Source organism: Ammodytes marinus (genome assembly GCF_949987685.1).
Source record: "Ammodytes marinus genome assembly, chromosome: 19".
Classification (NCBI taxonomy): domain Eukaryota; kingdom Metazoa; phylum Chordata; class Actinopteri; order Uranoscopiformes; family Ammodytidae; genus Ammodytes; species Ammodytes marinus.
Genome location: NC_137223.1, coordinates 4,505,580 through 4,637,500, shown reverse-complemented (window position 1 = coordinate 4,637,500; position 131,921 = coordinate 4,505,580). Strand labels below are relative to the sequence as shown.

Below are 131,921 nucleotides of genomic sequence, written 5' to 3'. Positions count from 1 at the left end.
ATGCACACTTCAACCAAACATAATCCTAGAGGTAAATAAATGGCAAAAAATAGGCTGAGAACGAATGTATGCGATATGTTTATTAAAACGTAATCAATACGTTTTGCAGCCAAACGTAATTGAGCATCCTGAACAGCTCTAGGCTGAGAACGAACTTGTTTGCGATATGTTCATAAAAACGTAATTTCGGACAAAATACGTTTTTCAGTCAAACGTAATTGAGAATGCAAAATATGTTCATAAAAACGTAATTACGGACAAAATACGTAAATGCTCAAACGTAATTGAGAATGCCGAATAGTCCTCTGGGAACGTAATTTTGATGAGAAAGGGTTGAGGGACGCGTGTGACAGTGACACTCTTTCTTCAGTCGGAGCTGCAGCGTAAAGTGAAAACAAACTCAGGGTAGGTCTAACCACCTATCCAGCAGGTTAGACCCACGGCGTATGTTGCCGCAGTAACTGACTCTCGGTTGCACTGAACCTGCTACCTGAAACGGAAAACCCAGAGTTTCCACCAACTCAGAGCGAACAAACTCTGGGTTGCCTCAAAACCAGCTACCTGAAACAGGCCCCTGGTCCCTCAGGTAATCTTCTCTACAGCTCCTCTCTGTCCCTCACACCTGAAGACAATGTGACAGAGCTCTCTGGGTTGCTGCTTCCAGACGGAATAGTCTCCCATCTCACATCAGGTCTTCCTCCACCAGTAATCAGTTCAAATCACACTTAAAAACTCTCTCAGTATGAGGTCCCCCCATTGTTTCTGATTTAAATTGTTTTATTGATTGATTTCAACCTTTTTTGTTTTAATGACTTTACTTCCGATGATTCTGATGTTTTGCTGTTTCCTTTTTTATTTTAAATTATTGTATTGGGAGTTTATTTTATCTAACTTGACTGTAAAACACTTTCGGTCAACTTCTGTTGTTTTTAAAGGTGCTATATAAATAAAGTGACTCGACTCGACTAAATATCTCCATAGAGCAGACGTTGTTTTTGTGTTTTTTTCGCCACAGTTCAGCGTCGGCTTGGCCGTAATGCTGCTGCGCGTCGGTGCAGCAGCATTTCATTATGTTTTTGGTTGATCTGTCATTTACCACTCAGTGAATGTGTCTTTGCAGGCTGCCCATTGATGATACTCTGACCAATCAGTGGACTGCAGTGTTCAACGACCAATATACCAGGGGACTTTTTCTGAGGGGAAAATCAACTAAACCTAGTAGAGTAGAGCAGGTATGTAGTGGAAAAGGGCCAAAAGTCAGCATGCTTTTTCCAGCACAAGCTCAGCTCCTCGTTTACTATATAAACCCAACTCTGCTCTCAGCTGCTCAAATAAACATTTTAGTCCATCTGAAGGGCATGACAAAGTGAATACTTCTGGCCGAAATGTGAGATCCAGATTTTTAGAGTGGAGAGCTTTTTTTGTGTGTGTTTGTGTTTGTGTGTGTGTGTGTGCGTGCGTGTGTGTGTGTGCAGTCTTTTCCATTAGACCCATGGGGTGAACACCATGCTAGGATCAATACAGGCCCCATTAGGGACCCCTATAGGTGCTGGCTTCTGAGCATCGACCCACACACCCAAGTCAGGGGAAGAGATCCCACTGGCCCAGCCGAACCGGCTGCCGGAGCACTTGTCCATCTCTCTCCCCCCTTAGAAGCAGCTCCTAAAGGGGCATTGCTAAACCTTCCATTGCATCCTAGCTGAGCACCGTTATTATAAATAGTAATTACCGGATACTGTGCAAGGCGCGTCTCTCAGCTGTGTTTATCGAAAATCAAGCATCCTGCGAAAGGGCCAAGCAGCTGTTTGCCAGAGGGGACCCGAACCATTATATATTCAGTGTAAGAGTTGCAATGAATTGTGGGGCTGATTTCAGAAGGCGTTTCAAATGTTATCTGCAAATGTGTTCGTGTGCAAAACAAAGCAAAGGGAAAGGGACAGATGTTAACCATTGCTGTCCCTTTTTTTATGAAAATCTGCAAATCTGTGCACAGTCTAATCGGGTCTATAACGGGGTGGCATATCAGCCACGTGTGTAAGTTATCTCCAGGCGAGCGCTTTATCCACTACGGGCAACTGCATAAATACTGTCTATTGTGTTGAATGCCCCGTCTCCACTCCACCCCAAGCCCTTTGGAGTCCTCCATCTATTCATTCAGCGTGAATAATGTGGCACATCTCATGTCAGATGGAAAGATAATTGTGTCCCAATTGTTGGAGGCCCCTCACATCTCCCCGCTCAGCACAATTTACAATAGGCCATTCTGTGATTTTCTCTTCCCAGACACTTCATGCCTCACATTGCTGCCCAGTGAGAGAGTGTGATTTGCAGGGAAGCGCGTGCTGACCTTACACATAGGCACATGCACCCACACAAATCACTGTGGTTGATCTGTGACATGCTGAGATGCTACTGATCAGTCCTGATTGGACTGCTTTGTTCACTGCCCGCTGCTTCTGCTGTCAAGATGCTGCTGGATACAGTGTTGTTACGTTAAGGGGTAGAACCACTGCCTGTTTTAATACAAGCAATGTCAAGGCACTGCTCTTGTTGTCCATGATTCATGCAATACAATCGATACTGCAATTTGATTGGTGGAGGCCTAGCGAAACAGTGAAGCCCGGAAGTGAGGCGGGTAGCACACACAGCTGACAACAGTATCGCTAGCCATTGTTTTAATGTTTGTTTGTTTCGTTCAGCGAGTACTCAGATGCATCAAGCCTTCTTGACTGCTCGACACCATGCTCGACACTCTCTGATAAAAATGGTGCTCTTTATGGTCCATAGATATAAATATGTATTTATATCCATGTTTATGGTCTAGAGAGCTGTCCCATCATTTCCAGCTTCCTTATTTTTTTGGGCCGAAAATACAGATTAGCGCCGCCTGCTGTTATGGAGACATTATGTCCCGCGCAAGCGCAGAGCGTACGGAAAGTCAGTAGTCGGCTCGGTGTGTTCTTGGCACTTTTTTGGCCGCGACGGGCAGACTGGAGCTGCCTGAAACGGCAGACTCCATTTTCAGGCGACGGTCGGTAGTCGGACCGGTGTGTCCTGGCCTTTAGATCAATTTGGTGGTAGGGCTGAGCGATATGGCAACATTTTTTAATCACGATTGTTCTTTCGATATCGATATTGACCACGATATATAGCGTGACACTGCTGAAGCCTGAAAAAACCAGAGTGTTCATTAGTTAAACTATACAATGTTGTTTATTAGCATATTGTGAACATTGAATCACATTTAAAAAGGTAACATATTATGCACTTTGCTGTCAATTTTATATGGTCTAAGTAGTCCCTAATAATTATTTTTTTAGATGTTTGCTGAAAAACCCGTTCAGATCATTTATTGTAGCAAGCCTCTATATCCTGATTGTCCTCTGGTCTCAGGATGACCTATATTTGTGCGATCTGGCTGGCCCCTCCCACCTTTCTGCCGGGCTTTCTCTATATGGCCATGGGGCTCTCCCACCGTCTCTGCCGTGCTCCCGCGATACTAGAGAGACACTACGTGAGTCGTGAGTGTTTACCCGGAGGCTCCGGGCCGGAGCTAAGCTAAGAGAACAGTTTGACATGACATGACATGATTAAAACCAGTGAAAACAGTAGCTTCAAAGTTTGAATTCAACAGGAATATCTTCCCATCCTTTGTCATGTTAAAAACGAGTAATTTTCAGACTGCTGTGGGGAGTATAAACAGCGTGTTATGAGCAAAACGTGGTGCTACAACTGAAGCTACATGGGCGCTAACGCTAAAATAAACTAAAAGTACCACACAAATCAGTGAAAAAAATATCTTCAAAATTGACTTCCACACTATTAAGTTAGTTACAATCCTTTGTCCTGTTAAAAACGAGGCATTTCCAGACTGGTGTGGGTAAAAGAATTATGTTTTTATGACCAAAATCTCAGTGCTTGTCTCGAAGCTAGCCCGTGAGCTACCAGCTAAAAATACCACACAAATCAGTGAAAAAAATATCTTCAAAATTGACTTCCACACTATTAAGTTACAATCCTTTGTCCTGTTAAAAACGAGGCATTTCCAGACTGGTGTGGGTAATAGAATTGTGTTTTTATGAGCAAAAGCTGAATGCTTGTCCCAAAGCTAAATAGCTATACACCAGTCAGGCAAAAATACCAATAAAAACATTTCTTTCAGTTTCACTGTTTGCAAAAACCCACAAGTAGCTTCCTATCCGTTGTGTTATTAAAAACGAGGCATAGACTGCTTTGGTTAAGATAAATTAGTGGAGTATGAGCAAAAGCATTCTGTGTTGGTGTATGTAACATTCAGGCTGTAGGCTATGGGCATCTTGTCGCTTAGCGGGGAAAGCAACATGGCTGTCGCTCGGAAAATTTTCAAGATGATCTCATGAGATCTCGGGCACGGGATCTCGGGGCCGTGGACCAATAAGAAATGGGGGGGTGGGGTTATCATAGACTACTGCACGATGGAAATTTCTGGTTACTAATGTGGGGGGGAAGCATCGGAAGCATGGACATATGGGGATGTGGCTGTGCCGACTATTACGTAATAGTCGGCGAGAATTCTGACTGGAGTATATTGGGGGGGAGGGGAGGGGAGGGGAGGGGAGGGGAGGGGAGGGGAGGGGAGGGGAGGGGTGGGGGTTTCAGAAAGGGGGACATTATCTGATATTTTGGCAGTCTCTAGGCACACCGTGGCCCCATGGATATGTTAGAACACATTTAAAAAGTGCATTTTGCATAATATGTGACCTTTAAATATAAACATTTAACTTCACAAACATGTTTTAACTGCACCTAACTAAACAATATAAGATAGCTTGCCTTGTAACTTATTGAAAATATTGTAAATAAAAATAAAAGCTCTGACTTCTTTCACGTTAAACTCCTTTGGCAGGGCTACAGCAAACATATTGTAAGATGTAAACATCTTGTAGAGGCACAACCATACATAAAAAGTAAACAATTGGATCAACAAAGGCCCTGACACATTTAAGTATTGAACTTTAAGATATAAAATATGAATATGAGAATTACTGGTTTTACATGTCAGCTATTTTAAAAAGTAGAAATGTGAGTAGAAAGTGCAAAATGTAAACATTGTAAAACCAGATAGTGTACCATAATGTGATTAAAACTAAAAGATTGTTTGCTATTTGCTGGGGGTTTCAGGCTGCAACTGTGAGGACTGGGAGGACCAAGGGGTTTCTAAAAGTTATCCCCAGAGGGATAACCACTGAATAGAGAGGGAGAAAGCAAAAAGCCACACAGGCTACTTTAAAATACCAAACTAAAGTGAGAACAAAACCATCACTGCCAAGCAGCTGAACGGACAGACAAATACTTAAAACAATTATATTCTCTTAAACTCAGAGGGCACTAGGATACAACCTCTCACTACCTCTTAAGGTGAGACAATGAGCAGCACAGAGCACTGGGGTCTCAGGGCATATATGATCTCTTCACACCTGAGTTCAATCAGCCAATCAGTGCACACACACCTGATTGTGTGGACTCACAGGGCTGAAATCTACCGTTTCCTCACAGCAACTGCATTCTAAGGGGATATTCACTCACGAAAGTGTACAGTTTTGTTAGGCGGAAATGAAATCTTTCATTCATGCTGTGCTCCATCTTCATTTACTCTGACCCAGTAACGTCTAGACTAATGCTTACACGTTTGCAGCAATCCCACAAGTGTTACCTTTATTATGATACCAAGATTATTCATATAGACCATGTAGTTGCAGAGCTACACTCTATTCATTATGGGCATGTCATTTTCGAGCAGAGGCCTGAGCCAATCAAATTAGCAAAAAACTGTTTAGATCAAATAAGCCACCAGTTTGTTCCACCCCTGGGGTTCTAAGGGTTCTAAGGGTTCTCGGGAAGTTTCCCACTATTCCACTCGACAATTCAGGCACAACACCTTATTCACAACCCAATTATATTCCTTCAAATGCAACGTTAGTATTTCATTTGATGAAACAATAAAACACTTACAGTATAGGATACGGAACCTGTAAACGCAAATATAAGCTGTTAAATCAAATGTCAATTACACAAACAAGATGATATTCATGAAATTAAAAACCTGACAGGGTAAAAAACAAATCTATTTTAATAAGGTTTTTTGTCTAGCGCATTAGTTTATGTCATGTATTTTCTTTATAGAGCCTATCCTGAGCTGGTAACAGAGCTGAGCTTACACTCTCAGCAAGAAGCAAGCTAACCGCAGCAGCCCCATCACTCATGATGTTCCAATGTGTCTTTGAAGAAAGCCATTGTATCTGCCAAATCCATCAACCTTTCCCACACAGCCATTTGCCAGCCCGTGAAACTGATCATCTACCTTGGGGAATTGCAGGCCATTGCGGTAGTAGAGCCATATTTTACTGCCTCCTTAAATACTTAATGCAGGAAGGTGCCACGGGCCCCGGCCATAGAAAAAGAAAAGGACCCCATGAATCCAAGGAAGGCCAGACCAATAAGCCCACAGCATTCAGAGACATTCTGAATAACAGGATCCCACTGTTAGCTGCAACACTTAATCAAGATGAAATTTAGTCTTCGAAAAAGAAAAGCAGAATTGTGAAAGGACGGGTTCTTCAAGGTAAGGAAGTCACATAATGCATTTGAAATAAAATTATCCTTTGATTTGCCTGAAACAATTCATTGTAATCAACTTGTGGCGTACTTATCTGTACTATTTATTCTAAATGACAATTAATCTATTTCAGGTAAATGTTCCCCGCGGAGAGAATATGTTCCCTTAGTACAGTCTATGGATCAGAGCCGTTGAACGGTACTGGCCGCATCAGCTAAGCAGCTATCGGGAAATGGTGGCAGAGGGACACAGAGTGTAGCCCGCTGATTAATTCAATAAAGAGGAAAAAAAACTACACACTATAAACAAAGAGCTGCTCGTCACTCTTGCAGAGGGGCCCTTTGGAAAGGCTTGGTAACACACTGAAAGAGTGAAAGAAATAGGTGCAGCAAAGCTCGCTTATTTGTGTACTCCTTCCCGACTCATGACAGAGTGGAAATGAAGTGCCGGACCGAACCGCACCGCTCAGTGGAAACGAGGCTAGAGTCAAACCCTTCGCTTCGCTCCATTTTGCCTCCAAACAACTCAACTTGGCTGAAATCAATGGCTCGTTATTTATACAGCTTATTTTATTTTATAATAACTAATAATTATATTAAGTAGTTTTTTTCCCCAGGAATTTATATATGAGCCGTATCAGTCAGCCAACTTCCTCTCAGTAGGTAGTATCTGATTATCCTAACACTACCACATGCCAGGCAGTTGCTGTTCAGTTTTCATTGTTCCCGTCACTTAGGTATTGTTAAATAAATATATATATATTTGTTTTGGCATTTTTCATGCTTTATTGATATTGTACTGAGACAGAGGTGAAATGGGGCAGAGAGGGGAGTGACATGCAGAGAACGACCACGGGCTGGAATCGAACCTGGTTGGGCCCGGCCCGGGGGGGGGGATGCCCTACCAACTGAGCTAAGGGCGCCCCCTCACTTAGGTATTGTTAATTACCTCCGCCATGATCGTTTATCCGTATGTGTCGATCAAGAATGTTTTCAGTTAAGTGCAAGAACCTATGCTAAATGTATGATGTTTACCCTCCTGATTAGGAAACCAGAGAGAAGATTAACGTGAGATGACGATGTTTGATTTTCAGATAATTTTGTTAACATCTGCCATCGAGAGCCTGAGTAGCTTTTTACTCAGGATTACAAGAGGAAAAAATCACAAAAAACTTCTGCTGTTCGCCAATTCAGAAAGCACCTCATCATCTTCAACAAATGCAAACAGTGTTATTGAAAAGTTCTGGTGGTGGGTAGCTAGCTGGACGGCTGGAGGAGGATCTATTCGGGATTGGAACCTTACCTTTACTATAAGATATACAGTGCAGTTAGAAAATCTTATGATAGCGTTGCATTATTTTGTGTCGATGGAGGGATGCCGGAGGTATTCCCTGTGTTCCAAATCACATAGTTTTTCTTTTTACTACCCTACATACAGAAGAGTTTAAGGGCGACAGGAGAGAAAAAAAAATCAGATAAGCAAGAATTGTTTTCATTATCTCGAGAAATGTCAAGCATAAAGATGAATACTCCAAAATGAAATTGGAGTTAGTGGGTCATTTGGGTATTTTCAGCAAGGAAGTATGGGTATTGGAACGCAGGGATTATGTTTTCAGGTTGTCCATCTAGCCGTCTCTACGTATAAACACCTGTCCGTCCTGAATATATTTTAGAGGTCAAAGGTCACTGTTACCTCCTGCTTCATGAACACAATGGTTGCGTTCCGAATCGCATACTTTCTACTATATAGTATGTAGAAAAAAGATTTAGGATGTCCCGATTCTTGTGGCCAGATTTAGGATGGTTAGAAGTACCCGGATGTCCTACTTCATGCGGCCAAGATTGTTAGTGTTGAAAAGTGCATCCTATTTGGGCGATTCTGACCCACAATCCAGTGCGCACGTGAAGTGACATTTTTTAGTTCAACCTTCAAAGTCACTGGGACCTCACGTATTGTGAACGCACTATCTCATGAACGCTTTGAGGGATCGTCTACAAAGTTTGCACAAATGTAGACTTTGACTCAAAGATGAATTGAATGTATTTTTGGAGGTCAAAGGTTACTGTGACCTTACATAGTGTCAGGTCACAGTGCTCTTGAACCATATTGTAGCTTCTTAAGCATTGCCTACATCCATTGGACTTTCACCGTTCAGTCATTGTATGCCTCGTCGCGGAGGCAAATAAGGGGCCAGGCGGTATTTTAGCTCTGTACTTCGATTTGACATGGCCTCAAAATAAATAAATAAATAAATACAAACGAATTAAAGCTGGGGCATGTGGGGGGCGCCTTTAGCTCAGTTGGTAAGGCGTCCCCCTCCCGGGCCGGGCCCAGCAGCAGACCCGGGTTCGATTCCCACCCGCGGTCGTTCTCTGCATGTCACTCCCCTCTCTGCCCCATTTCACCTCTGTCTCTCTGCACTATCAATAAAGCATAAAAATGCCTCAAAAAAGCTGGGTTATGTGATTTCTGATTGGTCAAAATTAACATGAGCTGTACACTTTGACTAATCAGAGCGAGGCTCCGATTCTCTGTTCTTATTGGTTGTTGGGACTGTCCATTCACTTTGGCACAACTTTGTTGGTGTAGAGCGTGTCAGGGAGGGACCATAGGGGAGGGACCAAAGAGAACAAGTGGAGCGGTTGAGGAATTTGGTTTGAATCTCTATCAAATCCTATTTCTCCCCAAATCCTCCACCCCAGCTTTAAGCTTCATCTGAAGCTTCAGTCCCTTGCAATGTTGCAGTTTATACATAATTCTTTATCTTTACAGCTCTTCTTATGCTATACTGACCCTGCCACCCCCTCATAAATATTTAAAATGTCATTCATATGAAATTATGCCCCGCAACATTCAGAAGCTGGGTGGTCCATGTTTTTCTTCAAAGTTGAAACAAAAAAACCTGAAGCACCAAGCACGCTTATTTGTTACTTGCCCTGCGTTCCAAATCACATACTTTGTCGTTTTACTACACTACATACTAAAGTACAGAAAAGTTTTAGGGCCACAGGAGAAAAAAAAATCAGATAAGGAATTTTTTTTCTTCATTATGTTATAAAATGTCAAGAATAAAGACGAATTCTGCAAAATGCTATTGGACTTAGTGTGGCAATTATGTATTTTCAGCATACCACAATTGACGTGCTTGTATTGGGACATCCTAAATCTTTTTCTGGCATACTAAATAGTAGGGGAAGTATGGGTATTGGAATGCAGAGTTGGTCTTTTTTTAATTCAACAGCTTGAAATTATAAATGTTTAACGATATCCACAACTGCTAGGGTTGCTTCAACTATACAGGGGAGTCAATGGCTAAACTTTTGATGAAGCACCATCTCTCTTTTAGGATACTGGGGGCCCTAGAAATCACTTCTATTTGTCATCAGGACAAGAGTAACAGATTAGGCGTGAAAAAAGGCTGCTTTGTTCTGTCTGCAAATCCCACATTATATTCTCCCAAAGGGGAAACACCTGAACTGTGAAAAAGAAAAAGCCTTTGTTTGTTCTAAATGGGTCATGATCTGTTTTCCCCTGCAGAGTCCAAACAGGTAAACGCATTATTCAAGCCTGGACGTTTGCTCAGAATCAATGTACACTGTTCCAAAGCATTCATCTCCATATCCCCTCGTTTGACTTCTATATTAGATGCAAAATGTCAGATACCGTAATAATGGAAAGACAGGATTATTGCAGAATCGGCAAGTACAAAATGATTTCTTTCCCCGTTCTCTCTCTCTTTCTCTGGCAGTCTGCCATGCAAGTTTTTCCTCTAGATGAAGACATGTTGTACTTTGAGATATAAAGATCCAATATGTGAATTGTTTTCAGGATGAGGATTAGCAAACATTATGGTAATATGACCAAATTGAATCTAACTCAGGAAATACATTGATTTTTTTACTCGAGGATTGATTTTCAGTAAGTGTTAACCCATGAGAACGATGAGTCATTTAAAAAACAATATCATGATAAGGATATTATAGAGGATGTTATTGTCTTTTTATTGCGTTAGTGCTGCACTGTCTAAATTGTGTATGAAGTGTTTTTTTATTATTGCTAATATTTTACAAAGAGTATTCCCTATGTTGGTTCAATCTAATAATACATATGCTATTCAAGTTTAATGTTTAGAATGATTCTTACTCCTTTTTAAAACTGCTGAATTGAATAGTGGTTGATACATCATTTACTAAAACATTAGATATAATTCCTAAAAAAAATGCTGGGAACAAACATGGGTTGCCAGCCTATGTAAAATCCAGACTGTTTGGAATATACAGTATGGCCATTTCTCTTTTACATAAGATATATTTCTGCCATTTCTCATTTGGGTCTTATCTCGGACACATTTCTGTGATCGGCACTCATGTGATGCCTATACAGTATATGCTGTATCTGTATAGGCATGTAGGGAAGAATCCCAGCATGCACTAGGGCAATATTTATCATTATTTGTGTTCTTGCAGTGTCACTGCTGTAATTGTGTTTCACATGGATGTTGTCACCTGGGATCTTCATTATTGGGAGCTGTTGCTAACAATAATAGCATACCTTACACATATTCCACATGTGAAATTATACTTGGCACATTTAGTTTTATGGAGTACATTTAACTGGATGGACAATTTCCTTTAGGCTTATCATTGTGGGCGGCAGTGGCAAAGTGGGTAGGGAGATCGCCTCTGGAGTGCAGGGTAGGAGGTTCGATCCCCCGTCTCCCTGCCACATGTAGAAGTGTCCCTGAGCAAGACACTGAACCCCAAATTGCTCCCGATGGTTCAGAGAGCACCTTGCATGGCAGCTACTGCCATCGGTGTATTAATGGGTGAATGTGGTAAGATATGTAAAGCACTTTGGGGCTGAGAAAATCAGCTACAAGGCGCTATATAAGTCAAGTCCATTTACCATTGTATACAGTCTATACTTACTGTATACTAATATATAGTACTCAAGTGACAAGTCTCCATTACAATGTCAAAGTTACCGGCCACTGTTCAAAAGTTTTGGTTATGTCTCAGTCAAATGAAGCACAAGCTGCAGTGTTGGACTTATGGACTCTGTCATAAAACGGTTAGCACAAAGTTATCCATGAACATGATCTTATAAATGAACAGATCTGTAATGTGACTCATGTTGCTGTATTAACGCTTTATTAAGGCTGCTTGAGCAAATGGTATGCTATAATTATGTGACATCAGACCAGACTCTGCCTTTTTGAAGAACATTTTTTTTGTCTAAGTCTGACATAAATGTAACCTGGAAAGATTTGCTCAGCCTGTTGGTTTGGACATGATCCATTGAAGCTCATTAACTATGTTTGGAGCTACCAATCAAATCGTACTATCTGATAGTGCTATCCAATTGCATGCAGTAGTATTTGAAATGCATGTGTTGGTCCCGCCCCTTGAGTTGGGAAGGTCTATTGCTCATTGCCAGACCCTACATCATCCTAGATGTGGGTCTGGATTTCCAGGCTAACTTAAATGTTCATATGTGGTTCAAACTCAAACTAGACTCAAATTGTATATAAAGCTTTAGTCAACATGGATTAAAGGCATACTAATCATAACACTCTGAGAGTCAACTATTGACGTGGTTAGTATACACAAATGTTCGACCAAGCATTTGCTGGATATGGGATATAGATTAGTATGCTTTTAATATATGAATGATTAAAGAAACACTAATGTGTTTGCCTAAATTAAAAGGAGAATATCTTTCATTTGGTGTCTTTTTGGAAGACTAAAATGTCCAGAGGTAACATTTGATACCAAATTAGAAAGATGCATGTGATAAAATGTGACCAAAACCCACATGGAGGTTGAATTAATAAAATAACTGATCAAATAAAGACACACCCAGAGTATGAAAAACCACTGCAAAGGAGACTCAAAACTTCTATAGAGATTGTATTATATTTCCAAAAATATATGTACAGTCTATTACAAAGGTTACAAAGCAAAAAGAATTGTCTATGTAACAAGAAATTGTCTAGTTAATTAAATGATTTTACAGTTCCGCTGTTGGGGAAAATACTTTTTGAAACCAGTGAATATTCTCAATACTTTCATCACAGAAAAAATAAATAATAATAAATTGACAAAATTTGTACAACAAACTACAAGGCAAAAATCAAAACAATGTCTAAGTAAAAGATGGAAAATCCAATCAGCCGTCTTTGGTCCTAAATGAAAAACATTATGTACAACCAAAACCTTTATAGTGGGTGACAATAATTCCTCTGTGAGATAGAAAAATATAGTGCATTTTCAATGTATTCAGAGCTTTTTCTACTGAGTAAATGTGTAAAAAAACAATATAAATAAAAATGTACAAGTTTTACAATTAGAACATATACAAAGATTCCCCACCCCTCAAATCTCGGCTCTTTTTTTTCTGACACAATCAACAGTGCTGCACTCTTTGGAATTATCCACCGCCTTTGTCAAAAAGCGGTGAACACACATTTCCAACTGCTGAAGCCCAAAATATTTGAAAAAATAACTTCATACTCTATTTGCTATTTCCTGATTCCAACCAAGCCTCTACATCCTGCAGGTATATGTTTTTTTTTTTCGTAACATTTTCATTGTTTTTGTCACAAACAAACATTTTTTTTTCTTTTTTTCTTGTAGTGGAGCAACCTGAAGTTTAAAATGTGGACGAAACAGACAGTAAAGTGACTTTTTAGTTGGTGAAGGTTACAGGTGAGTTTGGACGTTTGTATCGATTGTATCCTGTAGCCTTAATCTCAATTTGGCTCAAACTGTGGTTTCCCCCTAGCACAGGAAATAGGGAAGAGGAGAGGCATTCTACCCCAGGGTGTGTATGAGGCCTTCAGGGGCCCGCTTATAAAATCAGAGAGGGGAGTGGGGTGAGGGGGGTGAAAGAGGGAGTGCTGCCTGTGAACTGGGGAGTTTTGTGCTGACTGAATGACTTTATGCCGGTATTCAATTCAAAGGTTTGGCCAAGGCCCAATTGCTGAGCTCTGCTGTATGGATAAAAGGGATGTGTGTGTGTGTGTGTGTGTGTGTGTGTGTGTGTGTGTGTGTGTGTGTGTGTGTGTGTGCGTGTGCTTGTGTTAGAGCTGGTCAGGGCTCATTCCTGGTGTCTCCACACAAAGGTTAGTCCCACAGTGCAAATGGATCCAAGCGTGCATCCAAACTAAGCTAGATCAATCTGAAAACACAGTTTACATGCATCCACATTAGCTTCCAGGCAATTTCCGTATATATCTCTGTGCTAAGGCCATGTCCACATATACACCGATATAAAAAAAAAAAATGCATCCCTCATGAAAATGGCCTCAGTCTCCCGAGTCTCAACTAGTTAAACGTCCTGGGGTCTGTGATCATTTATACAGTGTGTTAATACAGATAAACCCAAATGTTAATGACTTTAAGTTACTTTCTTTCTCTCCTGTTGTCAGGCAATGGAACAAGTATTAAAAAGCAATTTGATTGGTGTTCATTAATATTAATTTTTTAATGGCAGGAAGTTATTACGTTTTTTTATATAACAGACATACATACATACAGATTAATATGCACGTCTGTATTGTGTGTATACATGTTGGTGAGGTCTGCACAACTACGTGTGTGCAGACATTACGTGCTGAAAAATGTGCATGGACATCTGTTTTTAGGACTATATAGCTAACCTTTTATAGAGGTGACAGACTTCATCCAGGCAGGCTTTTACATCCACTTGTCTTTTTGAAAATGTCAGACCCCACGAACACCTTTTCAAAAGGCTTCACACATGCTTTAGTCTGGACAGAGAGAGAGGGCCAAAGCACAGAGAGAGTTAAAGATGTGTTTTCAAATGTAGCTGGCTTAATGTGGATGCATGAGACAATGCACAGACAAAGAGAAAAAGCTACTAATGCTTTTCGCTGCTTGTCAAGTGAGCTCACGGTTTTCCTGATGTGGCTTATGCTCTCACGTATGCAACCGTAGATTAAATAATAGTTGTAGTGTGTGACAGTGGCTTTTAAAATACAGACTCATCCCCTCAACCAGTAACATAAGTTCTATTCCTTTCTCTTCTCGCTCGTCTTTACATGCCCACTGAATGCATTTTTCTTTATCAAAGAATATTGCATTAAGAACCTGCTCAACACCAACAACATTATCTTTGTTTGCATTGAAGGTGGGGACAGATGGCAGCGAATAGGTTGATTGGCGTTTTACACTTTTCCTCTGCAAAGCCCTAACCCTAACCCTCTGACCCTAACCCTCCCATAGAAAGCCCGTACGGAAGCAAATAGGGTCGACTTTAAAGAGGGAGTTTTCATCTACGCCTGAGGGGATAGTGGTATGGCATGGATAGACAAGGGGACCTGCATGTGGGGACGCTGTGGTTTAAGACGACCCGTGCCTGACTCGAAAAGGTACATTCCCTTTCCCTTCTAGTGATGTCCAAAGGGGTTTTTCTTAGTCTTAGATACGTGATGAGACCTAGCACCTTGACAAAAAAATAGTTAGCTGAGGAACCGTTTTCTACCCGGTAATTATTGCTCTGTTATAAAGTACATCGCTCCTTCGCTAACCGTGTCACTCGTGGCATTAAAAACCGTGTAACCGTGCATTTCATTTTTCACCAGTTCCGAGTTGCCAGATAAAAAGACATCGCACTACAAGGAAACCAAAAGAAGAAGAAGAAGAAAAAGAAAATAGGGAGCTTGTCCACCCTTTTTTAAATGAACGTCAGAAAAGCGTTTCCATTGAAGTGCCTAAAATAGTGGCAATACTTAAATCCAACACATTTTTAAGGCAGTTTTACATCTACATCTTTCTTTGATCCACCCCATTAAAACATTGTAGTTGCAGTTAAAACAATGCACCAAAACAAAACAGTGTGCAACATTTTTTGGGCAAAATGATGGCCAAGGCCATTTTGCTGTGGCTTCAGTTTCAATACACTCTTAGCAAATAGCGCTGCGGCATTCTTATTCAATAACCAAGCATTCTGTATTTCCTGTAGTGAACACAAGACAAAGGATATTGCTACTCTTGATATAAAAGTCTGGTAGAGAACAATCTCTTCTCGCTTTTCAGATTCTTCGTTCGATTCCTTGATTACAAATGTTGAAAGGTCAAGTCAAAACCCCCCCCCACGCCTGTAATCTGCAGACATTGTGTGAGGATGCCTTATATGACGTGGACGTCTCACAAGTCACTGCTAAGCTGTTTTAAACTGTCCAGCATGTCATCACCAAGAAGTACCGTTTAAAGCTCCCTCTGTGTTTGGATAAAACAGTTTACCCTGTTGTCACATAGTCCAAATTTAAAAAAATAAATAAAAAAAAAGTTTTATGTCACTGTGTGTGGAACAGAAAAGACAATTAACACATTAGAAAAAAAAGTGAAACCTCCGCTAGCAGACACAAGTTTGTGTTTTCGTTCTTTCCCAAAGGAAATCCATAGCCGTGGTATGTGCACTTTAAAATCCTTTCTTAAGTTAAAAGAAATGTACCGAAAGCGTCTAAACTCCTTTTTCCTACGCGCCATTTTGATATGTGGTCGAGTTCATAAGCGCTTCTAAAAAAAACATACAATAAAATAAAAAATAAAATAGGAAGTCGTCTCGTCCAGGTAGTTATTTTCATGCCCCTCTTCTCCTTCTCTTTAGTGCCCCCTTTGTAGAGGTCCTTCGCTGAGGAACAAAAAGGAATGATTTCACTCCAGACCCACAGGCCCGGAAGATTCAGACATAACACGTCCGTTTTACTGTGCCGTTTAATCCGGGAGGTTAAGTACTCCCAGTCACTGCTCCAGAATCAGTTCTGTATTTGTGTTGTCTTTGCCTGGGCCTGTTCTGATACGGCCCTCCCTGTTCTTATGCAAGTTCCGTCACACTTGAACCCCTGTGCCGTGGAGATGCAACATATGGGCTCTGGTTGTCTGTATGCTGCTCATGATCTTTTTCTGATGGCCCACTAACGTGATCCCCAAGCTCATCACGTCCCTGCAAAAAAAAAGACATGACAACACATCAATCTAAATGCACGCACCCCGACTATTAACAGCAAAAGGGCACAAGTGAGATTTACCAGCCTTGACTTTTTCATTATATAGAGTAAGTCAGGCACATGCAGAGATACTGTAGGATACCCAAGGAGGGGTTGAGCCCTTGTGTGCCCCCAGAGTCCATCGTGAGGAGATATTCACTGATTTTGACATAAAGTGATTTGACATCAAGTGTTTTCCAGAATCGCCGAAACACTGTGGCCTCTTACTAAGATATGTTAAGGCATAGGAATAAAACAGGCTAATATGAAGCAGTTTCAGATTTAGAAAAAGAAAAACCTGGTGTTCTCTTCAGTGCTGATAAGTAAAAGCCCAGGCAACCATTAAAAAAATGTACTGTAAGTTTGAGAAACCCATAAACCCCTTGCATTGGATTGAAGTCAACCAACCTTCTATAGACCTACATTAATGCAAAAAAAGTGACAAGTAAAATTTGTGTCAAGTTCTGGTAAGGATAAAGTGAAGTGTAGGGTGAGATCACAGTCTAAATGTGGTAAGAGTTAATAATCTCTACTGATGCCTGACCACTGGGAGGAGGAGGGCTTTATCTCTTACTCACTCGATTGACATCCTGGCCACAGATTCCAGGGAACTGTAGCCAGCTGCTGTGAAGTTGTCTCTGTATCGGTCCATCTTGATGGCCTCCAGCCACTCTCCCACGGAGCGGAAGGCAGTGAAGTCTGGTGTGCTCTGATCTAACAGCGGACTAATTGGTCTGTGGGATGAGCACAGAAAAGATGTGTACAATGTCTTTTAATGTGAAAAAGCAAAAAACATTTCGGCTGAAAACACAATCGGGCAGCAGGCGAGACAAAGTGAGGACCAGAGACTTCCAGTGGTGCAGTAAATTGCGAGAAATGGCAACAACAAAAAAACGAGCTTATTGGAGGCTTCAATCGATAATGAATTAACAAAACATATGTGGGATGTAAAGTTTCTGCTTTGATACTTGTATTCAGTCTGAATACATTAACCACATACAGTTCATATATTTAAATGTATATTTATAAAGTGCTTTTGAACCATTCTGTAACCTCTGAGACTCGATTTCACCTCAGGAAAAGTTATGTTCCTGACTGCGAATAGAATTCATTTGACAAATGTCAGCATGAGGGTCTGGAGTTCCCACTGCACTTTTAAAGTACCAGGAACTCATTATAGAGATTGATTTAATAGCCCTGCTATTGACCATAAAGCCATGGAAGCTGCTTTGGTGGGTATCGATCCCCCAGATTTATCTTTCATCATGTGAACTACAGAAGCTAAATCATCCAGACTGGACACATTGGATCCACTAATGTGCTAAAATGAAAGGTAAAAATTCTTAAAGCCAGCCATATGTTAAAAGAATGATTCTTTAAGCCCCTATCTCACTGGGCTGCGACTGTTTGCGACACAAAATTGCGAGAAAATATGCGAACTAGCGACAATTTTTCACTTGCAGGCTAACAGAGTTGGTACTCACGACACGTTTGCGAATGTCCTGGCCAAAACTTGCCGGGAGCTCACATTTATGTCTTGCGAACGTCTGGCGAGCGTTGCACAAACGGGATGTCAATCTAATTTTTGTCTCAAATCAGTCGCAATTTAGTTTCATATGTTGTTAAAACCCTTTGCAAAGTTGTCTCACAGTTCTCGCACTTTCTGACTCGCAGAAACTAAATTGAGAGGGGTTTGTGACACGTTCGAGACACCTGTGACCACTCTGAGACTATTTTGAGAGTAGATTTGTCGCACACATTTTTTGAACATGTTCAAAATTCAGGCGACAAGACTGCGAAGCTCTGCGACTCCAACTTGTCGCAAACAGTCGCAGCCCAGTGAGATACGGCCTTTAGGGATTTGATTTGCTCACCTTGTACACGTGCCCAGTGGGGTTTTCAAGGTGTTGGGGTTGCGGATCATCTTGTCGAGGATGCCCACTATCTGGTCAAATTTGGGCCGTTCGGCTCTGTCTTTCTGCCAGCAGTCCAGCATTAGCTGATGCATGCCAGGCGGACAGTCCATGGGGGCAGGAAGACGGTAGCCCTCCTCTATGGCCTTTATGACCTGAACAATGTAACAACATAAGGAGTTATTAGTAACATCATTTAGTATCATCAAAATCCCCAAACACATTTGGTATCAGCCTTTAGTAACCCCTTAAACCCCAACCCTGACCCACAACTAGTTACCCGTTAGTATCAGCTTGTACAAACAGTCCAACCGTAATCGGATTCCTTATTAAAATTGAGAATGAAGCCCAATTCCACTGAGCTGTATACCAAAATGCCTCCCTAATAGTTAACAACTTCCTTATATGGAAAGAAAGCCGCTGAGATCCTCCTGCTGTATCTGTCTCTGCCAGAGCTATCAATGATGTCCATTTAAATATGTGACACTTGTCTGCTAAAAACACTGCCTGAAATATACTTTTTGCAGGGGGCCACTTTACCAAGTTTACTTTTTATATCCAAGTCAATTGACTCAAGGAGAGTACTACTACACCAGTATGACTGTGTGTGAATGAATAGAACCTGGATCCCTGTAAAGTTGAACAGTTGAATACGTTGCTGAAGACTCTTGTTGCATTGGCCTTTAACACAAGTTGAGACTTTGACACTCCTAACTTTTTTTTCATGTATCTTATATGTTATTTTGTATTGTATCTTGTACACATGGTATCTGCACATTTTTAAAGTTCAAATTTAAAGACATTTAAGACCTTTTTAAGACCTCTAAAATGAAAAAATAATACCAATACCGCGGTAACAGAAATCGACAAACTACACTACAGTATACTCCGTAAAGGGTTACATTAAATCTGACTAACACATATTCAATGCACTTTAGCTAACAACTGCTGTCTAATTACAGAAAATAAAACATTTTCAGCAGTCTGAATGAAGACAATGTCCCCCCGCACTTACCATCAAATACATATAAGAGATCACTGTAAAGGCAACCTGAAAACCCATCATTACCACATTTTCAACCAATTATAGAACTGTATCAATTGGTTTACATTTTCTGATTAATCGAGTAACAAGAACAGTTTAATCAATTTAGAAAATATGTGTTAGGTGCAGCATACAATATTTTAATTAGGCTAAATTAAAAATGGGATATTTTTTGGGGAAGAATAATCCGAATGTTCTTCATATTTTAATTCCTTATTCAATAAATAACAAACTTAGTCCATTAACTTTTTTTTCAGAACTTATGGCAGAAACTATTTAAAAATTGGTTCCACAGGTCAAGGGAGGTTTTTGCAATTTCAAAATCGTATGTGTATGTTGGCCTAGCCACCTGTAGATTTACATCCATGCTCACGGGACCTGCGGTAATTTGGGCAAAGTAATTTGTTCTTCATACAGTATTGTTGCAGGCATTCAGGTTAATAAACCGCGGGTAATAGGGTTGTACCGATTGGCAAAGGAAACGTAGGTTACTATCTGCGATTGATGGGAGGGTCGGCAATAGCTTTTATCTAGCCGTCAGAAAGGGAGTACAGAGTGGAGAGAAAGAAAGCGACGGAAAGAGAGACAATCAGTGAGATAGAGACCGCGTCTCACTCCATGAGCTCACGCTAAGTCAACGCGACCTGAATGAGCTGAATGAACGTCTGATGAGCAGCTATTTATAAATATAGATAAATAAACATGTTTACTAAACACAATCAACGTCTTGTGTGATTTGCGACAGTAGCCTACCTATATCATCAGCGGGTGGGTGATTGCGCACCTACAAGCAGCGGCAGTGTGTGGTCGCGGGGTGAAAAAAGCCAGCCAGTCGTCCTCCCTCCACCTCTCACTGAATTTATAATAGCTTGGCATGCATTCCGCCCGATTCCGCCGCGTTCTTCTCTCCTTTTTTGCTCTACCGCGGCCGACTTCAAATTCGAAAGCAGGGAACACACATTCTTCTTCTACGTTTTAAATGCGGTACCCAGCCTCACACGGCCGTACTGCCTCTAGCGTATGTGTCGGACTTGCCGGATATCTTTGAAGTATATAAAACACCGATAAAATAAAAACATAGAAATCTAACAATTAAACTAGAAAACTAGAAAGAAACAAATAAGGCAAGCTCGTTAATTCTGCCCCCGATTAAATTTAATGCCGCCCACCCAATAATTCCAGACTTTTTAAGACATTTAAGGCCTTGAATATTGAAACTTAAATTTAATGACTTTTAATGCTTTTCAAGATCCGCGGCAACCCTGCTTGTACAGCACTTTGGTCAACTGACGTTGTTTTTAAATGTGCTATAGAAATCATTTTGACTTTGACTTTTACTACTACTTGTCCTTAAAGAGCCAACGTGGACACTTTCACAGGCTCTTTGTGAAGTCTGAAGACATATCACCCACCCTTCACCGGTGAGAATATGAAGGTGCATTGAACTCTGAGATCCTATCTAGTATAAATGTGCAAACATTTTTGAAATAAGTTCATCATAGCCTGAGAAAAGGCAGAAAGAGTGTTTTATGGTCTCACTGTCTAACCCTACATTTTACTAGTGTGACATCACTAGTAAAATGTAGGGTTACTGATCCTGAAAAGCTGATGCATTGATTGAAAAAGCAATGAAAAAATATCTAGTCCCTTTAATTAGTTCTAAATGCTAGAGCTGAGGCATTTCACTCATAATGAGATGGCCTCATATTAAAAACCATCCAAATCTCTCTCCACTGGCTGACTGCAAGTTTTAGAATTGATCTCATTATTTAGCTGATAACCTTTAAAGCACCACCGTGTCAAGTTTCTTGTTACACAGTAGACAATTAGCATACATTATATGCCACAGTGTAGATTAAGTTGTGCGCCTGAGCATAATTTCCCAACATTTTACCTTGCATCAAAATAAAAAGCATTATTTATACAGCAGTGGTGAACAATACAAGCTATCTTTCCACAGAGCATTTAAACTGCATCTATTGTTACAGTTTAGCAAGGAGTAGATTCAAAAGTCACTGCCATAGTAGGTGCGCTGTGTACCTTTCTGCATATGTTTATCAGCTATTCCTGTCAGGACTCCTCAGACAAGAATGAGTCATGGAGGGAAAAGGTGTCAAAACAATGAAACTGTTGAGGTAAAAATGCAAATAATGTTGTTCCTCCATTCCCCCAGAAGGATTTTTCGCTGACATTTTGACAAAGCGCTAACATTTTTGACGTTGATGTCTGTCAAGTAGCAAATCGTTTGAAAACACCACATTGCTCCCACTTCAATGCACCCGGCCGGCATGTTTAGCATTTTTCTATCATCTGATTGGTCAATCCACAGGCCCTCTGGAGAATTGTAATTATGATTAGCCCCTGATGCTGTGGGGTGCTTAACATTGGGCACTATATAGGAATGTAAAAGGCCATGGAGCTAACCCGTCTTCAACCCATCAATCAAAATGTGTCAAATGTCCGACTAAAAGTGAATGACTTCAAGTGGTTCTGGCGCAGTGGGACCTACCTAAGTGGGAGTTGACAGGAAAAGTAGGCAACTGCACTCAGAGAACTGGGTGAGTCAATCATTATAGCAATTTGTGAAAAAGAAGTGAGGGTACATGTGTTCTTTGAATAGCAAAAGGGAAGAACATACCAGGAGTCAGATCCTAATGGTATGTCAGGATTGGTGATAATCATCAATACCCATCTGAATTTTCAGAAATAATTATTGCTATGTCCCCGACTTAGAATTTCCCCAGTCGACTACCATAGGCAATCAGAAAAGTGCATTAGTTTTAGATATTACAGTGGAAAACAGCGATTAAGATAACTTAAAATGGAGCTTTTGGTAAACGCCCTCCAGTGTGGATCTTTGAACACTCATGTTACTCAGGCTTGCCGCCTAGACAGGGGAATTCATTGTTGTCAATGCAACGTCGCTTCACTACAACATTACCACACCAAAGCGAGGAGAATCGATACATTGCACACACACACACATATGAATCAACTTTAGTTTTTTGCTTGCTCAATAAAATGTTCACGCTCGCAATGTTCTTCTATGGTGTTTGACGTGACACATTATCGCCATCTACTGGCCTGGCACGGATTACGTCACCGTTTTGCTTTTATCCTGTTTTATTGTAATGCACACTGAAAAAAATAAATGCTCAACTTGAAGAATCTACATCGACTGATGATTTGAATCATTTACTTTGAGGGGGCAGTCCTAGAAACATTATTTATGTACAGCACCTAATATAGTATATAATATATCTTCAAATCCTAGCTATCTACTAGGCTATAAGTGCCACTGCGAACTACTGGCTTGGCATGTGTACTACAGCAATTTTGGCCTGTTTCTGAAACCGTATGCATGATGAAAGTTTAAAAAAAATTGAGTCTGAACGTGCAAACTTTTGAAATCGTTAAGTTAAAACCTTCCTGTTTTCAGCATTGACTGTTGTCGTATTAACATGGCCTAAAGGCAATGCAAACGGGTGCAAAATATGAAAAGGTCGCTCGCTGTGTGATCGGTTCAACTCTTGTACTTACAATGGTTCACATTACCATAAGTCATTAAACACATTCTAAAAGACATTTGGAACAAACGCATAACGCATGATGCATTTCTTTAATATCTTAAATACCAGCATCAAATCCATGTTCTCTGGAATACAGTGTCCAATTGCAGGGCTGTTTCTCCTTTTAAAAGGATTCATACTGCATGATTATAGCCAGACTTCTTGAACTAATTAAGCCCCAAGGTTACAGTCCCCATCGAACTGTTCTCATGGGGTCCTCCAAGAAACCCCTCAAAGAAGAACCGGAAACTGAGTGTTTCGTCTGTTATTTTATTCTATGTTTTAGTGAAATTAAATTAATTAAATCAAGGATAATTAGAGATGAATCTGGGGATAATCTTGGAATAATCTAGTAGCTCTCACAGATTGGAAGTAACGCATTACCTCAACTGTACCAGCACTCTTTATACTCTCTATTTGTGACCAATAACAATGGAAGAAATAGTAAAAAAAATGCCTAGTACAACTTTCTCACAGCCCAAGGTGACAAATGACTTGTTTGACCAACAGTCCAATAACAAAATCACTTCCATCATTTCTTGGTTATGAGTTAGTCCATCAGACGAAACCTATTGTGTTATTAAATTGAATGGTAGTTTTACATCAGGTAGTAACTCACGTCTTGATTGGACATATCCCAGTAAGGCCGCTCCCCGTAGGACATGACCTCCCACATCACCACGCCGTAGCTCCACACGTCACTGGCCGACGTGAATTTACGATACTGTATAGCTTCTGGCGCCGTCCATCGAACGGGTATTTTGCCGCCCTATTCACGAAAAAATGAAAGTCAGTGGCTGGAGTGAAGACCAAAATACATTATATCCTGCATCTAAAACATAAGTTAGAAAGAGCATTTACAATCACATGCAGTGTCAACATTTTAAATGAACAAAATAGTAAGTTTTTGAAGGTTTTCGGCAAACATAAGCAAACTCTCTGGCACTCTTTGTGGATTTACAGGATGTAACGTATGACTTAACCGTTGGTAAAACATTTGTTTATGCTTTATAGATCCATTTTTCATTAATAAGAATAAACTTGCGTAATATCCCATTGACACTGCTGTTTGGCAATTTTGTTTTAAATTACAGACTTTATGGGGTTACTGAAAATGAATTAATATTTATCAATGCAAAATGAATGGATTATTAATAAGTTAAAAAAAAACTCTTTATGAATGCCTTAGAAGGGCCGGAAATTGACACACACATTTTGTGTCTTCAACCAACAGCCCAGACTGACAAATATTCAATTTACAATGATATTAAAACAAAGAGACACATAAAACCTGAGAAGTCATAACGTGGTAATGTGAAAGCCATTTTCCCCTGAAACTTGACTCAGGAATAATTAATAAGAAATTAAATGAAAAGAAAAGTTGTTCCTTACTAATTGCTTAAACTCTAAATCATTTATTAAATTAGTATTAAACAATTCATTTAGCATAAGAGAGAGAGAGAGAGAGGGAGAGAGAGAGAAATAAATAAATCATGAATAAATAATCAATCTTGTCCATATATATATTTATATATTAGATATTATTATGTACATCTGTTTGTTATGCTATTTTGTTACATTCACACATTGCTCTGACGTTCCATTTTGTTGTAATATTTGTAATTCTGTAATGCTTTGGCAACACTGTTTGTTTACAACTACTGTATAGTCATGCTAATAAAGCTTCTTTGAATTGAGAGAGAGAGAGAGAGAGAGAGAGAGAGAGAGAGAGAGAGAGAGAGAGAGAGAGAGAGAGAGAGAGAGAGAGAGAGAGAGAGAGAGAGAGAGAGAGAGAGAGAGAGAGAGAGAGAGAGAGAGAGAGAGAGAGAGAGAGAGAGAGAGAGAGAGAGAGAGCACAAGCTTGAATTGACTCACAGTGGTGGTGTATACAGCCTCTGGGTCGTCGTCTATCACCCTGGACAGGCCGAAGTCAGACACTTTGCACACCAGGTTGCTGTTGACCAGGATGTTGCGTGCGGCCAGGTCTCTGTGGACATATCCCATGTCAGAGAGGTACCTCATCCCCGCCGCTATGCCCCGCAGCATGCCCACCAACTGGATGACTGTGAACTGCCCATCGTGTTTCTATAGAGAGAGAAAACACAGGCAGAGGTGCAATGTTACTAAATACATTTTCTTCAATTACTGTACTTAAGTTAACCTGGAAATCTAGACCCATAATATCTAGAACGATAGAGGGTCTGGCCACGATCAATAGACCTTTCCAACTCAAGGGGCGGCACCTACGCGTGCATTTCAAATGCCAATGCACGCAATTGGATAGCACTACGACCAATCAGAGCAATGAACTAGCGGGTTGAATGTTAAATTAAACTTTTGCCGTGGTCGGTCGGCAAAACAGAACATTCCTCTTACTTGCTAATGAAAGATTTCAGTGCCGACTTCCAAATCGCTAAGTGTCGAGGCCAAAGCCGTCTCAAACTCAAACAACATATCCATAGCCATATCTGTTTACTATCACGGTTTCGGCAGTGCATGATGCATCGCACTGTCGTCATCCGGTTACGTCCGCCCCAGAGCACCATACATAGGGCTCTGGCCCGCCCATATCAGAAAGAACGATTTAATTGGTAGCTCAGGATTTCTTGACATATTAAATGAGCTTCAATGGAGAGTGTCCAGACCAACAGGCGCAGCAAATTTAATTTGCCAGCGCCTAGCGGCAGGTCTGGATTTGCAGGCTATACTTATGTACAATGTTAAAGCACTTTTACTCTACTTGAATATTGTATTTTCATGAAAAACTTGCAAATCCATGAAGAATAGTCAATACAGACAATGATAATAAAAATAGTTATTAGGAATGGTGTTAAAAAATGAAAGTGTAAATAAATAGATACATCTATTGCATCATGAGTCTGATGGATGTAGGCACAACAATCAATATATGAATACAAATGAATACATACATAAATCCACAGTGAACATCAAATGTATTTGTAGTCCCATACAGCTCAATACAGGATACTTTAATATTTTCAAAATAAGATACTTTTGTCCTTTAACTTGTAATAGGTGACTTGTAACTTGTAATGGGAGTTATTTATCTAGTAAGGTCTCTCTACTCTTCACACCATGATCAGTCATAATGCACTATCTATTAAAGGTAGGGCATTATGGAACACACTACCCCCAACTATAAGGGAACGTCCCACTCTGGCCACCTTTAAGAGCCAAGTAAAGGTATGGCTAAGAACTAACCAAAGGTGCAACCACCTCTAAATGTATTTATTTGTATATTTGTTTAACCTACTAATCCTACTAATTAATTATCCTGTTTAACTTTTCTTTCTTTCTGTTTCTCCATATTTGTATATAGCAAATGTTTCTATTGTATATCTTTGTCATTTTTATTGTAACATCAACCTGCCTAATGGACTACAGATGGAAATGAGCCCCCGAGCTACACTCTGGCATTTGTACGTGTACTGCTGTACATGTTCATTAATGTGCATTGTCCTGAAACAAACAAACAAATAAATAAATAAACACCACTGCAGGTCAGCCATCTCCACTGACCATGAAGAGAATGTAGGTCACGACACTGCAGTAGCTAGCTCTCTCTAGCACGAGATATATGATATTTATGTGATGCACCGATCCTACTGCAGACTGCCTACTGCTGTCTGCGACGACTTCCAGCTAAATGCAATTTAAAAAAGTTAGGAAGTATAATGCTGCTGTGAGTATCTGAAGTTGAGTTTAGTTTAGTTTTCATTTGTGCAGATAAACAAGATTAAAATGGCAAAAAAGATGCACTTAGACATTTCATGAATGCACTGGTGGGAGAAAAGAAACCCCGAAGATCTTATAAAGGATGCCCACCTAACATTAAAATACAAAACAAGGTAAACAAGGTAAAGAAATAAAAAATTAAAATTAAAATATAAAACAACAACTACAAAATCATGTAAATTCTTTTTAAATACAGGCCAGTTTAAGTACATATGGTCAAAAGCAAAATAAAGAAGTAACTAACAAGCATAAAAGACGCAGAAGTAAGCTTGAAAAGGTGGCACTACTCACCCTGAGGAAAGCGTCCAATGAGCCGTTCTCCATGTATTCGATGACGATCATCACTGGTTTTCCTGTAGGGAGAAAAGAAAATTAATTAATACCTGGATTTGATTGATTGATTGATTGAATTTCTTTATTTTGAACTAAAATAATAATAATAATAATAATAATAATAATAATAATAATAATAATAATAATAATAATAATAATAATAATAATGATAATAATAATAAATAGTAATAGATGAATGAATAAAAAACTAAATGCAAAAAAATTAAATACCTGGATTTGGTCTGCTTTAGATAATGCCTCACAATAAACAAAACTGCTTCCAGGTTATTTATAGTTGTGTGTGTTTCATTGGCTTTTAATTTGAAAGTTACCATCTGCTCCTTTTTATTACAGAGTCTAAATGAGAACATGTTTAAAAGTGGGGAGGGGGGGGGAGTGGGCTAATTTAATCAGATATAATGTCACTTTTAAATACGGCACTTTTTATCTTCCAAAGCCGAGAGCACGAGCATGACACCGTTCTGATGGGGATTATTAAACTGTCTCATGGCATTCACAGCAGGGTCCCTCCCCCACCCCCTCCGTGTGTTCCCATTTTTCTTTTTTTAATAAACTGTGTTTGACATTAGGGGTCAATTTAGGCCCAGGCCGCCATGTCAAACATTGTTGATTTATTTTAAGACTGTTAAGTTTTTTTTAAACAGTATATTTTTTTCTATGTTACTTAATATTTTTCAGTTTTAAATTGATAAATACATAATTCAAAACAAATCGATAAACTCTGTAATTTAATTGAAAACCAAGCAAGTGGACACATACCCTATACGTTTCAAATCACATACTCTTTCTTTTTACTACACTACATACATACTAAAGTACAGAAGAGTTTAAGGGCCACAGAAGAGATAAAAAAATCAGATAATGAAGTTATTTTTTCACTATGTCAAGAAATGTCAAGAATAAAGACGAATACTCCAAAATGCTATTGGAGCTAGTGGGGCAGTTATGTATTTTCAGCATACTACAGTTGACATGCATGTATTGGGACATCCTAAATCCTTTTTCTGGCATACTAAATTGTATGGAAGTATGGGGAATTGGAATGCAGGGATAATCCCATTTATTTCATATAGATGTCGCAATCGCAAATACTGCGCACAAACACTTTATGTTTTTCAATTTCAATTTTTCCAGTTTACCTCTGGTCACCACTCCCTCCAGATGAACCACGTTGGGATGGTCAAACTGTCCCATGATGCTGGCCTCGCACAGGAACTCGCGCCGCTGCTTCTCCGTGTAGCCCACTTTCAACGTCTTGATGGCCACGGAGGCGTCTCTCTTCCCAGGCAGCTTCAGGCGGCCGCTGCACACCTCCCCGAACTCTCCTGAGTGGGGGATTAAAAACCAGTGAGTGAAGGGGTGGGTTGGTTAAAAAAAAAGAAAAAAAAAATCCCAGCACTTCACAATGACAAATGTATTAGTGCATTTTTGAGTCAAAGCAGCTGTGTGCAAGGGTTGGAATACAAATTGGGAGCAGGGAACATCTTGCTTGTTATATTCCCGGGGGAGTGTAAACTGAGACCCTATAATAAGACATGCTTTAGAGATGCATAGACACTGTCATTGACTGCCTCTGTGAGAGAAAAAAACCCCATGTGGCAGCAATTTTTTTTCAGCTGTGGGGAATCTTGAGCGATCTTGGACACGGCCCACACACATTAATTGCAATGAACTTTTTCCCCCCCTTTTTTGAAGATTGCACTATCAATATACAATGCATAGAGAGCTGTGTCCCTGTTCAAGGTGTAAATATTGAGCTGTCAGCGTGATGTATGATAGCTGGGAGGGGACTAAATAGCAGAGAGCTGGAGAGAGACAGACACAGGAAGAGGGGGTCTTACCTGCTCCAATAACCCGCTCGATTTTGATGCAAGAGGCGTCCAGCTCCTTGGCAAATTGATGGACAGCCCTGCTTGGGTCCTCGTAGGTTTCGGGGTCAATGTAGGTCTTGGAGCCTGGAAATTTAACTGTAGAAAGGTAAGAGGATTACTGTTACGTTATTTAAATATGCACACTGGCACACCAGCAGGTCTCTTGACAGGCAAAACCGATTACAAAGACCAGTGATTCAGAGGGGAATTGCTCAGCAGTCAGTGGCCGGTATCAAAAGACTTTTTTCACACGAGGAAAATGTAATCAGAAATGGAAAGGTAAATATTTGAGTAACCCAGGCACAGTGCTGTCAAGAGGGCTGTTGGTTCCCTGTTCACATCCCCGGCAGCTTAGAATACCTTACTGAATAATGGTCGTTAGATTGTAGCTGATTTAGTCCCTCCATTAGTCAGATTTCAGGTATTCAGCGGTCCATACACCAACCAGGGAACATAGATTCTCATTTACAAATAACAATGTGTGATATTCTTGAAACATCGTTACAACTGCCACCACTACTGAAGGTAAGATGAGATAAGATCAAATTGTATTTGTCAGCTCACACGGAAAATTGTTAAAGGCCTATTTCACCGGTGGGAATATGAAGGTGTATTGAATTCTGAGATCCTATGTAGTATAAATGAGCAAAAAAAAATTAAATTGGTTCATCACTGTCTAACCCTACATTTCTCTTTCTGTGACATCACAGAAAGAGAAATGTAGGGTTAGACAGTGAGACGCAGCACAAGTACAGTGGCGGTAGGCAATGTTTTAAGACAGGTAAAGCTCCTAAGAAGCCATTGAGATTCTGACCCACAATCCAGTGCACACCGCTGGGAGTGACGTCACATCGACGGAGCCTCCTTGTGAAAACAACCGGGGATGTGACAGATATAAAAGCAAGAGGCAAGATCAAGGCGCAATGGTACAATGAAATACATATGTATGTCCCAATTGTATTCTTACTGCATGCTTACAAGATAATTTTTATGATCAGCTGTAGTATGTAGAATAGGAAAATAAGCGGTATGCCATTTGGAACACAGGGCAAGTGGCAGCTTGTGCTGAATTGGACAAAAATTCCTCAATGCAGTCTTAAAATATAGTGTTCACAAGATGTGAGGTCACAGTGACCTTGAGCTTTTGTGCAAACTTTGAAGAAAATCCCTTAAAGCGTTCTTTACATAGTGCATTCACAATACGGCCTTTACGGATATTGCTGGTACAGAGGCATAGGAAAAATAAGGTAGGATGCAAAGATGCAAACATTTTGAATCATAAAATATGTAACATCAAAAGAGATGCCTCAGAGAAGCATTTTGGTATTTTCCTTAACATTTAGTTGATGCTTATATATATATATATATGGATTGTATGTATTTATAAATGGACCTTGAGTCTCCTCCATAAAGCTGATTATGGGATTCCAAATAGCATCGACATGGTAAGAGTCCATGAAGTGAGAGTGGAAACAGAAAGCAGTTAATAAGTAAAACAAACAAGGTTAGAGAAAGGCCAGAGATGTGGTAGGTGGTAACCACTTTGCACAGCACTTCAAATTAACAGTAAATTGCGATATTATGCAGTGTTAAGTGAGCGGTGCACCCCTCATGGGCGCCATTACACTGTGCATTTTAAATTCTGCTGATAACAATATAACCTGTCAAGTTTAACATTTAATGAGAGAATACACTGGACCAAAATGCAACAGGAGAACTAGCTAGCTCATACAGCTAGGAGGGACACTTAGCCCACTCTCTGCATGGAGGTAAAGGCGCGGTGGCCCATCCGACAGTGTAAATACAACACATGCATTATGCTCCAGAGAAGGGACACACAGACAGCCACCACCACTTGCTACCCATAATTGATTGGTCCATCTGAGATGTCAGTGGATCTGATAGGGGGATGTCTCATCGAGATTTCCTCGCCCTACGCTACATGTCAGACAAATTGGGTCTACGTGGTGGATGTATACGCGCAAATCTAGCATTCTGGCAGCCTCTTGGTTATTTGATATTGCTTGGTGGATCCTTCCATTACGTCTAACTCTAACCTTGTTTGTATTGTTTTTATTTTGCAGTTAGGGGCCTGCAAGTGAGAACCTGAAAATGGATCTGTCAGATACTTAGGACAAGCCAACTTGGGCTCACCCCAGCACTGCCTATGCTTTAAGCCCTATATGCTTTATTACCCCCCCCCCCCCAAACCTTTGCTTCCAAATCAGCAGTTTGCCTATGGCATAGATCATTACAGCTCTACTTGGAGAAGCCTTCTGCAGCTGTCTCTCCAGGGACATCATTAGTGGTGATAGCATTAAAATAGGATAGAAAAAAGCCTTCGTACTGAAAGAGGGTTCCCCACCAGTAGAGCCCCTTAAAACAGAGCACACCTGAACCTCTCCAAAACATCTCAGTTAGGTTGTTTACATATCTTTAACCAACATATTCTCTCTGTGCTCTCGCAGGTCAACCCAGAGGGGGACTCACCATTAAGGCAACGCTAGGCAATTGCCTGCAGCCCAGAGGCACCAAGGGCCCAATACAATGCCTCATACATATCAGTACAGATATGAGGGGTAAAAAAAAACATTGTGGAGCATTGTGTGTGTATTTCTGGGGAAGGTTGGAACCCCTCACTGCTGGATACTGGTTCAAACTCTGTGTAAAAAGGGGCTCATACCTGGCGCATCACTGTGCCAATTTACACAGCCATTCCATATCCCGGAATGAAAGAGGTGTGTGCCTGTGACGCAAAAGTGTCAGGTGTGACATGTACATTTAGCGCGTGCGTCGGGTCAGTTGCTTTTTCTAAACAACAATGGCCGGTGAATTTAGTGCAGAAGCGCTTGCTGCTGGCAGTCAGAGGGCCGTCCTTTACTGTGCCCGTGATGTGCCGGTTGATCTCGCCCTCAGCTCGGATTGAGAGGAGCTCACGGATTTCACCGTCGGTCCAATTTGTTGCCCGCCATTTACTTTACTTTGACTTCACTTCTTTCTGCTTCTTAAAAGATTCACAAAACAAAGCAAAAAAATAATAAATATGGCTCCTCCTGTTGCTCAATAGAAGCAACACGGACCGGTGAAATGAGTCGGCACAGTTGCGCATGCGTGGTTTTTCGCCAGCGATCGCAGCACAAATGCTCCACAGAAATCAAGCTTTTTTAAATGTTTGTAATGACAAATGGCTGGGTATATACTGAGGGGCCATGTGACATTTCAGAGTGTTCGGTCAAGCTGTTCAGGAGAAAAATTAGGAATGACAGACACACACACACAGACTGACAGACACACATATGTTCCTTGATGTACTGTATATAGTCAGAATAAAACAAAGGAAAAATCCACTTTGCATCTATCTCTGAGATTTGCGCATGTGTAATAGCGACCAGGACACCATAGGTATTCAACACACAGCAAGACGGCGGCGATCCAACAAATAAACTCTTAAGTCTGGGAGCATTTCACCCTCAATCATTGACTGTATATAAGCTCACATTATTTGCTAGATTTGTGAAGTGAACCTTGCTTGACTCGGGAGCACATCAGCAATGCAATAAGATAGTATGCTTGTTAGCTATAGCTTGTTGTCTAGCGTTATCAAGCTAACTAACACGCAAAACCGTATCGTCCACAAGTCAAACGTTCCTATTCTTCAATGAAGAATAGGGAAGGCATTTCTGATGTTTTTCCATGCCAAGCAAGGTCCACCTTACAATCAGCTCTGATGTCTTAAAAGGTAAAGGATAGCATGCAATAGGTCAATAGCTCCCTCACACTGACTTATGTGTGGCGGATTGGAGAATGAAGACTTTTACCTTTTTATTTGTATTTTTCTATCAGCACTTTGCCTGTCCTTGGTTTAAATGGACACAAACCTGATATCTGAATTGTTATTCATCTTTTGTATCAGTAGTAGCCTAATCAGCAGCAACGTTTATTTAAATACATATTTTTGAATGTAAATAAAACGTTTGAAAAAGGTGGAGAACAAAGGATGTGGAGGGCCCAAGGCCCCAGAATGACTCAATCCTCTCCCCTGACAGCTGTCACATTGGGGCGTTTGTAGCTTCCTAACTTCTTCATCTCCATATATACTGAGTGTAGCCAATCAGCAGCAGATGTTGGACTGATTGCTCCCCGGCTTTGACTCAAATCAAATGAACTAGGATCAAACAGTCACGCCTGTGGGTGCTAATGGGTTTTAAGGCACCCCCCTCCTGTTCAGTATGCGGTAATTGAGTTGTCAGTACCCCTGTGTGTGTGTGTGTGTGTGTGTGCGTGTGTGTACATATATGCATATTATACGTGTGTGTATTTGGGCTTATGAATGCAACGCAGGCACTCACATTGGAAGTAGAGCTCCTCATCTCCCTCCTGATCGGCTTTGCTGTACCCGCAGTGCCTGCAAAGGGGGAGGGGGAGAGAGTGGCAGAAATCAACTGATTGTACGGAGGAAATGCACTACGTATATATTACAAGTCTTTTTTTAATGCAGTAACTAAGGCTGCAACAGGCAAGTCTCTTCATAAAGCCAGCTGTGCATCCCACCCGCCTACAGCCCTGGGAAAGTAAAGTAGCTCAGGTATCTAATCACGTAACATATCAAATAATACGTGCACTGTAAAGGACACTGTTCCACATGTTCTCGTAACATTCAATCTGTAATATTAAATGTGTTGAAGGCTCCTCCTGAGCAGGTGATTTGCCACACAAAGTTGTTCTGTGAGTGCAGAAGGGATGACGTGAGAAAGCAAAATAGGGCTACACGTGATGGACATGCACTTTACTCTTAGACAAAGTTAAACACATGTAGCAGAAGTCTAGCCTTTTGACATGTTATGTATTGTATAAGTAAGCGTTTATATACCTGGATGAACACTGATTTTCTGCTGGTCCCCTCTGCAACAGTACAAGGCTGACTTCTGCTAAGACAAAGTCTCCCTCTAACTGCTTATAGTGACTGCCCTGACCGCCATCTTCATAAGGTAACACACTGACCCTGCATTCCAAATCACATACTTTTTCTTTGCACTACACTACATACTAGAGTACAGAAGAGTTTTAGGGCCCACAGGAGAGAAGAAAAAATCAGATAAGGAAGTTTTTTTTTTCATTATGTCAAGAAATGTCAAGAATAAAGAAGAATACTCCAAAATGCTATTGGAGATAGTTGGGCTTTTATGTTTTTTCAGCATACTAGAATTGACGTGCATGTATTGGGACATCCTAAATCTTTTTCAGGCATTCTAAATAGTAGGGAAGTATGGGGTATTGGAACGCAGGGCAACTATGCATAAGTACCTCGTACAACCCCACTTCAAATATACTGAATTATCCCATTTAAGAGCAATAATGTCATGATTTCTAAACATATTTATGGGTTTTTATCTTTGTTTGACATAGGAGATACTGATTCCACTGGTAAGTCAAAGTCACACAGGTACCAGTGGGGGGGGGGGGGGGGGGGGTGTCAGGTCATCTGTATGTTCCGGTTTGGCAAAGTTTTAACGCTAAATTTTTTTATGACGAACCCACCATTAAAACGCAAACTCTAATGAAATACCATCCATGCAGATGGAATCACAGATGAAGTAGAGTGTGTGTGAGGGGAATGGCGATAATGACAATTGAACAGGAACAGGCTGCTTTTTGTGGTGGTGGGGATGAGAAAACAAATCAGTGCCATACTTCATCTTGCCCTCAGGATCTCACAACACACTCACAGACAGGAAAGCAACAGCCAAAGCGCTTTCTCACTTTGGTGGGTACTTGTCTCCTTAATGGCTTCTGCATGGAAATAGCTTTAGAAAAATGTGTCAAGGACTGGTAAAAAAAAGACAAAAAAAGAAAAAAAAAAGTGCAATCCAAGCCATTAGCATTAGCCAAGCATGCCACGATATGATGATGATGATGATGATGATGGTGGTGGTGGTGGGTGAGGGCACGTCGTGTGTGCAGGCAAGGGGGGCGGGCCTAGTGGTAGGAGGCCCTTGAGTGAGTGACAGGATAAGGGCTCTATTTGAAACAAGCGCAGACTCACAGGAGAGGAGAGTCAATGGGGCCCGCGAGAGCGTACCTTCTCCCGATGATGAAGCCGAAAACCATGAAGACCAGGATGATGGTCCCCGCCACGGCCACCACCGCTATGATGATGACAGGGTTCTGCTCGCTCGACACGATCGCAGCTGGTGGTGGTCCACACACACACACGCACACACACGCACACACACACACACACACACACACACACACACACACACACACACACACACACACACACACACACACACACACACACACACACACACACACACACACACACACACACACACACACACACACACACACACACACACACACACACACACACACACACACACACACACACACACACACACACACACACACACACACACACACACACACGCCAAGCAAGACAGTGGAGAAAAAAAGACAGAAAAATGCTTAGTGTTAACTTCAAAGACGATACAATGTTGTGAAGGACATAATTATTGCGTAGTATAGTGCTTGAGTCAATGTACTGTGCGTGCATTGACTCAAGCACTATACTACGCAATAGGAATGTGTGCTCTTTTTATTGCCTGCTCTGCCATGTCTATAATTAGCCAAAGAGTTATCCAAAGTTTTTTTTTTTTTTTTTTTTTTTTTTGACGCTACAACATACATTTCATGTTTCTTTACATGAGTGCCTGTGTGATTCCGGTGCACATGTAGGGAGCAGACAGTAGAGACTCCAAAATATTATTTAGAGAAGAAGTGTAGTCTAGTCACAGTCTATTGTTAGTGGGATGGATATTGAGGACAACATGCCAGCGAAAAATAATACTTAAAAAGACACTTCGATAGTCCAGCTTTGATTGAGTTGATAAATCTGATACCTTTGTACTTGTACTCTAGTCGTATTAGAATAGGTGACTTGTAAACTTGTAAAATGGAGTAATTTCTCTAGTCAGGCATCTTAACACTTCTGCCAATGAGAGGCATGGAGACTGATAACCACCCCCCCCCCACCACCCCCACCCTCCTCAGAGAGAGTGGAGTGGGGGGGACACTTTCTATTTTTGAGCTGTCCTCCTCACATACACACGGCTCTACTGTTTCAGAAAGTGGGCTTAATAGTCCCAGACGGCCGCGCTGATGCCCTTCATCGCGAAACAAAAGACACAGTCAGGTTTGGATTGTTTTACCCATTCACAGAGCCCCCCTCCCCCCTCACAGTATAGCAAAAAAAAAGCGGTTTGCGTTGACGGACCGCCCCAAACGATTGCATTGTGCAGTGAAATCAAAGATTGTAGTGTCCGAGGAAGAGGGGAAAGTCATGCATTTTAAATCAAGTGGATCTGCGCTGTATAAATGGAAGACAATCCCTGCGTTCCAATTCACATACTTTTTCTTTTTACTACACTACATACTAAAGTACAGAAGAGTTTTAGGGCCACGGGAGAGAAAATAAATCAGATAAGGAATATTTATCTTCATTATGTCAAGAAATGTCAAGAATAAAGACACGAATACTGCAAAATGCTATTGGAGTTAGTGATGCATTTATGTCATTTCAGCATACTACAATTGACGTGCATGTATTGGGACATCCTTAATCTTTTTCTGGCATACTAAATAGTAGGGATGTATGGGTATTGGAACGCAAGGGATGTTTTTGTGTTTTTGTTTTTTTCTTGTGGCCTGTGTTGGTCTGGTGGTGGAGCAGCATTCGATCAGCTGTTGCTCATCAAGCTTAATTATCACACCAATTAGCTATTTTTGAAAGAATTAAGAATACTCAACTGCAACTGTCATATTTTAAAAGGGAGCAGGTTTCCACCTCAATGCTGTCCCAGAAGAGGGTTACTGGTTCACTGCGCTGGTCAAGGACAATGTGACTGCACTGCAAACATTCAACCTTGTTATAGGAGACAATCTGCATTACGGTATTATGTTGCCACTGTTCGGTTAGGCACGGTTCGGAAAAGGAATGGTAACCCCTAGATCTGCCTTGCGTTTCCACTGCAGACAGCCCCCTTACTTAGTAGGCCGGGGTTAATGCTGGAAAGTGATAGCCGTGGTCAGATTATATACAATCTATGGGTCAAAGGCCTTGAAACTCCCAACATGCACACAGGACTGTTTAGTGACGTTGTAAAGTGAATCCTCTTGACTGTCAGTGGGGGAATGCTAACGCCACCCATTGACTAACAGTATTTGAGCTAAGCTAACTAGTGATGTGTGACAGTTGACCATTTCTTCTTCAAAACATGCACACACAGTTAAATAAATGATTTACGTTGCCTTGTCTTGAACCCCAAGAGTGAGGCAACAACCTCAAATTAAAAATTCAAAGTGTTGAACTTTTCCTTTTAATTACGAAAAATGATGTAACCCTAAACTAGACTAACAATGTCCTGATAATGCTAGATAACGCATGAGCTCAGTTCTTTTGCGTTTCACTCAGAAAGCGTGTGCCTCCCCCAATGTTAACCAAAAGCTTTCATATAAAAGGCCTTTCTAAAAAAAGCTATACAAAAAAGAATGGGTCACTAACAGTAGGTTTTCCTGATTTATAGAGGTGTGTAAATTAAAGGAGATAATCATTAGACCGAGATTGTTGTGTATCCATGGTGACAATATTAAACAACACTAGACCATTATGATCCACCTCACAGCAGCATCCCCTCACCAATAACACAGTGTGAACCTCAGGGCAAAGCTAATGTTACTGATTATATTTAAATGAGCTTATCCTCTCGACACTACAGAAGCTTGTCCTTGTGCTCGATCATTCTTTTTCTCATGACTTCTTGTTGTTGTCAGCATAAAGTCGAAGCAATTTGTGTTTGCTTTGCTTGGAAGAAAAATAATTTCCCTATGGCTATTACTATACAGGAGCACCCGGAAACATTGAAGACCTACTTCACCAGTGGAAATATGAAGGTGTATTGAACTCTGAGATCCTATGTAGTATAAATGTGCAAACATTTTAGAAATTGGTTCATCCTAGCCTGAGAAAAGGCAGAAAGAGTGCTTTATGGTCTCACTGTCTAACACTACATGTTCCTATGTGTGACATCACACGTTGGCCAAGGGAAGACTGAGGGAAGAAAAACCTCATTCACTGTATTATAATAGCAATTTTATATTGATAGAACGCCGGTTCCGTATGGGTGACGTTTTCCTTTAACAATGTGTACGCACATTTGGAGTCGAAAAGCCTGCGCTCCAAGCAAGACGATGTTCTGATAAACTGCTGTGGTCTGAGTGTCCCCCTGTTAAGGGATTGGCATGGGTGGATTTGGAATCATACTAATGCTCTTTGTGGATCATTTGATTGTAAATCAAAATGTAGATCAGACTAGTGCAAACTTTCCAGAATTAAAAAAATAATCTGGATGCCTACGACATCCGGTCAAGATTTTTAGTGTTGAAATTAGGCATGCTATTTGGGTGATTCTGACCCATAATCCAGTGCGCACCAGAAGTGACGTCACATTGACGGAGACTCCGTAAGGGAACAACCAGGGATGTAAATAAGTAAAAGAATGTTCCAATTGTATGCCTACTGCATGCTAACAAGATTATTTTTATGATCAGCAGTACAGTAAGGAACACAGAGAAACTCACATGCAAAGCTGGAGGAGATACTTTGTCACAAATTGCATCATTCCTCTCTAAATGCTGCAGTGGCTAACACTGATTAATTATTTTAATTTTACTAATTTTTTTTCAGCTGATGTACCCGATGCATCAAACCATTTACACGTTTTTTTGGCCAGTTGGTCAGTTTCCACATGATTAGGATCATATCTAAAAGGAATTAATGACACAATATGCTACACATTAGAGGAGTAATGAAAAAAGTTAATACAGTAATCTTTTAGAAACCCTCCATACTGTTTTTTTTCAAATGTTTTCTGCGATTGTATCTTTTTTTTTTTTAAGTCTCAACTGAGCCTTAGTAAAATATAATGGCTCGGGTGGGAATTAATGGAATTAAAAGAAAAGGGTTTAGGTTTTAAAGGTGTAGTCAGCCATTCTGGAGAACGCTTGTCGTCCAAATCCCTTTTGTATAAACTACTGAATATGTCCTTCTATTCAGAGTGCAACATATGTACATGGCGTATACATATTTTTTTTTAGGTCACATTATTCTATTACATGTACAGTATCCTATTTCACTACACTTGCTATTTGTGTACTTATTTGCATGTACAGTATTCTATTTGGTCTACATTTTATTTTATTTAGCTTTTCTAAATTAACTTCATATTTATATGGTGCACCTTATCTCAACACTTTCTATCTGCACTGTGTACTTGCTCTACTGTTGTGTTTATTTGTGTCTCAGGTGTTGCTCTCTTCACTTGTGTTTTCTCTTCTTCTATATTCCATTGTTGAGAGGAGCCTGGGACTTGATAATGTCACTGCCAACGACTGCTGCTGTAATTGTTAAAGGAATACTTCACCCATACGGAACCGGTGTTCTATCATTATAAAATCACTATTATAATATAATGAATGAGGTTTTTCATCCCTCAGTCTTCCCTTGGCCCAGCTGTCCTGTTAATCCTAACCCTACATTTTACCATGTGTGATGTCATACATGGGAAAATGTAGGGTTAGACAGTGAGACCATAACACACTCTTTCTGACTTTTCTCAGGCTAGGATGAACTGATTTCTAAAAATGTTGCACATTTATACTACATAGGATCTCAGAGTTCAATACACCTTCATATTCCCACCAGTGAAGTAGGTCTTTAATGTGCATGTGACAAATAAAGCATGTTGAAATCTTAAAAGAATACCTGTGGCCTCTTCCTTGGTGGTGATCTCCAGCCTGGGCCCGTAGGTTCCGTAGCCTGCCTGTGTGAAGGCTCTGATCTGGAAGACGTAGGCCGTGCTGGGCTTCAGGTTGTTGACCGTGGCCGATGTGGACTTGGACCTCACCGTGGAGTAGATGCGGTCCTTCTGATCCTGTACAAAGGAATAAATGGCCTTTAAAGGAATACTTCACCCATACGGAATCAGCGTTATATCATTATAAAATCGCTATTATAATATAATGAATGGGGTTTTTCTTCCCTCAGTCTTCCCCTTGGCCAACGTGTGATGTCACACATAGGAACATGTAGTGTTAGACAGTGAGAACATAAAACACTCTTTCTGCCTTTTCTCAGGCTAGGATGAACCGATTTCTAAAAAAATTGCGCATTTATACTACATGGGGTCTCAGAGTTCAATACACCCTCATATTTCCACCGGTGAAGTAGATCTTTAAGTAAAAAAAAAAAGACATTTCTCACAATGTGGAGAACAAGCGCTGTGTCAAAGTCTAGTTTATAACTGAGTGCCATTCAACTGTCTTATCTCAATGTATTCTTTTGGAAAATGCTGCAGAGACATGTCAGAGGGTGTAGTATTGTGATGACCTGCCCTTTGTTAACAGAATGAATGGGATTTCAAAATGTATCCATCGAGATATAAAGTGTGGCAAATTTAGTAGCACTTATGAAGGTGAGATACTGAAGAACTGGTACATTTTTTTGATTTCTGACCATTATGCTTCCATAACATGTCTTATGTCATACTTGTATTATGATACAACATGTACATTCAGGTGTTTATTTGACTAAATCTTTTTCTGTTTGCTTCTGCATATTTCTCTAATACATTTTTTTTTTCAATAATACTTTCACTTGTAGTGAGAAAAGTGAGATCATAAGGCTGTAATAATCAAGCAGAGAGTGTTTCATAATCAAGCAAAAGAGTATTCAATCAAACAACAGAGGCTTCATGTTCTATCCAGTAGAACATGGAGGTCCATCCGACCCAGGAAGCCCCGCGATGACTTTCTGAGCAGAATGGCCCCGATCAGATGGCAAGTCACATCTTAAATCACATCTTAAGGTTGGGGAGGTACAGTCTGAATACTCTTCAATACACATTTGAGGAATTTAACCTTAGACATACAGGAGTAATACAAGATAAATACAATGTTTCCTATTACATTAATAAGCATTCCAACATTCAATATCTGCCACCACACACTTTTCGTTTTTCTCATTCTGATTTATGATACATTTTATTCAACTAGGAAAATGCATGAAAAATATTTTTTGATTTATAAAATGGACAAAGGCTGCATCCAAAATCTGTTCTATTAAAAAAAAGTTGGACTCTTATATGTTGTACAAATGAAAACTAAGATTAATCTCTCACTTCATCCAACTACTTTTTGTTTCTTAAAGTAATGCTAATGTGTACACATTTAGAATGATATTTCGACATTTTAAAATGTATCAAAACATTTCTGGAAAAAATATAATATTTTTATTTACTGTACATGCAGTGTCTTACTTAAAGAACGGAAATACATTTTGCTTAACTTTTTTTTCACTATGATGCTCTATCATTAGATCCACAATTTAGTTTAAACTGAAATTATGATCTTACCATAAGACAAGCTGCCACACAGACAAAATAAACACGCAATATATATACATATTTATGTTTTTAAATATGTATTATTATTATGTCTGTTTTTTCTTCTTCTTCTTTTGTCAAAAAAAGGAAAACTCAATAAATGCAATGTTAAAAAATACACAGGCATTGTGTGCTTTGGTGTTGATCTGTAAATGTTTTGGCATTGGCAGAAAAGCCCAAATGGAATGCCATGCAGGCTCTGTTATGAGACACTTTTTCCAGCTGGGCAGACCACAGCCACAGTACGTGACACAGGAGACTGATCCGTCAGTGTTTTGTGGCCAGCGAGACTGACTGGCATCCCAGCTCCCTGCTATATGCCCTTCCTTGCCTTTGACTTGCCTGGTTACATTCGCTCCACTAAACTTTGCTATAAAAAAAAAAGCTGATGGTGTTCAGACTTGAAACACTGGAAAACGGCAGTTTATAATCTATGTGGATGGGGGGTAAAGGAGATAACAGTAACAGATTGATCATTCTGGCAGTGCGGCAGGCAGGCACGGACTCTGTGTGTGTGTGTGTGTGTGTGTGTGTGTGTGTGTGTGTGTGTGTGTGTGTGTGTGTGTGTGTGTGTGTGTGTGTGTGTATGTGTGTGGCTGGCTGTGGAAGGACTATACAGCCCCAGATTAAAATCTTATGAGCATCTCATTCATTATTGCAATTATGAGACAAAGAAGGCACTCGCAGAATCTAGTGAATTCCACTCACAGCAGCACGCAGACTGAATACAAAATGAAGTGTGTGCGTGTGTGTGTGCAAAAGTCAACGTGATGTGAGGTGTAGCGTTCGAGACGGAGGCAAGGACACAAACAAACACACCTAACCAGTAAAACTTACTTTCTCGTAGTATTTGATTTCATATTCTGTGATGACTCCGTTGGGTTGGTGGGGCTCCTGCCAGGACAGCTGGATGCTGCGTTGCTGCACCTTTTCTCTGATGACCTCACTGACCTGGGACGGAGCTGTGTGGGCAAGGAACAACAGCATGTCAATAGGCGCAGGGCAAAACTCTCCCTGCGTTCAAATCCCAATACTGCCCTACTATTTAATATGCCAGAAAAAGATTTAGGATGTCCCTACGTCAATTGCTGAAAATACATGAATGCCCCACTAACTCCAATAGCATTTTGGAGTTTCCGTCTTATTCTTGACATTTCACAGCATAATGAACAAAAAAAACTTTCTTATCTGATTTGGTTCTTCCTCCTGTGGCCCTAAAACTCTTCTGTACTTTAGTATGTAATATAGTAAGCTGGAAAAAGTCTGTCTGTGCACACACACGCATACAGCCTGACACTAATCAGCTAGCAAGCACTACTCTATGGGAATTAGAACCCTTTTTTAATGTAAATATTCACCCTTTCAAAACGTTTTTTTTGTTCTCAACCTATGGACAGCTGTTTTCACATCCCCAATTTACAAGGTTCCAAAACTGGGAAAAACGAAAGAAAACACTGGGAGAACCAATGTGTTGGTGAAACAATTGTAAACTCTTAAACGTCTGTTGGTGGGTATTTTTAAGAAAGCAAAATAAAATAAAAAATCATGTTTGCAGAGATTTGAAATGGGTTTTTTTCCGGACTGTAAACTCTTTTTTTCAATGTTTGCAAAACCTTTTTTTTTTTACAAGATGTCAAGTTTTCAAAAACAAAGTCAAAAGTCGAAGCCAAACTTATTTCTATAGCACATTTAAAAACAACATCAAGTTGACAAAAGTGCTGTGCAAGATACAATACGAAATAACATATAAGATAGTGATACATGAAAAAAAAGTTAGGAGTGTCAAAGTGTCAACTTGTGTTAAAGGCCAATGCAACAAAAGTGAGTCTTCAACGGCCGCTTCTAACATGTTTACACCACACCATCTACATTTCAATTACAGAGCACACAGGGGGAAGATAGGGTGCGTCACCCCTCCAGACAGAGGAAAACACTGCCATATGTAGATCCTGAATGACAATTTCAGTTCAATTAATTCCAAACGTTTTACAGCGGACACAAGCAGACACTCACTCTCCCCTGAGGACAGCACTATACAGAAAGGCTCTTAGAGGGGAGCGTACCTGTAACCTTCTGCACACCAGCCGTATGCACAGCAATTATCTCTGGCTCTTTTGCATGACTCATTTGAAGTGTCTGGCTGCCTGGATTAAATGGCCATCACATAAAGATGTGTTTAACGTTGCACACGAACGCATGGTTGTATTTTTAACAGTCAACGGCAGAGGTGAATGACAACATTTCCATCTCATATGTGTATATGGAGAAAGTGAAAAGTGAGCGGTTGCTTCTTTACACAAATCCTCCGGACAAACATTTAGCATTTACTGAGATTCCTTTGTCATTATTCACCCTACCACTTTGTTTTGTTTCTCTCCTGGTCTCCAACCAAGTCCTGAGAATGCTAGCTGGCTCTGTGTGTATGCTACAAAGCTCCACTGTGTTTACCAGATCGTTCACTGACTTTGCCAGATGCGTTTTTGTGGCTGGGCAAGTAAGCACACAGCAGCGGGTTCACTCAGAACGGGCTTGTCTGCTTTTCCTGGAGATACTGTTCATGGGAGAAAAGTCAAAGGGCCCTGTCCACCCATCAATTTAAGCCACTCAATCCCACAGTGACCCCTATTTTATTTGATCTATTCCATTGATATAATTTTTTTTTTAAACAAGTGAAAAAAGTATTCCAAACTGTTGCTAACCAATTTTGGTAGAAGAATGACTTTAGAAGGTGAAGTTGTCTTCTCCTTCTAGCACAACTTCCATTACCTTCAGATTATTGTCATCCCCGTTTTATAATCCCCGTCATGTTTACAGCACTTTTCTTAAAGACCCTTGTGGAAGGAAAAAAAAGGAAGGCAAGCGTTCTGGGTTACTAAACCTCACACCCCAGGGAGCTGATGCTTTCATAAAATATGCTTAATGCAAATCTGCACTCTAAACAGCCACTAAATCCTCTCTGTAAACATACTGTGAAATGTTGACCAATTATGCGGCTCCTGGGGCGAAAACATATTAATAAACCAGTCTTAGCGAGTTTGAAAAAAAAAGCCGTCCTGGGGACCAAGTGAACTCCACGGTAAAAACCACTTGATACATCTTGAAGAAGTATGTATCAAATAAAACCATTAACAACACATGAAAACAATCCTTCTGCAATAACCTTCAGAATAGAGCTAAGAAAGATTATGGAACGTTTGGTTGATGCAAGTGCTTTAGAAGGTCGAGATGTCTGGTTCAGAGAATTGAAAAAAATACTTTTTTCAAATATTATGTTGAGATAAAGGCCTTTAAAGATGGTTGTAACAAAATATGGTTGTAAAAGAGAACATCTCATTTTGAGCCTGTCACATACTGTATGCCATTTACATATACAAAAAAAGCTTATATTTCTTTATCAATATACCATTGGGTAAAGTGTAGCATGTTCCAGAATCTGCCAAAATGTACTGTCACAACCATGAGATACCAACATCTAACAATAGCCAAAATAAATACCCTTTTTCCCTGGACTCCAAGTGCCATGTTGTGTCATGCTCATTGAACCGGGTTGATACCTCTGCAGTCCCCTAATACAGGCCTTGACCCATAGATTGTTTTAACATGACCCTAGTCCACTAATGACTGCGGCCTGGATTAAACCCTCATTAGGGAGCCCCATCATCGGAGCATTCCTGACAGACAACGGACAACCCCCAGAGACCATGTCCAAAAGAACACCGCTGCTGTTGTGACATGTCCGCTCATAATCCAACCCAAAACACAAGGAACAATGTAGCCTTTCTCAGAGCAATCCGCCTGGTCAAAGGGACGATTGAGTTTTCTGGTCCGGAGTCACAACACGCGGTTAGTGCAGCTTAACTTCATCCAATTTGTGCTGCTTTCCCCCCCATACACCCAGTCCAGACGGCATCCTTGAAAGTATGGCCTCTTTACTCTTTCTACCAAACCTAAATCATGGTTTGGGTTTATGGGCACTCAAATTGGTGCTTCTTGTCTATGTTGACTGCTTTAATATGTTGTTTGCTTTTATCGCTTGAAGATAGGAACTCTTGGCCTTTCGCAAATGGATGTGTTTAGTTTCATGTAGCTTTCTGTTTATATGCTTCTGACCTGGACTAGAAGAGGAACATTTTATTTAACAATTCTTAATTTTTTTTTGAATGCCTTCAATTTAGTGTTGATCACTGTTGATGTTTTAAAAGGTGACGCAGGAACCAAATTGCTGATTGAATGGTGATTATGTTGTTTGTAACTGAAGTTCATACAACATACAGCATCAGTAACTAATCTACTTCAGGCTCATATCAGAAATAAATATTCCCTACTCTATGTGAGAATGTTTTGGGGGTTTTTACTTACATTTCTACTTAAATCAATCAGTGGGTTTGGTTAGAACACGGGGGGAACCAGGTTCACTTTGGGTGCTTTCACACCAGACAGTCCGTTTCTAGTTCACTTTTTTGGTTTTGCACCAGAAGCAGGCATGATACACTCTAAAAAGTATATTTTTGAAAAGTTGAAGTAACACACTGTTTTGAATAAGTCTGACTCAGTTTTCTGCTTTAGCGATGGCAATGTACTTTTGTGGATTACATCAAATTGAAATTGACCTGACATTGACTTGATTTTCTTATACAAATGAAAGCGATTCAATTAGGTTTTCCTGTCTAACGCCCCCTTTCCCACAATGACTTGCACTGGTCTAAACCTTTGTTATGTTGCTATTTGCACCCTCAGTGAAGGGGATGTTTCATTCCATTACCTCACTATGCATTTTGTTTAAATAAAATATATCTTTGAACTAACCGTGATTTTGTTGGTTATAACAAAACGGTTTGTGGAACTCTTAAGCCAGATCCCTAGTTCAACTCAGGATACAAATTACAAAATAAATGAATCATTCCATTGAACTTGATATATTGTAACAAGCGTCTTGAAGTAACAAACAGAAGCTGCTGTCTATGTTTAGCATTTTAACAAATAGGGGACATAGTAAACTTATATAGGGTTGAAACACATCTGCCCAATGAAATATAACATCCCCTTCGCTCACGCTGCAAACAGCAACATAACAAACATTTAGTCCAGGTTCATCCCTTTTTTCATTAACAGTATAATCCTGTCAATTTTAGTGACAGTAAAATAATGTTAATTTAACAGTAATATAAAGGCAACCCTGCTGCCAGTTGATTAATGTTTTTTTTCAGGGAAATTTCTAACAGTGTATGGGAAATATGTTGCTTGCCCGACTGTTATACACTGAAATGCGTTACCAATTGCCTTAATTCAATTAAGTTGGTCCAACTATTTTCTTTTAGGTTCTACGGAAGCAATATTTTACTTTAGGATTAAACAAGAAATTGATTCAGAAAACACTGACATTTTAAGTTGTCGTCCCTTAATTATAAGTTGGATTAATGCAAACTTTTGATTTGAAAACAAACAAACTATTAAGTTGATCTGACTTGAAACAATTGTGTAAGTGTAACTTACATTCTTTATTTCAATAGACTTAATTCAATTGTGTGTTACCGGTTGCCCTAATTGGTTAAACTATTTTCTTTTTAGAGTGTACATTGGCTGCTTTTCCAACAGGTTTAGTTTTCTTTGACACCTCTAGCTACCTCTGGTCTGAATCAGTTGGTGAAGCGAACCAAAATGCAGCGGCATTAGTCACGTGAGAACGTTCTCTTCACTCATTGGTCAGATGTGTCAGATGATGCAATACGTTTGAGATGTCTTCACTTTCATCCTGGGTATGAGGCTACTGTAGTTAGCTTTTTTGGTTATCCTAATGTGTCTGGGATCTACTGACTTTTTAGTCCCCAATATGGGTCTATAAACATAAACATGCTGGATCCTTTATAAGACAGGATGCACTCCGTTGTGTCATTTTGCTAATATCAGGCTCTAAAACTACATGATCCAAAAACTCTTTAGGATTTGCTGCCTTCCATACACAAAACTGAAACAGTTTCTAAATTCTAAATCTCAATCATTTTTGGATTGGCTTCTTTGGACTTTCTAAAATGAAAGACCACAGTATCACACATGTTGCGTATGAGATTGAGTCACCCTTATACTGATGTAAAAAAACAAAAAAACAAGGACGCAATCTCCATTTCTGAAAAGCAGACTTGTCAGAGATCCATACTGTAGTGCTCACTGGCAGTAGACATAGAGATATTGCCTGATCCAGAGCCAGTGTACTGAGATGAGATGAGATGATATACTTTCCCACACATAATCTACTTCTCCCTCCAGAGCATGTTACGCAAGCCCAGCCACCAGATCTGCCACATTCACCCTTACTTTACGCAGTACTAGTACCTTTCCCTGCGTTCCGAATCGCATACTTTCTACTATTTAGTATGGTAGAAAAAAGATTTACTAGTCCCGATTCTTGTGGCCAAATTTAGGATGGTTAAAAAGACCCGGATGTCTACTACATCCGGCCAAGATTTTTAGTTTTGAAAAACAGCATCCTTTTTGGGCGATTCTGACCCATAATCCAGTGTGAACCTGAAGTGACGTCACATCAATGGAGCCTTCATATGAAAACATAGGATAACGCAAGATCAAGGCGCAATGTTGTGACAAAATAAATAAGTAAAAGTATGTCCCAACAGTATGCCTACTGCATCCTAACTAGATTTTTTTTATCGTTGGATGTAGTATGTAGAATAGAAAAAAGAAAGAGTATGCGTTAAGGAATGCATGACTCAGCCCGCCCCTACCCCAAACCTCCACCCTCCACCCTCCACTCTCATACCCCACCAAGGGTGACTGTGAGCCAGGGATCAAGGGATCAGTGAACAGTATTAGCAGAGACAATGTTCCACTGGGGGAAAAAAGGTGATCATTCCAGGAAGGTGATTTCTTTTTTTCAGAATGGAGAATCAGTCATTCTAGATATCTCAGGGTGTAGAGATGAAGACCAGAGTTGAGCTTTAATTCGAAGAAAAAGCCTTGCTCCCTCTGGCTCTGTCTGTCTCCCCTGTGGATTACCCTCAGCCAGCACTGTGTGTGTGTGTGTGTGTGTGACTGCCATTAATGACTTGACTGTATATCATGGGCCAACCAGAAGCACTCAGGCTCACTCTCAGACTTTTTTCACTTACCGATGGGGGCTTAGCACAGCAGCTAAAATAGTCTAATTGTTACGACGCTCTAAAATAGAGCCGTTTGGAGGGGGGAAGCATTTTGTGCAGTCATTTTGCAATATTAGAAAAATTGAGTTAGTGACCCTGAAACACCTTCTCTCCCGTAAAGCTAACCGATGCAGAAGCCAGTCGCCTGGTCGTGCTCTGCATTTCTGAACACTTTATGAATAGGAATACATGAGAGGCTGCATTTTAATATCCTCTTCTTTCACTCAGCTGGATGATTCCGAGTCCCCCGGCACCAAAGCAAAAGCAGAGGTAGTTCATTACATAAGCGCGTTTGGCTGCCTTCATGTTTCGCCTTATGGACCATACCAATGCTATGAGCTCGTATATATTAATTAGTGCTGTTCTATGGGAACATCAACAGATGTACAGCCAGTCACAATTCAGTGGGGATACATTAGATTAAACCGTGCCCTTTTCGGAGGTAACGGAGACTGGTTTTGATTTAGAACTTGAGCTTTTTGGTAAAAACACAGTTGAATTTGACAAATTATTTATCTTACTGCTGCATAGTTTTTTCTCACCATATAATCTAGACATATTTAAGATCCTGCCTTGCCATCCGTCTCTGCTCTCCATCATATCAAGTTTTTTTTCCCCAGTATAGGTCTATTGTAGGCCTTTCACACCGCCGCAAAATCGGCGCTAGTTCTGGGCTTGTTCGGAGTTAGAGCCAGTGTTTTGGTTTCACACCGCCAGAGAGCCTGCTCCGGGCCGTAAAAACCGGGAGAACTCATACCCCAGGATTGAGCTGGGCTTGATAAGAACTGCTTGCGCCAGCGGCTGGGGGAGGGATTATCTTGACCAACCAGAGCAACTCAAACCTCATGCCCGCCATATTTAAAAACACCGCTACTACGAGACGTAAACATAACATAATTACCGAACGTAGCGATCAAATTGACCAGCGAGAATACGCTGTATGGGTCCTGTTTGCTTAAGAAAGCAAAGCGAGAGCCAACACGTGTAAAAATAAGACGTATTCGCCGCTGTTGTTGTGCTTAAAGCTAGCGGTAGCTTTAGCGTTAGCCACAAGAGCAGCGGCGTCGGGTGACGTACACACACGTTTACAGTGACGTCATGACGTTGCTCTCTTGCCGGCTCCATGGCTGTCTCCGGTCGATGTGAAACCAACCGGTTCATAACTGGGATAAGGCTGTAACCAGTTTTGAACTGACCCCAACACCAGCCTGGAACTGACTCTTGGTTCATTTTGGTGTGAAAGGCCTATTATTCTATTCCATTATTTACAGTTCAGGGGTGAAACCTTTTAACACATAATCTCCAGTCTTTTTTTTTAGACTAAAGCCAGCCTGGTCTCTTATGCTGGGATGACACTATACGAGGTGCGGCATCGTCAAAATCACTTCTAAATCCATGTTGTGACTTCTAACCCTAACACTTACCCTCTAACCCTAACCCTAACCCATCACAAAGGAGCAGAAAGTTAATGCTGTTAAATGTTGGCATATTCCGAGCAATGGACCTTAAAGTTATCTGCATGATACCCTAAACAAATTGTTATCGTTATGGATAAAATAATTCTCCTTGAGAGGATTAAGAGACATGAAATTCCAAAAAGGTGAAATGGTATTTTTCTTTTTCTGGTAATTTTTGTGATTTTTGGCTATTTTTGCTTCCATAGCATTGTCATCTACTATATTACTAGTATAGATAAAAGGTCCTACATTCAGGTTTAATCGACTAAACCTTGTCTGTTTGCGTCTGTATATTTCTCTTTAACAACCATCTTGAACGACCATTAGCTCAACAGGTAAAAATGTTTGTTAAAAATCTTAGTCTACAATGCTGAGCCAAGGGAATCCTGGTGATATCATTTGGAAAAAAATACTTGACAAAGCTCCTCCACAGCCACGGAAAACTAATAAACCTACTTTTAAAAAAATGTAATTGGTGGAATTCCCATTAAGATTGAGGCTAGAGTTTTGTTAAGTTTTGATGGTGGTTTAATGAGATCTACTTGAGCTAAGAAAAAATAAAACTTTGCACAAGTTATGAAAATTGCCTGCATGAGTTGACAATTGTACGTGGCTCACTGGATTTGAGGGCAAATGTAGATTTTGTAGATCAATCTCTGACAATAAAGTAATATCGTATCGTACCATTCTGTTTCAGTGACACAACTTCCCTGTGTGAAACCAGTCAAAAAAGTCTGTGTATGTGTGTGTGTGTGTGTGACGTGTATATGAGTGGGTGGATGTTATCTAACCTCAGCTGCTCTCCACCTGCCTGCAGACACAAACCAGCTAGCAGTTTTACCTCTGAAGGCCATTCATCCATTAAGTGGGGAACACACCTCTAGCATTTGTGAATTTAAAGCAGAATTGGAATAGAATTTTTATTAACGCTCAAGTGAGTCACAGAGAAAAAAAGGATTGGAGGACAATGACAAACCCAGGCTCTGATAAATGTGAAGGGAGTTTTTCAGAGTTGGTTAACAAGTGTCTTGCTCTTGGGCTTACAGAGCCAATGTTTTGGCTAGTGGCATCGATATTTTGCAAGGCAGCACCAGCCTTCTTCCAGCAATTACACATAGACCGTAGACAAAGGGAGGACTAATCATGCGGTCGCTAGCACTTTTCATTTGGTGTTGATCCAATAAGAATAACTCTCAGAGAATTTCAAGGTCTTGACCAAACAAATCATGAATTTACTTATGTGCAAGGCTAAATGTGTTAATCAGACAACTGTTGTGAGGTCAATGTTTTGGTTGGTTGCATACACACTGCTCTCAAAGCTATTTTTCACAGAGCCGGCCCAAGCCTTCATGGGGCCCTAAGCAACATTGTATTAGGGGGCCCCTCTCCAATGATAGCGCTGCCAAAATGATTGACTACTGTTACATTTTATTCACACACATAAAAACAAGCATCTTCTAGAATCACTGAAGCCACCTTTAATCTGATTCCTTTACAGGCTCAACATTAGAACCATGATAATAGATAATCGCCGGACATAAATACAGCCGCAGCATGTCCTCCCATCAAAGTGAAACGGAATAATTCCTGGAACATTTTGATTTCGCCTGATCATTCTCATTCACTCAACACTGCACACAGGTGGATGTGCGTAAAAATACCCTTGAACCTTTGACTGCCCTTGAAGTGTGTTTGAAAATGGAGTTTGAAAGAGCAGAGGACAGAGTGCTCGTTGCATAACAATGTTGGTGGAAGGCAGGAACACCTTTCAGACCATGCGGGGAGGTCAAAGGTGGCCTCCGTTTGAATTGCAATGAGCTAGGCCCTGATTTGAAGTGAAAGACCTAGGCTGGGCATTTTCATGTTCTATAGGACTGACAGCTCCAGAGGTGATGAGATGATTATATATACACATCTGATGTGTTCACCACTGGCAGCTCACCACAGCCGTCACCCCCCCGCCCCTCATTATGTCCCAGTTCAAGAGCCATCATACATTCACATCAATTCTCTCGGTCAACAGAGAATGGATACAATGTAATTAGCTTTGCCTTCGACATTTTGCTCTGGACTGAAAATAGATACATGATATCAGAGTTGGGTGTCTCAATAAGCTTTTTACAAAACTCTGATTTGAAAATAAATGTTCATAAATATTATTAGTTAAAAACACAGCTGTTTTTCTAGTGTCTAGACTCTAGAAGCGTGTGACAGGTCTGTGTGGGTGTGGCTGTATCCAACGGTCTCCATGGCTTTTTAAAAGGAAAATGTAAAAATGTTCGGATTAAAAACCGCCGCGATTGGTTCAAAAAATACTTATTGCTTCATAGGAACCGGAGCGTAGCCCAAATCATCTAAACCGAATTTCTGTCGATATCTATAATTCGGATTGACATTGTGCCTAATAAATGCCTTTTCAGATGCTTACTATGGGGCTTACTCCCCAAATGACACGTATCGTTAGCCTCATAGCATAATTGCCCAAATCATATTTACTCTACTCTAGTTTTACTCTACTTTTCGTTAGCCTAATAGCATTATTGCCTAAGTCATATTTTAAGAGTTATAGAGTAGGGTAAAGTAGATGTAGAGTATAGTAGATGTAGAATAGAGTAGATGTAGAGTAAAAGTAGTGTAAATATGATTGAGGCAATTATGCTATGAGGCAAACGATATTTGGGTTTACAGGGGGCTTTAAAAGTGTGACAGTCAACAGTGACTTCAGGTAGAGATGGCCTTATCAAACGCTAGAGTGGTGTGTGTGTTTGGCCATAACAGAAGAACATTACAGAGACGTCGATGAGAATTTTTTTCCGGCTAATAAAATCCCTCCTTTGAGTTCTCCCTGCGCTCAAAGGCAACTGAATGTTTTTCCTGTGTGTTTGATTGGCTGAGTGCATCGCCCACACACACCTAACAGCTTAAGTATAGGCCCCATGTGTGCACTGCTGTGAAGGCAGGAATCACAATCAACTGTAGCAAGGTCAGTTAGGGAGGGGAGATTGCATTCATGCTGCACTGACATGCACACACACACAAAGCAACAATGTGCATGATTGCCCCCTCCAACGGCTCCTGAGTTCATTTTCACCCCACATGCTCTGTGTATAATATCAAAAATGCTATTCCATAAAGTGTAACAGATGCAGAAATCATTGGTCAGCTTTGTTACGTAATTGCCGAGCCAGCAGCAGGGGACCACCCGCTTATCCAAGAAGCACTCAGCTCCCCCTGTATCAGTGTTCAAAATTAGGGAGTAGGTTTCTGGCAGCCTATCATCAGTGGCTCTTATAGCACCCCTCCCCCCCACCCCTCTGATTTCCTCAAGTCAACACGAATGGGCTCCATTATTTAGTTCCCCCCATGTAGAGCGAGAATAGCCACCTCGCACCATAACTGAACATTTACATAATCATATACTAGTGATCGTCAAATGATGGTTCACACTGGGCCACCACAATGCATCTTGGGGGGTTCCTTTCACGAAGGACAGGTTTATACACAGGTCTGAGTTCACCAAAACAACACACAGACAAAGAATAAAAGAGACATACAGCCCCGGAAAAAATTAAGAGACCATTCTGGATTTTTCTTCAATCTTGATCTTTACATTACTTATTGAAAATGCTCTTAATGACAATATTCTTTATTGTGAATTTGGTAGAAATGTTGTCAGAAGTTTATATTATAAAACCAAAATGTTCATTCTACTCAAACATATGCCTTTAAATAGTAAAACAAGAGACACTGAACATTTGGAGTGGTCTCTTAATTTTTTCCAGAGCTGTATTTGACTTTGACAAATTTTACCCATAACGTTCTGCATTGTAATATTGGGCATCATGTCGGCACAGCCAAGTTTAAGGCTCTCATAATGACATCAACATATGTCACAATATGGCATAATTGTCTTGCAATTGAATAATTCAATCGACATATCCAGAATCACCTTTTTTGTCTTTTAATTTTTTTTCACTCAAATCAATGCAAATGTTCTGTAATTCGATGTTGCCATGAATCAGTCCTGAGTTTGAAAAATGTATTGAGACATGTGTGATGTTTAAGTACACAACTCAAACATGTACAGTATATAACATTGTTTGTCATTTTGTGAGGTGGTAGGTAATGCTATTGTACCTTTAAATCAATCTGAAGGACAATGCAGTATTAGTCTGTCCTATAGTAAAATAATAAGATCTTCTACTGGCACCGACAATATACTTTCAGTAATAGAAAGTGAATACAATTTTCAGGGATGATGCAACGGGGTTATTTATCGTGGTACAGAATCTCACAGTCTTTCCTCGGTATAGGGATAAGCTCCCTGGATTTTTTCAAATCAGGAGGCTCAAACAAAAAAATTCTGATGAGAATATTCTTCATAAGCTGTATTTCAAATTGCAAATGTATGTGTTCCTCTTTTTAAAATGGCATCCACACACACGTAACATAAAATACCAACAGTGAAGCAATTCTGATCCCACTGATCACTCGGTCGAGACGTATTACAATTATAGTGGCCAGGTGTTTACGGTAATTTCCTCCTCTTTCTGGCAGAAAGCGGGTCATGTTTTAGAAGGTCATAATGCTTATAGCTTGGACAGATGGGGGGAACAGCCACTCACAAACTCAAAAGGACAATGACATAGAACATAAACTGAAATGTGTAACTGCAGCCTTGATTGTGCCAAAAAACCTGTGTATTTACCACCGGCATAAAACTGAGCCTATTTGATTTATAAAAATCCTTAAGGGTTCCCATAAGAAACACAGGGCCCCCGTTGGTGTTTGTAATAACCCGTCCCGGGGCTGCCAAATAGGAACATTTGTTGACTTCTTCTGGCAATCATGATTATAGTGACAATACACAGCAGGCCTGGTGCGTGTGTGTGTGTGTGTGTGTAGGTGTGCGTGTGTACGTGTGTGTGTGTGTGTGTGTGTGTGTGTGTGTGTGTGTGTGTGTGTGTGTGTGTGTGTGTGTGTGTGTGTGTGTGTGTGTGTGTGTGTGTGTGTGTGTGTGTGTGTGTGTGTGTGTGTGTGTGTGTGTGTGTGTGTGTGCTGGTTTTCAGGGAGGTCGCTGGGATATATAAATGACAAGGTCAAAAAAGAAAGAACAGAAGAAAAGCTTTGAGAGTTTTCTAAATAAACCTTTTTTTTTCACATGTCATTTTCCATCGGAAACCTCCGGCTCTTAATCAGACTTAAATCCCCCCTGAACACTGCCTTGGCCTGCTTGATGTAGAGCCATGATAAGCCTCATTCTTTTAATTGCTGAATTTCCTGAGCCCTGCAGAATTCATTGGCTAGAACCACTGATGGTGTCATAAAAAAAAATTATGTGCTTGTCCGTATCCCTTTTTTATAGGCGGTGGTTAGCTGTGTAGCAATGATGCTAACTCCTATCTCAAGCACATGGACTGTCAGACAGACCCTGCGTTCCAATCCCCATACTTTTCTGATATTTAGTATGGCAGACAAAAAGATTGCGAATGTTCCCAATTCTTGTGGTCTGATTAAGCATGCTTAAAAAATACCCGGATGCCTACTACATCCAGTTGAACATTTTTAGTGTAGAAATCAACATGCTATTTGGGCCCATTCTGACCCACAATCCAGTGCGCACTGAAAGTGATGTCACATCGACGACAACATGAAAACAACCGGGGATGAGACGGATCTATAAGCAAGAGGCAAGATCATGACACAATGTTATGATGAATTAAATAAGGTAAAAAAAGGCCCAATTGTGTGCCTACTTCATCCTAACTAGATTGTATGGTCAGATGTAGAATAGAAAAAAGAAAGAGTATGTGATATGGATGGCAGGGAGAATACACTGTGTAGCAAACAGGCCCAGCTCCAGATGAGAAATGAAAGCCCTGGTAAATACCTGTTATAATGTACACGCGTTGGCTTTAATTTATCCCGTTATACCCTATAGCTGACCTTTTCCTGCTACAAGAAAGCTGCGAGGCAGTTGTCTATTCAAAATACACGATCCGGGGGCTAAGCAGAGATATAACGTTAGCATGCGTGGCGGCTTTATCATTAATCTTAATAAAACAAAGCGTGGAAAGGCACAGAGCCGATTACAGGGGAGAAAGAACCGGCCCGGCGCATTTGGATATGTAACAGGAGCTCGCTAAGCAGACCAAAAGGCCGTCCACCTCTCTGCCTGCCTTTAAATGTCAAAGCCAAGCTTGAGGGGGCCTGTGTGTGCGCTCCAATCGGAAGCCCCTGATTGGACCTCCGAGCTCTACGGAGGATTGATAAGTGAGATAATTCACAATATGTAGACGGATGGATGGCGCTCACCGGGTCAGAATCCCCCCGAAGCACAGCTATTATTTGGAAGGTCTGGACCTCCGTATAGTGGGGCTTATCTGTGGGGCTTCACACAGATGCAGCTGCTCCCTAAACTGCTCTGTTTCAGTGATTATCGGTCGAATAAATCAAAATGTTGGCTTATACAGCATGAGAAAAAATTCAAATGTCATATTTCACCCATACACGCCCGTTTAGCAGAATGTGGCGACATATGAAATGTGAGGGCTCGGGTTACAAATAATACAAAAGAATCAGGAAGATTATCATATTAAAGGTGCAATATGAAGTTTCAGAGGAGGGGAATTTGTTTACATTTGCAGAGCCTGCGCTTAGTTTACAAAACGTAATTACTTATACTTATTAATAACTTACACAGACAAAAATATTCACTTCTACGACACACCAAAAGTGACATAGTGCACCTTTAATGTGCTCTTTAATCACAGTATTGGATTGGATGCTAGTTAAATCAACACAACACCCATTCAGCCAGGGGTGGACTGGGACAAAAATTCAGCCCTGGCATTTTTGGCCATGGCAGCCCACCATGATTATTTATACGATATGTGGAGGCAGGGGCGTTGCTCCAAATTCTGGGCCCCTATACAGGAAGTCCTGATGGGCCCTCTGAGAGGCAGTCTTACAATACAAACATGTAAAAGCTATGTTTGTCTATAGTCCAAAACGTATGAGTGATTGGTCACTCTCTGAGCCAGATAACAACACAATGTTTCTATTGATGAATGACCAAATCATTACGCGTACTTGAACACAACCCCTGGTCTAATGACTCTTAATAATCATGCACACACACAGTGTTTCTCACAGGAATTTGGGAGACTGTGTCGTGGACCCTGGACCTTCTAGAGCAGGGGTTCTCAACCTTCTGCAAGCTGGGCCCCCCCCAAAGCACACACACACACACACACCACCCTACACAGATAGATAGATAGATAGATAGATAGATAGATAGATAGATAGATAGATAGATAGATAGATAGATAGATAGATAGATAGATAGATAGATAGATAGATAGATAGATAGATAGATAGATAGATAGATAGATAGATACTCTATTATTGTTATTATCACAAGGGCTAGGCCAGTGGCGCACCTTTGAGTTGAACATCGGGTTTAGGGTTGGGGTCCGGAAATTTCTTATAATTTAACGTTAAATTCTGGTGCACTTTTATGTGACACTGAGGAAATGTTTTTTTTTTAAAATCTCCTTAGAAGAGAAGAAAATAGTAGCCTAAATAGAACATACACAGAATAAATTCTACAATAGGTATACCTGTTATGAAAAAGCTTCACAAAACAAAGTCTATGATCAATGGGAAACACTGCTGTCTGACAACCCAGTTCAGAGAATGTTTCAACTATTGAGTCTTGGATTTGGAAAGTGGCCAGATTTAGCTCAAAATGCTACCTGCGATTAATGTGCTGTGCAGCCTGAACGCGGAGTTGTGTGTGTCTCAGTGGCGATTCCAGGAAATTTTGACTGGGGGTGGCCAAGGTGGGCCACAGAGCTAGAGTGGGGTGGCCATCACACCCCTGAATGATTAGCATGTGATATGCTGTACAACCAATTCAAAGATGATTTATAATCCCAAATGCCCAAATCATGTTAGTATCCATTGTAATGTTTGTCAGAAAACTAAACCCCTGAAGGGGGGTCTGGGGGCATCCCCCCCAGAATATTTGTTTGTGTTTTTAACCTTGATATCTAAGCATTCTGGTGCATTCTGGCGAAGATAATAAAGGAAAAAGTCAATATTCATTTCAGTTCAGATGAATAGTAAAATTAGCAAGACAACATAACTTGCTAGCAGCCAGATGCCTAACAACTGGACAGAGGGACGGATGACAACTAGATTTTGACCAAATATCTTGCTAAAAAATAAACCTTTATTTATGAAATTCTGCCCTAAGAACATGTTACACTTGCTAACTACAAACTTAAATTTTTTTATTCAGATTTAAAAAATCTGCTGGGACACGTGCCCATACACATGCATGGGTGGCACGCATGTCACAAGCACACTTATGCTGTTTTCAAGACCTTTGCTGACCAGAGACCAGTTCTAGTGGCCACAGTCCTACCATTAATTCAGTACTTGAAAATTGCAAACTGATCTCATATCAGTGGATTGGAGTGTTTGTGTGATGAACTTGGCAACTACCTATCAAAAAAAGTTAAGAAAGAAAAAAAATACATATCATCTCTGAACTAGGCTACATATCAGGAATAAAATTTAAATTACAAAAAAAAAAAAAAATTAAGATTAAGATTTATTATTTTTTTTTTTTTCATCCCCCTCGCGCCCCCCCGGGGCGCGCCCCACCGGTTGAGAACCACTGTTCTAGAGGGGTCCGGGGGAATGCTCCCCCGGAAGATTTTTTTTCAAATGTTAAAGTAAAATTCATCAATCTGGTGCACTTTGAAGAGAAAACTAAGGATAAATCAACTGTTTCCTTAGTTAGGGTTAGTAGGCTATTATTTGCTGGAATAATGTATAGACACAGATGACCAAAAAGCAGAAAGAAGAAATGTACATGTTTAAAAAATCCAGTCAGCTTCGGGAATTTTTTTCCTTTGTTTGTATTTTTTAATGGCCCAATATAGGCCCCTGATCTTCGTAGCCCCGAACAATGTTATTTAAAAAATAACATAAATGTACTGACGAATGAAAGGCCCATGAAATCTTTTCCCTAAATAACGTTTTTCTGGGCCTTCAAAGATCAGGGGCCTATATTGAGCCAGTAAAAAATAAAATAAAAAAAAAATATATAGGGGAAGGTGGGGTGATTTGTGCAACTTTTTACTCAAAGTGATTTTAAAGTGAGGCCTTGACAGTTATGTCTCCAACTCAAATATGTACATATATTTCAGGATGTTGTGCATCCCTGGCAATAAAAACTTTGGATCTGGAATAAACTGTTTAAGAAATATAGCTTTCGGAAAAAAAGTTGTCTTGACGCACAAATCACCCCACGTAGTCATTGTCATTGATTCACAATGACAAAGTCACCATCATCATCTTTCTGGCCATCTGAACTCTCATCAGTGGTGTCGTTAAGTGGAATTGAGATGGCACTCTCTTCTGAGCTACTGTAGACAATCACTTTCTTTTGGTGACCAGCGTATACAGCCATGCCACTGGCACAACTCTCAGAAATGTACTTTGCACTAGTTGCTCCGTGCTTGTGGAACCAACTGCCACCTGACAAATGTGATTCCCCCTACATTTCTGCCTTTAAATCAAGGCTCAAAACCCATATGTACACCCTGGTGTTTCCTCCCCATTAACTATCTTACCTCTGCACTACTATCTGTGTTTATGTGGATGTATGGGCTTTACGTCTTTTATTTTGGTTATTGTTATTGTACCTTCATTGTTTACCTACTGAATGCACTATGTACAGCACTTTGGACAGTGCAGACTGTCATAAATGTGCTTTTATAAATACATTTTACTTACTTACTTACTTATAACTCACCCAGGCCCTTGCGCACAAATCACCCCATCCCCAGAATTTTGGATAATAGGCATGATGCAGCAATTTAGGGTTGACATTGTGCTAACTATATAGACTCAAAGTGTAGCATACCAAAGCACTAAAACATGTGTCAAATGTTTTCAAACGTGTCTATAATTGTTCAGACACAATAATCAAAAAACCTTGATCATGGAAATTTTACTTTGAAAGGCAAAACACAGTTTTTTGAGCTTAAATGTGCTTATATCTTATTCCTTGTGTCTCCCTTCTTTACAGGATGAGTCAAATGGATGGCTCTTCTTAAATATGTGGTCACATTTCCAATTTCTTCCACGGTTTTCTAGAAACAAGGGGTTTTGCAACTTCCAAAATGCACAATTCACCCCACCTTCCCCTATATATATTTTTTTGGGTGCAGCCCCCCTCTGCCTTGGGCCCCCCAAGCCTGTCCGCAGTCCGACGGCCCTGAACGTAACTGACCATCGTCAGATGCTCATAATTACGGAGTAGAAGTTGAATGCATGATAATACAATTTAATGCAGCCTCTGAATGGGCGGCCCTCTGCTGTGTGTGATTGGGCCAGGCCCAGCCTAGAACCAATCATAATGAGTAATGGCCTGGGACAAAGTTGTATTTAACTTTCAGGTGAAGTTGACAGCCTGCACGCACAATTATATGTCCATGGCACTGCCGAGAGGGATGGGCCCTCGGCCCTCGGCTGTGTGACTTGGCCGGGCCGGGCCGGGCCGAGTCACACAGCCGAGGGTCCATAAAAAAAAAAAAAAAAAAAAAAAAGATTTTTTTTTTTTTTTTTTTTTTTTAATAAATGGACCTGGCCCGGCCCAAAATGCCTGCCGGCCCACCGGGACGATGCCCGGTATGCCAGATGGCCAGTCCACCCCTGCATTCAGCTACCTTTTGTAACTTTATACGGAGCGGTCTTGTAGTTTTGCTGATTGCCCACATATCTAGGGTCAGTCCTGCAGCTCTCTAAGACACCATGCATTCAGTTCAGATCAGGCAAGTCCGACCTGCACTGAAACTGACCCCAGCTCAGCTCTCACACACTGCTGTAGACAGTTGTGTCAGTTTCAGAATCTACAGTATTCCCCTGATGCTGTGTGCTCGTTTTTAGCTGAGCACCTTGAATCTGTCAACACAAACTCTCTGCCTTCTCTGCCACGCCAAGTGACAGACACAAAGTCCAAGTTTGGTCACTTCAGCAACTGTCTGCATGGGGCCAGTGTTTGGATATTTCAGTCTGCAAGAAGAATGAAAACAATCCAAGCAAGAGGCAAGAGTGACACATCTGAAAGAGTGCAAACACACCACGTGTTATGTGGGGATCACTTGTTTCTTAAAAAATATTTATATATACAGCTCCGGAAAAAATTAAGAGACCACTCCAAATGTTCAGTGTCTCTTGTTTTACTATTCATAGGCATATGTTTGAGTAAAGTGAACATTTTGATTTTATAATATAAACAACTGACAACATTTCTACCAAATTCACAATAAAGATATTGTCATTTAGAGCATTTTCAATAAGTTTTGTAGAGATAAAGATTAAAGAAAAATCCAAACTGGTCTCTTATGTTTTTCCGGGGCTGTATATATCTATATTGTATATATTTTATGTGTTGTGCAATCGCCAAAGGGTTAATGCATGTGAATTGATTAACAACACTTCCAGGATATTTGCATTTGATGGATAGTTGCAACCAAGGTGGAATTACCATACACACAAGGTGAGCGACTAGCCCAGGGGCACCGATGTGTTTAGGGATATGCCCATATTAGGGACCATACTTTTCTACATTCCTGTAGGATAGCCAAACTATACAGTATGTGTGTGAAAACCACCACGCCGCCGTTTATCTTTGTTGATTTTGTGTAAAAACTATGCAAAGTCCAAAAACACATATTCAAAATGAGTGTCACACAATGTAGTAATATTGGGGTACCAGTACTGCGCATAGATGCCATATATGGAGAGCTAAAGCAATAAGTAATTTGATTGATTTGTTGAAAAAAAAAGGGCCAAGGGAAGACTGGGGGAAGAAATTTCATTCATTATATTATAATAGCGATTTTATAATGATAGAACGCCGGTTCCGTATGGGAGAAGTATTCCTTTAACCCAGTGAATCTGCAGCAAACGGAGCGAACGACACCCGGCCCACTGCAGCCTTGTAATGACGAAGGTATACGGCCCGATGCTGGCAGCCCCACCATCATGATGAGTAAAACCCCCTAGGACACACACTCCAGACAGGCCTCTAAGCCAGACCAAGGGGAAAGAAAAGGTTTGCACAATAGCCTACTTAGTGGGTTGACTGTAGTTTTGAGGATTGGCTTCTTTTCTTTTTTTTTCTTCTTGCGTCTGTCATCAGCAGTGAGCTCTTCTATCACTCATCTGTCTGTGGCGATGAGCTCACTTGATGTCTTTCTTTATGCGCCGAACAAAAAGCCAAATGACAGGACGTGACAGGAGCCAGACGGCAGCCAGCAAGTTGTGTGTGTTGCGTCACACACACACACACACACACACACACACACACACACACACACACACACACACACACACACAGACCAAGCATATTTGTCCTGGAGGGAATACTTTATAGTGACGACAGCTCGACAGTGTTTATCAGCGTGTAAGAAAAAGTGTTGATTCTTTCCGCGATTGACCTCTCCTGAATCTTTCCCTCTTTATGTTCTGCTAAGTGATTATGATTAATGACTAATGCTAAACACACACACACACACACACACACTGCAGTGACTCCATCAGTGCCTTAAAGTATATCACGGAATAAAATAAATATATACTGTATATATATAGCGCTTTTGGAACAATTTTAGTGATGCTCTGCCACAACTCGTGTACTAGATTAGATCAAATGCATAACTATGATTTATGACCAACCCTGCGTTCCAATCCCCATACTTCCCTACTATTTAGTATGCCAGAAAAAGATGTAGGATACATGCACGTCATTTGTAGTACACAGAAAATACCTAGATGCCCCACTAACTCCAATAGCATTTTGGAGTATTTGTCTTTATTCTTTACATTTCACGACGAATGAATTTTTTTTTTCCATATATGATTATTTTTTTCTCTCCTGTGGCCCTAGAACTCTTCTGTGCTTTAGTATGTAGTGCAGTAAAAAGAAAAAGTATGTGATTTGGAATGCAGGGCAAGTGTCCTGTAAAAAAAAAGCTGTTTGCGGTGCTAAATAGAAATCTAGAGTCTAACAATAGTGTATTTATTATTCCTAGACTTGGGGACAGCACAGCCTGCCCTCTATAAGCCTCCCAAAGGATTTTTTCAACTGTAGCCGCGCTGAGTGATCGGCGGCTTTGTGGAAGACAAAGCCCGGCTCTCAGGTTATGAACCGGGGGCACACATTGAACCCTGCAGCTCCCCTCTGCCTCTGCCCCCATACAAAGACACAGCCACTGTCCCTGTACAGTCAACACCTATCAGGGCACACAGAGTCAGATTCACTGCATGGGAGAGATGCCCAGTATAATGCGGTAACACCTGCCACATAAACAATAGGGTTCCCACAGAAAGCAAAGGAGCAAATCTTTTTTTACCATTTGTATTTTCTTTTTTTCTTTAGGGGCGTGGGTGGTTTAAAATGACCAACCCTGCGTTCCTTTTTTCTCTCTCCTGTGGCCCTACAACTCTTCTGTACTTTAGTATGTAGTTTAGTAAAAAGAAAAAAAGTATGTGATTTGGAACGCAGGGCAAATGTGATATTTGGATGAGGATTAGAGACAGGAAGTTCCTGCAGAGTTAAAGGGACAATCCGTGTCAAAGACAGCTTTCACAAAAGCTTTTGCTTCACATAAAAGTAAGTAAGTAAGTTAGTACTTTTTTATTATCCTTTTCAAAACCTAGGTTACAAAGTGCTTAAAAACATGTCTTCTCAAAGTTCCCAAATGTTAAGTGTTTATTTAAACCTTGTCTGTTTGCGTCTGTATATATTATACAACCATCCACAACTAAACAGAGATCTCCATTCACACAAGAGACAGACGTACAGTAGGATCCCAGACTATATAGAGTTTCCTGGCAGCCACAAGACTGTTTGAGTCAGGGGTCGTGACTTTCACTTTGTCTAACTGTTGCTCTCTCCACCTGTGCATATAAAGCCACAGACTGACAGCCACACGTTCACACCACCACTCCAGAGGGCTGTGAAAAGTCTGGCCAACCACTTACCCATGGCAGGTTAAGGGGAAAAATTGACAATGTACTCAAAAAATGAATGACATATTACACATGCTGTATATCCATCATAGAATATATATATATATATATATTGGGTATATTCGGGATGCACTGGACATTATGTAATCCGTACATTGTATTTTTCCTGTAAAAAGCTATAGTGTGTAACTTTTTCATTACAAATTAATGTGGGTTACGTTCAAGCCATCGCCAAAATAGTTGTAACTACGTTGATTAAGCCTATCAGCTCCGCAAAACTCTCTCTGTATTTCTCAGTATGGCAGTGTTAACAAACTGGTTTCACCCCCCCCCCCCCCCCCCCCCCCGACACTGGTGCAGGAGCTCTGAAAAATCCCAAGAAGAGCCAAAGAAATGTTTCAGTTGTTGATTCTACTGCTAAGAAAAAAACCTGGATGCACAGCAGAAGTTACGCACTATAGCTTTTAAGCTTATTATTAAATATCTCAACAGGCATGTTAATATTAAAAAAACACATCCAGCTTCTTTTAAATTGTCAGTTATTTTCTATTAAAGAAACGTGTTGTCTGTGATAGAAACCCTGTGTGCCGTATGTGTGGAGCACTGTGTGAACAAAAGCTACATTCTCCAACAGTCCGAGCTCTTGTCTGGCGCACTAGCGTTATAATGATGTCATTATTGGGAGATAATTAGCCTTGAAAAAAAAATGCATCTTGGGAAAAAAAACAAGCTCACATCTAGTACTTTCTCCAAAACCGGCAAAGTATCTCTTGTTTTTCTGCCAACTACAGTGTGTGTGTATATATATATATATATATATATATATATATATGACATGATAATGAAGTTTTCTTTTTTCATTGGTCTGGTTACAGAAACGTACTCCACAGTATCCAGCATGATCACTTTGCCTTTGTGTGTGCGGCTGATAGCAATAACAGACTAGTAATGAGATGTCACAGATCATCAGCGGTGATATTGAGAAGGACTTCAAAAACACTCCGCCGCCGCGAGCCATTTAGCAACATAATAGAACCCGGCCAGCGTAGCTCAAGGTGGCACCTCCTGGCATTAAGGCAATCCCAGGAAAAAAAGGCATTATTTTTTTTGTAACAGCTCCATTTTGCTTGGATAATGTTTTTTTTTCTAATTCTAATCTGGGGCTGTTCCGTGGCTTTGTGGTGAGCTTGTTTGAAACGACAGCAGCAAAAAGGGTACAAGTCCCATAAAACAAGTGCCGGGCTGAGCACATGAATGGCTCGATAGGAAAAGGGAAAAGCCTGTGGGAAGAAGAAGTAGTACCTCGATGAAGACCGTATAAGATTAAAGTTTGGAGACGGGTCCGATCAAATAAAAATATGAAAAAAACTCAATCCGTACTAAACTATGTATTTTCTTTATGCTGGGGGGGAATCATTTTTCTGTTTTCTTAAAGATAAAAAGGTGTAGAAGCTGCCAGTGCCAAGAAATAAGTGCTTATTTTACAGAGAAGCTAGTTCTTAACATTTCCCTGCTCCGGTCCAAATAAAGCTTTTCTAAACCAAGGCAAATAATCGGCGGTCAATGCCTCTGACACATTGCGTTGTTGTGCTTATAAATGCCAGCCCTAACGCAACTGCCATTAGTCACACAGGGACAATTTTTAAAAAACAAGCTCGCCCCAGACTTGCCTGTCCTTTTGTAAATCTGTCTGAATTGGCCTCAATCCTTCACTATTGAACTCAAGAGTAGTTGGTGGGGACCATTCATATCTTATATATAGGCGGCTGGTCTGCACTGTGTGGATTCAGAATGCAGTAGCAGCGGGTGGGCACGTTGTCTGTTTGTGATGGAGATTCCCTTATACAAGAGGACCACCAGCAGTGTGGAGCACAACACACAAACACACACACACACACACACACACACACACACACACACACACACACACACACACACACACACACACACACACACACACACACACACACACACACACACACACACACACACACACACACACACACACAGTATGTTGGTTTCTCAGTCTATCAGGCTGCGTCATGTATCAGTCAGTGTGTTGTCCCCTGTTGATGTGATGGAAAGAGATTTTGAATTTCTACCCAGCAGTCAGTAGAGGTGTTGATCTGCCGGAGCCGGCTTTAACAAGATGATGACACTTCTTTAAGGTTTTAATTAGGTTATTTGAATAATAAGTTTGATAATTTTGTACCGATGTAGTCTGTGATTCTGGATAATGCTTGTCGTCAAAATCACTTTGTCAAAATCAGTGAATATATCTCCTCAAAATCCGCTCCGTACTGTGTGTGCTGGGGGAAAATCCAGTGTTAATACACAGCCTATAGGCTCTGTAAACGTGTATGTGGCTAGCTATATGGTACTTTGTTTCTACATACTAACTAAAGTTTAACTTAACAACATAATAATAATGAGTTATATAACAACTTAATAATTCAATTTGAACAATAAGCCCAGGGATACTATGGCAGCTATTAAACTGTCATCTGAGAAAGAGTAGAATTGGGTGAAAGGTTGTCTTATGATACTTAAACAAATCTGAGTTAATTGCTTGGATTTATATACACAAACAAACGGTGTTACGGGCGGTTTCGTCTCCTTAACAAACTCCAAAGGATGACAGTACTGCGTTAAATTGGACCAAAGCCTCTTACCAAAGCCAGTGACAAGAGCGGGGTTCACAAATTGAGAGATGAAGCCCGGACATACTGATTAAGACCCCGGCAAAAAAGGTGTCACATCATTGTCACAGCCTTTGTGTATTGGCCTACAGGATTTAGCCATTACTGTAATTGGGTTGATTTCTGTCTTGATAGTCGGCGAGGGAGAGAGAGAGAGATATACAAGGCTTAAGACTTGGTGGGAGGGCCCTGAGAGTTTGCTGAGCTCCTTGCTTCCCAAACCCAACCATCCCCAATTACTTCCAGGATAACAATGACATGACATGGGCTTTCTGCCTCTTTGTGTCAAGAAAGATGACGTCCAGCCCCATGTTTACTTAGCGTATCTTGCAATCCACTTTGTCAGCAGTTAATTGGGAGAGCGGTGTGAGTGGGTTATTCTAATGCTAATGCAAGAGACATGTTCACACACGTTTTTTAAGAAGGCGTTTCAGTTTAGCTTTGAAGGTGTCAAAGTAAAGTAACAAAAAAGTATGCTGGCAGTGTATAGGGGGGCGGATGTCCTTCTTGCCCTACTGCAGGACACTGTGCATGTGCTTTCAGGGTGTGTGTGTGTGTGTGGGGGGGGGGGGGGGGGTGGGGGTGGGATTGACACTTGTGGACCTCCAGACTGGATTCATCTCTATGTTATCAACTTTGGCGATTTCATTTCAAGACGAGAAAGCCGACTCGGATGTTATCTGTAATACATGTCAGATTAACAAGCCCCATGTACTCGGCTGAAATACATCTTGACTCTTGCGAGAGGCTAGCCTACGTGTAATTTAATTTTAGCATAGCAGAACCAAATCAAATAACCGTCATGACATTAATAAGTGATTATCTCTCTTCCCGAGCAGAAGAAGGAAACCCCCTGCTGAAAACACCGCGGTGGTCTCTGAAGGCCTTTTCTCATTTCATCTCTCATCTCGATGTCTGTACTGCCAATGTAAACTGTGCTAGCTCTTTAACGCGTTGTGACATACTTCTTTCTGGCAGTGTGCGACAGGGCCAGTCACCAGTGGTGATAGCGAGATGATTTGGGAAGGAATTTACAAATTTAATTAGCCTGGTCTCTAAGGATACAAGCTCGTCCAACTTTCATTTTAGATATAATCTTCCTTTGGAGAATACATTATTTCAGCACACAGAAGGAATAGAGCTCCTTTCACTCTCAATACTTCCAGACATGGCAGTACACACACACACACACACACACACTGGGTGTTTGGTTCACGAGTGGTTATGGTAAGACAACTGTGGAAATAACACACACACACACACACACACACACACACACACACACACACACACCAAAGCTTTAGAATTGACATTATTTTTTGCGGCTGCATGTCCAATACAGTGGAAAAACACAGTATCCTAAATCCGTTTGAAAGGACGCAATGCATTGTGGGGCAGTTGAGTAGGAAAAGTAAGCTGTCAATCCATACACAAAATCTTCCCAGAAGTTAGTACTCATCCGGGCAGTTCTCACCCTACCCAAACTCGCATACACAACGGTCAGATACTCAAATTGACGTCAAAATGAGTATGAGTAGGACGTTAATATGGGTTTCCAAACACAGCCTTTGTCCCCGGCTGTCTAAGACCCTCTTGATAACGAAGGGGAACCGGGGGGTGGGGGGGGGGGAAGTTATCTGTCTACATAAAATATCTTGGCCATGTTGCCTTGTCACAGCATCCCTCACGCCCTTACTAACTTCTCCCCAAGCCCCAGATGTGAAGCCCATCTGCTCCACAGCCAATACCAACCTCCATTTTAAGGTCCTTGGCTGCCATAACTTTTTTTACTGTTGTTTTATACCAAAATAATTAAAAGCAGACTACCAGATGGCTGCCACACACTCCCTGTGCTTTGATAACAAAAAGAAAAAGTTTTCTTGGTACAAGGCAGGTTTATAAAGCAGTAGAGAAATACAGCGGAGGAGGAGGAAGCTAGCAGGTGTGCAGGGGCTAAAACTAAAGTCTCAGGTCCCAAACCCTGAAAGAAATTGGAGGCGACAGCTTTGGCGGGTCAAAAGGTTGTCTGTAATTGCCAGCGGGCCTTTTTTAAAGTGAAGGCAAATGGACTTTTCTGGATTTTTCCCCCCCACCCTCCTTTCTCCAAAGCCCAAAGTGGCCTGCCACAAACTCATTATGATTTCCAAGTGTGATGATCTGAATAAAAGGGGAGGGGAGGAGTGGGTGAGGCGGGGGGTTGAAGACATAATTAGTTTTCCTCACTGCAGGAGACAGTATGCTGATGAGACAATGAAAGAGCAGAGCAGAGCTGTCAATCTCAAGCCAGATTCTTTCATCTCACAAAAGAACCAGCAGTGAGTAATGCTCACGGACCCCCGATAAAAATCCCCCCATACACACACACACACACCCAACGCAACGCAATGCACAACTGTGTTACGCAACGCAACAACCTTTTCCAATTTCTAGAAGCGTGAGCTATTTCACAGACCCCCCGGAATGAAGATAAAACACTTTGAAAAGAGGATCTAGTGTATCCAGTATAAGTCAAGTTCAGTCAAAAGGGGCTAGAAATGAATAACCATAGCCAACGATGCATATAGATGTTGAATCTATGTAATACCAGGGTCTGTCTTCCCTCAACGTTCCTTGTTATCCCCTAACGTTGAAAGAAGCCTTTGAACGCAGCGCAAATAAAACACAACATTAATCAAGTGATTCACTTCTACTTACTGAACTTAAAAGGAGTCACTTTTAGGAGCAGCTTTTAAGTGATCAAATAATTCATGACCTATATGCTATAGGCTCAGCACAGGAATAGCCAATCAGACAAACCTTACTATCTGTCCCATTGTTCTTTCTTTCATGGTTCAGATCATTGAAGTTCATTTCATGTGTGTCAAATCAGTAATATATCTAGCAGCAAGTAATAGACAGACACATCTCAAATGTTCCTATACTAAATGATTGTGCCTATAGTTACACACATTAACCGATAGATCAAGGGTCAATATACACTCGACTTGTTGTGTAGGAGGGTGGGGGGGGGGGGGAGATGCACGTCTATTGGGGCAACCCTATGGCATGCAACCCACCCACCCCGCTTGGGTTTTTATTACCCTTGGAAGTCCCTTTTAACTCCTTCGGTCAGGAAATGAAACACTTCAAGTGGCTTCTATTGCAAAAAGTGCCCCAGCCATTTGCAAGCCAGCAGGGCCCGTGACATTCCCGAGCATGTGTTCCATATAAGAGTCACAGGTGCATGCTGACAGGGGTGTGTGTGGTATGTGTGTGTGTGTGTGTGTGTGTGTGTTTGAATGTATATAAGAGCGGAGAGGGGGAGTGCAAGCGAGTGAGTACATAAAGAGAGTGAAAGTATTTTGGTGTTTACTGAGGCCTTACAGTTACCCGTGGGGCAGTAAACAGAGAGCAGCTACTTGCATTCCAGAGCCCAAAGCCCAGCTGCCTTTACTGACCAGTCGACACACATGGGCAACTTTAAATATGGAAGCCGGAGTTAGCTTTATATGGTTTAAAACGTGCCCGTGAGGAAGACAAAGCGCTGATCAATGTTGAGATGTTTGTCTACATGTCTTACTTCATACTAGTCACAATCACAGTTGTTTATTTGACAAAAGCATGTCTGTATATTTCTCACTCCAATACAACCATCTTCCACTGCCATCATCTCAACATTAGTTTTTCCGCAATACTCCAGAAAATCTCAATTTCTAAAGCACTCACATCAAATAAAAAACTATTCCAGAATCATTTTTGCTTTTGAACCAAATTCATTTTCACGATTTATAATGCCAAGCAGCAGCAGCACAACAACAAAAAAAATCATCAACCTGCTTCGAAACTCCTTTATTAATGTCCTTTTATATTATTATTTTTCTAAAAATGGCGGTCACTAGAAGAAAATAACATTAACATTTAAAGAAAAGGGTGCTGTATGTATAATCAGATGCATTGCTCTGCTTTTGCAATGAAGTCTATCCTTGCTAAACCTGAGTACACAGTGTGCTCCGAGTGCTTTCACAGCACTGCTCAATATGTATATTCTCTCACTTTTCAGCTCTTTTGTTCTGGGTGTCATACTGTTATTTGTCCCCACGCTTCATCTAGCCCCTACCAGACACTGACTGTCTTAATTAGCAGGGCCACTGCACTGAGAAGCATTAATACATGTCCAACAAGACCTGAGATGGAATATATTAAGAGTTCCATTTTTGGTTCGACGGTGACATTTTTCTCATCAACTAACCCTCAGGTCTGTAATTTGACTGAGCGAATACTACTGTGATCTGTCACCCAGCGCTGGTGGCACGGAGAGGGCTCAGGCAGCTAGCGCACACTTAATCTGCTCCTGTGCTGTTACATATACATTCACATTCATACTAAAAACAGGTTTGCATCTGTTCACCTTATATCAAGGTCAGCATTGTGCTATTTCACAAAGAAAGCTATTTGAATTTTTTTAATAATAATTAAATTAAATAATAATTAAATAATAAACTCGACGTCATTGAAAATGAGGGTCACCCCTCAATTGGTCTCTCGAGGATAAATAAAAGTTAAATGAAAATGAAAAATGAAAAAAGGGTAGTTATAGAGCAACTCATCATTGATCATTTGTATTGTTCTTATTTTGATTTAACCAAAGTAATATTTTCTTTTGTTTAAATGTAGCCTATTATCCAAAATGGGTCCCTGGTGTGACTAGAGGCTATGAGTAAAAACAACCCTCTCTTTTTCTCCTGTCTGATTTGATTTGATTTTATTAGGATCCCCATTAGCTGATGCAGAAACATCAGCTACTCTTCCTGGGGTCCACACAAAACATATACAAAAAAGAAAAACATGTAAAAAAAATAAAATAAATAAAATAAAAAAATAAATGTATACAAAGAAAAACAATCACAAAACATATAGGAACGAAACCATTAATACACAAAAAAAAACAAAAAAACAAAAAGCATTTAAAAATATAAATATAGCAGGTCTCTAATCTTTAATGCGGACAGCAATTAGGTGTTGTTTCACATGTTTTTTGAACCCAGTTTTATTCTGAAAACCTGTGTTCAAAAACCTCAGTCAGATTTCTCTCCCTTAATGATGTCATAAGGGGAGAAGTCAATCAGAGCAGACTGGGCTTTGTGGAAGGCAGGGATTAAAAAGGCAGGAGCTAAAATGAAGCATTTCAGACAAGAGGCTGAAAAGAAGAGATTCAGCAATGGCACCCAGTGCCCAGGGGAAATGTAAAGATTTGTTTTGGGTATACTACACCATGCAAACAGTGTCTAGTGCAGACGCAAAGTACAATTCTGAGCCAGGAAATAAGCATAACATGTGAACTTTGAGACTAACAGAAACCTGAACTTAATTATAGGGAGGAAACATTAAAAAATGAGCTGAACATGGTCAACTGTAGTGTTGTTCGGAAAGAGCCTGGACGTTTATTGTGCTTCTTTGTACAGGGAGATTTAGTGATAGACAGATCACTATCATGTTGACACTGTGATAACTTTGTGTATTTAAAGGAATACTTCACCCATATGTAACCGGCGTTCTATCATTATGAAATCGCTATTATATTATAATGAATGAGGTTTTTCTACCCTCAGTCATCCCTTGGCCCAGTTGTCCTGTTTATCCTAACCCTACATTTTACCATGTGTGATGTCATACATGGGAAAATGTAGGGTGAGACAGTAAGACCATAAAACACTCTTTCTGCCTTTTTTCAGGCTATAGGATGAACCGATTTCTAAAATGTTTGCACATTTATACTACATATGATCTCAGAGTTCAATACACCTTCATATTTCCACCGGTGAAGTAGGTCTTTAAGGCTTACGAGCTGCTCCTTTTCATAGTGAGTGAAGTTTAGCGAACATGGCTAACTAGGCCTACCAGTTTCTGTCCTCAGCATACTGCTAGGTGAGGTCAAACCCGCAGCATTTAAATCAGTAGACCGTCACACTCTGACCACTAATAGGCCCAGCCTGTCGCCAACGTGTAAACAGCCAGCGTAAGTCTTAGTCAAACAAATTTCAATGTCTGAGCTTCCTTGCTTCTACGCCAAGCCAAATCATTCGTATTTGTATGCAGAAGGGGCCTTTAAGATAACGCAAACATACACACATCCATTTTAATACCCAGGGAAAGGATTGATAAGTGAGCAACAATGCTTGGGAAAAACTTGTTTAGTCGGGCCAACTTCTGCAGAAAAAAAAATAACAATAAAGAATGGAGCTGTCAAGGCTGGTTAAATGCTAGAGGCGGACATGTTTGAGAGAGAAAAAGGAGTGAATGCAGAAAGGTGAGGGTTCTGACTGAGAAGCTGTGTGGAAGGTAAACCGCAGATTGACTGTCAGAATGAAAATAAAAAAATTCCCTCAATCTCTGTTTGTGCTGCCTCACACAGAAAAGGTCTGAATAATTAAAGCCGTGTCTGTGTAGGCTCCAGGGGTATAGAACAGAGTCTATATAGGATGATGCTGAAAGAGAAGCAGTGTTCCCTTTTTCAACTCTTATATATGTTCCCAGCTGAGGCAACTCAAAACACATTCGGAATGTTGCAACTTTTCTCTCAGTTGACTTTTCAGAATGAGACAGTATCAGATACAGTATCACTCTCTCTTTGCCAATGTTCCAAAGGAATATGTCTGCATCCAACACACACAAACGTCTGGAGACAGAGTTTTGTCTGTGAAAAATAAACAAAAACAAACGCCACAATAAATAAAGCAGAGTCCAATGACAAACAGAAATGGCTAAAGAAAAACAGTCACACGACATCCGTTGAGGCCCACACCATGTGTAAAGTTGAACGTAATGTATTTCATTCTGGGATATTTGTTTCTCTGTTTGAACGCTTCCTCTCCTTTAAACATCAGCTTATCATACTGTTGACACAAATTTTGAAAAATGGAAGCCAATGTCGACAATGATTGGACGATTATTCGACTGTAGGCAAGATTTGACCAATCAGATTTGACTAGACATTTTTGGACTCGTTGTGGTTAAGGGGTTAGCTAATACTGACAGTCAACCAAAATGTCAACTGCCTACTACTTGCATGGCTCATGATAACATTCATGAGGTGATATGACACATGATTACTAACGTGTTTATTTTATTTTTATTAAACCTTATTAAACAATGTGTCAATCTGTCTCTAGATATACTTCCTTCAATTTACTGTATTGAGCAGTAGATTAATATGCATCTGGTGCTTTGGTGACAGCCGGATGGTGTGTGTGTGTGTGTGTGTGTGTGTGTGTGTGTGTGTGTGTGTGTGTGTGTGTGTGTGTGTGTGTGTGTGTGTGTGTGTGTGTGTGTGTGTGTGTGTGTGTGTGTGTGTGTGTGTGTGTGTGTGTGTGTGTGTGTGTGTGTGTGTGTGTGTGTGTGTGTGTGTGTGTGTTCATAGTGATAAAAGAACATGTCGCTCAGTGGCAGCAGTGCGACTCACTGATGTGTTTTTAATAGTTTTTGGACATGAACGTTATACGAGCGCTGTGCCCAATATATAAGATAAATCAGGCAGAGGATTTACACACACACACACACACACACACACACACACACACACACAATACTTGGTTCAAGGTTTAAGGTGCAAGGTAAACGTTAGTGTGCACAAGGTTGAATTTCTTCTCCTGCCTCACTACAAACTAGAACATGACAAACACTGACAGAAGAGCAGGGAACCAAACAAACAGTCAGAGCGCTTGGAGATACATGAATCAAACCCAGCCAGGGACAGGAGCTGCCATACTGGCCAACAACAATAAACAATTACATAGCAAGCATATACTGCACCATCAATTCATTTCATTCAGTGAACAAAACGGAATAATTTAACAATTAAAATCCATGGAGCCTACACTCAACATTGAATTATTTAGACAATATAAAAGGATACTATAAATGTAAAAAAAAATCCTCTACATATTTCACTAACCTAACATCTGATTATTGCATTGTTGTAGATTAAAAAAAATAAAGGTGATAAAATGGTTAACCTTGGGGAGCACCAGTTGCTTTAGAATGCTCACTTCTAAAACATTCCCATTGCACTCTTACAGACAATTACTGAATATCAACACAAAAGCTGTTATCAGCCGTATAAACCCATGGTAGAGAGTTGAGGCCTAATTCTTGACTACAGCCCATGAACGGAGGTGTCTGTCTGTGTGTCCCTTTTACAAGGCTGTGAAACGGCCCGTTGCTCTGACAGGCTTTCCTGCACCCAGAGAAAGGGAAGCATCCTAGGGCTAGCAATAGGGAGCAAGTGAAGGGGAAAGAAGGGCAACAGCCAGCCTGTATGAAGGGAAGGGCTCGTTCAAGCACAGCAGATTCAGGGGGGGCGGGGGGGGATTTCGGGGGGGCTCGTCTGCCGGCAATAAAAGGCCTGAAACAGGATACTTTGTGAGATTAATTACCCAGATAGGGCCACGATAATGCCATTTAAATGGGAAAGTAATTAAAGTGCACCTTCCATGAAAATTATTCATTGCTGACGGATTGGGTGACAGACAAATCAGGAGGCATTTACAGCAAAAAAAAAAAAAAGCTACAGGTTAAGTGCTCCGAATGCTGGCTGGCTTGCTCCGAGAAGAGACCCACCACAGTTTTTATTGCAGCTGTTGGGATTCTTACTGCCTTTGCCCATGCTCTCATCAAATTACTGAGAGCATGTGGAGCGGAGTAGAGGGGAGGGGAGGGCAGTGACAAAGAATGGGCTCCCAGGTAACGTAAAACCCGGGGACAAATGCTACAAAGGAGGATCCGCTTAACCAGAAAATTAGACTGGGGCTGGCCGCTGGTCAGTGGGGACTGGCTCGGAAATCAATCAATCCCTCTGTTTAAAGGGCCACCGTGGAAGATTAGAACACAAAAAGGGGGATAAATCAATGGGCCTTGTTGTTCCCCCAAGTGTTACTTTCACAAATGCATTGAACAATGTCCCCTTTAGTGATGATTAAGTGTCAATAAAGTGGCCGTGTAGATTACACACTGATTAGCTAGAGGGGTATCAATGTTCGCCCCTCGTGGATATTTAATATTCTAACGATCATTGCGCTTTAGAAGGTAAATGATCCTGGAATCGTACAAAGAGATAGAATATCTGCTATTTTCCTTTCTGAACATGTGATGCTTGAACTGCGATGAGGAAAGTGAAGTAGTGTTTGATGGAAGCATCAGCCAAACAAAATGGGAATATTTTTGCTTCTTACGCAAAGCAAGTGCACAAAGGCTTTTTCAGATCAAAGTAAAAACGCTTAGCTTACATTCTCGTGTGCCGTGCTGCCTTTGTTTTTTATTCCTTTTTGCATGGAAAGATTGTACCAAGGGAATAGCCTCTTGTTCTCTTTGAACGTTTTAAGTGGGTTTGTACTTGACTATAACAGCGTCCAGCATTCAAACAGGTACGGCTTAACAGAAACGCAACAATAATATAACAGTTTTATTTTGAATATCCTCTGAAAAAAAAATGAAAAATGGCTAAGCTTTTGAACACAATAAAATACCTGATGGATATGTGTGGTCTATCTGGTTTGGTGTATGTTATTCATTCATGCTTTGGAATGAAAGGCCATGGGATTCTTGGGACTTTTAAATGCCATCCATTCCAACGCTCCTTATAGACATTCATCTGGTGATGCTATTGAGGATTGTTTCACAAGTTGGTTTCATGTCTGAATAAGCGCACCAGTAACTTTTACAGAGAAGTAAAAAAAAAAACAGCAATCATGTTATACAGCCGTTGAAAAAATTAAGAGACCACACCAAATGTTCAGCGTCTCTTGTTTTACTATTTATAGGAATAGGTTTGAGTTGAATGAACATTTTGGTTTCATTTTATAAACTGCTGACAACATTTCTACCAAATTCACAATAAAAATACTGTCATTTAGAGCATTTTCAATAAGTAAAAGTAAAAGATGTGTTCCACATTTTGCAATGGATACAAGTAGGTTATGAAATCCATCGGTGTGTCACATCATAAAATGTCCTGCCACAATTAAAGTGTACGTCGTGAAAGCCTTTGTCTGGATGACGAAAAGCCAATATCGTACACAATTAGCAATGGGTTGAATTCCATGTCTCAAAAGGGCTTTTTTTCACAAAGTTATGTCTTCATCGTTTCTAGCATTTCTAGGCGAACTCACCACAGTCTAAATAATGGATCAGTTGCAGCCGTTGTTTGTTTTTTTGCCCCGAATCACTGCATGGGCTATGTCAAAGTTAGCAATCTATACAGGTGTTGTTGTGCTGCTGGCTAATACAAGCAAGTCAGAGATGCAGACGTTTGAATACATATTAATGGTTATTCTATGAGCACTGCCGACTCAACTCAAGTGTGCCGTTGACTCACAATGGAGTGCTGATTGAAACACACTCTTAACTTTTCCAGCGTACGCCGATAGGGCGAAGATGGAGAAATCCTCAACACGACAAATTCCCTATTCAAACCGCAGCGAGGAGAAAATCAAGCTTATAAGAACTCGCAGCCTCTACTTAAAGTCATTTAAAGACGGAGCTGAGAGGTAATTAGGTTTTTCTGGGAACAATAAGCACTCAGCGGCACCTCGCGCAAGCTCCAGACATTTTGCTTTGGTGCAATTAGGGGAGGTGTGAATTCCTCATCAGATGGATCACCATCTGCATTCACACACACTTGTGCGTTCATTCTCCCATAGTCCCACGCTATGTATGTCTCTGCCTATCTGCTCATTATCATGTAGGAGATGGGGGGTGGAGAGGGATGGTTGGCGACGGCTTATTTTTTAAGGTTCTTTCAATACTATAGGGGCTCCAGCAATTTCACCAAAGCAAAAAGGTTAATCAATGCTGAATGATGAGCCATAAAGGGGGTTTAATAATGCAGTCAGGAAGGGAACCAAGCGTTTTTAAGAAGCTTCGATAGTTCCAATTACAAAGCGCCCGGAGAGAGCTGGACACAGTGAGGGTCTAGTGAGCAGGACAATGAGCCCTGCAGCGTGGAGCTAATGTCTGCTCAGGAGGGGCAGTCCAGAGACCATCGTCACATGGTTGAACAGTATCAAACTAATGCTTTGCACTTCAGCCCAAACCAGGACATGTACTTTCGCTTCCTTTTCTCAAATCTCCCAAACTGGACTCAGAAACCAGCTGCTTGCCTTCCCAAGGAGATGGTGACAACTTTTCAACAATAAAGACCGTTGTTCATTTCCCTATTTTTCCAATAACCAAGTTGATCTTCTTTTTAAGCATGGTTCCTTAACAAAGAACATGTGTGGGATGGATCTTATTAAGAATCGTATCAATTGATCATGCCATGTTCGAAACAAACATTATTAAGCATGTGTGGCTTTTCTTCTGCACACTTTGATTTATTCTGTTAAACTTCTGCAATCTCAGCCTTCATTTAAGGGGATTATGCTGTCCGAGAGCTGTCCTGAGCAGTAAACAGATGGAGCGGGTCGCCCTGCCTTGAATAGCTGCTAACCCCCGAAGGAATTTGATTAGTCTGGGTTTCAAAGAGGGGATTGAGTGTTGCATCATGGTCCAAAAAAGTGTTTCAGAGATTTAGTTTGCCACGATAAAACACTCGGGGAAAGAAACAAGGCATCTTTGTCATTTTAATGCTAAACTGGTCAAATTGAGATACTTAGATTATTTTTTTAAAGAAATGACTGCAAGGCGAGACATTGTGGGCTTATGGTTATCATCATGAAACGTGGACAGTTGATTACTGCCATTAAAACTATATTTTTTTGTAATATATATATATATTTTATTTAATAAATATGCACATTTGGCAATATAATAAACCAGAGTTCAAATCTTTATTTCATTTAACCCTTGGGTATCCTTAACTTTTACTACGCCTTGGTTACCTTAGAGGACAAAAACGTCCTCTCCCTATAAACTGCCATAAAAACATTATACATTAATATTTTTTTCTACTTTTTTTTTACAAACCTTTTATCTCACTTCACCTCTTCACATACATATCAAATATTCATTCATTTGTAATTGCTTTTAACCCTTTACATGCAAGTTTATGTGATGACGTGAGCCATTTTTATTTAAAAAAAACACAATAATTGAAACATTTCTCATATAATAGATGCAAAGTGGATTTTTTTGAGTGGGATAATTAGACTCTAGGATATGTTAATGATTTGCAATAAAACTGCTTTTGATATATGTTTAGTATTTGTGCAGTCACAGATGCAAATAAATACTCCCTCTCATGACCTTAGAGGACAAAAACGTCCTCTCCCTATAAACTGCCATAAAAACATTATACATTAATATTTTTTTCTACTTTTTTTTTTACAAACCTTTTATCCCACTTGACCTCTTCACATACATATCAAATATTCATTCATTTGTAATTGCTTTTAACCCTTTACATGCATGCTTATGTGATGACGTGAGCCATTTTTATTTAAAAAAAACACAATAATTGAAAAATTTCTCATATAATAGATGCAAAGTGGATTTTTTTGAGTTGGATAATTAGACTCTAGGATATGTTAATGATTTGCAATAAAACTGCTTTTGATATATGTTTAGTATTTGTGCAGTCACAGATGCAAATAAATACTCCCTCTCATGACCTTAGAGGACAAAAACGTCCTCTCCCTATAAACTGCCATAAAAACATTATACATTAATATTTTTTTCTACTTTTTTTTTTACAAACCTTTTATCCCACTTGACCTCTTCACATACATATCAAATATTCATTCATTTGTAATTGCTTTTAACCCTTTACATGCATGCTTATGTGATGACGTGAGCCATTTTTATTTAAAAAAAACACAATAATTGAAAAATGTCTCATATAATAGATGCAAAGTGGATTTTTTTGAGTGGGATAATTAGACTCTAGGATATGTTAATGATTTGCAATAAAACTGCTTTTGATACATGTTTAGTATTTGTGCAGTCACAGATGCAAATAAATACTCCCTCTCATGACCTCCCTATAAACTGCCATAAAAACATTATACAGTAATATTTTTTTCTACTTTTTTTTTTTAAAACCTTTTATCCCACTTGACCTCTTTACATACATATCAAATATTAATTCATTGTTAGTTGCTTTTGACCTTTTAATTCCAGTTTCTTTGATGATGTCAACAAAGTAACAAAGTAAACCTGCAGCCACCTGAAAACCCACAAATTGCACATTACAGCTGCATACATATGCATGCGCACAAAGACACACACACATACACACACAGTAATTTCACAACACACACACAGACACAACCCTAAGGTATCCATATGGATCCACACTTTCCATTAATTTCTCATATTTCTTATGTTTAGGCCTGCAACTTAAAAAATTACAAAAAAGTACAAAAATGGTTTTAGGGAGCATATTTGATCCTCGAAAAAAAACTGGAGAAAATAAATGATTGAGCTAGATAGGGCTAAAAAAGCAATTTTGGTGTCTTAAGTGTTAGATTATTGCCTAATATCATCAAATTTACATGTGTTTGTCATCATGGCTATGGTTTGAAAAAATAAAGTTTAGATTGGGCCATTTTTTCCATACACGTTTGAGTTTGTAAAGTTTGGCTGTGTGTACACAAACACACACACTATATTTTCTCAATACACACATATGCACCACACACTAGCATCCCTTCCATCACACTCACACCATTTAGGTTGAATTTTTTTTTCTATTGCACTGTGGGGGGCAGGACCGACAACCTGGAAAATTGCTTGTAATTCAACCCTATGCCAAATATAGGGAAATGGCTAAAAATTTTGATGGTGTTGAAAATGATAAATTTTGATGCTTTGTGTCTAGGATGAAAGCATAAAATCATTGAAAAAAATATTTTATGCTGTAATGACAGCAGGATCAAATTGGTGAAAAAAGGCCATTTTGAATGGGAGTCAATAGGGGACAAAAACGTCCTTAGGGAGCTGAGAGGAACAAAAAAGTGTACAGCCTTTATAATAGATGGTACAAAGTTGCTGAGTAGAAATAAACAAAATATTTGAGAAAAAAAAATCCCTGGCCAAAAATATTTCAGCTAACATAAGCACAGCCAAAGTTATACACAAAAAAGAGCGTAAAAAAAGTGCGAAAGGACAAAAACGTCCCCAAGAGCACCAAAGGGTACAACATATAAGTGTCCAACATGTTTTATTGAACAGACTTTTGGAAACAGCTTGTTTTCTCTAAATTGAGCAGTCCTTCCAACAACAACAATGATGATGATGGCCTGCACTGTCTCACCTTAAATAAATATTAAAAAAAATAATAATTATAATAAAGATAAGAACTCGATGGACTCAACACAATTATCAATGACCTAATCCGTCCTGGCCAATTGCACTGATTATGGTGTTAAAGCACTTTAAATGGTGCCACTTACTCAAAATAATAAACATGACACCATCTTGGCCAGTCACCACTCTCTCTCTCTCTCACAAATAGCTAATGGCTAAATATTCTGCCGGGTTAACTGAGTAATTGTGTGTTGTCAACATGTCACGTCTAATTAGGAGTAACTCTGAGAGAGCATGTGTTCATTTGTTTTTTTCTCTCTTGATTGTCCTCTTCCCCCTCATCGTTGTGTCCTTGGCCAGACAACCCCTCGGCCACATTCCAGCACGTCTCGAGTCACCAACCGAGCATCACCGAATACATCATCCCCCAAGACTATACTTTCCACACGCAACTGAACGCCTCTTGCCTTCTCTCTCTCTCTCTCTCTCTCTCTCTGTGTGTCTCTCTCTCTCTTTCTCTCGTGGCTGCGTTCCAATCATTTCTAGTCGACTAACTACAGCTGACCATACTATGAATCTAGTTAGCATGCAGTATGCTACAATTGGGACATACTTTAACTTATTTATTCTCTGTCGATGTGACGTCACTTCAGGTGTGCACTGTATTGTGTTGTCAGAATCGCCCAAATAGCATTCTGATTTCAACACTAAAAATCTTAACTAGATGCAGTAGGCATTGGGGTATTATTAAGCATACTAAATCTGACCACAAGAATTTGGACTTTCTAAATAATTTTTTCTACCATACTATATAGCAGAAAGTATGGGTGTTAGAACACAGAGTAAGTTTTGCAGAGAGAGGTGGCAGATGAGCAGCTTTATATAATATTTAAATGTCTTTTAAAGTTAACTTAATATATTTAAAGTGGGTTTATTTGCAATATACTTAAGTTGTGTTGAATTGAAACAACTTAGTTGCACTCAAGTTATACTTAAGAAGTGCTTCAACGTAATTTAAGTGTATTTCTTACCTCATTTGCATACCAAAATAGTACAACTTATTTTGTACTTAAGTATACTATTTAAGTATACTTTTGAACCTATATTTATACAACACTTAAATATGATAATAAAAATCATACTCAAGAATAGTGCATTGAAGCACAAAATAATATACTTAAAGTATACTATTAAATAAGTACATAGGGTGTTGATATATTTGGACAAACTTTTAATATACTTAACACACTTAAAATATAATTTAAGCATAAGAAAATACACTATTTCTTCACTTGGGAAAGGGCAGAAACAGTAACGCTTTCAGTGCTCTTCCTTTTGCAGCCATATTTAAATCGCCACAGTCAGCGGCACACACTTTTGGCCCAAGTGTGTTTCAAGGATGCTCAAGCATGAAAGAGGAATCTTGTTGGGTGGATCCATAAAATGAATGAATAAAAAAACAAAAAGTTTTGGAGTTTGTCACTGCAAAACACAAGCATTTTAATCAGGAGAGATTCCCTTTGAAACTTGAGACTTGCAAAAATACAGTACCGGCTGTTTTAGTACCACTGGGACTAGTTGTATCATTGCTAAGCTTATAATGTTTGCCATTGTGGTTGCTCATAAACACGTTCAATTGATATGGGGTAGTAATATGCATGTTGGATAAATGATGGATCATATCAGTCTATGATGGTTAATGCTAATGGTGGAATCATTACCATATAGTTTGCATTACGAGAGGTTTTCATAATGAGTCCGTTAGTCAGCACGGTTCCTAATGCCTACTGCTCTTTCAGCTGGAGCAAAGGATGAACTCATTCATAGACATTTAGCATATTCAGCCTTAAAGGAATACTTCACAAATAAGTGGCTATTCACTTTACTTCTGGAAGTCTTTCTTCTCATGTCTGTCCGTAACTACTAAAAATAAGTCAGGGAACGTTTAGCCTTCAAAAGATCATTAAGTAACACACAGCACTATGTATGGTTGATCTTTTATCCAACAGAAATGTAAAAACAACAGTTTACTCTTTGAGGTGGGGTGGGGGGGATTCCATGTGGTAGCAATTTCACAACAGTTGAGCATCTTTGCTTTGGCTACTGGTTGCCACTGACATGGTTGGCAGGTACCAAGTGTCGTTTTTGCATTCATGCTAAAACAAAATACAATCATTGAGCACTACAAGTGTTGGTATGAAATGCATACTGACAGAGCCAGGCAAGCAGTTCCCTCCTGTTTTTGTCTTTGGCTGTAGGCTAAGCTAGGCTATTTGCCGGTGGTCTTGAGCTCTTTAAACACACACACACATGATGTTGGTATCAATCTTACTGTATGTAACTCTTGCAAAGGAAGATTAAAATGTTTCATTCCTAAACTGTGGAACAATTTGTATTGCGTGAAATGAACCTTGCAAAATTTCACTGAAGGTCAGAAGATCAAAATATTTTCATAAAAAGGTCACATTTCCTTCCATTAAAAAACACAAGGTGCTGTGTATTCCCCATGTACATATCAACACTAGCAATACACTGTTTGATGTAAGGGGTTGTGTAGCGGTTAGAGCAATCCCACATGCCATTCCCCTCCCTGCCCCATTTCATCTCTATCTCTCCAAAATGTTCTAATAATAGAAAGAAAATGCCAAAAACAATCCTAAATTTGTTTATTTTTTAAATAAAAACAGTTAGATATAAGAGTCTCCGTACCTGCTTGACCGGTGGCGATGCTAACGGCGGCGAAGAGCCTCTGTGTGCGGCTGAGGTCGGACACCCCGTTGACGGCCTCCACCTCGAAGGTGTAGTTGGCGTGTGCCAGCAGGTCCACGGCGCTCACGTACGTGTCCACTAGCCCGGACTGGGCCGGAGAGTAGGCCACGTTGGCCCCGCACGCCACACACTCCTCCGGCTCCCAGCTGCAGCGCCGGCAGATCACCCGGTACGTCACGTCGTTGCGGCCGCCCGTGTCCGCTGGCGGGCCCCACTCCAGGCTCACACTGGTCTGGTTGATGTTGTAGACCAGGTGCTGTGGAGCTGACGGAGGTCCTGTCAAAAGAGGTAGGAGGACACAAGAAGACAGAATTAGGCATGGGGGCCGGTATGATATGTTCTGACAGTATGATAACCTTAAGCTAAAATACCACGGTGTTACAGTATAGTGATCTCGAATGTGTTATTTTCAAATGTCTGGGTAAAAAACAGAAAGAAATGTGGCCGAACATAATCGTTTATTTTTAAATAACATAGGCCCTGTAGTATGTTCTGAACATGTATAAACTTGTATGATAACATAATACAATAAATAATTTAATTATTCTAAACAAGATTGATACTAATACCTTAGAACGGTATGACGGAAAAAAATATTGGTTTTGAAACCTAGAGTTTTTCAAACTGCGGTATACCTTGAAACCAGTTCTTGGCCCATGCCTAGCCAGAATGAAATGACTGGGGGTGGCCAAGGAAAGTGACAAGCCAAGAGAGTGTGCATTGATTTAACTGGATCTTTGCTTTCACTGTTCTGAGAGAAGAATAAAGATTCCACTATAGGACATTATGCCAGCTCCAGCCCTAGAGCCAAACTACTCACACTCAATTATAATAAGACTCCAAGATCCAGAAAAAAATAGAACAGGTAGGCAGCAGTGAAAGGAAGTGAGCTCTGGCAGGCACCAAGGTCAGTGTTAAGAGGTCTGTGAAATCAAAAGAGTGGAGCCCAACGACATTCAAAAGGGAGAATCATTCCGTCGTCAGAGTTCAGAGTTTTTATGAATTGCTATCCCAGGGACATTGCACCCGTCTAACCCACCCCCCCCACTTCCATTTCTTCTCATCGTTACCTCACCATCCTTTACACTGTTCAACTCATTATCACAGTGAATAAATCATGGGACAATTGTAATTGAAAACAATGTTTTAGTTATAAGCTGACCGAATGTCTTACTGACTTTTTTATTTCTTATAATTATGGGTTAGCAATGATCCTGACATCATAAGGGATCAGACTTGAGGCTGTTCTTTTATTAACAAAAAATTAAAACAACAAAGCAACTAGCTACATTGTAAATGTAAAATGTAACCATGTTGTTGTTAGGTGATCTCAAATCCTTAGGTTTTATAACTTCTATTCACCATCTCAGTACTGCTTTGTGAGCTATAGCTGGCAGTTGGCTTACATTTCAAAGCTACTTTCATCTTTGCTTCTGGCCACTTAGGGGAGAAGAACTCCACGCCAGTCTTAAAATACTTTTTCTATTATGACTTTAAAAAATGTTGATATTAGATTGTGGAAGCAATGTACTGTATTGCTAGTTTAGAAGTGTAGTCAACCCAACACAGATACAACCCTTCATCAACTTGAATTGTGACTTTGAACTGTAAGTCCATTTAATTCACGTAAACTGAAAACCATTGTGGCCCGGGAAAGAGAAGTTTGGGGCTCCCTGCTTAAGCTGCTGCCCCCGCGACCCGATTTCGGATAAGCGGTTGAAGATGACGATGATGAAAACCATTAGCTGAAAGATGGCAAAAGGGAGGGGGGGGTGGCTGCTAATTTGATGTGGGTGTTCACATTACACATGGTAATCTAACCCATTGTTTATACCAAAATAAGGATTAGTGCAGCCCCTAACCAGACTCTCATATTTGAATCCTGAAACAAACATGATTGCTTTTTTTAATAGAGTGTATTCATGTATGCAAAAACATAGCCGGTGAATCATCCAGATGGACTGTAGAAGAGCTTTGTTTAAATAACGAGTGTTAATATCAGCATACAATCTGCAGCTGCTATGGAAAATGATTGAGACATGGTTACATGGTCAGACAAGTGCTAAGCAGGGCCATCAAGACACCCACGTTAACTATGTCTTTCTGTTTCTCCAAAGATACACAACCATCCTTGTCAAGAATAAAGACGAATACTCCAAAATGCTATTGGAGTTAGAGGGGCATTTGTGTATTTTAAGCATACTACAATTGACGTGCATGAATTGGGACATCCTAAATCTTTTTTCTGGCATATTGAATGAATAATAGGGAAGTATGGGGATTGGAACGCAGGGTTAGAGTTTATGTCTTCCAAAAAAAAGGGGGAGTGAGTAAACACTCTCATCTAAAGAATTGACCGACAGGATTTAAAACCTGTATTATCACCAGCCCTGTAACTGCCTTGTACAACTTCCCATTGACACACGATAACAGCCATTCCCCTGGCATTGAGAGCGGGCCACAGACCATTCACCTCCAAATGTTCTACGTAATGACATGACAGATTAGCTCGTCTCGTAAAAAACAATGAATAACAAATTGCTCCACTTTCATCTTTTAAAATTCCGGGCTGTTGGTTTTTATGGCCCCAGATGCGGATACACATAAACCCCCCCACCCCCCTTTTTTATATGAATGTTTAGGAGCAATCTTCAGTGGGAGAATTAAAATCGTTCTCAGGAAATACTATTTTATAGGTCATATCGAAGAGCTCTCGTCGTCTCATTAAACATTTGTCACATTAACTCAACAAAGCAGAATATGCAAAAGAGCAACAAACTGCTTTTATGATATTTAGGCTCCTTAATACATCACTTAGTTGTTGTTGTTTTTCCATCCATATTCATGGTTACCGGGTAGGATATCGTTAGCCTCATAGCATAATTGCCTAAATCATATTTACTCTACTCTACTTTTAATCTACTCTATTCTACATCTTCTCTACTCTACTCTACATCTACTTTACCCTACTCTATAACCCTTAAAATATGACTTAGGCAATTATGCTATTAGGCTAACAAAAAGTAGATGTAGAATAGAGTAGATGTAGAGTAAAAGTAGAGTAGAGTAAATATGATTTAGGCAATTATGCTATGAGGCTAACGAGTTGTCACATTAACTCAACAAAAAAAAGGGTCATGATGAATATGCAAAAGAGCAGCCAACTGCTATTATAATATTTAGGCTCATTAATACATCACTCAGTTGTTGTTGTTTTTTCCATCCATCTTCATGGTTACCGGAGAGGGTATGAGACAGACTGGAGATCAAAGAGCCACCTGTGGCAGGTGAAGTGGAGACCAGTGACTGGCCGATAGCGCCACTCGACTTCAGGCTCTGTGAACCCACACTCGACCCTGCGCTCCCAATCTTCCCTCAAGGACAAGGGGGAAGGTGTGACCTCAGATCATACACACTGAGACGCCCACGCAAACAGACACTCACACACACACACACACACACACACACACACGGTTGTCTTTTCATCGCTTCCGAGGACATTACATAGACTAACATTCATTACCTGGAGACTTGCACCAACCATAACCAATACTTGCCTAACCCTTGCCCTAACCTTAACCCTCGACCTAAGTCCACTCTTCCATTCGGGTCCCAGGTGCCACAGATCAAAGCAGTGATTTCTCTACAACAAGAGGCCAAAGGAAATTAGATTGGACTGACCCTGGATCTGTGGGACTTATGTCTTTTCAGAAATGGACAATCCAATGTGTGCAGAGCTATTGTGTTGAACGAGGTTCACATGAACGTCACCACAGTTACACCACATTAGCTTAAAATTCGATCAATGTTTTTGACGTCAACGACTACATGAACCAATCAGGGGCTGCCTTCCACTAACAGACATAAAGTGGGGAGGGTCCGGTCTGACTGGAGGCTAGATTGATGAGTACATGAACCAATCAGGGGCTGCCTTCCACTAACGGACATGGCTGGGCTCCTCCCCACGGAGACTGGAGAAAGTCCAGAGTGAGATGCGGCAGAGAAGCGAATGTGAAGCTCCTGGTGCAAGTTGGGGGCAGGTCTCACCATGCAGGTAACTATAACGGACCCAGTTTGTTTTAAAAGACACCAAACCCCTCTACTATTTCTTCTTCTTCCACTTGTTTCTCTGTAAAACGCTCTGTCTGTCTGAACTTTGGGAATCTAAACCTGGTCTGCTGTCCACCCCCCCATTACACCTACAGCACAGATTTACGCCTGTCTGTCTATCTGTCTTTCTGTCTGTCATCTCAACCCTTTTAGCTTAGGGGCTTGTCGCTCTCTCTCTCTCTCTTTCTCTCTCCTTTTGAGTCTTTCTTCCTATGTCTCTCACTGTCCCCCACTCTGTCTTATCTTTCCGTGTTCTCCCCTCTCTTCTCCCTCCTCCCAGTCAAGTGTCATTTCACGGATTAGTCTACCGGAGTCCCCCCACAGCCTGAAATGTCTCAATCACTGGCTATACTGTTAGCTTCCTCCCTCTAACCAAATGTGAACAAGTATTGGTGAGCGTGCGTGGGTATTTTTCTCTGTTGTGCATGAATATAGAATATTTTGCCCACACAGTTTATGTTTGTCCTGCTTATACCATCATTTGCATGAAACAGATTTGAAGCAGAACTTGCGATTTTGAGGGATAAAATAAAGAACTCCCACGTGTAAAAATGGTGAGAAAAAAAGTGCAGGGTCGGTGGTTCGATCCCCCGTCTCCCCGCCACATTTCGAAGTGTCCTTGGGACATTGAACCCCGAATTGCTCCCGATAGTTAGCTTTCACCCTGCGTGGTAGCTGCTGCTATCGGTGTATGAATGTGTGTGTGATTGGGTGAATGTGTACAAAACAATGTAAAGCGCTTTGAGTCTGTGAAAAACCAGGGAAAAGCACTATATAAGTGGAGTCCATTTACCATTTCATCTATGTCTCTCCAAACTGTCTTAATAAAAGCAAGCAAATGTCTAAAAGAGAATCTTTAACAGCCTTCAATTGCAAAGAAGTATGATCCACTGCTTTAGTTAGCTACCAATATAGCCAACTGAAGTGATCATTTTTTAGGTCAGGTTTCAAAGCCCTTCTCCACACAGAGAGCTGGAGTAAATCCAAGCTTAGGGTGAGAAGAATCTGGTGCTTATGGGCCTTGAGAGTTGTTGCTCGGGGGGCTAGCGTTGACCCCTCCACAGCCTATTAGCTGGCCAGGCAGGCTCTTAATTGGGGGGAGATGTGTTGGGGATAGAAGGGGGGCGGCAGGGGTGAGTGCTATTCAAATCACCCACGAGGTAATCCTCACTTTACAAATGTGTGTTGTGACCCCGCGACCTGAGCCTCTAATGATGTGGGTTGCAGCAAGAGAGCTTCGTATCAGGGGGAAAGCATGCAGGAGATGAGACTGGAGAAGCATTTTAATTTAGTTTTAGTTTTAGTTTTTTTGGCCAGGACTCCCTTGAAAATGTTAAATCGCAATGGGAACATTCCTGGTAAAATTAAAGGTTAATAAATGAATGAATTTAGCTGCTACGTCAACACTGTGTTGTGTCTGTGAAACAATACATGTTAGATCCATGACTGAAGCCATTGTAAGTGGTCTTACCGTGAGAGTGATGTATTTGCATTCACTCTTAGGATTTATTTATGTGTGGTTGGTTATGTCTAGTCTTCTGGTTTTAAATGAAATAGATCCAGTCCTTTGCATGGACTCTTCTGTAAAAAAGTGCACTCAGCAATTTACATTGCATTTAAATGTGCATTAGGATGGGGAAAGACTTGCTATATGTTTTGATCAGTATCACATCCAATTATTGCACCCGAGTAAATAATATCAAAGCATTCAGATGTGGTCATTTTGGTGTGCTGGTTTGGCTTGTTTTTTAACAATTTCATTTATTTCATCATATATTGCAATTTTGTTTAGTTCACTGAAGGGCACTTCAGGGAATTCTTCTACATGTATACCTAAACCATACTTCCAGCATTGTGGCCTTATTTATAGTTGAGGTCTTGCATGTTAAAGTGCATTTTGTCAAAAACCTCTATTTACATGCAACAATAGCTGTGTAATGTTAATGTAATGTACGACGATTTCTGTCGGACTAACATGTAAACAGACTAAGGCAATAAATAGATGTCCTATGATGCCCGGTAAACGTACTGGGTAGCACAAAGTAGGTTGTGTACACAGCAACAGTTCAGTCCGATGGTGTAAAACCTAAAGTAAATGCACCTGAAGATAGGACACGGGTGGATTAAGTGTACATTCATTCCTGTGGGAGAATCTTGGCCTGAGCTTCAGTCTGACAGTAGGCCTACAGTGCAAAAGAAGATATCAAATGTTTTAGAAAATTGACCTTAACACTGGCTCTGACAGCAGCCTCTAGAACCACACTCAGTTCCCCTAGCAACTCCAGGCAAGATGGAACCCTCTGCTGGATGTCAACTTGTTGAGGTGGCACATTTCTAATGGGGGGCGGGGGGGAGGGCAGAGAGAGGGGGTGGGGGGGGGGGGGGGGGGGGTCGGGAGGAGACAACTGCTAACCCTTCTCCAGCCCCCTGGCCTGCACCAAGCAGCGCTCACAGCTGTTGCATGATTGATGCTCACTTCCCAACCTGTCAACAGCTCCAGAATGTGTGCCTCGCCTCTGGAGGAAAAAAAAAGCCTCCCCATGCTCTTCCACATATATCTTGATTTTTCTCACAACTTTGCATATGAATGAATGAATGAATGAATGAATGGCCCTGGACAAACATTCAGCAGGACAAAAGCAGCAAAATAAAATCCCCTTTGGCCGCATTCTCAACACACAGCACATTGGTAAAACAATGTATGTGGAGATGTGTTTTTTTTGTAACTTCTAGCCTCATCTTTATTCAGCGTAGATTTTTGGCTTTTGAAGTCCCTCTCTCTATTACATCTTCATCTCATTTCCTCTATAATCCCCATACACTAATCTGTGTGTGCCAGAGACCTCACATCTCAGTGTTTTGCTAAGGGCCAGTGATGGTGGAAGCTCTACACAAACCCCCCTATTAAAAAAGTCTGTCAATCAAGCTATTTACTCAGGGCAGTCCAAATTCCTTTTCAATTACTCCTTCACTCCTGGTTTGGACAAGGCAAAGGCAAATCACAGTCACTATTGGTCACACCGACTTAATCCAGCCGCGAATGGGGACGTGCACGTACGGAAAAAAAGCCATGCACAAATTATTGCTGGGGAGAATGAGGTTCGACTGTTCATACAAGTTAAAAATACATATTTACATACCATGGTATATGGGGGGGGGGGGGGGGGGGGGGTCATCAAGTGCAAGACCAGAAAGTTAATGAAAAATGAATAATGGAACTGTGTGCATTAGGGCAAACTTTAGTAATTACTAGCGCTACTTTGGCCAAGGTGATTATTACCCAGAAGGGAACAGCCAGAGGACACACACTGCCAAGTAGTAGGGAGAACTTTTTCTCCTGTTCTTCTTACCATACTGTATGAGAGTCCTGCCCTTGATATGAAGTGTGTGTGTGTGTGTGTGTGTGTGTGTGTGTGTGTGTGTGTGTGTGTGTGTGTGTGTGTGTGTGTGTGTGTGTGTGTGTGTGTGTGTGTGTGTGTGTGTGTGTGTGTGTGTGTGTGTGTGTGTGTGTGTGTGTGTGTGTGTGTGTGTGTGTGTGTGTGTGTGTGTGTGTGTGTGCGTGCGTGTGTGTGTTAGAGTGAAGCGTTAACATCTGATTAGGCTGGTTGGAGAAGTGAGTAATGGACCTGTCTTTTAGGACAGGATATGTATGGCTGCCTCTGTGCTGTACAGAGGGAGAGATTGGTGGTTTGTGGTCATTGGGCCAGACTCAATTTAGTTTAGCCTGAGTTATGTCCCCTTTTCTGTGTCAAGACGGCTGGAGTTAAACAGACAACTGTGAGCCTTGTAAAACACTTACTAATTTCCTTCATCAGACAATAACCATTCGTCAACGTGTAACTAAAACAATAGTATGCAGCGTTTTGCTCTACAGCAGCCACAAGTAACAATTAGAAGAAAATGCAGATGACTTTTTCCTCATACAGTTAGTTGAGTCGTACTACAAGCAGCATACAAACATGTTCTCCTGTTGAGGGGATGCTACGTTTGTGTTTTGTTTTAATCATGAGACAAAGCTATTGGAATTTTAAGTTTTATGACAGTTGCAAACTATAGACGAGTCACCAAAGAAACTCAATGTTAAATAAATATATAGGCGATATATATATATATACACACTTTCTTACATATACTCATGATCTTAAAAATCCTCTCGTATCTCAATCATACCCACCATTTGAATTAAAATAGCTTTTCCTGATAATATATGCTCACTAAATATATAATAAACCTACAAACTAGCAGATACATTATTTTCTCAGCAGTAAAGAAGCTAAAGTGTATACTTTTGAGCCTTGTGCAAAATAATCCAAGACATAATAACGCACATCTGGCAACATAAAACACACCTGTGCACTGCTGAATATGTTGAAACAAAATGGAAGGTGGTTTTGAGACAGGCAGAGGCAGATATATGTTACCCAAGTGACAAAGCATAGTTTTTTATAGATGAAATGTATAACAATTTCCAAAACTGTATAATCCTGTCCATTTGATTATCTGATTTAATGCAACGGGAAGCGAATGCGGCGCTATAACATTCCACTATTTGCATAACTCAAAGCAGTCTCTCTGTCATAAACGCGCGCACACACACGCACACACTTTAGAGATTCTGACTTGGCCTACTTTGGGGGTGTTGGGGGAAAAAGCAGCTCAGGATGTGGACCAGGCATGCTGATTTCCCCCTACATAAGCAGATCTGTTTTGGTTGCTTTTTAATGAACATAAAAATGGTACAAATTAAAAACAGCACAGTATGAAACATTAATGTCCTTCCCTCCTTTCTCTCTTAATAGATATGTCAAAAGAAGAAGACGGACATAGCTGTTGACCTAGCAGCCAGAAGCCAGTGCATGGACCTATCCCGGCATGTCTTTTGATACATTATCAGTAGCATGGTGGAGGCACACTGATAAGGTAGAGAGATTAAGTGTCTATGTGTTGTTTACCTCTACCGATAGCGCCGGCTGCTAACATTAGCCCCCTGCCTGCCATGTGCCACTCCCACAGTGCACAGTAGCTGACGGCCATTCGAGGAAAATCAAATCAAAGCAGCGCATTGAAAATAAACATGTTTTTTTTTAGATTTGGAAGCAAGTCAGCCAGCCCCGTCCCTCCTTCAGCATAAAGAAATCCCCTTGGCCCTGTGTAAATAAGCCATCAAGGGCCTGTCAGCTAACAGGGTTACACTGGCCAGGACCAAATGAAGACACAAGGGGTGGGTGCTGCCTGGGCTTTTGCTGACTGTAATTGCAATCTTTCAGACGGGAAATGGCAAATTGCTCACTTTCATCATTAGCAAAGCAGCTAAGACAGAAAACAGACATGGCAAAAGCCTGCAAAACATAATTAGAATGACATGCTAAAGGGGGGGGAGGAACGAGGGGGACTGCTATATGGAACACATCTGGGGCTTTTCCACTGCAAGACTCACTGCAGGACTGAACAGTTCCAGGGCTCAATAGATACCAGGTCCCTCGACAGTAGTTTGCTGCTCTATCTATGTACACTTCAAAAGGAAAATGATATTGCAAAGGATGTATATACTGTATTTTATCAAAATTCTGCTAGTAGCAGAGCAAGAAAGCTATCACCAGACATTGACACCACCAACGGAAAAATCAGTCATCACAATCTAACTATTGTTGAAGATATTTTTGTAATGGAGACATTGACTGAGACTTCAAGAAGCACAATTGGAAAGGAAAAATTGGGGAAAAATGGACTCTATACCAGGACTCAAAATGAAGACATTGCACTGGAACAATAACTGATAGATACATTCATCCTCAATAATGTATCAGTAAAGCCTGTAACATACTCCACAAGAAGAAAGAACAAAGTTCTCGGTGACAGTGCTGCGAGAAGAAAATTACGTCATTTTCTTCTCTCAGCTCTTGTTTAGCTGTTCTCGCAGCTTGTTCTCGACACATCGTCCGGGCCGAACTTTCTTCTCGCAGCTTGTCCGAGAAGTATTATGTGATTGGTCAGTCTGAAGTCAATGAGGAAAGCGAAGTGCCCGTTGAGGAAAATCAGCTGGCGCTACTGAGTCAGTTACCATGGTAACAACGCGCCGTGGTGAGGAGTTCAGCAGTTGAGTGCTGGTGAAGTATGTAATGTCAGATCAGAAAGAACTTCTCTCAGCTCTGTCACCGAGAACTTTGTTCTTTCTTCTCGCGGAAATATGTAACAGGCTTAAGAAAAAGAAAGCAGTTCCCAAGCAGGTTGTTTTTTTCTTTTAATGTTGTTCTTATATTTATAAATATTTTATCATGTTGTAGCAACTGGAATGTTAATGTCAAAAATTGTGTCAATGAAGATTTAAGAGTAGAAAAAATAACAGGTGTGGGCTCCCGAGTGTGTGTGTGTGTGTGTTTTTCTTTATGTTTTTTATGCCCTTTGGCATGTGTGGCTAGCTAGACTTACTGGTGCAGGCCACGGCGGGCGGGTCGGACAGGGCTCGGTAGTATCCGTCCTCACAGTCACATCTCCAGGAGCCCTCCCTGTCATTGAAGCTGTGCGCCGGGCAGCGCGAACACTGCAGCTCCTGGGACGAAGACTTGTAGAAACCACGGCCGCACGCTGCAAAAAGAAAGAAAAAATACACTGTAAGAAGATGAGAAGTTATAAACCCCTCGTTTCACCCCAACACTCTTGGTTTATTAATGACATTTGCAGGTGAAGTGTAACAGCTAAATTTAAACAATGTATCATGTTTTACTAAATGATAAGAACATTTTAAAAGGCAGTGTTGCCCCCTTAAATATGAGCCCTCGTCACAGTGTCCACATGTGATTTGTGGATAGTTCCACCAAAGAGCAATTGTCCTGTTAGAGGTCAAATTATACAATTCTTTTTTTTTTTTTCATAAAACTTTTTTTACAGCATTGTCTATAGAATGAGCCAAGTTCACACAGGTGTCTATTCACTGATGATGTCAGCAGTCGTTACATGTCCCCAGATACAGCTCCGGAAAAAATTAAGAGACCACTCCAAATGTTCAGTGTCTCTTGTTTTACTATTTAGAGGCATATGTTTGAGTAGAATGAACATTTTGGTTTTATAATATAAACTACTGACAACATTTCTACCAAATTCACAATAAAAACAGTGTGATTTAGAGAATTTTTCAATAAGTAATGTAGAGATGAAGATTTTTATAAAAATCCAGGCTGGTGTCTTAATTTTTTTCTGGAGCTGTATGTCTCCGGGTGATATCAGTCCTGTGCAAACACACTCTGCACACCTGACTTCTCCGTCTGCTAGAGAGGGCATGACAGAACAAACAACCTCTACGTCTTGAATGACCCCTCCCCTCCCCCCTCTCCCATCTTACTGAAATGCCATCGGTAAAAAAAAACCTCGTGTTGAAGCAATCACCCAGGGTTAGACTCACTACAAAATCTCACTATGAAAATGGAAAAGAAAATAACAAGGCTATTATTATATTCTGATGAATCCGCAGGTCAGTGAAGGGGTCTGCCTTGTTTACAACAAGCCCCCAACCCTTACAGGAAAACATTCTTCAGTAGAGCAGAAGAGAGATAAGACCACGCTCATGGATCATTTCAACATATTACCTTTGACCAAAGGCAATAAACAAAACCTCATAACTATATGACCAACCAGGAAAAGACTGATGATCACTGAACGTTTGGTGAGATAGAATGTCATCTAAGTTGAGACACTGCAGGCAAATACAGTTTTAGTTTATTTTGCATAATTTGTTAGAAACGGCCATATTTATAATTATGCATATTTCATCCAAAAATTTCTGAAATAATTGTAATACAAAAAAGTACTGATTGACTGTAAGCAACCAACTGGCAAAGTGTCATGAGGACATCTTTTAGTTACAATTTTGGCATTTTTTTTTAATGCTTTTTATTGATAGAGTAGAGACAGAGTTGAAATGGGGCAGAGAGGGGAGTGACATGCAGAGAACGACCGCGGGCTGGAATCGAACCCGGGTCCGCTGCTGGCCGAGGCCCATGGGGGGGAGGGGGGGCGCCCTACCAACTGAGCTAAGGGCGCCCCTTTTTTAAGATATTTTTTTTGGCAGTTTTTTTTTTGGTTACAATTTTTACCCTAATTAGCCTGTAGTGTCTCGCCTAAAAAGATACACTTTAAAGTCAACCAATCACCATTCTTGCCAAGTAACATAGGACAGAAACAGTTGACAATGGCTGAAGGTGAATGGCAAAACCGATTACAGTGATTCCCAGTCACCTCACTGTGAAACGCATGCCTTTGTCAAATGAACGTTTAAAATACCGGCAAAGAGTCAAATATATCTAGGCTAAGAGTCTAGGCTACTTTAGCCTCAAAGTCAGAATATAATCCCGAGTGAGCAGCTCTGTGTGTGTGTGTGTGTGTGTGTGTGTGTGTGTGTGTGTGTGTGTGAGCTAATTCAGCTAATAACCTCCTGCTGAACACCAGCAAAACCAAGGAGATGGTGTTCGACTGGAGCAGGACGAGAGGTGACCTCGCCCCTCTGCAGATAGATGGGGTCGGCGTGGAGAGGGTCTCCTCCTTTAAGTGTCTGGGGGTGCAGGTCAGTAAGGACCTAACCTGGCACACCAACACGGCTGCGGTGGTTGGTAAGGCTCAGCAGAGGCTTTATTTTCTAAGACTGTTGAGAAAATGCCAGGTGGAGACTAAGCTGCTGCAGACCTTCTACCACTCTGTCATTGAAAGCGTTCTTGGGTATGGCATAACAGTGTGGTACGCAAACTGCGCAGCCAAAGATAGGAAAACCCTACAGGGGGTTATAAAGACAGCAGGAAAAATCATTGGCTGCCCCCTGCCCTCCTTGGAGGACATTGCAACCTCCCGTGGACTAAATAGGGCAAGAAGCATCATGGCTGACCCATCCCACCCCGGCCACAGCCATTTCCAACTCCTCCCTTCCGGTAGGAGATACAGGTCCCTTGGGAGCCGAACAAACAGGCTACGGAATACCTTTTACCCCTGGGCTATTCGCCTATTAAATGCCTGAACCCCCCCCCCCCCCCTCCCGTCCCCCTCCCTCCCCCCGTCCCCTACTGGACATATGAAATCCTCTATTTTTAATAATTTTTTTTCTTAAACAGACACTCAGATTTTTTATTTAGCATAGTTATTAAATTATTGTTGCCTATTGTTGTCTGTGTATGCATGTATGCTAATTTGCACTGTGGGTGGTGAGCACCACCCTAATTTCGTTGTACTGTTTGCACAATGACAATAAAGACTGAATCTGAATCTGAATCTGAATCTGTGCGCGCGTGTGCAAAACAGGCTTAGTTTTTTTTTTTACGGCAATCTAGGACACATGATTTCTTTAACAATCTGTGAGAAATCTCTCTATACGTCTGCGAATAGCCGTGCATACAAACGATCAAATTATACCTCCCCCCCCCAAAAAAATGCATTTTTCATGAGCTACTGGGGGAAATGAGCAAAAAGATTGCACATCTCGCTCCTTTTCTTTATTTCCTCTTTTCTTATACAATATATGGGCCACCGCCACCTTACTGTGACAGGCCTCCGATGTAGGAGGATAGAGGCATCCGCAGTGTTGGTGTTTGAAAAGCTTCCAGAAGAGAGGCTATGAAAAAGGAAGGGCCCCGGTGCTCAGGGTATCCCCATTACAGCTACATGAAAGCCCCCTGTCATTCTCCATTTATCCCACTGCCACAGCCTCGTGAAACAAGACCTTTTTTTTCCTTTCCTTTCGAGAGGGGAAAAAAAGACATGATTTTTATCTCAAAACTTTTACCTTCTTTTCCAGCCCGGTAATTGAAAACAGAGCCGTGAGAGGAGACTGCGAGGGTGCTGATGAATGCTGACCAGGCAAACACACTACACACTACACACACACACACACACACACACACACACACACACACACACACACACACACACACACACACACACACACACACACAGTCTACACGGTGCTTACTCATCACGTTTAGCATGCTTTTCACTGTACTTATCTTGGCACTGATAAGACCAAAACATTTGACAAATCGTCAAAAGAAGCCATGTCTAGTCTCAGTTGTCTGATACGCTACAGTGTCAACACTCCCCCATGGACGGTGGTTAATGACACTGAAGGGCCTTCCTCCAGGTAGGTTAAAAAGACAGGCCCTAGATCCCGTCTTAAGACCAGGGCTTTCTCCCAGCATGTCGAGCTGTTTAAACATTCTGATAAGCCAGCGTGTGTGTGTGTGTGTGTGTTTGTCTTAGTTTTTTTTTCGAGAGCTCTTCTGCTGGGTGGCCGGTATGCAGGGGACTGAAGCTATCTCCCATCGCAACCACCACTCCATCAGAAAAAAGAGGATCCCACAGCCCAGATTATGAAGCCATGGAGGGGAGAGAGCTTTCTAAAGTAAACACAACTTCACTCATCTTTACATTGCTTTAACAGAATTTCTTCTTTTTCCTTTTTTTTTGGGGCATTTTTTCTTTTATTAGACAGTTTTGGAGAGGGGGGCGCTTATAACACTACACCATGAGCGAACCCGCCTATCACAGCAGTTAAGGGTGTGTTCTTTTCCTCTCCTTGTTAATTCCTAAACCCCTATACTGTGTTTCCAATCCAATAGAAGTGTTCCTCTTTCTGAAAATGAATAAAGCCATAAATCTGCCTCTGCAAAAACAACGTGTTACATTTGCACTAAGTAATGTAAGGCTATAACTACACCTCCTAATTATAACTGGCCTGCTAAACAACATGGCTCTCCACAGTGTTTTGTTTGAGCTGCAGTTTGAAAGTTTTGACTTATAATTTGAATTTCTCGATTCAAGAGCCGCTCCCCTTCAAGTTTTGAAAGACATTTAATTAAAAAAAAACGTGACAGTTTGTCACAATGTCAAACATTTTTTTAATTTTAAATGTTTACTTTGATAACATTTATTTGTAAGGGACAAAGTACCAAAAACACTACTTTCTTTACAAGATATGCTTTGTATTAGATTTAGCTTTTAGCCAAATATCAGACACACACACACACACACACACACACACACACACACAGCAGCAAATGGACAGAAAGGATTGACAATGTGTGAAAAAAATACCTAATCCGCTTGCACAGCATCTGCAGCCATTCCTTATCAGTTTACTGCCCCTGTCTCTAGCCCATTTGGACTGCACTGTTGTTCCTTGATCTAAAAAATTCCTTTGGTGATTCAGTGTTATCGTGACTGATAGAAATGGTGGCCCAAACTACAACAAATATGACACTTGTTGCATTTTATAAGAAGAAATGGGCAAAGGTTGCTAATCACTTGTGAGCTTAGCTCAAATACTGATAGTCAATTGGATACATTAGCCTGCCTCCGCAGACAGTGAGAAGATACACTTTACAACATCACTTAGCAGTCCTGTGTGCTTTTTGGGACTTGTTCAATTACTACCTCTGTATTTTTTACACCTTATGTCATTTCAGAATCAAACATGTACGTTGACCTTCTGACAAGCATATCCACGATGGTTTTCAACATGCGCCAGGTTTCCTTCCGATATGTATTTGATTTAAAAATGTCATAACGTGCAAAAAAGTATAAAACGCAACATAAAGCAGTAAACAAAAAAGTCCCAACAAGCCAAAAAGAAGCGTTTGGTAATGTTGTAAATGTTTATCTTCTGACTGTCGGCAGAGGCACAATGATACTTCCCATTAACTACCAGTGTTTGAGCTAAGCTAACTAGCAATGAGTGACCGTTGCAGTCTTTCTCCTCAAAAATGAACGCATAGTAAAAAGGAATGGTTTATGTTGCCTTGTCTGGAAGCTGAGAGTAAAGCAACAAGCTAAACAAAAAAAACTCAATTCCTCCACTAAAGCCCACGCAATTATCAGAGAGTCTTGAACCGGGGCTTGGGCTACCCCCGGAAATGTTTTCAGAAGCAACAAGGCGACAAATGAGGCCTTCAGAAAATCCAATCCAGCCTACATGACACAGGCTAAACTAAGTGTTTCTACAGCTCTCTCCCTCTCTCCCCACACACCACTGGTAGTGCAATTGAGGAGTGACAAGTACAAACACAGCCGTCCCCAGCCCAGGCATTCCTGTCCCAGCCAAACGGCAGCGGCACACTGATTTGGTTCCCTGGCACCAGCTGCTTTAAGAGACACTCCTTAGCCTGAGACAGCAAGAAAGGGGCTGATAGTGAGTGAGAGGATGTGTGCGTCAACTCTCCCCACAGCAACACTTTAGATGGAAATATCTACAAAAAGCAATTACAAGCAAGTCCTTTAAACCGACACAGTGACTGACACATTACTGGCAAAACGCTGACGCACAAACATGTTAAAACATTGCACAAACCAACCCCAGACTCTCTTACTATTCTCCTCATCATTGACTTTGACAAGAGGATTTATGGTTCAACGTGTAAGTAGATTTGTAAAAGGATGAAGTGTACAAGAGCCTCTCATTTAAAAAAAAAGAGGAGGCCTGTAAAATATGTAAGTCTGGTGTTCTTCTGGTAACAGATAAGGGCCCCGACTAATGGCTGGGGCTTGTCGACAAGGGCCCCGTTAAATAAGCTTGGGCACAGACAACAGCCGGCTTTATTTACGACATTGAGAAATGAAGTTACTACCGCAGAAAAAGCAGGGGTTGAGGTTAAGCAGAGAGAGAGAGAGAGAGAGAGAGAGAGGAAGAGGGAGAGAGAGAGAGACAATAAATCCAAGACATCTTACATTCCAGCCCAGCTTCCTCGGCTAGGCTACAGAGCCAGCCAGCCTCTGTAATTTTCCCCCCTTTTCCAGTGGTCAAGCACTTTTCCTTTTTGGTGCTGTGTGTGTGTGTGTGTGTGTGTGTGTGTGTGTGTGGTGTGGGGGGGGGGGGGGGCAAGCTGCAAGTCATCAATTTTATACTGAAAGGGAGGAAGAGTTAAGCCTGGGAAAGAGAGACATCCTCAGGAGTGCAGATAATCAAACGCTCCTGTGACTCCCAGTGTCTCAATCATAGCACACACACACTGGCCAACTAGAATAAACCAAAACAGATCTCCTTATCTTATGCAGACACACACATACACAACAACAAAAAATTGGGGGTAAAACGGATTTCTGTATTTTTGTAAGATCTTGGGTTTATTTCTCTTTTCCTTCCAAAAGCTGAGCTTCTTAACATTCTTGAATGACGTCCAATTTGGGTCTCACACTTTCTGCCAGAGTCATGACACTTCTGGTGTGAGGGGACAGTGAGAGAGAGAGAGGGAAGGAGAGAGATAGAGGGAGGGAGGGGGTGAGAGAGAGAGAGAGCACACCAGTACCTTATGTGACAGCCTGACATATCCCCCTCTCAGGCCAAAATAGAAAAAATAATTATTTCCCTTGTCTGGGGGGATGACGCCACACAGCACTTGGTGTTTTTTTTTCATAGTTAATCTTGTGCGTTTTGCTGACAGATCAGATTCCTAATGTAGCCTTTTCACTTTCTCTGTAGGCTTTTCTCGTTCCATGCATTTTGCTGAAGGCTGGTTAGTAAAGTGCCCAAATAAGTCCATGCCTATCAAGAACCCATGAACTGTAAAGTGGGTCAGATTTTATAGATTCTGACCAAGCATTCTTGTGTCTGGTTCCGTTTATAATGCATTTGGTGCATAGGCCGCATGTGTTCACAGACATGGAGTCAGTGTGCATATTGTCTATTGGCGCTTATCCACTCCACTCCAAAAGTCCCCGGTACATCCTTATTTTGGTAAGTACTCCCTCACGGTTCCAGGGACCAGGTAGTGAAAGGTGACGTGAAAACAGACCACTGATTGGTCAGATAGAATTGTCACCGCCATTGATGGACGGCACCCTATCCTACACAACAAACCAAGCCAAGCTGCTGTAACGCTCACGGTGTTTGAGCTTGCTGTCTCTCCGTTTCTAGTTATACTTTCTTAAAAACTGCCATCCCGGACAAAAAACCCATGGACGCTAACATTAGCCGCTAACGACTAGCTAAACAGACGCCTACTATCATGGGTAATGGAAAAGGACCTCCAGGAAAGGACTTAGGGTAGAGTAGCGTAGATGCAGCCCCCTTGGACATGGTAAAATGACTAATGTACACTTCAGATCATTGTCACTGTGCGCATGTGGAACATAAGAATGTAAATTCAGGTATATCAGATAGTAAAGTATCATAAAAAGTATTGTTTAGGTATGAGACAGGTATTGGTGCCATTTACCAAATACTTTGAACAACACCCTGTATCGCAGAAACTCAGCTTCCTTCGCTTTGCTTACAAGCCACCAATCCAATCAAGGTTGTAATCCTTATTACTACTGCCAATGGAGGTTCTCTGTAGCTGGTCCAAGCAGGGCAGCTGGGATATTGAGGTCCCCCCTCACCCTCCCATCTGTCTCAATATGTGCTGTGGACTGTGGGGCTCAAAGAAGTGAGCTGCAATGTGTGGGAACGTACGTGGGAGATTCCCCTCTTTTTTTATTGCACACTAGCCAGAGTCAGAGTGAAAATGACTGGTGGTGTGGGGGCCTGGCTGTCTCCGTGGTCCTAGCATGATGAGTCCTGTCAGGGCCCGGGACCAGGCCAACCCCCCCACCTCCCTCCCACCCAACCAGGCCTGATTATGTGTTAAATCCGCCCGTGTGTGTGGTGGATGGATGTGGAAATAACGCATGGCCGAAGGGTTAGCTGTGGAGACCCAGCCTGGATAAGATAGCACCCCATTAGAGTGATAAAGGAGAGCAGCCGACAGGACCAACATGTAGCTGATGAATGCCAGGTGGAACGGGTCAATCGCGATAAAGGAAACAGTTTATTTTCTTATTACCATTTTTTTTTAAAACCCCATTGCTTTCTCCAAAACTTCCGATAGGGAAATGTCTTTATAATGCCATCTCTAAACACAGGTTTGGTACGAAGGGGAACCTTGGTGGTTTATAAGAGCATCCCTGCATTCCAAATCACATACTCTTTCTTTTTACTACACTAGTTTAAGGGCCACAGGAGAGAAAAAAATCAGATAAGGAATTTTTTTTTCATTACGTTGAGAAATGTCAAGAATAAAGACGAATACTCCAACATGCTATTGGAGTTAGTGGGTTAGTTCAGCATACTACAATTGATGTGCATACTAAATAGTAGGGAAGTATGGGAATTGGGTTGCGTTCCGAATTGCATACTTTCTACTAAGTAGTATGTAGAAAGAAGATTTAGGATGTCCCGATTATTGTGGCCAGATTAAGGATGGTTAGAAGTACCCGGATGTCATACTTCATGCGGCCAAGATTGTTAGTGTTGAAAACTGCATCCTATTTGGGCGATTCTGACCCACAATCCAGTGCGCACGTGAAGTGACGTCACATCGACGAAGCCTCCATATGAAAACAAACGGGGATGTGACGGATATAAAAGCAAGAGGCAAGATCAAGGCGCAATGTTATGATGAAATAAGAGAGTAAAGTATGTCCCAATAGTATGCCTACTGCATCCTAACTAGATTATTTTTATCGTCGGATGTAGTATGTAGAATAGAAAAAAGAAAGAGTATGCGATTCGGAACACAACCTTGGAATGCAGGGTATGTTTCCTCCAAGTGTCTTTTCCTGTTGTCTGCATGATTCTAACATCCAAGGCTGAGCTGACTCCATGCATACTGTCCCTCAGAAAAATAGCACGGTAATCCTTTAAGGTAGCCTGGCTCCGCCCACCTACCTACTTCCGCTCAAATTTCATTTTCCCTTCAGTAGTCTGTCTGGGGCTGCGGTGTATTCATGTGTTCGAGCTCAGGAAAATGTATTTCCGTCCAATCAGCAAACAGAGCAAGTGGCTGAGAACGATGACGTCGAAGTCGCGCGCCAGTTTCAGTTGAATGCTGCGTTCCTTTATACTCGGAACTTTCTGACTTGGTAGTTCCGAGTTCCGACCTGTCAGTGTTCCAGTGCATCTGCTCGCGAAAGTATGGACGCCTACAACCTTTCTTATCCAAATAACTAAACGTTAGGCTTTAGCAAGTTACCGTTGCCAGGTACCGGTAGATGATAGACTACAATATGTAGTGAAGTCGGAAATTTCCGAGTTCCCAATACAACTGGAACGCACCGTCAGAAGCCGGCTCATGACATACGTTACGACCAAACGTTATGCGATTGGTTGGCTAATCCGGAGTGGCACTGGGCAGATCCAATAGTTTTAAACTTCAACAGACACCCGCCTCCAAGTGAGTGAACATTTGACAATTACAGCACTTCCAGACCTTCTGTACAAATGAAATGAAGTACGATGGTCTGGTGGGACCAGGCTACCTTTAAGGTGGAATCAGCGATTCTGGAGAATGATTTAAGAACAAATCACTTTTATGTCAAAATCAGTTACTATACCGCTACCAGTCCGTACTGTGTGTGCGCTGGAAAAAAAAGAAATACACCGCCTAGGCTCTGTAAACGTTGCATGTTGCTTGCTATGGTGGGTCCCCTTTGTTTGCATACCAGTTTACAGAGCCTAGGCTGTGTATTAACACTAGCTTGATTGTCAGCACACACAAACAATACAGACAGGTTGTGGATCGTGGGGAGATATTCACTGTTTTTGACAGAAAGAGATTTTTGACAAAAGGTGTTCTCTAGAAACGCTGACTCCACCTTTAAATTGTGCTTACTTCCTATTCATTCTATATATAGTAGAGTAGACATGAGAGATAACAGAGTTTTAGTACTGATACTACAATGGTACATTTTGCAATACCTTTCTTTGGTAAAAAAAAATGTTTAGCTGTGAAATTTCCACTTGCTGAAGAGAAGCAAAAACTGCATACAAGAAGATGGTTGGTGAACCTTGACATATTTAATCTTGTATTTCATTATAATGAAATGTAATATCTTGGAATATTTTAACCCCATTTCATTATTTTTTCTTTCTTTTCTTTTTTAACAAAAGTAGCCAAACTTCTTAGATGCAAGGCTTGATTCCAGACCATGCAGAGCAGGGCGACTGCCTGGAACTCCAGGGGGCCCGAGAGCTCCAGTATTACTGCGTTTGAACTAGTTTGTGCTCATTTGGGAGTATGCATTAAAGCAAAATAGTGATAAGGGCCTGAAAGTGGGTCTTGTACCAAAATATTGTTTCAAAACGTGTTGTATTTGTACATGTCAGCTTGCTCTGCCCATGCTCAAATGTTAAATGTTTTCTCACTGCAAGCAGCCACACAACACATTGTCAATAAGTGTTCATTTTAGTATTCTAAATGAGGAACTAGTTTAAGGAATAAGTAAAAAAATATAATATTATTAGAATGTGACCGGTCATTTAATGCCATATTTTTGTACTTTTTTTCAATGTCGCAATACCCCAAGCTATAGCCACATTTCACTTGGTGCCAGGATATTCTTCATACCCAGTGCTTAGTTCCTGTAAAAGAAAACAAAGGAAATGTTCTGTATATGATGGCTTCTCCATTACACCTACAATCTGTTGTTAATACTGCCATACACATTCTCTCTGGGGCCATTTAAAAAAAAATACCCTGTGTCTAGCTGGATGTTCAGACAACCATGAAATGCTATTTAAAACAACCCAACTCCTTCTTTATGTTTTGACTTTGTCTTATTTATTTATTTACTTCCAGGGCATACGATTAGGACCATGACGATGCGTTACGACTAAAAGCGAAGAATGTCAATAGCTCGGCCAGCAGAGCTTATTCCTTATGCATTAATACAGCCTGGGGGTCTGTGTGTGTGTGTGTGTGTGTGTGTGTGTGTGTCGCTCTGGTTAGTGACTTACAGTATGTTGCTTGCCATGATAAATAGTGGGCCTCAGCGTGGACATTCATTGGGCTCTGTTCCCTGGCATTTGATGCATAATACTGAACTATGTCTGCTGCATCTCCTTTATGCACTATAAAGCCTGTGGTGTTTTCCCCTGCCCATGTAAGAGGCACTACATCTTGTGAGTAAAATTCAGAGCAGCAACAGAGGGCTAGGCAGACCTGGGGGAAAAAATCCAGGCAGAGGAAATATTTCCAAGCCAAAGGACAGCTCAATTGATCTCATCCATAGCGCTTGATGGGTGGACTTTTAGTAGCTGCAAAGCTTTGAAGAAAAGATCAAGTGCACCTCATCAGAGGAGCCGGCGTGAGTTATTATGCTAGCAGCAGTGTTCGCTCACGTTTTGTTTAATAGCATTGCATCATTTTATCGTTTTACACAAGGCACCCTAATATCAGGCCAAATAATTATTTTGTTGTATAATTTTAAATTTTTCAAAAGATTTAATTTTTTTTTGTTTCTTAGCCTGATCACAGGAGCAACCAAAGGAAGCCGCAGGTGTTCGTCGGATCTATTTTATGTATTTCTCAAAGCGGCTTCTTGGCACCTCTTAATCTTTTTCTCTTCTTTCAGGAAAAAAGAAAGGGATGCTCAGTAGCTAGGGTTACTGCCTGCAGACATGGTTAATCTCCCAACCTACGAGAGGAGAGGCGCCTATGTAGCAGCTCCGGGAAAACAGTTAGCGGATCACACAAAGAATAGGGGAAAAGAACTATGGTCGTGCTGAAAAATCTCTTTAGTGGGGATGGAGAAGATAGAGTTTCAATGTCAGAAAACCCCTTCCAACCAAGCTCATTTCCCCCAACACCAATACCTCCCCCTGGGCCATGGACAGAAGGAAACCCTGGGACATGGCTAAGAAGGATAAAATAGACCTTTTAAAAAGAATCTGATGTCATATTGTGCCTGGGTCCTACACACATACTTGGAATGTCTGCCTGGCTGGCTGGCTTACTGGCTGGCTGCTTGCACTTGCACACATACAGACAACCGAGGCCATTCATCCGAGGTACCTGTGCTTAGCGGGAGATAAGTAGCTTTTCCAATGAGAAACAAAGAGCAGATTAGCATTCCCTTACACCGTGTTGGAGGGCATGCAAGCTTTGCCCTCTGAGTTAAAAAAGCCCAAAGCAAGTGAGTGCCTGCTTCGGTTGTTCACAGCAAAGATCAAAGCCAGACACTGATTAAGTTAAACTCAAATGTTTAAGCTTATGTTATGCCCCCATGCCTTGGTGCTAAAAAGTAATGCTACAGCTACAGTCCTGAAATATAACCTAAGAGTGGGCCAATTTGGGAATAAAACAGCAAACTAGCAAAACACACATTCCATTACTTGTAATAATTTATATTTATATTAGGGCTGTCAAAATTATCGCGTTAACGCAGGGTGATTAATTAATGGAATTATCGGCGTTATTTTTTTTTACGCATTTAACGCATGTGCAGAATGATCCCCCCCCCCCCCCCCCCTTACATCCCACCGGCTTTGTCCTACAGTCACTCTATCGTTGTAGCTGACCCAGGATCAGTAGCTGCGCGCAGCCAAACATAGCAGCACGTTAGCCCATGCCGTGTTTTAAAGTTTTAAACTGCTAACGGTCACATCTGTGTCGGGGGCATAGATATAAAATCAACTGCCGCGGGTGACAGTTGATGTCGAAGCAACAGGAGGAGAAACATTGTCCACTCTGTTCAGAGCCCGCGAGGACACAAACGTCTGCAGTTTTCAGAGGTGTGTGTGAGTAGACATCAACATAACGTCGGCTTCCTGGTACAATTGAACAGTCCCCTAGGAAGCGGTCGCGCATACAAACGCACCCACGCACGCACGCACACACACACACACACACACACACACACACACACACACACACACACACACACACACACACACACACACACACACACACACACACACACACACACACACACACACACACACACACACACACACACACACCGCGGTCTGTAATCAAGTTGTATTCAAGAATGCACAACCTATAGATTCACCAAATAAATGCCTATCCTATAGCCTATCCTATATTTGCCCAAAGACATAGTAAAGAGACAGACCAATTGAATTATGGTTTGGTAGGTAGGCCTAGCTTATATATTTTAGTTTGATTTAAATTTACTTTCAGTATTAAAACCATCATTTGGATTTTCAATTAATAAACATACTAATTTTAAATGTACATATCCACCTTCTGTCATTTATCTTATCCGTTCATACAACAATATACAGAGAAAATTCGAATTTTTCAGGCATATTTCGAATGGTAAAATTAATCGTGATTAATCGTGATTAATCCACAGAATCCTGTGATTAATCTGATTAAAAATTGTAATCGTTTGACAGCCCTAATTTATATATTAAGGTGAGACACTGCAGGCATTGTTATGTTTTTTCGATTTATTGGCTAGTTGTGCTTAACATGTGTTCTTTCACACTAAATCAAGAGGTCTAACATGTACATTAAGGTGTTTATTTGACTAAACCTTGTCTGTTTGCGTCTGTATATTTCTCCTATCTCACAGCCATTCTCAAACAGCCATTATCTCAACATTTTATTTCTCAATACTCTGGACCTGACATCTCAACTTGTAAAGCACCTACATCATCCAGATTTGTGTTTTTTTTAAAGAGATCCAAATGTACGCATGGATATTAAGATATTGCCAAACCTGCATATTTATTTAAACACTTCTTAAACATGTGTAATTCATTATATAGTTGTTTTAAGTAAAACAACCGGCAACATTTCACAATGATATCTATAAGTTAGAAATGTCTCCCTATATTTTTTTTTATTTTTTTTTTATTAATTTATAGCCTTAATGTATTAATTTTTATATACAAGAGGCAATCGTCTCTGCTTCATTTGAGTCGCTACTAAACGCAATACAAAATACAAAAAAAACACTGCTTTTTTTTGGCACGGACTCAGAGGTGGAAAATGAAGGGCAGATTTTAATATTAAAAGCCATTACATCATTGGATTGACAGCCTCCCACCCTCACCAGCAGAGCATTGGGGCTGTATGTATGAGTCTCTGCTTCTCTTCTGCTGTCATGTGGAGTGAGCTCTATTATAAAATGGATTCTCAGTGACATGGAAAATGTCCCTAGCTAATCGCCTTTTGTTTAGTTCATTTAACTCACGTGGAAACAGAGAGAGAGAGAAGGGCTCTTTTGAGGCCAGCCAGGCGGCTACACCTTATAATGGACGATCTGGTCAGCTCTAAACAATATAAAATAAAAATGGAAGCCGTGCTAAAAGACACTGTGGATGAAGGGAGGACTGTGCATTCTGAGAGGAGGGGGTCGGGGGGTGGTGAAAGCACAGGGGTCCAAAGGTCTGGCCCAATCCGAAGCCCCCCCTGCAAGCCCCAGCCAAAGCAGCACTGAAAATGTCCCCAGTCAGCAACCAGGCATTATCTCTGAATTGTGCCAATGGCTAACAACACACACACACACGCACACACACAGAAAGGTACTGAACAATGTCAAACTAGTGGCTGGTCACTGCTGTGTCTATATTCCCCAGTGGCCTCCTCCACTGACACACATAGACACCTGCTGGGCCTCAGATGCTCAGATATATACGATAAAATAATAGTAAAACATTTTCAGCTATTTCGGATGTGTACTTCTTTCTTAGAACGATAATGAGTCAGTTTCATTATGCTCCTGTAACTTGTAATGGATAGTGTTGGCTATTTCCTGACTTGTTATAGACCAAACAATTAAAGGTGGAGTCAGTGATTCTGGAGAACGCCTCTGGTCTAAATCACTTTCTGTCAAAATCAGTGAATATCCCCCCCCCCCCTCACGATCCGTGTTGACGGTACAAGCGGTCGCCAAAAAATCGCTGACTGCTCCTTTAATCAAATTGTGTAGGACATCACCAGAAGCTGATCAGAATAGTCATCAGTATAGAATGCTGTTCATTCTACCCACTCAGCTAAGGCAAAAAATAAAATCTAAAATTCCTCTTTTTTTGCAGAGCTGTCTCCATTTTAACACACCTCTCTAATGGAAAAGGCTGAATTTCCCCCGCTACAAAAGCACCCCGAGCATTTTTTAAAAGTTCTGCTTCCTCAGCTCTGGATGGAAGTGGGAGAAAAAGTGTGAAGTTATGTAATAAGTTATTGATTCTCCTCTTTGAAGGAAGATTGAAGTACAGAGGCAGTGTCTCTAAAAGCCTTTTCCCGGCGGAGGGAAACAGGGACACTCACTCCCCCCCGGTTTAGCCTGTTAAAAGGTGGGTGAGACCCTGGTCACATTTCACTTTCACCCCCTCATGCCACAGAGACACAACAGAGCCAGACCCAAAGACATTGTCTTTTTGACATGGGGAATCCGCCTGTCTGATCACGTCCCCTTCTCAAAGCAGGCAAGCAATGACAAGAAAAGACATCTGGTGCCACGGTTTGGATAGCTAAAAAAGATTTGAATTTGCAAATAAAAGTATGGCAGAGCAGGGATCGATGGAGATGTCTGAACCTGTTAGTGCAAGTGGAGAGGAGAGCGCCCTGCACTGCGGGGAGGGAGGGCTCCTGCCTTTGTCATGCGGGGAGGAGGAGGGGGGAGAGGTGACTCTTTCTGGTGGATCAGGGGTCAACTGCCGTGATCATCCATCTTCCGTCTTGACAGTGTGCTGTCAGCCCCAGCGCTCATGTTACTAAACACAACAGGCAGCCTCTGCATTGTTGGCAAAGCGCGTCGGGGCTGCAGCCATGTGTAAATGAAGTTAATATTCACTGACCTCACCTCATTGGTCAAAACGTTGGAACCCCCCAGGCCGGTATCACCTTGGAAATAACGCTATCTGACAACACAAAGTCTCAGAGGTTATCCCCTCTTTTTGAAAGGGGTTAACATAGTCTCCCAAGCAGTTGTAGTGGCCAACCATATCCCTTTGTTTTGTGTGAGAATGAAGACTTTTTCTTTTTGGATTTTCTTGTCCATTCTTGTGTCGCAACTTAGAAACTTAAGGGTCACAAATCTGGACTGGCAGGTCAAATTCCAAGACCTGGATACTGATAAGTCATCACTCCCTTGTGTTTTTTTCTTGCATTAAATAGTGGTTGTCTCAGTTTGCTTCTCCAAGCAAAGCCTTTCATCTCAGAGTCACATTGCACATTTACTCTTGGTATATCTCTTATTTGCCTAACTCTGCTTCAAAGGCCATGTAATAAATGTGATCCTTACATCACATTGCACAGTCATTAAATAAAGACCTATTTGTATTGTGATCACAGTATGGTCCAATTGATTGTTGCCTGGACTACTGTAATGCATTGACACTTCTATCTATATCCATGCACCAATCTCCTCTATCCGTCCATTCAGAAAGATGTTTGCCCTGTGTTGAAAATCTTGTCCGACCAAATACAAACTGTCCTAGAACGTGTTCATGTTTAATACCACTGAAGTGCCAACTGTTGTTGTTGTTGTTGTTTGTTGCTCCAAACAGTCCCTGCGTTCCAAATCACATACTCTTTATTTTTACTACACTACATACTAAAGTACAGAAGAGTTTTAGGCCCACAGGAGGGGGGAAAAATCAGATAAGGAAGTTTTTTTATCATTATGTCAAGAAATGTCAAAAATAAAGACAAATACTCCAAAATGCTATTGGAGTTAGTGGGGCATTTATGTACTTTCAGCATACTACAATTGACGTGCATGTATTGGGACATCATAAATCTTTTTCTGGCATACTAAATAGTAGGGAAGTATGGGAATTGGAACGCAATGAGTGTTTTCCTCCGAACAAGGTGTGTGTGCCTACAACAGTTGGAGTGGACTGCTTGATATTCATGTGTGCGTGAGTCAGTGTTGGCTTATCAGCAGAGGTGAGAGACAAGCCCATTAGCAGTGACCAGACACTGGCAGCTCCTTGTGTCCTTCCTTAAACTTGGGGTCTTGTGAGTACTGCGATGGTGTGTTTTAGATCCACCTTTTACTGACGTGTGATATTAACGACTCTGGTAAGCCAGACGGAGCAAATAATGGGCCTTTTGTTTTCCTTGCCTTTTTGTTTCAGCATATGAACCGATGTCGATCACATAAATGTAGGGCACATATTTACCCAAGCCAGGGGGCCCTCTTTGAATGAGCCTCCTGGGGAAAGTTATTTTTTTCATATGTAAACTGACTGAGGCATTTGTATTTAATTTGACGTGTTGACAGGTATAGCCAGATCCCATAGAAAAAGCGCTGCTGGCACTCGGCTCAAGCAAGTGTGTATCCCATTGTATTTGCTTCTCATTTATTAGTTAAGAGGGAGGAATGGATGTGAAAGATGAAATGACTACTTTTTTTTATTAAAGCTCGTCAAATCACAATTTAAAACATCTTCGTCCTCTGAGGAAAGTAACCGTGGTTTATTCTCTACAAATGAGAATGAATTAAAGCAAAAAAGGACTTGAGGAATACAGTGGTATCTTCTGGTCACAAGGTCAAGACTACATCTATTCTCAATAAAGAATATAGAAGAGAAATGTAACATCCTTTTCATACAACTCTGTAGCAAACATGAAATCCCTATTAATTTCCTTTGGTATAGCATACGAAGCACTGCACACCTTTGTTTGGGTGTGATGGCGAGAATTCACCTGTACTCCTACTACATTCTTTTAAATATCTTCAGGGTTTGGACATGCAAAGATGTAGCAATCAATACTATATTCATCAACAGTTAAGAATGTTTAGGTTTTTGACCCACAGTCATTGTGTTTGTAATGGTTTGGCATTTAACTTAATATATGACTTAAACGATGCATCTAAACATTTTAGTTTCTTCAAATCAATCTGACGTGTCAAAGGCCTTCCCTATGTAATCAATCGCTGAAGCCTGTCAGCTCTATTGCTGGTAACATCCTGAGATGAGAACACAAACATCTGTGTGTCTGACTGACTGCTAGCTACCTGCCAGGCCCCAAGACAACAAGGAAGGAAAAGCCCTGGGCTGTGGAAGAATGCTCTACTATTCACAGGGAGTAAGAAGGCGAGCTCCCATCCATCACCAATTTATTTCAATCTTGAGTGATTTGGGTCTATTTGGGTCTCCTGTGGATTCACCACACACCTGTCATTTGCATAATTAAGCTCCGCGGCAGTCGCAAAAAAGACAGCCATTTGGTGTATTAAATTCACACCTTATCAATCAAGGGGGGGGGGGGGGGCATCATGATGATGTATGAGCACCTCCTGACATCTTGGCTTCCTGGCTTCATTTGAAATGCTAAGTGCTAAGTTTTTTTCTCTCCAGGGCCCAGCCGCCCCCATAGCTGCCTGGTGGCTCCCCTAAACACGCTAGCTGTCGTGGGGACGGACCCCCGACTGGACGAGCCCCTCTCCCTGGGGGAGGGGGGTCCACCATCCATCAGTCTCACAACTAACTTCTGTCCAGACTCGCTGACAACCAAGATTGATGGTGCCAACGTCTACAGGATGCTGTATCCTCTCATTAATTCCCCCTTGTTAGCATGCAACGATAGCAGCCTAGACATGGCCTTGTTTTCCACCAGATATATAGGGGGGCTTTTCCCTTTTCTTTAGTCGAGGGGGTCAGTCAGCAGTTAATCATTTTCTCAGACACTGCTTAACTTGGTACCACCAATGATGTGATGTGTCAAAATCAGACAACATAAATTCCCTCGATTGAGCGCAAAGACAAAGGCGGCAATGTCCTCAACCACAAGGGCCCTCTTCTTCACTGGCTCAAACGACTCGGTGGCTCCATTGCAACCAGTATAGCGCAGCGCCTAGACAAGACCCAGCGGGATGAATGGCCGCTATTTTCACAACACAACCACTTCTTTTGCAAAATGAAGGCTAGGCTGCGGGGACACTTCAACTGGCCTTTTTTTTAAAACACCCCATTACACTGAAGACCAGTGAACGCAGCGGCCGGCCAGAGGAGAAGAGTGACATTTACTGCCCCAGATTGCCACACAAAGAGTTAAAGAGAGACAGAAGGAGGGAGGGGTGGAGGGGACCCAAAGACAAGGGCTCCCCTCACTGCTGACACTGATGAATGAGAGGATCACAACACGTTTTGGGAGGAGGGCCTCTGGGTCCACAGAAGGGGGGAGGGGGGGGCTACTCAAATGACATGACTGACAGCTCTTCTCACTTATACTTCCACCTGCGCCCGCCCCTTAAAGTTGAACAGTTTTGACTGAGCAGCCATGTTATACTCACAGCACAGTGGAGGTACTAAAATAGGTTGGTTAAGGACTGTCTTATGCTTCAACTGAAGTTTCTGTCAGATTTTTTTCAACCACTTCTGAAAACCGCTTCTGCCACAGCACCTTTCCCAAAGTCAGAATGCTTTAAAGGCATTTGGGGATGTAGTGAGATAATATTTAAGCAATAGCTCACGACAGGCTGTGGAATGTGCTCATTATAACACAGTTCAAGGGTGTTGTTCGGCCCGACGCGAAGCCCGATATTGCATATCCATTTGTTTACAAACTACTGGCTTTACTTCCTCAGTCGCAAAGTGATATGGAACTCTGCAAACTGATTGGAACGCAGTTATGTATACACCCATTATACAATTTTATTTTATTCTATTTTTTTTTCATACAACAAATTCCATCACTTTGTGCGTTCACAAAAAAGCTTTCAAGAAGGTACGTTTCAAAAAATGTGCACCGCTTTTTCCCATTTCTACAATTATTTGTAACCCCTCTTAATATGACAGCGTTTTTTTTCACTCCCTGGCTATTCAAACCAGATCAACTTTTGCCTTGAGATAAAAATGTAATTGAACCATAACTGAACTCTTCATACTAAAAAGGTGCAGCATGACCATGGGGGCACCATTATAAAGATGTCCTTTCAACCCCACTAATACAAGCTTGGTCCGAGGTTTCCAAATGCCAAGAATTTCCAATTTTTTAACGGTCACAGCCACTTGGACTTACTGCTCTGCTGTTCACTTTGATAGAAATACTTTTGAATAGCTTTTAGATTGTGCTGCTAGGGGGGGAAACTACTGAATGGACAATTTAATGTCAGTGGAGCTTGCTATAGGAAAGAAGTGCTGATGGTGCACCGTGATTCTCATTTTATTTAGATTAACTATCCCCCTTAATACAAAGGCTTCTCACGCCTCGGTGGAGATAAAGCTCATAAAAGGTGCAGTCAGTGTCAAGAAGATCTAATCCACATCCACACACACATTAAACAGAGCCTTCCTCTGGCTTCAAACAACATGATGGGTGGGTTGATTGTACCGCTGCCTATATCAAAGGTAGTCCTTCGAGTTGACACAATGAACACATTAATAAAGAGATGTTAGATTCTTGAGCCTCGCACCAACACGCAATAAGGGAAAGGTTTGCTAAAATGACTTTGAGAGCTATTTGTTGTTGTGCTGCAAATCGCTGCTCTCCCCGTGGAAATAAAAGGCTGGGCTGTTGCTTTATACCACCAAAGGGCTTGACTGGATCTTACATCTATGCATATTAAAAACAACAAGAACAATAAAAAAGGAGCTCCGTAGAGGTTGAACCGGCATTAGCCTGCTAACGTTAAGAGACACAGCGCAGCGCTTTAACTCGAGGCAGGTTTGCTTCTAAATTACACGGCACTAATATATTTCATTACCACACCTCCCCTCGGCGGTGGTCCCTAATGGATGACATGAGTTTGTTGCATAAAAAGCTGGTCTTCTTGCCAGGGACACTCATTTGTTCTTAGACGCATTCCATTCAATTATTATATACTGGCTGCTGCTGCTGCTCCTAGTAAGCTGCTTAGATGGCGGTTGCCCACTTTGCCTCCCCCCCCCAAAAAAAGCAGGTTTGGCTGACAGGGGCAAGGCACTTAAAGTTCTGTGACCTAAGTCGCCCCCCCCCCCCTCTCTCTTTTAATCCATAGTGATTTTTATCTTTCAAGTCAGGTGGCCACTGAAAATAATCCCCCTGAGCGTTTCAGAGTGACAGAAAAAGCATGGTTGTGTTAATTGTAGCGGCACAATCCGACAACGACTGTATGAGGTTGTATTTGCCCCTTGTCCTGTTCAGGCTCCTTCAGAAATATCCTGAGGCCTACAGTACCACAGTACCGCAGCTCTTTGTTTTCAGTTGACCCTAGTCAGTCAGATACTTGCAGACAGACTTCCCTTGTACTTCCGCTCTAGACCTGTGCACATTCTGCTATAGTGATTATCTTGGCTCGTTGCCAGTGAGACATAGGGGATTATTCAATGTCTAGAGCCTATACGTATACTCTTTTTCTTTTTTATATCATTTTTTGGCATTTTCAAGCTTTATTAGATAATACAGAGTTGAAATGGGGAGACAGAGAGAGAGGGGGGATGACCTGCAGTAAAGGTCCACGGGTCGGATTTGAACCCACGACCACTGCAACGAAGGCCGGAGCCAATATGGTACACGCTCTATCCACTACACCACCGGAGCGCCCCCCCCCCCTCAAGTTATTAGTTAAATCCCAGAGTCAACAACAATCACGGCAAAACAAACACAGGACCCATGTCATCAATTAACGCAGATTCTAACGATTACAAGAGAAGGACTCAATGACTTCATCCATCTTAAGTGCTGCTGTCAAAATCAGATGCTTTTATCCCATTTGCCACAACACAACTTATCCTGCCAGCATTTGCCTAACTGATCATTCACCTGCGTTATGTAATCACGGCATGTATCCCGCGTTCAATTCCTGCTTTATTTTTCTTGGCAGACGCTTTTGTTTGTGTGAAAACCAAGAATGCTCCTGACAGATTTTTTCCAAAGTTAATTCAACAAGAAATAACTCTACTACGAATGTCAATTAACTTACTACCAACGTGTGTATATAAACATTACTATGTACTATACTTGAGTATGGGTGAGATGTGCTTGTGCGAGTGTGTTGGTGTATGTATGCATATATATTTAATATGCTGCCACTCAGAATTGTTCCAACAAAGTTCCATTGTATAACATGCAATGAAAACAGACGATCTATCCATTTTTCTATAAAAAAAAAAAATATGTTCAACACTCTGAACGTGGCAGCAAAAAAAAAAAGGTTGTGAGCACTTACGTTCACACGCGTCCCCTTTCTGATGGAACCCGGCCTTGCATATACATTTCCCAATGGGCACCAGCCACTCGCCCTCCGCGCTGCAGTGCATCTTGGGAGAATTGTCGGCCTCCTCCTCGGCGTGGCTCACACAGGCGCCCTCCACCTCCACCAGAGAGGAGAACTCGGAGCCCGTCACCGTGTCGGGGAAGGTGGCCAGGTTCTCGATGATGGACCAACACTTCTTGTAATAGACCTTGACAGAGACCAGGGCTATGCACGCGCCCACGTCCTGGAAGGCCAAGTAAAAGCCCCTCCGCGACAGAGGGCCGATGATGCGCACTTCCGTGTTCAACTTCATCTTCCTCTCGCCCAGGTCTCCCTGGGTGAAGCTCTCGTCGGCCGCGATGGTGTCTATCTTGACGTACTGGTTCTCCCTGAGGCTGCGGCCCATCTCCGAGTCGGTCTCCTGGTAGTACAGGTTGAAGGTCTCCTTGCAGGTGCCCACCACGCCGGGCAGGCTGTTACAATCCCTCAGGGTGAACTTCAGCTCCACGAAAATCCTCTGCGCGGTGCCCTTCTCGATCCAGTTAGTCCGCAGCCAGTTGTTCTGGTTGGGCTCCATGACTTGGCACACCTGGTACGTGCGGATGGGCGTGTAGTTCTCGTCCAGGCCGCTGATCTCTTCCCACTGTAAAAAAAAAGGGGAAAAAAAAAGACAGGCGTGCATTTTTTTGTCAAGTGAAACACGTGCTTTAAAATAGAAAAACTATAGTCACTGTGTTGAAATACGTGTGAAAGCAAAACTGAAATAAACAATGATGTGGTAGATCATATTGGAGCTTATTACTATGTCATTGATATGAGAAAAGGTGTGTGGGAACTCATAATGTATACTCTCTACAAGATATAAGCAGCTGACACTTTTTTTAGTGCACAAACACGTCTTTAGAGAATGATTGCAGTTTAACTTTTTATCTGCTTCCTCTGCCCACATTATTTATTTAAAACGTTCCCTCCTCACACACACAGCCTGCTTTTAATCACTGTAGCAAGTTGGAAGTGGGGTTTGCTTAAGGGCCTTTTGTGCTCCCAATGTCAGAAGCCTGGAGAGTTTAGTCAGACACACACACACACACACACACACACACACACACACACACACACACACACACACACACACACAAACACACACACAACCTCTTTCTCTTTCACATTCTTTATCTTTTGTTTTCTGGTACAACAACTTACAGTGAGCAATAGGGAAATGTAGGCTACTGATCCTTATATCTCCAGTATGTCTCATCATGCCTCCTTAGATATTATTATACCCACCACCACAGATATGGCTGGAGTATATACAGGTATATTATGGAGAACATATGTGTACAGCCATGCATATAGAGTGTGCCTCAACTGACTTACCCCATTGGGAGGATAGGAGATCCACTCTAGTTCTGTCTGCTGTGCCTTGGAGTCCAGCAGAATCACTAGTGACAAGGGGAACCGAGAAGGCAGGTGGTTAAATCTCACCGGGCGGGGTGGGGGGGGGGGGGTTCTGGCTATTTACTGATAGGCCCACACATCAATAACTATACAGCGCATATTTAGCCATGACCTAATTTCCTGCAGCAGCCAGCAGCAGTAGCTTACTCAAAAAGAACATTCAATAGGAATTCATGTATATACACTGCAGCAGACAGACAGGTCCTCGTCCTCCTGCGGGGGAAGTTTGTGGGAGACATATGAAGACACTGACAGCGCGCTTTATAAAGAAGAGACAAAGCATTTGGACATAGAGACATATTAGAATGTGCCGGGGATCATTACGCACGGGATTTAGGAGAATGTAATCTATTATGTGGCTTTTATTTTACGCACCAATGTATTAAAACTCATTGTTTTGGAGTCGAAGTTAAGGTCATTTTTTGCTCTCATCCCTGAAGCACACACACACACAGAACAGTGCGTGCGCCTAAAAATAATAAGGCATTTTTCTTTAGCTCAATACGGAGCTTAGATTACAGTGAAACCCTTTAACAAAAGGAGCTTGTTTTGTAGTTTAATCTTATAATGGAGGATTTGTCCAAAGCAGCCTGGTTTGGGTACTGGAGTGGAGGCGTGCGAGAGCGCAGAGCGGTACCACGTACGTACGGCGGCGGCTTTCCCCTTAAAAATGAAGTTATTTAATTGTTTTTTTTAAATAACAGCAGACAGCTCTCAGTGTCCTGACGCAAGGACGCACCGCCGTAGACAAATAAATAAAAATAAAAATATATGTATGTATAGGCCATATATGTATATAGTATAGACTATATATTATAAAAAAAATATAACAAGGCTTTGGCTATAGCGCTATCTTGCAGGAGGCTGTGGTATATGGAGGTCTGCGAAATCCCGCATAGCCTTTTGAAACATAGCAATTGACTATTCATATCAGCTATTACATCCAGAACGCAATCTGGAAAAAAATTATGAATCCGATCAACAATTAAAAGTGCCGTCATGGGAATAATTTAAATTATCCTCCATAATAATGGTGGTGTTTTAAAGCATTCATTGGCCATAAGTTCAGCGTCTGGTGCACATAACGGCTCCGCGTCAAATCTACTGTATTCCCCTTGCTAGACGAAACTAGACTTCTGTATAGACAGACTTTGACTGTCAAACGCCGAGGCCACTTTGGTGGAAATAACCGTCCGAAAACTGCTTCCTGACAGACGGCTCCACTCACTTCCAGCCAAGGCGAGCTCCTTGCTACTGGGATCCATCGATCCGCTTTATATATGAGCCTATACCTAGTTTGTCCTGATAGAGTGTTCATCTTTAACGGGCGAGGAGCGGGCGAGGTATGCCGACAGCGCACTGCTTGGCACGGGGGAGTCTAATAAAACAAACAGCTCCCTGCGTCTTAATCCGCCTTATACGGCCTTTTAATTGTCGTGCGTAAAAATAAAAAAACACCGAGAGGTCGCTCGCAAAAACAGCCGAGAGCGCTGTCATCCACACCGCAACACACCGACCTCAACTGACTGCGCTGGGGAAGATCCCGACCAAATATCCACACTATAGTTTTGTTTAACTCCTGTGGTAATTTTTAAAATAGAAAAAAGCAAGCGTGCTGTCTGCTGGATAAGGGACACTCTCTATTCATTGTGGACGATGTCTTTCCAAACGCAATGTTGGGGATCGCGGAGGAAGAAGAAGAAGGAGTCCAAACTTTACGAAAACTTACCTTCCTTCGCGTTCTGTGCTCTCCCGCTGTCCACGTAGGAGCATACATAAAGGCAAAATGTAATCCACAGACAGTGGCTAGACCTGGGGGAGAGCATGGTGCGAGCCGCGGGGATTTCAACCTATAGGTCCGTAACTTCGCTTTAGCACTGCAGCCACCGTCTCGCGTGCTTCCCATTGACAACACACTGAAAAAACCACCGGCGCTATATGTACAACAGTCCGCTGCTCCCTCCACTCAAATAGCGTCTGCTGCCGCTGGGAGGAGACTGGGGCTCCGCTGATGTCAGTCATGTGGACAGGTGGAGCGATCGACCAATGGGGAGAGTGAGGGGGTGATGTCACAAAAGCTGGGAGCCAATCGGCGCGTGGATGTGGGGGTCGGGGGAGGGGGAGGTTGTCAGAACTCGCTTCAGATATTTTGGGATTTCTTCAGGAAAAAGGGAAAGGGCTGCTCTGGTAAAACGGGTGTATTGGCATAAACACACAAGCTGGAAATGTCTTACGGATGCTGATGGGCTCTGACAAGCCTTATAAGTTTGTTTCATGGTCCTCTTACCTCTCACCTATGACACTTTGTTAAATGCTCAACTGCTAATTATGGGTTTAGTGCAGTGCAGACATACACAATTATATGTGCCTGTTTTAAACACAGGAGCTAGGTTCATAGAATGCTCACTTACTGTAGGGCGAGCTACTGCAGGTGAATAGGGTAATAACATGTTTAACTTATAGCAGAGATAGCACCATGCCACTTTGACATTTGATTTATACATTTAAACTACATTTCTTTATTTTACAGTTTTTCAGCAATGTTTGAATAAATATGCAACTTTGCACATATCTAACTAATTATGTATGCATTATAGAATTACACAAAAAAAGTATCACTTCTGCCTCACTAGAATGCATGGTGGTTATTATGTGGTTATCCCCGCGTCTAATTCCATCATTTATTTTGTCATTAAAATGTTGCATAGTGTGCCTTTAAATAAAACCAAAATCTAGATGGTGTATAAAGCCAGAGTTAATGTGTACAACATTTTAGTGTTCAAAGTTTTTTTACGGAAGAGATTTTTTTTACGGCCTTTTTTTAATTTTATAAATCAAAAAATATAATTTACAGGTCTTAAAAATGCAATTCCAGCATGTTCTTAAGAAGAAAATGTATCAATAAGACAATGAACAACATACACATCCTAATGATTATGGAGCATTTGGTTGATGTGAGTGCTTTAGAAGTTGAGATTTTTGGTTCAGAGTATTGAAAACAAATGATGTTGAGATAATGGCCTTTAAAGATGATTGTATAGGAGAAATATACAGACGCAAACAGACAAGGTTTAGTCAAATAAACACTTAAATGTACATTTTGGACCTTTGATTGCATTTGAAAGCGTTGACACTTACACATAATCAGTTTGATATAGCCACATTTGCATATATTTTCAAAATTTTATGAATTAATACTGTAATACAAAAAAAATATTGTTTTAATTTAAGACATTACACTGGCCAGGATTCATGATGATATCTATACGATAAAAAATTAACTCTTTACACTTGCCTTAAAACCACCCCTATACAGCTCCGGAAAAAAATGAAGAGACCACTCCAAATGTTCAGTGTCTCTTGTTTTACTCTTTAGAGGCATATGTTTGAGTAAAATGAACATTTTGATTTTATTTTATAATATAAACTACTGACAACATTTCTACCAGATTCATTATGAAAAATATTGTCATTTAGAGCATTTTCATCAAGTAATATAGAGATAAAGATTCAAGAAAAATCCAGACGGGTCTCTTTATTTTTTTCTGGGGCTGTACATTATATTTGCAACAGTAGTATGTGACGGGGGGAGGCATTAGATGGTGTTTCTAATCTCAAGTGAGGGGAAAATCCCAGTGAGACGGTCCGTTGACACGCAAAGAGCCTGCTTCATATGACTGCTGTGCTGCTGCTTGAGAGACTTCCACAGTAAAGATGGAGCCATTCGGGGGGAGTGTGTGTGTGTGTGTGTGTGTGTGGGTGGGGGGGGGGGTCTTAAATAACAAAACAAAGATAAACAACAAAAAAACACAATTAAAAGAAGTGAAGGTAATTTCCCCCCACTTTCTTGGATGACTTGGCATCATCACTTAAAAAATGAACGCATAAAAGCGGAAGGCTCATTATCCCTTTTCATACATACTACCGCATTTGTTGCAGGTCACTAATTAATCTCCATTACCTCCCAACAAGCAGAAACAGCTGTAATTATGAACCAACAAATATTGATTCATAAACTGAGTGTGTACATGAGAAGAGGACAGAAGCAAGGCAAGGACTCACTTCAAGGTTTGTTTACCTTTTTATTCTTGTTTGTTTGTTTGGCTAGCTTTGTTGCGCACACTGCAGCTAATCCCTTTTGCCCTTGATAAACAGTGGAGTTCCTGCATTGAAGTGTGCAAGCTAAATTATGGTTGGTCTAATCTGGATTAATGTTACCTGCATCCCAACCTGCCTGTATGTACACCGTCACTACTCCAGCGTCCACAGGATTTTCAGAGGCTTTGGTCAAACAGTACAGCTATACATTCTCAATGGATTTGTATGCTTTCAATCAACAATGTTTGATTATTATTTAGGGTGTGTGTTCTCCCATGTCAAACAGCTTTCCCCTCCTCTTTGGAATGTGCTTCTTAAATGTTCAGTAAGCGGAATGGTCAGTTTAGCTAACTTCCTGTCAGTGACTGCAGTTAGCAGTCCCCTCCCTCATCCCCACGTCGCAACATTAATGCACTGCGGTCTTCAAGCAGTGAGTTATCTAGCATCATCTCAGATCCATAAGTGTGATAAAACATGATAAAAAACATCAAAACAGACATTGGGAAGGATTTTTACCTGCTCCGCCATTGTAGGCGCATACACATTCACCCATCTGTCGCTCTGCATGTGCACCGGCAGTGAGACAGGTGCCGGTTTGTAGCGTTCTCTCTTCTGATTGGTTATCAGTAGTGGGATCCCCGAAAAGTTTATTTGACGATTACATGCAGAGCGAGTGACTGAGAGATCGGCTTTATAAAACGCGCACACTATGTAAGTGATCACTGTATGAATAAAGAGCGATTTAACACTTATATTAACATAAATAAATCGCTTACTTCACCTTTAATAATAAAGTTCAAGTTGAAGCCCAACAGACTTATCGATATGATACATACAAGCTACATTAACATCCTGGTCAGGACCATTGGCTTTATTAAAAACCTGCGTCCTATTTTCATTGTTTCCATCAGGTGTGACACTGGAACATCTGGTGAACTATTCAGTGAAAGTAACGCTATTTTGAAATAGATCTCATTAATCCCTTTGCTCAAGTCCAATTCCATGGGAACTCAGATCAAACCATTTACAACAGGTACAAGGGAAACACTTGTGTTTATGAACACTACTAAATCCAAGTTTACTTTGCTTCACAATGGTCATATTACCATTATTAATCTGACATAGCCACATAGAAATACATTACCTCATGGTCATGCATCCTGCCGTCTCTCTTTCACTCGCTTCATAAACAAATGCAGCCGCCGCCGGCACACACTAGCAAAGACCTTAAGGACAGCAGGCAATAGATAGATAGATAGATAGATAGATAGATAGATAGATAGATAGATAGATAGATAGATAGATAGATAGATAGATAGATAGATAGATAGATAGATAGATAGATAGATAGATAGATAGCAAGCAGGCGCTGGTGTGGTAAAAACACCACTGCTTTGGTCCCTCATTTACAGTGATTACGAGTGTACACAATAAACACAGTTTACAAGGATAACATATAATTAACAGAGAAAACAGAAATAATATAGGATAAAAAAATACGCTAAAATATAAAGTACACCATTGTTTTTTAACGTTGTATTGTAAAATCTTGTTAAACCATTCTTAGGAGTCAAATGAGCCAAGGACAAGCTTTTGTTTTCTTGGTTTGATGGCATAATATTTCTTTGGAAATCATTTATCAATATGTTTTTTTCTTTTTCTAAAGCAAACGACAGTTGAACCAGGAAGTCCGTTCATGTAAAGTGTGATGGATGTTTACGGCGTAACAGTTTTTGGTAATCATTCCACTGTTCCACTTCATTCTCCAAGTAAATGTTTTTTTTCCCCCTCTTCACTGACTCTGGCTTTTTAAGAGCCAACGGGCTGCACTCTCTCTCTCTCTCTCTCTCTCTCTCTCTCTCTCTCGCTCTCTCTCTCTCTCTGTCTCTCTCTCTCCCGGGAATATATTTCTAACAGTTAAGGAAAAAGATGAAGCCCGGCAGCAGACATCTTATTGCTTGTCTCTCTCTCTCCGTCTCCCTCTCTCTTTCTCTCTCTCCGACTCCCTCTCTCTCCCTGTCTGTCTGTCTGTCTGTCTCTCTCTCTCTCTCTCTCTCTCTCTCTCTCTCTCTTTCTTTCACCTTGACTAACTTTAACAATACAATAGCTCTCACGGCTTGGACTGGTGTGTGCTGCTATCTCACTAAATTGGAAGCTGTCTGTTTTACCTCATCCTAAACACGCTCGCCTGTTGCCATGGCCTCGGCTAATTAAAGCTTTGGAAGTGACACTAAGCGTTAGAAGGTATTATGTTCCTGCACTGACAGTAATGGAGGGCCCCTTGTTGTTTGCCAAATTGATTGGCGAGTGAAAAAGTCGCAAGTGTGTGTGTGCAACGTGTCAAGAGGTCACAGGCTGTAAGGGTGTGTGTGTGTGTATATACATTAGGTACATGTCATTCTTGAGTAAAAGTAAAGAAATAAAAGTAAGTAGTAAAAGATATCGGTATTCAAACCTACTCAAGTATCAGAAGTAAAAGAACAAAGAAACAAAAACTCAGGAATAGTTTCTTTGAAAAAACTTTCATTTCAATCACTTTAAAAACAAGACTTCAACTATTAATGTTGCTTCTCCCTCCCTCTCCTCTACTTGGGGGTGGGTGTCTGTTAAGCTATGTGGAAAACTTCACTGCGTGGTCATTCAGTTAAGACAAAATATCATGAAACATTTATTACAATTCTGTTTTGTGTTAGCGAGGACTCACTACTTACTGGGTCCAGTGTACATGTAGGGGAGTAGACTTATGTATTTTTATTTTTGTTTTATGCAGTGAAGTAAAAGTAAAAGTTGTGATAAATATAAAAAAAACTCAAGTGTAGATAGTCCAAAACTCTTCTTAAGTACACCACTGTAAAAAGTACACCTGTCTGCTAGAGTGTGCGTGCAGCATGCAGCTCCGTGCCACTGGCCTGCCTATTATAAGCTCATTGAGCTCCGACAGAGGCTCTGTCTAAACAGGCACAATGACCAGGGAGCGGTCTGTCTGCAAGAAGACACAGCTGGCGCAACAAGCAGTGTTACTGCAAACTGTGGACGGACACACACATCTAATTGAGCCAGTGTGTTTTAGGAACCACCCCCCTAGGACTGAGACTCTATGGAGGGGGGGTGGGGAGGGGGGAGGGATGGGCATCAGGAGCACCCACAGGCAGGAACAGTTTAAATGTATCAATTTTTTTTCTCCAGCATTTTGAATTTGGTGGAGGCTAGCTAACATCAAAGATAGTTCAAGTCTGAGCAGGTTGAAGGAGTAACAAAGGCTTGGAACTTCTACAGTGTTATTGGAACGCTATTCAAAATAAGAAAAGGAAAGGTAGCATGAGGATTTTAGCAATGCTGAAGTTATGAGTCTAAATTCCCTAACCACATTCCTATACATTATTCTCTTCTTTACTTGCTCACCAGATGGATATATGTACATAATGTAGAATTTAAACCAGTAAAGAAAAAGAAAAATAGCAACAAAAAAACAACAACATTAAGTCAAATGTAAAACTGCTGCCAGGATTATAGTTTTTCATCCCATAAAAGACACTGAATAACAAAGGTATCACATGTATCACATGCTTTTACAAAAATATCCTTTTAACATTCATCTCAAGCAGCTTGCCTTATGACAATGAGGTTATGGTCCCGGCATTGTTTTTAAAGGTGAAGTAAGCAATTTATTTATGTTAATATAAGTGTTAAATCGCTCTTTATTCATACAGTGATCACTTATGTGTGCGCGTTTCATAAAGCCGACCTCTCAGCCACTCGCTCTGCATGTAATCAGCAAATAAACTTTTCGGGGATCCCACTACTGATAACCAATCAGAAGAGAGAATGCTACAAACCGGCACCTGTCTCACTGCCGGTGCACGTGCAGAGCGACAGATGGGTGAATGTGTATGCGCCTACAATGGCGGAGCAGGTAAAAATCCTTCCCAATGTCCCAAAAATCCATCTTTTGATGGTTTTTATCATGTTTTATCACACTTATGGATCTGAGATGATGCTAGATAACTCGCTGCTTGAAGACCGCAGTGCATTAAAGGGGTGACGTAGGGACGAGGGAGGGGACTGCTAACTGCAGTCACTGACAGGAAGTTAGCTAAAAGAACCATTCCGCTTACTGAACCTTCAATGACCTGAAGCATTTACATTATTCTATAGCACACAGATTTTCTTATATGCCGCAGTCAAAAACAAAATACACAAATTAAATATAATTGTATGCAAAGTTGTTGGTAAAGGTCTTTTAAACTGCATTCAGACCATAATGTTTTAAAGGTCACCTATTATTCACTTTTTCATGATTTCTCATGGGTGGCCTTTGTGACTAAAAACTCCCAATGTATGAGGAAAAAACAGCCCTCTCTCTTTTTGTCCACCTATCTAATAATGTTCAAAATGCACAGTCAGATGTATCTCCCCCTTATACATAATGGGGCATGGGGGGGGGGGGGGGGGGGGGGCTGGGTCTAGCTAAATCAGAGCAGACTGGCTTTTTTTGAGAGACTTACCAATGGCACTGTGTGAAATATAAAGCTTTTTTTCTGGACACTACAACATGTTAACAGTTTTCTAGTTTAAACACAAATGACAATGTTGAACCTGAAAATGAGCAAAATGTGTGGCCTTTAACGCTTCCTTTTTGGAGCAGCAGAAGTGTTCTTCATTCAAAAATCTAGAAGAGATACACCTTAAGTTCAAAACCTTTTAATAGTCAGAAAATAACGACAGTGAAAATATTAATTTCTTAAGAGACATTGAGGTCCATTTAACTGCTGCAGGAAATAACAGAACAGCTGAATGAATGCACTTTCATTTTTTCCAGGGGACTATAGTCCAAACCTTCTTGTTGCGTGGTGGGTGGTGGTGGAGGGAGAGAGGGGGAGTTGGACTCATGACCGCAGTATTTCTAAAATCCCTGTCTATAGCCCTGTGATCCCTAACACTGTATCAGAGTTTCCCCTTTCAGTTAACACAGCGCTGTCGGGTCAGCCGCTCTAAGGAGTTGCAAAGCCGCCATAAAACATTTCAGCGGCTCTGGTGTCAGCGGAAGGTTTTTTTTAGTGCCCTGCTATACACTCTAATTGTTTTAAAAGACCTTTCTCATTCTCAGAATCATTTCGGCATTACAGTTATGTGCAGTACAAGTATAATTCACAACCCTTTACCTAAAATAATTTTAATTTTTTCGGGAAACAAAAAAAACAATGTATTTTCTTTAAAGAAATTAACTCTGCGGCGTCAATTCACAAGCTCTTTCCAATACTTTTCATTGGTTAAAACCCCCCTACGCAGACGTGAATTGTGACTAATAGCACTGATTTATGAAATAAATAAATAAAATGGAGATAAAGGGTGTCTGGGCAGACAGCGAATATATGAAGTAAACTCACACACATAGACAATCATGCGCATGTGTGTATATTCCTTTTTCCAGGGTAAAATGTGTTCAACATTCATCCCAGTGTCCTCATCTGCAGGCAGGCACAGCACTTCACTCCCTGTGCCAGTGTTTTCCTCCCCGCGGGCTCAGATTACACCTCTTCCACCCAGAGAGAGAGTCCAACAGACTGCTGAGATTGTGTAAAGAAGAAGTTGGGAAATACTTATGTACACAGTTGTATCTTGTTCCCATATGCATGCAACACACCACTCACTCAGGCTGTGTCAGTATAAGTAGCATACAGTGTGTCTGTCTGCGTGCAAGAGGGCCAATCCTGGCATCCGTGTGGGGTTGGGAGAGGGAGGGGGGGGGGGGCAGTCTCAAGTCTGCCTGTCAAAAAAACACCACCCAGAGCTTTAATAGCTAGCTATGAGAAGAAGCAGCTAGGGCTTATGTCACTAGCGGTTTTGGTTTTGCAAGCAGTTTGCAATTTGCATTCTTTTTATAGATTTGGTATAATACGGAACGGGGCCCGTCCCAGAGGAAATCTCAATGTGTTGAAAAACTGGTACTATAGTATTGTTGTGTGTTGGGGCCAAACAGCTCAAAAAGCCATTTGCACCTGACACCGCTTTTTTTTGTTGTTGATACAATCACATTCCTGCTACCGGAGTGAGTCAGTCTGTCTGCCGGCCCAGGGTTTTTAAAATGCAAAAAAAAGCACAGACAAGAAAAGAGTAATCATTTCACTATAACATTTCCCCTGTGTGTGTTTCAAACCCACAAGCGCCTTGGGGGTCGCAATTATGGAAATTAGGTTCGTTAGGAGGAGACAAGGAAGTAACGCCAGGAATACACATTTTGGTTTGTGATCCAATTAAGAGATTCAAAGAGAGAAAGTATACGCACTTGTATTTATTAATTGAAGCACATCTCTGTCTGGGATGTTGCTCTACTTTTCTTTTTTTGTTATGTAGGTACAACGGAGGATTGGAGGGGGGGAGGGGGCGTCTTAGTTAATGGGTTAAACTCCAGAGAAAACTAGTTATTATAACTTGTTCTTTTTGTTTTTTACCGCAGCACATTAGAAACATACACCCTGTGTTCCAAATCACATACTCTTTCGTTTTTACAACGCTACGTACTAAAGTACAGAAGAGTTTAAGGGCCACAGGAGAGACAAAAAAAATCAGATAAGACAGATTTTTGTTGAGAAATGTCAAGAATAAAGACAAATACTCCAAAATGCTATTGGAGTTAGTGGGGGCATTTATGTTTCCAGCATACTACAATTGACATGCATGTATTGGGACATCCTAAATCTTTTTTTTTGGCATACTAAATAGTATGGAAGTATAGGAATTGGAACGCAGGGATAATTACAGGAAGAACAATAAGCCAGAGTGATAAAACGAGACACAAATAACAATAGGACTAATGGAGCCTCAATTGACACAGCATTCTCCCTATTCATTCAAACACAACTAATGTTTGATCTAACCACATTAAAGAAAACCCAATGTAAAAGACAACAGCTTTTAGCTCCAGTTTGATATTTCCATTCAAATGAACATGAATTAAATGGCTAATTAATGAATAGGCCTTTGCTCGCATTTACACAACCACTTTCATCGTCAAATTTCAAATTACTCCCGGATCGCAGCTACTTGTTCTCGTTTAAGCTAATTAGCGATATGCTTTACAGCCACTTTACAATCACTTTCAGTTGAGCGTAAATGTCACAATGCTGCAGTGATGATGACTGCTTCATTTCCTACGTCCCTGGCTCTCTTTTAAGTGCAACTGTGTGGGGAAGTTGTTGGAAATGGTTGTTGACAATTGAAGATAGCCAGACGTCTGCACTTATGGCAAAAACATGTGGTCGGTTTTCCCTCGACATCACTCATGTGTGGCGTCGCGACAGGCTCCTTCCACCGTCAATTGTGTTGTTTGTTTATTCAGAAGTGATTAGTATGGCTTTCCCTTTTAGTCTGCATGGCCACAATCCCACAGTCAATAGGCAAGCACTTCTGAGAAGCTAACTCCTGGTGAAATGTGAGCAGCGTAGGAAGTTTAGGGACTCCTGTTTAAAACGTGTCATTGCTAATGCCGCGGCTGACCTGAGAGAATGCAGGTTTTTTTTATATGGAATTATTCATACTAACAGAAAGTGCTATGCATGCTATGACACTGTTAGGCATGTATGACACGCATAGCTCCTGCAAAGGTTCGTAGTTCCCCACTTTATCTTCGAGCTAGCTTAACAAGTAATACCACATTTAGCCTTTCAAACAACAAAAAAGCCAAAGTAATTCTGAATTAACAAACTAGCTGCTACTGGGACTAAATACAGTGCACACAGATAAACTCTCTTTTTTTAAATTACAAATGTGATACAGCATACCTGGCTAGCTCGAGTTTGCAACTGCCATCTAAGTAAAGACACAGTGATGTTGCTGACTGGCAGGTTGACAGAAAATGATCTGGACATGGTGGTGCCTCTTTTTTTAAAAAACCTTTATTTATACAGGTAAATCCCATTGAGACCTTAATTGAGAATCATGTTACCCATGAAAAAATGCATTTCTCACAATAGGTGACCTTTAAACTAAAATTATTTCAAATTAAACTGTGATTATATCAAAATAAGAATACTAACATTTCAAATGATGATTTGCTCTTCAACGATCTTTTGGGCAGAGTTCACAATGTATTTTCTTCGATTATTTGTCTTTCATTCTTTATGCCTGAAGTTCCTTGGAATGTCTTATTAATGGCCGTCTTGGAGTTAACACCGGAGATGTGACAGCACACAACTGGAAACACAGTTTAGTGATAGGACGTCACAGCTGCTCATCCGGCTCATAAATCTCTTTTTATGAAGTGAAATAGGATGAACTAGTCTCCACGGGGATCCTATGGCCCTGCCCAGGTATACTGAACACATCTCACTGTTAGCTATACTGTATTTCACCCCACATCCAAATGTAGCAGCGGGGTCCAGTTACTAAAGCTGCCTCCTATAAATGACCCTGGTCTGTAAGAGAGCGTATGTATTGGGGAGTCTACAGTGTGAGGGAGTTGAGGGTTCTCATGACTTGGGGAAGAAGAAGAAGACGAATAAGGTGGCCCCCTTGAATCTGAAGGATGCCCTGCAGACAGGTGTTGTATTTCACTGTTTCTCCAGCTGCCAGTGCGGTGCTGCAATGCTGACCGCATCCAGTTTTTAAGGCAATGTTTGGCCCAGTGTCTCCCCAGGGCAGGTCTGTCCAACCAGATCTGAGAAATCATGTCCTTGTTTTTTTTATTTGTATACAATTGCTCTTTAATCAGCATGCCCGCACAATGAATTTCCCATTTAAACACCAGCTGAAGCTGTATGTACAATTTATTCTGTGTCCTGTTTTTGCCAAATCCAACCTCTAGATTATTGCTACATTTTGCCACTGTTAAAAGTAGTGCTTTAATCTGTTTTTTGTAACAACATCCAACAGGCAAATGCCATTTTGAAATGACTTAATTTAAGAGAACCAGATAGGATTAGCATGAATGTACATAATGCACATATACTAATATCTCTCTGGAAATCCCCAAACATGCTGTTAAAAGTTCAGTAAGCGGAATGGTCAGTTTAGCTAACTTCCTGTCAGTGACTGCAGTTAGCAGTCCCTGTCACTACACGATCTGAGGAGCCTGCACGATATGAGGACCGCATGCGCAGAACGGCCGCCATCTTGGAAAGCCCGCAGTCGCCTAGGCAACGCACGTCAGCGTCCCTCCTAAAGTTCCCCGTGAGCACAAACACACACACACAAAGTCCGTGGGTCAGCGGCCCCGTGACTGAATTTAATTCCAACACGTAATCAGTATCATGATTAATTGTTCTATCTTCATGACAAACTAAATGTCGTGATAATCGGTTCAGAATTGAGCGAGTTACAGTCTGTTTTTAGTGCAGTCTGTGGCTCTCCGAAACACTTTGCGCTAAGCGGGCTGTCAACGATGGCGGCCATTTTGCGCACGCGCACCTC

At 41.1% G+C, this 131,921-nt stretch overlaps 1 protein-coding gene across 2 annotated transcripts; it reads right to left on the bottom strand.

Moving 5' to 3' along the window:
- Positions 1 to 12,604: 12,604 nt before the first annotated feature.
- On the bottom strand, positions 12,605 to 118,387 carry epha7 (eph receptor A7). Of its 2 annotated transcripts, none has more exons than XM_080048005.1 (16): positions 118,335 to 118,387; positions 116,931 to 117,600; positions 94,503 to 94,658; positions 83,904 to 84,239; positions 42,453 to 42,577; positions 39,938 to 40,106; positions 35,195 to 35,303; positions 33,465 to 33,520; positions 29,086 to 29,211; positions 28,384 to 28,569; positions 27,182 to 27,243; positions 25,010 to 25,219; positions 23,754 to 23,903; positions 18,482 to 18,675; positions 17,186 to 17,341; positions 12,605 to 16,564 (listed from the first exon to the last, which is right to left on the bottom strand). In XM_080048005.1, the coding sequence occupies exons 2-16, from the start codon at positions 117,532 to 117,534 to the stop codon at positions 16,450 to 16,452; spliced, it is 2,754 nt and encodes a 917-aa protein (XP_079904131.1). In that variant the 5' UTR covers positions 117,535 to 117,600; positions 118,335 to 118,387; the 3' UTR covers positions 12,605 to 16,449. The 2 variants fall into 2 exon arrangements, with proteins under 2 accessions (XP_079904131.1, XP_079904132.1); XM_080048006.1 differs by having other exon boundaries at positions 29,086 to 29,199.
- Between the last annotated feature and the right edge of the window lie 13,534 nt (positions 118,388 to 131,921).

Coding starts and splice junctions, on each gene's coding strand:
- epha7 (XM_080048005.1), bottom strand. CDS start 117,534: ATGGAGCCCAACCAGAACAACTGGCTGCGGACTAACTGGATCGAGAAG. Junction 42,578..83,903: donor CATCGCCACCGGTCAAGCAG/GTACGGAGACTC, acceptor TTGCCCACACAG/CTCCGTCCCAGGTCAGTGAG. Junction 23,904..25,009: donor AGGCTGTATACACCACCACT/GTGAGTCAATTC, acceptor TTTCGTGAATAG/GGCGGCAAAATACCCGTTCG.